The following is a 144,179-nucleotide window of genomic DNA, read 5'->3' on the forward strand; positions in this document are numbered from 1 at the left end:
AATCGAAAAGGACAAAAAATGGATTTGGAACGCTTCCGTTCGTTAATGAATTATACATACAACGTCTATACGGTTACCAACGGCCGCCATATTGGAATTCGCTGTGAACCGACATTCAACCTAAACCTAACTGTATCTCAAAAGCGAATTGTTTTAACAGCTATTCGAATTTCTACATTTTAACGCGCCAAATACTGACATAAATATCGTGAAACTATTTTAGAATCTTTCTTAAATAAACCTTAATTTATCTAAACTTATAAAATCACAAAACGATTCAGACAAATTTACTGAATGTTCGGTCAGATAAACGAACTTTTACTTGACACAGTAAATAAAGATATTAAAAACAGTTGTCAACATTTAAGTACTAGATTGCAGAGCGTACGAAAACGTATAAAACAAAGTAAAATAAATTTTGTAACGAAATTACAAAAGTTTTTCGGTTTCTTCAGTCTAATATAATTTTTGCATCGAACTAAAGTCAGAACTGGATAAAATATGAACTTAAAATAAAATTTAGAGTATTTTATTGTAAATTCTGTGTATAAGTGTTAAAATAAATTATTTGCTTTGTTGCATTGAGTTTTTAAAATAGTTTTTATAATCTTTTGTTACATATGTACCATTTTATGAATTCTTACTTTATAATACAGTTTCTTCGCCCTACTTCCATTCACAAGAAATATTTGACGAACGTATTTAAAATATAAGCTAGAAACAGTTCATGTTACGCTTCAATTTAGTATAATTAAAATATTTATTTACCGAAATTTTACTTCCTACTTAAAATATTACTGTATTTGAACCGTGTGGAATCTATTATTTAAATTAATATTTCAAATACTTTTCCTCCAAAATTATTTATAATAGTATTTTAAGTATTTCTTCTACAAATTTTACATGAGTGCAGCTGAATGGTGGTACACACAGGAAGGAATTTATTCATTATGCAAAGCAAATTAAATGCAAAATTTTCTCGTAAAACGCTTAATTTTCGAAAAAATCGATTTACGGAATCCCTTTATTATTTAAGCACGAATGTATACGTATCAGATAAATTTTCATAGTTAATTTCTCTAAAATTTTTGTTGTATTTTCATACGAGGAATCTTTCACTACCCACTGGTATCACCGTTTATTTCTGAGTCTGCATTTATCAATATCTACAAACTATTCCTTCAAAATTTATCCACAAATACACTGCTCAAAAGAATCAGAGGATCACGAAATTACAGTAATTATGTCTGTCAATACCACGTACACTTCCTGGAAATTTCGTTATAGACTTGAAATTATTAGGTTGAGTCATAAATAAATTCTCGCTATGCACACTCGAAAATGACTAAATAATGATTAATTCGCAATAATTTAATACGAATAATTAACTGTAAAAACGAGTACATGAAGTTATTATGATGAAATACTGAGTTTTTCAATTCCTTGTTTCATATTCAAACTATTTTCTCGCCATTGGTTAGAAGTCTTCATTTACTTAATATTGTTTGTTCATTGAAATCTGTATTTTGTCTTTTTAATTAAAATTAATCACGTTTTTCCAATATTTTTAAATTGAAAGCTACATGTTCCAAAAATCTAATTTTCATGTGCCAAATGGTTTATTAATATTCTTATCGTTTAAAATTCGACATTAATAGTCACAAAATATCTTAATTGTTCATTCTATTGTTAGTTTAGTAAGAATTTTTTCACTATATCAGTTATTAACCCATCAATTGCATTTGTCAATTGCACTGGACCTCTACGTTATCACTTCAACGACAATATTTGGAACATTTTTTGACGGTACGAAACTTCTTTAAATGACATTCAAAGATTATTTTATATGTTTACAGAAAAACTGGTTTAATAAGTATAATTAGAAAAACGGTGTTACTGCGACAACTAGTTCGTTATTTATCGTGAGCAAACATTGTTAATAAAAATAATTTTTTAATGTTTGAAATAGTTGTAACATTTATTCTTGATTTTATAAACAAAATTTTTGTACAAGATACTAAAAAGATGCAGTGAACGAGTGAAGTTTAATCGTAACGAGGAACGTGTCACAAATTGATATTAATTTTTAAATGTCTTCTATTGACATAAATTCACAAAAGGAACAGCGAAGTTATGTATGACTAAACCTAATTGTCATTAGTAACGTAAAAGATGTAAACTTATGAGACTTACGAGTATTTCTTTCGTTTTCTTGAATTAGGTGAACTAATAAAAGCTCAATTGATGCGATCCTATAACTGTCCCGAGCAGACTATATCTACTAAAAGGGTTTCTTTGAATTAGGCAGAAGAGTATGAGCTCAAACGGTAGCGATCCTCTAACTGTCTCGAGCAGAATACATCTACTAAAAAGGTTTCCTTGAAATATTTCTACCAAAAGCGTTTCCTCAAATTACATGGAACAGTAACAGCTCAAACGGTAGCGAACCTCTAACTCAATTTATCAGATTTATGAATATAACTTTTCTTTTCTTGGATTAGACGGAACAAGAGCTCAAACGGTAGCGATCCTCTAACCGTCATAAACAGTCTATTTCTACCAAATGAAAAGTACAATCAACAGCATCCCCTAAAAAATCCCTATCTCCATAAACTTCTCTGCAGTCTATTGCCCTCCAGAAATCCCGACAGAAACTCCATCACTCACCCAATAACAATCACTTCGATCGATATAAATCTTGATCCAGCCACCGACAGGGGGGTCGAAAAATCCTTTTCCGTCGATCACTGTCCCGATCAAATTATCGCACGAACTATCCAACAGGGGTTGGGGTTTAACGGGGCGATCACAGTCAAGGTCCCCCTAAGCAGCGACTCACCTATCTCTTTTCTTCTCCTCGGCGAACCGATCGTGTTATTTCGGCCGGAAACCACGATCGAGATCCGGTTGGTCGTGTGCGTGTGCCTCTCTAGGCGAGATATATATGTATGTATATATATATATATATATATCGAGGACGCGTCCGATCCACCGAGCGACCCGGTGAGAGTGTTAAAACAGACGAGGCGCCTCCGCCACGACCCTTATATACCGCGTTACCTCCACCTCCTTCGTTCTCGTTCGGCCGTCCTCTTTCCCGTAACCGACGCGACGTGCGTTACACACACCTACGAATACGCTCTCTGGTGTCTACTCTCCACGTGGCCCCCCTTCGCGCTGCGTTTTCTCCCTTTCCGGGTGAAGGAATACCAGGTTCGATCGAAAAGTTACTGGAATTATTAGTTATTTAAAAAAAATATTTTTTTTCGGTGATATTGATGTGGTCCCCTTCGATGGACTTCTTATTAGATATAACAGACTTGTGCTAGTGGTTTTTACGATACTCGAAACACTTTTGGGTAGTCTTCAGCCCCGCCAACGATTTTGCCCTTTATCTCCTCTATGGTCACTAAACTACACTTCATTGACTTGTTCGTGAACTTTTTATCGAAAAATAATACTATAGTGACGTCTGAGCCAGCGTGTTCCGTTGGACATGACACCCGCCGACTTTTTCCTGTTGCCAAATACGAAGAGAACCATGACAGGGCAAGGTTTTGCACGCCATAGAGGAGATAAAGGCAACATTGCTAAAGACCAAATTGCTGACGGAGCCAAAGGCTATATCGAAAAGTGCGTTTTAGAAGTGTTTCGAGGATTGGAAAAAATGCCAGTATAAGTGTGTTATATCTAGACTGCGGAATGTCTTATGCAAATTCACAATTTCAAATGTTAATATCTACAAATAAAAATGGAGCAGAATTTTCAATCCTCTGATAGAGGCTTTACTACATTAATTGTAGCACATAATAGTACCAAACTGTATTAAAACCTTTATTTAATACATTTCCCAAATTAAAAGATGCTACAAGTTCTAGTTGTATCCGACGGGGATTAGTGTAAAGGAGACATTTCAATATCGACGATTAAATAAATATTTCTTTGAAATAAATGAAAATTCCGAGAACTCATTGATCAAATCTCGTATATACTCGTGAATCGGTGATAAGACCTTTTCCTGGAGACGTGTTTTCAATCCTCGACAAAATCGACATCGAAATAATGGGATGGGACGGAATGTAGCCGCGGATGATGATGATGATGATGATGATGATGATAATGATGGTCGCGGAGAGGCGACGACCCGTTTTCAGGTGGTGACACCGATCGGGGGAATTGGGACGATCGCTGGGACGAATTGGGTCACTGAAAAGTGTCTTTTAGAGCTGCAGTAAGAAACTAAAGAGAATATGGTTTTTAACACGTTCACGGCTCCGTCGGTCACCGGTGACCGGTATAGAACCATCTTTTCGTATCGCTCAGCAGTGACCGACACATCACTTTCTTTTTACATCGTGCAGGTCACCGGTGAACGGCGCATAATTTTCGTTCGCATAATGACGGTCACCGGTGACCGTCGCCTAATCTTTCGTCGGTTTCACGACGGTTACACGTGACCGGCGACTCCAAACTCGTTCTGCATGGCGACGGTCACCGGTGGCCGTTACGTAAATTTCGTTTGTATCACGATGGTCGCCAGTGACCGGCGCAACCAGCTCTTGTTTTCGTGACGACGGTCACCGGTGACCGTCAGTACGTAAAACGAGTTTGGAGCTGCCGGTCACACGTAACCGTCGCGAAACCGACGAAAAAGTAGTCGACGGTCACCGGTGACCGTCACACAACTTTTAGCTTCCGTGATCAGGATCATCGCTCAGAGCTTTCGGTTCGCGTCAAATCAATCACCGGTGACCGTCACCTAACACAAATTTAAATATTAAATAATGCAATCCACGTAAACCGGAAATGGAAAGTCCACAGAAATTAGGCTCCGTAGTGAAGGTGTTAAACTACCTACCTGGAATATACCTCAGAATTTCGAATTCTATCTACGCCACTGCTTATAACCATCAAGACACCTGATCTATATGAAGAGAATGCAATGTTCCGTGAAAAATATATACTTTAAGCAATTTTTTTTCACTTTATAGTAGCGTAAGCGTTGTACTTCGCCGTAACGATATTTATCTCAGACTTTCAGGAATTCCACGATGCCCTGTAACATTTACTATACAGGGTGAGCCACCTGAATATCTCGGCTGTTACTGGTGATAGAAAGAAACGTGTCAGACCAAAGTTGCATGGTATCGAGGAGCACATCATTTTATGTGACTAGTTTTTTTGATAAGCGGACGCGCAGAGGTCATATGAAGGTTAATTTCGTTTGTATAATGGAAGGACATATTTTTGTACGTACCTTCATAAATAGGTCATTGTACTCGTCTTAAAACGCTCTACTAGATGGTACGTGAAGTTGACCTTCACATGACCTCTGCGCGTACACCTATCAAAAAACTATTTATGTCAAATTATGTGCTCCTCGATACCATGCAAGCTTGGTCTGATACATTTTTTTCTATCACCAGTAACAGTCGAGATATTCAGGTGGCCCGTTTTAGGTGCTTTACTCTGCATATTCCATAAAGTGTCCTGATACTTATGAGCAGGAGTGTGTATCTGTTTTCATCTATTTTATTATTAATCCTGGGATAATACTTCTTGTGATACTTTTCATTTCAACCGAAATGAAATTATTAGAGATGTGACATTTCCCTGCGTGATAATTTCCGTTCTTCGAAAAATCGACATCGTGATAATGGGACGGAATGTAGACGCGGAAGATGTCGGCGAAGTGTGACCCGTTTACAGGTGGTGGCACCGGTCAGGGGAATTGGGACGTTTGTTGGGTGATCGCGGACCGGAATGTGGAATGAAGTCCTTGGTGGTATATTTCGCGGGTTATTGGAGTGTATGTGTGTGTGTGTGTTTTCGAGGTTTGAATTGGAATTACGTGGTGTTCGGTTTTGGGTGACTTTCAGAAGAGGAAAATAGATTTTGGGATATTTGGTAAGTACATTGTATGGGGTGATGGTCTCTGAAGCACAATGAATGACTTTGAATATCTACAGATGGCGAAAAATTCAAATTCATTCGAGACTTCGAATCTAATTCGGTACTTACACTTCTTGAAGGTCTTCATATGTCTTGAACCTTGAGTTTTGATTGATCTTGAGTCTTTGAAGTTTCGGTAGGTCTGGACAGTCTGGATAGTTTTCAAAGTCTTGATAGTTTTCAAAATCTTAAAAGTTTTCATAGTCTTGATAATTTTCAATTTTAAAGGTTTTTAAAATCTTGAAAGTTTTTAAAGATCTTGATAGTTTTTAAAGGTGTTGAAAGCTTTTAAAGACCTTGATAGTTTTTAAAGATGTTAAAAGCTTTTAAAGACCTTGAAAGTTCTTAAAGCCTTGATAGTTTTTAAAGGTCTTAACAGTTTTCAAAGTCTTGATAGGTTTCAAAGTCTTAACAATTGTCTGAGTCAGATACTTCAAATAATAGATCGATTAATGCCACTTTAAACACCATTTTGTTGTTAAATAAATAATAAAAGCCATAAACTATTTTTTCCGCAAATTTCGTCTCATTCGTTGAAAAACCTTTCTATTTTGTCTCGTTTACTTCCTCTTATTTGTCCTCAGCAAAAGTTTTTAATCTACTGTAATACGTACTGTAAATTATAAAAACGAATAACATAAATATATTATTATATAGTACGATTCTAAGATTTCAGATTTTCTTTAATATTTTATGTCAAAGACCTATAAAAACTTTCAAGACTTTCAGGACCTACCGAAACTTCAAAAACTTAAGACTCTAATAAAGACAAAAGATCGAAGACTTTCAAGAATTTTAAGCATCGAATCATACTTGAAGTGATTAGAATTTTCACAGTATCGAACACACTTCGAATCGCTTCGAAACTGAGATTCAAACGCCCGTCGCTAAATGTACGTTTCGCAGTAAGGATGTACTGTTAGTTTTACACGAGGAGAGAGTGATCATTCGAATTGGGTCGCTGAAAATTGTACTTTAAAGCTACGGTAAAAAAGTGACAAAGAATAATGTATTTTATTTCATAATTTTCGATTCTATTTCTAGTTTCGTATCTCTTCATTACAAATACTGAGACGGTAGTTTTCTATAATAGTTCGGTTTAAAAAAAATGGAAATTTCTTGACTGCAACAGATGTGATATTACAAGGATATTAGACTGTAACAGATGTGATACTGAATTAGGCCACTGAAACGTGCACTTCAAAGCTGCAGTGAAATATTAAAAGAAGTAGCGTTTTCTTGGATTATTTGGACTATATGTATATCCTAGTTCCAGTTTTATTTTTTTATTCTGAAAATTATCGTATCTTCAGTTTCATGAAAAATCAAATTTTCTTAATTATAATGCGATGTTACATGTCTGAAATAATTTTCATTTAATTTTCTAAATTTTTAAAATTATTATAAGAATTTTGGGCTCTATCCCTAGTTTCGTCCTTTTATTATAAACACTATTTTCATAATAGCTTCGTTTCATGAAAAATTACATTTTTTAAAATATCTTTTATTCTATTTTCTGAACATTTTGGAATAATATAGGACTGTTGAACCCTATCTCCAGCTTCATCTTTTTGTTATGAACAATATTTTCATAATAGCTTCGTTTTATAAAAAATGAAATTTTCTTGTTTGTAATGTGATATTATTTTTTTTAAATATTTTTTGTTTAATTTTTTTACGGTACATAGACTATACGCTGCTTGCAGAGGTTTATTAGATACCCTCAGATGTTTCATGAAGTTTCAGTTACTATATTGTTATGCAAGTTACATAAAGTTTTATAATCTTTCTGGTAATTTTGTGTTTTCAGGTAGTTAGTAAATGCAGTGTAGCAGAAATGTTTTTTGCAGTACGTTTCGCGGTAAAAACTTATAAAGACGATGTACTGTTATGTTTACTTAAGTAGAATGATTATTTCAATTAGGTCAACGACGATTATATTCCAAAGTTAGGCATGAAAAATCAAAGAGAACAGTATTTCTTGAATAATTTCAATTATTTCCCAGACATTTAAATTAAAATATCTTTATAAGAACAAAAATGTTATTTTCTTCACTGTTCTGATAGTATTTTGTACATTTATTTAAGTGGAGTATAATTAATTAAAACAGGTCATCAAGAATTGTACTTAAAAATGAAAATTAAAAAATTAGGAGATACACCCTTGGTTTAAATTATTAATAATGTTATTTTTATTTTTAAATTGTACCCCCATTTTCGTCTTTTTATTAAAAACACTAAGATATTACTTTTTATTCTGCACTTCCGTTCTATTTAAGTGGAACATGATTGGCTAAATCGGGTCATACAAAATTGTACTTTAATCTTAAGCATACACAGTTAGAAGAAGCATACACATTTGCATATTTAAATTACTTTTCAGATATTTGAACTGTACCTCCATTTTCATCTTATTACTCGAAAAATTTTTCTATCATTTTTGAATACCTTCGTGACAACAGGAATATTTTCATCTTTATTGTTGCAGATATTACACTATATTTCTGCAATATTTTTCCTAATAATTGATCTAGAGTAGAAATTTAGTCACTGAAAGTTGTATTATAAAATTATGATAAAAGTTAAAAGCAGTACATACTCTACAAATCCTTACTGTTTTCATATTTTTATTATTAAAACTGTGATATTAACATTTATAATAATAAAGATTTTGCTTTCTTTATAATAATAGGTACGTTTTATTTAATATTTTTACAGTAAGGATTTCTTTAAGAGATGCATAGTAGTCTACATTAGACCATTAAATGTAACATATTAAAAATACACGAAAAATTAACAGAAGTAACATTGAATTAGAAATGTACTTCAGATTTTCATGCATTTACATATTTGTGATAACATTAATACTTTTTTACTTTATTATGATGGAAACAATATTATATCTTTGAATACTTTTTTCCAAGGATAAACAATTATAGGAGTACACAATTTTAGTTCACTTTTCAATTCTAAAGGGTGTCTCAGCAAGAACTTGAATTTCGAATCGCCCGCCATTTTCGTCTGTCAAATGGTGAGTCAGTCATATTTGACGGCTTTTTAGTTAATACATTGACATTTACGAAAATGACGCGTTACACTTTGGAAGAACGTTTGTTAATAGTGAAAACCCATTACAAACATTACAAACGTTGTTGCAAATCAAGTTTCCAGGTCGTGTAATCTTTCGTCTTGAAGACCAAAACTGACCGCCAAGAAGTTGCAATTTAACTTGTTTGGATTATTTCCTCTGAAACTTTTTGAAAAGTAAGGTATATGCAAACCACCCTGAGACAATTCAAAGACTTAAAGAAGAAATTGAACGCCAAATGCGTAAAATCCACCGGCCCTTACTCCAAAACGTACTGCGAAATTTCGTCAAAAGAATACATATCTGCCACCAGACCAACGGTGGCCATTTAACCGACATTTTATTTCATGTTAAATGTCATAAACTCTGAAGATATCAACAATAAAATGTAAAAAACAATTACATTAATGTGTATTTTAATTTATTTAAAATTCAAGTTCTTGCCGAGACACCCTTTATTTCTGTTATCATATTTTTACTAGAAGATAATATGTAGACATGGTAATTATAATATTAATACAAATAGGATGTAAAATTGTAATATTATAATATAATCCCTTTGTCAATGAGAAATGGTGATTATAGAAAGTTAGAAAAATTCAAATTACTGTGAAGGAATAGAATCCTCAATAAGGGGTCCCCATTTAAGTAGAATGTGATCGCCCGAACCAGGTCACGAAAGATTCTGTTTCAAATTCTTATAAAAACAATCCTTTTACTTAGACAATTCACAATATACCATTTATTTTATCATTTTTAAAAATTGTATTCCTATTTTCAATATTTAATTAACAGAAACCCTAACATAAATTCGTACAACAATATAAGTGAAAAACTATTTTTTTACATCAGTAGTGAAATAACATTTATACACAATATAATATGGATGTATAAATAATTTAGAATACCTTTCAGATTTTCAAACTGTATTTTTATTTTCAATATTTCTTTACAATCACTACGATATATTATAATTGAAACATACGCAATATTATAATTGAAAAATTTTATTTATATACGACTCATAAGAAAACATTTTTACCTTTATTATTTGAAACATTTCTTAAATTTTTATATTGTATTTTAAATTTTCTACTTTTTACAAACTACATTGTCGAATTTTAGTACCTCTCGTTTTAAGAACTTCTAGACAGAATATCTAGAATGCGAGGGTAGGACAAGAAATGAAAATGCAACGAAATTAAAGATTTACATTGGAATTGCTGAGACGTTGAAATTCCTTTGTTCCGTAACTTTAGTTAATCACTGTACTTTGAAGTTGTTATAACGATTAGAAAAAAAGTCCTGCAATTGAATTATTTTTTTCTTAATTAACTTGTTAATAGTTTCCTTTTTTTATTACAACTATGATATTAACTTTAAGAAATGTGAGAATTAGAAGCTATGACCCTCTTTATTTGTGTAATTTGTATAGAAAAGTTATATTAAATTTGAATAATTTATTTACTTTAAAATATTTCAAATTTTTGAACAATATTCATTATTGTCACCATTCTAAACATTCTTCGACAATTCAGATATTTGCACCCGTTTTTTTTTCATTATACTATGTAAATATGATACTATGAAATTTTTCAACATCTTTCGTTATTATATTCTGCAAATACGAGTTTAAGAAATGCTTTCTTTTGGGACAGAAATTAAAATAAGTAGACGAAATAAGATCAGCGAAAGTAATGGTAATAATGTCTGAATTGGTTCTTCAAATAGATTAGAAACTTCGAGGTCAGACCAATAAAGGTATTGAACTCAAAAACTGGTAACTGATATTTTTTCCAAATACTTCAAGTTTACTGAAATTTTTACACAACATTTTTAACTACGTTTCATTTTGCTAGTTACTTTTACATAGAAGTCTAGTAACTATACAAATTTTGATATTGTATTTTTTAATTTAATCGAGTAACAAAAGAAATCTAGTAACATTTTCAATGTCATTACCAAAAGAATGAATTTTTAACCAATTATAAAACTTTGTTTTGGTATTGTTCAATTTAATCTAGTAAAATTTTCCACGCCATTTCCAAAACAGTTAATTCATACACAATTATAAAAATTTTGTTATACTATTCATTAATTTAGATGTAGTAACATAAGAAGTCTAGTAAGATTTTTCACGTCATTTCCGAAACAATTAATTTATAAATAATTATAAAAATTTTGTTATTGTATTTTTAATTTACATCCAGTAATATAAGAAGTCTAGTAACTTTAGTTTCCACATTATTTGCAAAAGAATTCTTTTTTAAGTAACTATAGACATTTCGTTATTGTATTTTTGAATTTACATTTAGTACTAAAATAAGTTTAGTAACGTTTTCCACGTAATTACCAAACGATTTAATATTTAGATAATTATAAAAATTCCGATACTTGTAATCTTACATTTAGTAAATTACCTAATATTTCAGCTACATTTTACATAACTTGCAAGGAAACTAAAAAATGGAGCCATTGGATCGTCGATGTGCCGCGTAAAAAGAAATAACGTCGCTTTGTCAGTGTTAATTAAACCGAATCGAATTAATCGAATCTGACGGTGCACCGTTCCAAGGATTAATTTATTCCTGTCGTGCACGCGCATCCTTGTCAACCTATATAGCAATTAAACCTTTAATATCGTGGAATCTCGATAGGCCGGTGGGTAACAATTAATTTCACTCTGTCGGGGGTGATTAATCACTTCCGACCCGAGCTTTCAGCAAACCTTAATTTCTTTTACTTTTTTTCCCACCGAGGAACAATTTTCATCAAAAGAAACGACCGAATACTAATTTCATAATTTTCGGCTACACACCATTTTTCATATTAACTTATCCAGTGAAATTTCAATATAGGATAACTCAAAATAAATTCTATTACTAGACTACGGATGTTCATGCGAATATCGATTTTTGGGGATTAATTTACAAAAACTAGAGTCATACCAAGATCTGTTTACTTTATTTACTATTATACTAGCTTCCAAAGAAAATAAAAACTTGAAAATTTACCAACCTCTTAAGTATAGTATATATCTTAAGTATAGAGGTGTAGAGAATTGTGTGTGCTATAAATGCATAAAATCCGCAGTCTTTTACATAAATTATATGAAATATATAAATTCTTAATTTAATCTAAAAATTATCAACTAGCCTTTATAAAAAGAATTGCGTATTTAAAATAAACCTAACCTCCAAATTGCGTGTGAACTCGATACATCATAATACAGTAAATTCTCGATAACTGCTCGGAAGGATCTCTATGTTAAATATACTTATGCTTCATCTCCACTATTGGGGGGTTCTATAACTGTTCCAAAGCGGTCCCGAGTTTCGAGCGTTAATCGAAGACTTACTGTACATACATAATTTAATTCTTTCATTCCCATTTTTTCCACATGGCTACGTATGTTAAATTACGAAATAAAATATTAGTATCATTTATTTTATCGTATCAGTGGGTACATAGTAGTTTTTTCTAATCTTGTGCAAACGCTATGGTACAAATTTGAATACGAATTTACAAGCTGATCGGTAGGCAGGACATTATTGGCTCTTTGTCTCTTTCGTTTGATTGAATTCAAAGTATTTAATATTGTTTACAAATATAATAGAAACTCACAAAACTCTAATTTCTTTGAAATATTTCAGGAGATTTTATAGATTAAAGGTAAGAAAAATTGGGTTTTATTATGTATAAATAACATTATAATGTGAATTATTATATATACAACTATGATAAAAATAGAAATGTTGTCAAATGGCAACGAATGAAAAATGGTATAGACGGTTTCAAAATGTTAAAATGTTCTTGTGAATCATTTATATGCTATGTAATATACAGAAAAGTACAATAAAATATTTCTTTGGCAACTTTTAAATAATTTGGGAATGAAAAGGTTAATGTGCGAAATGGAATACTTTTTGGAGTAATATTTCGGATTTTGTTGAAACTTGGATACGTTATAGTTTTTATTAGTACAAAAACTATATAGTTAAATATATCAAAATAAATAATTAAAAACATAATTTATTGAACAAAGTTGACACTATTTCAAACGGCTGTAAAATCAAAACTTTTTAAAATGTTCAAAAATCTTTCCAGATACGTTTACATACCACTAAAAACTATCACATATTCACGTTACAACAAAATTCAAAATATGTTCGAATTTGTTTGGAATAACCCTATATACATACTTTAAAAGAAAAGTAAATTTTTTAATGATAGTCAATTTATCTCGAAGAGATGCATTTCATGAATTCAAGATAATAATAAGAGTGTGTATGTAAAGTCGACGAACTATATACTTCAACTATAATAATAAGAATAAACATAAAGAATTACTTTAACAGACTAGATTTAAATTGTACTCAATTTCTCGTTGTACTTTTTTACATTTTCTGGTAAAGCATTGGGACAAATCGAAAAGCAATTGAACAGATCGTTTACGAAGACAATTGTTTATTTATCGTCGGTTTTAATCAGCAGATGACAACATATATCATTATTATCACGTGCGCTCGTGTTCAGATTAATTCTCTTTGATACGAAAGTATCGTGACACGTTAAGTGCTCGAATGACGGATTATCGAAGCATTGACGCATTTATTTTCAACAGCACACATTAGATAATGACAGATCCGTATCGCGATCGAAAGTTACGTCTTCGTTGCGGAAAAATTGTATCACGTGCACGGGGTTCGCCGACCTCAAGTATCGAAACTACACATTAACACGATTTCGAAGATCGAAGTACCAGCAACTTTTATCGTGTACGATATCACTGATATTCCGTTACTAGAATTAATTGAAAACAAAAACATCGGACTATAAATTTAAGTATTAGTCACGTTATAGCTGATACACTATAAATTCGACCAGAAAACCAAGTTTTTATCATTATTCCACTATTAAATTAAACTCTGACTCTCTATCATCTGACTGTAAATTTACATATTAATTAAGTTACAGTCAGTATATTAATAATTCGACTATAAAAACACGTTTTTGTTGTATATTACACCATAAAATTGAATTCCGAGTCCCTGGCATGAAACTGTAAACTTGCAATTACATAATGAAATTATAGTTAATATATAAAAAAACACGACTATAAAACACGATTTAGTTCAATATTACTCGACTATGAGATAATAAACCTGCATAACCCGACTACAACATATTACAATTCGGACTTTAAAATGACGATTCCGTTCAATACTATTCAACAATAAATACGCAACTGACTATAAACGTGACTATTCACAATATAGCCGAATCTGGAAACTGAATATAAATCTGATTATAACAATCTAACCGAATCTATAAACTGAATATAAACCTCACTCTAAGCCTGACTATAATACTGACTTATAAACGATCTAACCGAATCTGTGAACTGAATATATGAGTGACCTAATTATAAACCACCTAACCGAATCTATGAAGTACATAGAAACCTAATTGTAAACACTTCAACAGAATCTATAAAACCTGACCATAAACCTGACCATAAACAATCTTACTGAATTTATGAACGAAATATAAATCTAATTATAAACAATCTAACCGAATCTATACACCTGACTATAAACTTGACTATAAACAATATAACTGAATCTATAAACTGAATATAAACCTGACCATAAATAATCTTACTGAATTTATAAACTAAATAGAAATCTGAGAGTAAACTTGATTATAAACAATCAAACTGAATCTATAAACTACACATTAACCTGATTACAAATAATTTAACCGAATGTCTAAACTGAGTATAAACCTGACCATAAAAAATCAAGCCGAATCTACGTTTTATTTACTAATCTACACAGAAGCGGATGAATTGAAAACGAATTCCGTTGGCGAACAGTACGATTCGACTTCGAACGAAAAATCCGGAATTCCGTTCGAGGAGCGAAAGCAACGACTGATCGGTGGAACGATCGTCTAACTGTAAATACCAGACGGCTTCCTCTCCTCGGGGTCTACTAGCCTACCGATAGATCATACACATCCAGTCGTATCCGTTCAACCGGCGACCGCCTCAGGAGTGGATCGGATTTTTGTCATGCGTATTCCAGTTCGTCCCACGATTTCACGTTTCGAGGCAGTTCTGCCCTCCCCGATGATCGTTCAAGTTTAATCTCCTTTATCCGTTTCCGACTGACGTTTCCCTCGATTCTGAATCAAACTCGCTCTACGCGCCAGGAGGTTCGTTCGGTCTTGGTCGTTTGATGATCAATCGAGCGCTCTCTTAATGGCCACCAGCGATCGAGATCAAACTACGTTTATTGGGAATTATCGAGGGTAACGAGATGAGAATTGGGGCAGGGGTGATTTTTCTACTTTTTTTTTATTTGGGGGGAGTTCCCCGTCACGGAAGAAGGCACCTAGTAGGGGCCCAAATATCGATTACCTAAGGTTTTTTGGTCCTTGTGCGAAAATTAATAGTCTGAAAAAAAATGTATAGTCACTTTGAAAGCTTAATTACGAAACACTATTATGACTTCTTCATAAAAGTTAGTGCAAACTTAATCAAAAATAAAAATACAAAAAGGTGCATATTTTACTTTTCAAAAAAAGTGTTCCCAATTTCGTCCCCCCCCCCCCTAGTATTAATGCTCAAACAGCTTTTAGTTAGTTGAAATAAATTTATGAAAATATAAAATAATAAAATTCGACAATGTTTCAGTGTGTACATGAATGGAAGCCTAGTAGATTACGGGAAGTATGAACATCGTTTTCGTACGTTAAGATATGCTTTTTGAAAATAACTCCACCGAAGGTCATTTGAAGAGTAACTTATACATGGTTGATTTTGTCTTTTTTTCTAATTTGATTATTATAATAATGATGGTTATTTTGTTCCTTTACTTTGATTTCTATTCTTGATTAACTTGTAATTAATGATAAAAAGAATATAAGATTTTATTGTTTAATTATCTGAAGGTGCGTATCCACTTGTTGCGCATCCTCGTATCGTATCACCGTTGTGTATCAATGTGGACGGGCAAGAGTTGAATCATTCCGTATGAAAATATATCGTATGATGATACGATACGATGATACACAACAAATGGATACACACCTTAAGGATAACCTTAAATGACCGCTACTAGATAACATCCCCCAAAACACAGATTTTTCTAAATAGAGGGTATTTAAATACTAGATATGATTCGGCAGGTCAAAATAAGACGAAAACGAAGAATGATGAAATTTTGTTGGAAGCCTCGTTTCCGAATTATTAATTACTGAAAATACGGTTGAAATACGTCTGACGCGAGGACCTGTGCTATTGCGAACGCGTATAACCGGGTCAGCGGCTGACCGTCAGCCACGGGTGTGAACAGTGCCGTATCTACGTACAAAAAACCCCCTTATCTCGTAATCGAAGTGGTGATACACATCAATCGTTACTTCAATAATTTTTTTTTAGAATTTCATACAATATTTAAGACGAATCGTTGCACGGCATTAATCCTGCCTATGGGATAAAATAAAAACAAGGACCTACCAAAATTCGCCCTGTGGAATGGTCTAGTGGAAAGGGTGAAATGTCCCTTTACACAATTCACCTACACCGTGACCCACACTAAACAGTGCACCATACACGAAATAAGAAAAAATACTAAACCATCAAAACTAAAATAAAAAAGGACTAAAGTAAATTTGAAACATCAAAACGAAGTTACTAAATTAAATTAAAAAGACTAAAATAAAATAATACTAGATTAAATTTGAAAAACTACGAGTGAATTGAAATTTAAAAATACTAGATTAAATTTGAAAAACTACGAGTGAATTGAAATTTAAAATTACTATATTAAATTAAACACTGTGATAAGAAACACAAATTTCCGTTCGCGACGAGTTGCGTTTTCGATGACGGTCACGATCAAACTGAAGAAATGTTCGTCAAGTCTCGCCGAAAATACAAAAACATCATACAAAGTGGACAATAGAGTTCAAATAATAACAAATGTTAACGTCAACGTGTTTTTGGGGTTGAAAGCAGATAGCCTGGGGCTAATTCGACCTTCGAAGGATTTATGACAGGGTTTTGGGACGCGTGGGATCTTGAAATATTTAATGTTCAGTGTCATTTCAATAATGTCAGTGTCATTTCTTAAAGTGTCAGTAATTATGTATTTTACCCTAATTAGTATAATCAAATTTTATTTCATTATCCAAATCATTTATATATTAAAAATAAGTAGATTTAAATAAATTCTGAATAATGTAAAAGTTACGTTTAGGGGATGCAGCTCTGATGACCTTGATCTTGACATATGTCATAAACCCTAAGAAATTTTATCCGTTACTCGTTTTCTATTAAAAAGTTAATAGCAAAAAAGTTTAGTATCGTACTTTAGTAGTATTCATAAGTAAAATGATTGACGACCTTGACATATGTTGTCAAGGTCATCACACTGAGTAACCTTTAGAAAGTTTCAGTTATTAAATGGTTATTAAAAAGTTATTAAGGCAACAATAATACCATTTTCTTGAACTGTCTCTAACCAACTCTGAATGACCCTGTTTTCTTTAACTGTGTCTAACCAACTCTGAATGAGCAAGTGAGATACAAAAGATGCTCACATTAGGTGGAGCACCCTTTATATAACCTACAACTTTAACATTAAATATCTCATAAACTAATGACCATACGCGGCTGAAACAAATTTCATTGACTTCAGAATTCCAAGCTCTATCACTGTGCTAATCGTTTAAAAAATCAGCATTACATTAAAGAACTTCTCCTTGTGATCCTTTTCCTCTCGCGCCTCTATCCGCTCATCGACTCGACGGACGATTTTCTCCCCCGTCATTCCTCTCTGTTTCTCGTTTTTACTTTCTCTTTCAATTTTTCATCTCATCATCAATTCTTTCTCTCTCCACGGCTTCTCGTTTACCGTATCGTTCCCCTTTTTCCTTTATTCGTCGCTACCTCTACTTACTCCTTCAACGAGTCCCAATCGTTGCCCCCCCGCCCCATCCTCCTATACAAGCTCGCCGCCTGGCGGCCGGAAAGTCACTCTCTCAATCGGTTTCTCCTCTCTCCGTCCCCCTAGCGGCCACCTGTGCGCACGAAAATTGTGCTCGCAGCAGAGCAAGCAGGCAGTAGACACACACATCCTGATTACTAACTCACGAACGCCACGGCACGGACTACTTCCTCGCCAGCGTGTTCTGACACCAAATCCCATATTCTCCGAGCGGATCGAGGCCCGAGACGGGGACGACGAAGTGTGATTCTTACTGGCTCCGCGGGTCGCATAAAGGCTAGCGTCCACTTAACAGCACTAAAGGCTAGGGATGAACCGATCCAAATTGGGATAAACCGATACCGTCAAGGTATCGATACTTTTACTCGTAACTTGTGTCGAAAACGAGTATCGATAGATATACTTAGTATCGCGTCAAAAGTATCGATACCTACTTGTATCGAAGGAAAATGAATACAAAGTTCTATTTTTTCTTAATATGATATATTTTAACCAGAGTTGAGCAGAATTTTATACGTATAATATATAGAGAAAAGCTGTAGTGTCTATGGGCGTTATCCTGAGCTTTAAACAGGTAATGATATTAAATAATTGTTTGTCAAATGTCGACTCATTTAGGATAAAGTATTATTTTGTTATAAAAATTGGAATTTCCACGTTTATACGATTAAAAATGACGAAGTACTTTTTTATCTTTTATTCGTTATTCGAAATTCTTTATCTGGATAATGAATTTGCCCATCTCTGATTTTAACGAAGGTATATTTTATTAATAACCATTTATTAACATTTATTAACAATGTAATATAACTGGACGACAATCACCTTTACAGTCATTAGCTTTCATATCGATTACTCGCTCCATTCGGTAGATTAGATTTTTTTCGATACCAAGTATATATCGCAACCGAAAGTATCGACACTAAAAATGCTCGGTATCGAAATTTTTTTACTTGTAGTTAGGGATGAACTGATCCAAGTAGATACAAGTAAATAATCGATACTTTCCTTTCGATACCGAGTATTTTTAGTATTGATACTTTCGGTTAAGGTATGTACTTGGTATCGAAAAAAAGTACTATCGAGTGGAGCAAGTAATCGACATGAAACCTAATAAATGTGAAGGTGGTTGTCGTCCAGTTTTAGTACTTTGTTAGTAAATGTTCGTTAATAAAATATATCTTCGTTACAATCAGAGATAGGGAAATTCATTATCTAGATAAATATGTAGTTTCGAATAACGAAATAAATGATAAAAAAGTACTAGTCATTTTTAATCGTTAAAATAATACTACTTTCTGAACGAGTGGTCATTTGACGAACAATTATTTAATCTCATTAACTGTTTAAAGCTCAGGATGACGCACCTAGATGCTACAGCTTTTCACTACAAATATATTTATGGTAAAAATAAAGTAATAATAATTCGAATAAAATTCTGCTGCGTTCTGGTTAAAATATATTATGTATATTATTAAAAAAGAGCTTCGTATTCATTTTCCTTTGATACAAGTAGGTATCGATACTTTTGATACTTCTGATCGATACTTCTTTTCGGTATAAGTTATGAATAAAAATATCGATACCTTGACGGTATCGATTTCTCCTTATCAAACTGTCAAGTCACCGAGTAAATCATTTTTAGCAACATGACACAACACTCTATTTTTTTGTTGCAAAATCCATCAGAACTTTTACACTCATATCCAATATTTTTCTACAACTCAAAGAAAATGAATAATAATCTTAAAATAATTTTATTACCTGATCTTAATTTTTCATTTTAATTTAATTTCAAATTTCATTAGCTAAACGGGATTTAATAAACATATAATAATATTAACAATATTAATAATATTAGTATAAATAATATAATAATATTGATTTTTATTCAATCCCGTTTGAAATCGTCGTCACGAGTCGTCATGAGTCTCTAAGAATCGAAGAATGATTAAGAAAATCACCGTATTTTTTACTCTACTCGCGTGCAGAAACGCGAACAGGACAAGAGGCTTCGAACGACTGAACGGTGACGCGTTTTTATGGCCAAAATCGGTGACTATGAATTTGAATTTTCAGTGAGGGAATTCGGGGGCAATGGAGTCTCTTGCTCGATCGATGAATAATGAATGACATTCCTGAAGTGAATGACACGGCGAAGAATGCCAGCGTAAACCACATAGCGTGGAACGATTTACGCACATTAGCTTTTACCTTCCCCCTCTCTCTTCCACCGTTTCCCTACTTTTATATGTACTACCTTCTTCCGCCATCTTGTTTATTTTAACTCGTCTTTACTACAACTTGTAATGGGATTGAAATGAAAATTTTGTTAATACTACTGTATATTTTGTAACATTTATAATTTTTAATATTTCTAATTTTTTAATAAAATTTTGTTTCATGTAATAGAATTTCATGTTTACACCTATTACATACCTTCGATCTTTGATTCACGTTACCTGTAACACATCTGTTTCAACGCTCTTGTAAATATTTTTGTAAATATTTAAGAATCAATTGACATACTATAAAATAAGATACCATATTTAATAAATTGGTTAGAGGATGAAATAATTTGCACCTCTGATGGAGGACATATGTGCTTTTCCAGACAACATATTTTGTGACCTATTGTAGATTAATTAATAAGCAAATAAAAATTGTACATTAATAATAACAGATATTTGTACTGAATCATGGTAATTACAAATTGTCTTAAAATAAGAGAAGATTAAAAAAAATGATAACGGAAGTAATTTGTAACTCGACCTAATATACATATTAACAAATTTTAGGGTGAATCATTTTTGCCAGAGAATTGAACTAAAAGTAATTGTCTGTATCGATCAAATTATTTATTACATGTTTAATTATTATTGTTTGGAGATTGAATTTTACATTTGATTTGAATAATAATTATATATTTATAATATGGTAATTATACGTTTCATAATTTTATTAGTATACAATTATTATTACAAAAGTATTTGTGTAAAGATAAATACAAGACTGAGTATTACTTTTCGAACATATTTTGTGAATTTATCAATAGGAAAAGTTTCTAGGTATAGTATATCACCGTTTCCGCTATCTGTAGAAAGTCAAGAAGTCATTGATAACTATTTCAAAGTAACACATGCTTTGTACATAACATATCCAAATATTTTGGACGAAGACGGATCATATACTCGTCGTGCCAAGAGATACCAAAAAGTCTTTTGCTAATTTGCAATCTTCGTAAGCCTTCGATCTGTAAGTACGTCAAGTCCAGAGTTCAAGGCGCGTAATTCGAATTGCACGCCAGAAATTTAAACAGCGCGCGTCGGAAGTGAAACTTCAAACTTTCTAATATTCTAATCAATGAATTGATTTACAATTTCTTAAATATAACATATTGTAAATTAAACATTTTACTTCTCTCGATGACAAACATAAATAAATTTAATATTTTATTAGTCTTTAACTGTTCTACTTTTCAAAACCTTTTTTCGTTCTATGTAAATACTTGATCAAGTAATACATAATGCATAAAAGTATTGAACGTACACTACCATGAAATATTTTTAAGATAGAAATAGAAATATTGGAATAGTTGAAATAAATTAGTGCACAAGTTAATTATACTATAATGTAAATTACACTACTAAAAGTAAATAGTTAAAAAAAATAGAAATAATGTTTTTTCACTGGTATTTATACATATACATATATGTATACACAAGTATTATACCTTCACAATACTCTTAAAACAATTATTTCACCTTCATAAAACAATCGAAGTAATCGTTATTTTATTAAAAGTAATTTTTTATTTATACATAGTTAAGAATTGTAAATTTAAGTCCATCAATTGTTTTCATTATAGAATTGTTTACGGAACCAAGACCATATGTAGGGTCATATATAATAAAATAGACAGATAATAGAGTATATAAGCAGTAAAAACATTATAAAGCTCTAAACACACAACAAATCAGATCCTCTAATATATAATAAACTGTAAAACATTATCTTGAAGGTTAATGATCGATAATCGAAATTTTACTGTACAGAATTTGTTCTTGTTACAAGTATATGCTCGGCTATGTGAATATATTTGTGTACCACCACAGAATCGATGTTCGTAGATTATCTTTGTTAGTATGATCCACAGTGTACGTATAAATACACGTATAATTTCAGTGGATTGCAGAATACACCGGACCTTTCGATTTCTGAAACAACCAGTTGTGTCCGCGTCGTCGCCGCGACGGTACTGAAAGTGGGGTTGAGGTTACGTCGTTATGTTTGAACTTTCCTCGATTCTCCCTACCACAAATAATGTTGTGATGTTATTGGCGAAACAAGACAGTGCATAAAGTCCAAGGAGTTGCCTGCGACATTCCTGCACAGTTTGTAAAAAGTACGGTACGTTCGATTTTTTCCAACACGTATTTATTTATAATTGCTCAATAGTAGCCTTAATTAGGTTTAATTTGTTTTATGCACCTCGATTTATTTGTTTACTATTTTTTTTGTCTTTTTGTTCAATCCGTGAATATTGATAAAAAAAAAACAAATCACAGTCATAAATAATATCGACAGTATTTATATTTATTTATTGAAACTGTTATTAACACTTATTGTAAATTATTGATTTTCTTTTGCTGTAACAAACAATTAAAAACTTTCGGAAAATTAATTTGTTGGATGTAAATATTACGCGATCTTGTGTACACAAACTGAATTATTCTTTTTTTTTTATTAATTTAAGTGCTTGCAAATATTTGTTGTTGAAGGTTTCGAATGTATAAGAAAATTACACATCTAAAAGTTATTTAATTCATAGGGAAGAATGTTTTATTGCTGTTGAATTTTTTATGAGATTGTTACCTACTGCAATGTCACCTTCAGCACATTCAATGAAATTCACATATTTTATATATATCTTACAAAGTGTGGTATTTCATTTACATGGATCTTATTAATGTATTCAATGTTGGATCTTTATCAACTATCCTTAATCAGCGACTTACTATTAATACTAAGAAGTATCAAGTTTAGTTATCATTTTTATTTTAGATATACAAACATTGACTCATAAATCTATTATCGCTTTATTGTCTAAGAATTTAAAACCTCTTGTAACATCCACAGTTTATATTTATAATATAAACTAGAATAAAAAATAATGCAGCTTAATACTTTGTACCTTTACTTTTAATATTCCTCTTCGTTTATATTTATTGCTTTAAAATATGTAAGAGTTTGTTGGGTACATCTAGATATTTCAACTGGAAAAATTTAAGTTCTTTCGCTTTCAAATGTATGATCTCAGACGATTGTCACGGTATATGTTGACACCCATGCATCACATATATATTAAGAATGATGACAGAATCCTCACATGAACCATTATATTACCATAAATCACTGGTGCTTGTGGATAGGATTTTCTGTCAGTTTTGTTCCTTTTTCACAGATGTCATATGACAACTATGCAAAATGAACAAGGAAAATAGTACAAACAGAATGGAGTATTAAAGTTTCATTTAAAAACTTAGGTTTTTAAAAGAAAAGCAGAGAAAAAGCACACCTAAATATAGTTTGTCTGTAACAATTCATTGTAAAGTTAAAAAAGAATGATCTTAAGAAATCACATATTCCAATGAAAGTTATTTTTGACTTCAATTTGTTTAAATAAAGTAATATAGTTTTCCTTTATCCATTTTACTGTGCATTTCAACACACATTCAGAAAGATATACAAAGGGTATCAGTGATTAACAATTTAACAGATATTTTTATTGTCTTTCAATTCCACTTCAAAAACGTTTTAAGTAACCCACTTAAAAGTATATTGTCTTAGTCGTGTTCTAACAAAAATATACATAAATGAGATGTGTCATACCTACATTTTAATAATAAAGACATCTTTTTTTTCCAGGTCTTGTTCTAAGAAGAGATAATTTGCAAAAAACTGGGGTATTATCATCTTTACGTCATGGCTACTGTAGTAACAAATATCAGACTTACCCCTATGTTTCGCTCTGTTTGTGCAACTGCAATCAGAGCATTGTCTACCAATGCAATGCTGAATCCCAAAGATGATACAAAGGAAGTGATACTTAAATACTTGGATGGAAAGGACAATGGCATCGTAGTATTAGGACTAAATCGACCAGCCAGTCGTAATGCTTTTGGACGGACTTTGGTGAATCAGCTAAGTGAAGCTGTTTCCTGCATTAAAGAAGACACAAAGTTGCGAGTATTAATTATCCGCAGTTTGGTTCCGAAAATATTTTGTGCTGGTGCAGATTTGAGAGAAAGACTGAAGATGGATAATTCAGAAGCTTCGAAATTCGTATCTTCGTTACAAAACATTATGAACAACATAGAATCGCTGCCCACTCCTGTGATATCTGCCATAGATGGCATAGCATTGGGTGGAGGATTAGAGCTTGCGCTAGCTTCTGACATTAGAGTCGCCACATTGGAAGCTAAAATGGGCCTCGTAGAAACAAAATTGGCTATTATACCAGGGGCTGGTGGTACGCAACGACTTCCAAGGATAGTTGGACCCGCTAAGGCAAAGGAACTCATTTACACGGCACGTGTACTAGATGGCAAAGATGCTATGAAGATTGGTCTTCTGAATGAAGTTGTTCCGCAAAATAAAGATGGAGATGCTGCTTATCAGGCTGCTCTGTCTATTGCCAGGGAAATACTACCGAATGGACCAATTGGAGTAAAGTATGTGTCAAATGGAAAAGGCAACTATAATCCATACTTCAACAAGTTGTGTTAATATTCTGTTTTTATCGTATTTCAGAGTAGCGAAAGTAGCAATATCAAATGGCCTCGAAGTACCTATTGCTGATGGACTTGAAATTGAAAGACAATGTTACAGTCAGATTGTAGACACAAAAGATAGAATCGAAGGACTTACTGCATTTGTATCGAAACGTGTACCTGTTTATCAAGGCATGTAAATCTGTGAAATCGACATACAATGTCGATAATGCTTTGACAGTTAACAATATTGTGACGCTTAATTAAGATATTGACATGATGCATTTTTATATTGATGTTAACTAACAAATATGATGTCTATATTGTAAAACATAGTGATACAACTAACGTTAATATAAATACGATTACTAAAATTTAATTTTATTTACACCTATGCGAAAGCACGTGTAAATGAAAAGAAATTTTTATTTTGATTGATATTTTTAACGACTTTGTAACTTTTACCTGAAGGAAATCGCTCTACGTTGTTTCTATTTTACATGAAACATATTTTTTATATTCATGTTGTTATTGTTGAGATATATATTATATATGTACAGTTTATGTATATAATGTTGCGCGTGTGTTCATGAGGGAAGGGGGGGGGGTATATATATTTTGATCAGAATAAAATTATTATATTTTTAATACTGATTTCCATTTCACCTTTACCTACATACATCTAGTTCGTAATAAAATACTGATGAAAGGATTTCTATATTTATTATATACTTCTTCACATAACTTCAATAAAGCACCATCTAAACATTTTTTTAATATAACCGCACCGCTGTTAAAACCAGACTTCTTGTGCAACTAAATATCGATAAATGCAATTCTTTATTAAATCCTCGATTTAAGATATATTCGTAGAAACAGTAACGGTTTTTTTTTACAAAATTGTCGCTTGAAAAACCTGTGATTGCTTGCAAACTATTCATCTGACAATAATAAATTTGTAACATCAAAAATGGAATGCATAACAATACAACATCAAAAATAGGATATCCTATCGTGTGAAGGTTTCTTATATTTTTTTAAGTAAAACGCTTTACATGATAAACATTCGACGTATTACGCACATTGCATAGGTACAGTGAATTGTTCTTTCTCTTTGTTTTCTTTAATCAACGCCATGAGAACATTGAGTTGATTGACAGTATCTTCGGAGCATGTGACACGATGTCCGACAGTTAAGTCACTCTCATAAATTTCATGATCATTGCCACCTTCTGCTGTCTTGTCACCAAAGAAATGTATTTCATCGTATCCCTGAATGTGTCTAAGACAATATGTTTTATCCCAACCAATAGGAAATACATCAAACGATATCTGACCTCCTGTACACGCAAAGTAAAAAAAAATTCGTTTATAAGTTGCTGTTTCATTGAAAACATCGTTTTAGTCTAACAATCAACGTGTTAATACTTCTGTCGTGAAAGATTTTGAGCTTCATGTAATTGTTTAATATATAAGAAGAAACAGATATGATTTGGATTTATGTTGGGAATAAGCAGTATTTTAGGAAAACGATATTAATGTTCTGACTGTCACGAAAATGTTATTACAAGTTGAAAATGATATATCGTACCTGACATTGATAGTAGTGAAAAAAAGAGTTCATTAAAAGAATTTTTGGCTATCTCGTGTTTCTATTCTTTATAGCTCTTTTTTATAATTACCTTGTAACCATCTTTCTTTCAGTAAAATACTTTTTTGAAACAATGAATGAATTTAAAATAATCACTTTTGACGTAAAATTGCTCACGTCAGTGCGATCTAATATAGGTGTTAAATATTTTAGCCAGTCAAAGATACTGAAGAGTAAACCTTATTTCAGTAACTTTTCTGCAATTTTATCTCCTTATTTCACATTGAATTCATTTAATTTATTTGGTTGAATCATGAATAAGTTCAGTTTTTCTATTCGAAATTTAATTAAATTTAATTAATCCAATTTTTGTACTATTTCACTTCGTTTGAGTTGGATAGTTTTTTTTCTGCAGAAGCAACATTTTTGCTATATGAGGTGGAAGCTATTTATTACTCGACCCAATATTTCTTTTGAAACCAATAGAAACGAAACAGAGATATCCAAGCTGACGAAATTAACACTTCTAGAGAATTAGTGAAAATGGGTAAAATGTATAAATTCTACTATAAAATAGCTTCTTCTAATTCTAAACCAAAAGACTATACATACATGTAAATAAATTCGATACTCATTGTGTTAGTAAAAAAACAGAAGGTAGTTTCTGATGTCATTCACAGTCAAGGAAAAGCATAGACGGTCAAAATATTTGGCGTCAAATATAGCAATCCTAATTATTCTACTTAACACATTGCGGGCGTGAAATGTTCACCTCCACATTTTGGACATCAGTGGTTAACTGATACGTATTTAAATAATTTTACGAAATAGTTCATATTCCCGGGAACAATTTTTTAAACGAGTTTAACGTCCATAGCTCGCAAAGTTTTAATAATAATGAAGATACGCAGTAACAGATATAAATTTAGATATTATTTACCAATGCTGTATGTTAAAGCCAAGTTGGGGAATTCCTTCTTAAGAGCGTGAATAAATTTCTGACGAATTTGATTTTCAATGTCGTATTCATAAAACTGAATACGTTCTTCTGTAGAACAATTACGACCAACCGGTGATACATTTAACATTCCCGATCTGAATTCTATAAAAGTTCCTCTCTTAAATGGCAAATGCAATTCGGATATATACTTCAGGCAAAAGTTTATTAAGTCTTGTAGTGCATCTTCACCAATAACACTTTGAATCGTCTAAAACAAAAAATTTGGTTTGATAATAAATTCTACGAAACTTAGAGGGGTAGTATATTGATTTAATATATCCTTTTAGTTATATTTTTTACCTCGGTTGGTAATTGTTTGCCATCTTTAAATGCGATAAGTCCATTTTCTGCGAACACATACTTATACTTTTGAAATATACTTCCACCACCCAACTGCTCTTTCAGCTTGACTAAATCTGATCCTCCAACTACAGCTATATCGAATTCCTTACGAACCTTTTCTACTAGAAATTTTTCCACATTTGGCTTAATTGGCTGATAATAAAATCAATGAAAAAAATGTAATTACAAAAAAATAACTTTTTTAATTTACACCAAGTGAGTAGAAAACATCTGTCTGTTCTGAGTAATTAAAAGGGGATAACTAGTTAAAGTCAATGAAACAATTAATGTGGAATTGTATGTTCAACAATTTAAAATGGTTTCAGAAAAATAAAATATTCAGTAGTACATAATGGTTAATCAAAAAAGCATGACAGCTTTTCATTAAAACACTAGGCCCATTCTGTAATGATTATGTAAAACGCAATAACATAATTGAGTTGGATGACTTTACCACACCCATAATAAATTCTTAATCTTTATACATACAAAATATATGATTTTGAAGTTATTCAATTTCTGATCATATTAAACTACTATTCTGTATGAATATAGAAATAATGAATAAAAGTATTAAAAACAGTAGCTTATTACTCAAGACTGACAAAGATTATACTTGTCTAATATGTAATAAAATATACCTGTCTAGGATCAGTAAGCGTGCCATCAACATCGAACAAACATATTACCTTCTTGGACATAGTAAAATAGTTTTCAGTAATCACTTAATCTAAAACACAAATTTTCATTTTAAACTCGTAACGAAAACAATGATATATAATAAAATAAAATGAGTATACTCATGAAAAAAAAGTAATGCGCTTGGAAATTAATAAAAAGAACCTTTCCTTTTTTTATTTTCACTGTTAAAAAAAGACGGTGTAAAGTAAGCGAATAATGTACTTATAAGTAAGTCACGTGCATTTCCCATCATTTATATTAACAATCCCCCTCCATCTATAACGTCCCCATTCTTTCTGGCAGATTTTGAACGTTTCCCGAAATGTTTCCTTATGAATAAAATTAATATTTCTAGATCGACGAGTCGGAAGAAAATGCAATGTATCATAATTCATATTTTTGAAATGTGTCAGAATTATAAATTTCCTGTCGAAATCACCAATTCGGCGAATTCAAACACACATCACTCTAATGCCATCAATTTTAACCTGTATTGAAGATGCTCTCTAAATATATACTAAAAGAAGTAGCGTTATTTTTAATATTTTGTTGAATTCATAGTAATCTTCTTCCACTGATGTTGATTTTAAGTTTCATAAAGTTTTCGTGTTAAATGATTAAAAAAAATGTATTACGGGCAGTACTATAGTTGACTATAGTCAATACGTGGCCACTTTGACGTGTTCCTTACTGCGTCTTCCTCTATCTATTTGAACAACAATGTTGGAAAAGATCTGGTTGAATAAATTATATTGTCTTATCGTCCTTATCTTGTTTGAATTGCGCGACTTAAATGCAACTACCGCGACTCTTAAAAATGCCGTGTTGCTTTTGGGTAATGGCAAATTATTGTTTCCTTATTGGGAAATCTTACGAGTTTTGATCCAATCTTTTAAACATTTATCTGGGAAAAGTGTAAATTTCATTACATATTTTTTTGTATGGTATTGTTATAAAGTACATTATGTAGTGAGTGATTTCATTAAAAAAGTATGTGTAAATATACACAAGTAATTAATCATTTTAATATTTTTTACATTCGTTCTTATTTTTAAATAAATTTATAGATATACGTTTCATAGAAATCAGTTTCTTTCCTGAATCCGAACTTCTGTACTTATCAATAAATTTGATACCAGAAGATAGGTCTGGGTTAGGTGTAAATATACACAAGTAATTAATCATTTTAATATTTTTTACATTCGTTCTTATTTTTAAATAAATTTATAGATATACGTTTCATAGAAATCAGTTTCTTTCCTGAATCCGAACTTCTGTACTTATCAATAAATTTGATACCAGAAGATAGGTATCATTTATGTTTCTCAGAAAGAAATGTTTGCATACAGAATAACTGTTCAAATAAAATACTCTTACTAATATATTTTATTTTTATCTAAAGTATCCAGTGCTAGATGTGACTGTTCTATAAGTTTATTCTTGTCTACAAAAATATTTTTTCCTTTAGCTAAATTCATTTAATCCAGTAGGAAAATATTAAATGTGCTTTAATGATGATTAGTTTACAAATTCACGAGGTGTGACTATTTTTACATCTTACAGAATGTGTGAAAAGTTTGTCCAGTAAAATATGTTGTCTTACAAAATGATTAGATGTAAAATTTAACATTTATATGTAATTTAATTTTTTATGTAGCTGACGATGGAGGATTTGAAATGCGATCATACTTAAATAAAATTTGCCAGTCACCTAATTTAGATAATTTGGCAAAAGAAAGTTTATTATTTAATAATGCTTACTCGTCAGTTAGCAGTTGTTCACCCAGGTATAATTTTTGTAACTCCATAAGAATATGTTCTCTTATTCTTGAGAAATAATTTCTTTAATAATCAACGTCAAAACTGATAATAATTATTTCAAAATTTTAGCCGCTCTTCTTTACTCACTGGGTTACCAAGTCACCAAAATGGAATGTATGGTCTCCATCATGGAATACATCACTTTAATTCCTTTGAAAAAGTTCAAAGTTTACCAACAATATTAAAGAAAAAAAATATACGAACAGGTATATTTAAATTGAATATTAGGTGCACTAACGAGTAACTACTAACTTCATAATGAAGTGACACATATAGTTTGAATTGAATATATCTTCCGGATCTCCATGTTGGGGATATTATTCGATTTAGTCATGAAACTTCTACAAAAATTTAATATGTCAATTTTTACATAATTATTCAACTAGATTTCCATGTGTTTTTTGCATAACCAGATAATTGTATCCAAATTTTTTGCAACAATAGTATATTATTTATTTAGTTACCCACCAACAACTTTGAAAACTTACTAATAGCATTTAACATATTTTCCAGGTATCATTGGTAAAAAGCATGTAGGCCCAGACAGTGTATATCCATTTGACTTTTCACAAACAGAAGAAAATAATTCGATCCTTCAAGTTGGTCGTAATATTACTAAAATTAAACTTTTAGTCAGGGAATTCCTCTCCCATAATAGAACACAGTATGAATTCATTATACATTAAATTATTCTTTTGCTATTATTAAAAAGTTTTTATCCAAATATATTAAAATCCGTGACAAATTTATTGCCATAAAATAATTGATTGAATAGGAAATACAAGTAATACTACATTTTTAGGCCCTTCTTTTTATACGTTGCATTTCACGATCCTCATCGATGCGGACACAGTCATCCAGAATATGGAAACTTCTGCGAAAAATTTGGTAACGGTGATGTCGGTATGGGTACTATTCTTGACTGGCATCCGATATATTATCAGTGGGATCAAGTGAAAGTTCCTTATTTCGTTCAAAATACAGAAGCCGCCAGACGAGATATCGCTGCTCAATACACAACTATTTCTCGTTTAGATCAAGGTACGCATGCAGACTAATATTTCGTAATTTATATTAATTTAATTCAATGCAATTTCGTTTAATCAACATTTATTAATAACATGATAAATAACGTACCATCAATCAACAGTATAAAATATTATCTAAATATAATGTTCGAGGAATTAATGGCAGAATCTTGACATTTCGAAGGTGTGGGTTTAGTTCTGAAGGAACTCGAAGATGCCGGTTTCAAAGACAACACGTTAGTAATCTACACCTCAGATAATGGTATACCATTTCCAAATGGACGAACAAATCTGTATGAACCAGGTATTATCAAATACAGTCTGAATATTGGAAGGAAAAGTTCTCTTAAATAAGATTTAATACCTGGTACATACAAATAATGAATCTTTTTATGTCAGGTTTGGCAGAACCAATGATGATTAGATCACCAATCCCCGAACATAGAAAAAATAGTGTAACCTACAGCTTAACATCTTTACTGGACATTGTACCAACGTTATTGGACTGGTTTAACATACCCTATACGAATGAACCTTCATCTGATACAAATGAAGTTTCCTCTCCACAACTAACAGGAAAATCACTTCTTCCACTTCTTAATCAAGGTAACTTGAAAAGTTAAAATATTCTGTATTCGTTATTAAAACAATTCCTAACATTATTTTATTGTGCATTTGTACACGCAGAGCCTGTTGAAAACAACACTGCTATTTTCGCCAGTCAGACACATCATGAAGTCACCATGTACTACCCCATGCGTGCTATTAGAACTAAAAGATATAAACTAATACATAATATTAATTACAAAATGCCATTTCCTATTGACCAGGATTTCTTTGTGTCACCGACTTTCCAGGTAACCTATAAAAAAAAACGAATTTGTAAATATTAGAAAGATATTTTTTTATTTTTAATTATAAAAAATATATTTTTTTTTAGAATATACGATCAAAAACCTATTTTACTGTTTTTAATCTTATTTTTAGTGTTTGCTTTTAGCTTATTTTGCTTCGTTAAAATTTTGTTACAGTATATTCTAATTACTAATTTCTTTTTCTTTTTAAGGATATTTTAAATAGAACCAGGACCAATCAACCACTTAAATGGTACAAAACATTAAAAAGTTATTATGAAAGACCAGAATGGGAGTTATATGACCTAAAATATGATCCGGAAGAAATGAATAATATTGTTTCTAAGCCATCTGTAAAGGTAGATATGAAGAGAATTATGGCGTTCTTTTTGATTAAATTAAGATGAATTTTGGAATATTAAATAACATCTGAACTATGGGCTTTTGTAGGAAATATTTACCGATCTATACGAACGGTTATTAAAATGGCAAGAAACAACAGAAGATCCATGGCTTTGTGCACCAAAAGGTGTTCAGACTAGTCGTAACACTAAAAACCCTCAATGTATGTCACTTCAAAACTTTCTTTAAGAACAAATTAGTCCCTGAAAGTTTGTTACTACTCAGAGAATTATACAGTACTCATTTATATACGTCCAATAATTATAATTTGTTTAACATACGTAAATATGTCTAATGAATTTCTATTTTAATATATCTCTTTTTACTTATTTTGTGATATAAAAGGGATTTCAGGGTACAAGATATCATAACTACTTAAGCAAAATAATTAATAGAATAATTTTTTATAATATATACTTCATAAATAAAGATTTTTACTACAAACTAGAAATGTTTCCTTCATATGTTACTAATTTGTATCCATAAATTTAGGTATTCCAAAGTACTTTTTTCGAATACAAATTAAAAGAGTGATTAATGGTTAAGTTGAAATTACCTTGTCTTCTTGGGAAAAGCTATGACTATAATTATATTATTAATAAACATGTGAACATACATGTTCTTGAATGTAACAACGCATACAACTTTATACAGGGTGTTCGCGCTAACACTGTACAGTCCGTTATTTCTTAAATTATTTGAAATATGAGAAAATTGTTTAAATAAAATTAAACGGCACGAGGGGGCTAACTAACAGGCTATGACGAATTTTTTTTAACATTATTATTTTAAGAGATATAAAGGTCAAGTTTGGTTTTTTAAATGGAATTATATATTTTTTTTAGATCACTTGATAGTACAATTCAAGAATTCAATAACCTTTAATGTATACACCCTTTTTCAAGTACTTTTCGAGATATTGCCCTTACAAGTTTATTGATTTCCAATGGAAGAAAACCCGCTCGAGTAGGAAGTACCAGAGGTGGTCTGGTTAGCGCCTCAAGTGCCACATAAGTCATTAAATTTGTAAGCGCAATATCTCGAAACTATTCATGATTTAGAACAAGGTTGCATTGAACCCCGACTTAGTCTAAATATATTTTGCACTGTAGTGCCAAGTTAATTTTCATCAACTGATTTTCTACTATTGCTCAATGGAAAATTGTGTTCCACTAGTAACTTTATGTCTTTATTACAATTACTGATACAGTGTCTACTAGAACCTTATGATACATCAAGACACATGTTCTAGAATAACTGAAATATCTAAGACAATAATCCATCTTAACATGTTTGTCTCACTGATATCTATAAGCTACTCTCTGTCTCAAAATTATGCTATTAATTTGAATGACATCACAGAACATTTTTTCTTTCATTTAAGTTCTATCTTTTAAACCACTTCAATGTACATCTGGGACACCCTATGTAGATACCCAAACCCTGGTCCATCAATTTTAGGATATCTTTGTTATTACGAAAAATCCTTTATACGCACGAAATTATTATCATAATAGATCGATGTAAATATTCAATGAATTTAATCGTTTTTCCTTAATGTACGTACCACAAAAGTTTATAATGGAAGAACAGCACGCGGTATGGAAATGTTTTTTACATCTCTTTCACGATGTTTCAAAAGAATCTCGTTCAACTGGTGAACGTAAGTCGAGGATTTATTCGCAGACTTTTCAACCGCTTTCAATTCCGTCGAGATTTCATTCATCTAAAGAGCGGACGCATCGATTAACAGTAACCAGCAATTAACAAGTATGTAACTATTTTTACGTTGGGTATTTTAATGGACCCTTACGTATTCTTTGTATCCCAAGTATCTGTTATACTTTTGATTGTTATTATAAATCTGTTTAACTTGTATCATAAAGACAAGGCACAGCAGAAGACCACCGAGTAGCACGAGGAGATTTGTATTTTGAAAACCACGTAAAACAAGCATCACTTGCGTTGAGGTTATGTTTACGATTTGAAAACTACGTCACCGGAAAAACCGTCGCGAAAATTGTATAAAAAAATATTGTATATTTACATGTGTTCATATAAAAGAGTAGGAACTTAATAGTATGTTAGTTTCACGAATCACACTACTGAACGACTACTCTCATCGAATAATTATGTTCCAACTATAACGGTAAAAGTTTTTGTTCATTCAAAATGTCAAACAGGTTAGGTAAGTGTATCGAGGTGACTGTTGTTTTTGATAGATGTCGCCACTACACTGTTGTTTGTAACAGAATTTTCATTCAAATTGATTCTTGAAACTGACTGCAAATTATTTAACTGCTTTTAAATAATAACTAGTATTTGAGAACGTGTTATAATTTTTATAGGTCATAATTTATACAAGGTCTAGACTTTTCGATAGTAACTAAGAGAATGTTATAACGCATATCTCATGACAGAAACAATCCTATCACGCACCAGTGCTTTTACATGTGTAAATATATTTCTCATTATGTATATCTTGCGAGTAATTAAACAATAAATTGATTATATTAATGTTAGGCTAAGTAACTCTTTGAATTAAGTAAAATATGAAAGTACTCCTTTCTTGAAAATTAGTATTAATACTTGAATTCAAAGCATATCTCAAAAGAATTCTTCCTTGATCTTAAAACAAATCTCGAAATCGCGATCATATTTACGGTTAGAAACAATAAAAACACAATAAAATAGAAATGTATAATGAAATGTCATTTATTACAAAAATTTCGACCAATTTCTTGTCAAATTGCGTCTGAAGGAGGCTAAATAATTAAATCACAAATAAACAATTATTGACTCGCGTTGTGTCGCAAAAGATTGCAAATTGAACCAGAAACGCATAATTACTAATTGACACTGAGTGGAGAACGGAAGTCGCAAGAACCACTTCATTTTGTCTCGCGGTATCGAATTATTTTAAGATTAAATAAATTGGATAAATATTTAAAAAAAAACTAAAGACAGAAAGCTAACGACGGCACTAATAGCTAGTACAATAGGTTAGAAGTGAAAGGTAAATGTCACGTAGATATTTCAACACAAGCGAGCTCCTTCTACGTGTCGTCGCTCCGGCGTCCGCGAGACGAATGAGTTATTCGGAATGACCCTTCGGCTATTTTCGGCAGTTCACGATCGGTCGGTGGGTGAGGGTAGGTCCCCTCCCCAGTCCACCAAATCGTTTTTCAATTTATGTTTTACAGAAAACATTCTTAGATATTTCTTTCTTCTATTATTGCAAATAATTGAGATATTTTGTGTGGCTATGTTAGCTCATACACCTTGTATGCATATACTTCTGTATACACACCCTGTGTATATTTAATACACAATTTATTTACGTACATAAATAATGAAGTCCTTTAATTTTTACTAAAATCAATTACTGCAATTTTATTAATTCAGTTCGATAGATATAATGTACATCATGAATATATTTTTCTAAAACACCGGTTTTTGAATATTTTATTTCAAAGTTGCGCGAAACGATTTAACGTTCAATTCAAAACAATAGCGCGAAAACATGTATCCGTTGCTTTTCAATTATTTTGAATTATTGGTGAATGAATAGTTGTAGGTAAATTGAAATTTATAATTATTTCGACGTTATATACTATAAAATTTGTGGTTTATAAACTTTTAAATCTGTATCATAAGGATTGTTTAAAAAGTACAAAGATTCTATATTTCACAATAATTTTTCGTTTAGAAAATTATTTGAACATTATTTACAATAAAGTATTACAAAATAAATTATAATAAAATTCTACCTAGAAAAGTATTTGACGTCAAAATTATCAATCAAATTGCTAATAACAATTATTATTCACACCCGCCTACAAATGGTGTTTCATTATTGTTTATTAATATTGTTCGTCATTGTTGTTCATTATTACAATTAATACTACAATATATGACTGTACTGTCAATCTTCTGGTGCGTTCTCCAAACTTTTTTAAATTCCATCGTATGATCTTGTCGTCATTCGCAGTGATGTTACTTCGTCCTGAAATTTAAATAATTTTCATTTCAATTTCGAATGTTTTTTAACGAAAAATCGCCTCAATTTAGTAGTTTTTCGCACTTTGTTGCAAGCAAACCATAGTCGTGTTAAATAATGATTCGTTGTGACATATTAATTGTTAATTATAAGCTTCATTTTAAGGCTACTTTTATTTGTGCAATTTTGAAAGGCAAAGACGGACAGAAATTAAATGGAAAGCATGGAAATTTTTATTTGTCAGCAGAAGCAAGCGTATGTTTTAATTTTACTGACCACACAGCGAATTTGGCGTTATTCAATGGAACGAACTATATATGCATACAACCACAAATGATTCTTACCGCTCTGTATATAAGATTTGGGATCATTTATCAAACTTTACTAAAATCATGTCTTGTTACTTTTTAACGTCCGTTAATGAATGTAATTATTTTGTTTTGCTTAAATTTATTCATTTACCATGGAAATCACCAATTTTATTATATAAAAAACTGATTCCAAATTTTTAATCGGAAGTGTACGTGTACAAAGGATAAGCGCACACAAATCGAATATTTTTGTAACTGATGGGAATAAGAGGAAAAATCTTCAGATAAAAGTTATCTAGTTAGAAAGGGTCCCACTATACGATCGTAACAATCTTCGTGCAGAATAAATTTTCTTTTCTTTTTTTTGGTAATTCGGTACATTTTTCTCCTACTCACCGTGGTTCTGAGGATATTTAAGACGGCAGTTGTTATTGATAGACTCTGTATACAAGGACGACAAGTACATTACTGACTTACAAAATTCTACATTCAAATTCAACAAAGTATAAATTAATAAAACGTTACTTAAAATATTATAGAAACAATAAAAAATATTACTGGCTGTATGCACCATTCAACATAATTGTAAAATCCTGCCACTTTTAATCGGAACATTGGGATTACTTTGGGTTCACTGTCTCTGAATCAATTTTTAGTCGCAATAAATAATAATAGTATTCTTAAATAATAGTCTTGTTATTATAAAATTAAAATAATCCTGATGAGATTATCTTCATTTCATAATAACAGCATAAAAATAATTAAAATACACTTTAAAAATATTATAAAATTATTGAAATAATTTTTACGACGCAATTGAAAAAAATAGTATTCTACATTTAATTGTTCTTTAGTTACTTATTTCAATATTAGTATAATTATTTCTTCCAAATACTTAGTTACTTTTTTAATTAGTTACTACAAATGATTACTGGACTTACAATTAGTTACGTAAAACGCATAGTTATTTCTTAATTATTTCATTCAAGTGTTCAATTCCTTTTCATTTTCATTCTAAAATAATTCATCTATACATGAGAGTATTAATGTTTTAGTAATTTACGACATTTTGGACGTGCAGTAGTTTCATTTCAAGAATTCAAATGCAAAACAATTCCAAGTACTATAAGATTAATCTTCGTGTCGCGTAATATTCCCGGTAAAAATTAATACTGTTATCAACGTTCCTACTTACATCAGATAACAAACGTTCCATTTATAACTGGAGATCAATCATTGTTATTGATGGTAAGAGGAATTGATTTTATCGAATGCTTCCTCCTTCTGAACGCACAATGGCGCTACCATCGAGATTATTTCTGGAACGCCATTACTTTGTCTCGGGTATTATGTACATTTAAATAATTTTTCAAAGAAAAACGTATTTGTTATTTGGTGGTAAAAAATGTCCAAATTTATAGCCCCTCTGACAACTTATTTTGCATAAATATAAGTTATAGTAAAATAAAAAGAATACATTTTTGGTTCAGTTCAATTCTTAATTGCTGATAAAAATGAGCAATTCCGTTTAGGAACTCTTTTTATAGGCAAAAATTGACCAGTGACATCGTCTTAAGCGAAAATTTGCATTAGAGAAGTTGACAATCGTATTGGTAAATAATTGCATGCATCTTGTATCATAGGAATCTAATATGGAACTTCGAATTTTAAGGAAAAGATTAAAATAAAAACCTGTCATTTTAAAATTTGATAAAAGGATCTGGAAATGCTCTATATAAAAAATAATTTAATAGTTGACGGTTAGCAAGAAAAAAAACAATTACATACTGAATAATTAAAATTAGTTAAGTAATGGAAGAGATTATTCGGTCGTTTAGGAGACTGAAAATTCTTTGATTCTCAAATTGATGTCTCTTAAATTTAAGACACTGACTGGGTCCAATAATTTTCATATTAGTATTACTTCCATAAGTATTAGTATACATATGTTAATAATAACATTAATAACTTTTTGCTGTGTTAGCAAAACACAAGTACATACACATAAAGTACCGATCACTTTTTCTTCTCGAAACCAATATTTCTTTAGAAAGAAATGTTATGTAGTCCACGAAAAATTAGGAAAGATTTAAATTACCATTTTGACTGTTTCGAATTTGTATATATATATATACATTCTTATATATATATATATATATTCTTATATATGTATATATATATATACATATATAAGAATATTAGATATCAAAATATTTGATTTCTTCCTATTTTTACGAAAACACGGCATAAAACTAAATTTCTATTTTTGAAATTGTTAGTCATATGGTCTACGTGTTTTTCCTTCTTCAATTACAAAGATTGACCATTCTAGATAGAATTTTCAATTCTCCGGAAAATTATTTTTATAATGTAATTCTTCAAAAATTACAACAATTATAAAGTTATTAGTACATCACTGTACAAGAAACGATATATAAAGGGTGTTCCAGGTACACGCTTCAATATTTTGAGTGGTGATAGAGGAGCACAGATGTCAAAAACTCAAAAAAGCTAAAAATATCAATAACGTAAAAATGTTAAATAGAACGAAAAATGTCTGTCACCATTTTTCCGTAATGAAGCCTTAATGTTTTAAAACATTTTCAACTGTTCATACAATAATAACAATCATGGAGTTTTGTAATTTCACAAACTCATCAATTAATAAAAATAGAATTAAAAAAGTCTTAACACATTTTGTTATATCTTCTATAGTTCAGTTGTTATAAAATTTGAATAAAATTTGATGTGTTTGTAGAAATAAGGTATGCTGTATAAAACGATGCAATTAAATTGATAATTAATAAAAATAGGGGGGGGCGTGTTTTTGTTTAAACAAAGAATTTTTATGAATTTAATTGCGTCGTTTTATAGAGCATAAGAAACCATTAAATTTTTATTATAACCATTTTTTTATATCTAGGATAGCTTTAAAGATATACAGGGAAATCTGAACACATCTATCTACTTTCAAGGGATGTTTTCACCCTGAAGAACTGAAATTGGGCCAAAAACAAAAACTGCGCTATACTTCTCTTGAGGTCCCTTACAAACCTGCAAGTTTAAAAAAAGTCGGAATTTTCGGATTACCGAACTTCCGGTAGAAACATTGACACATACATTATTGAAACATATACCTTGGACACCCTGTACACACTTACATGCTGTCCCGAATCTAACCCAAACTTGGACTTACACGGATATAAAAAATACAAAGTACATACGTCACGATTGTTTTTTAATCATTGTTATCGCATCGGAGATCGGTAACCCCCTTTTTACGACCCTCTTCGAAGAGGAACCGCAAGATTTCGCCTAGAAGAAAAATCAGCGTCTTAAAAAGCAGTTTTCTTCCATCATCGTTTTGGGAATGATGATGACGAACGTGAGCCTTCCACCAATGATGAAGAATATTAACAAAGGTGATTAAATCTGATAAAATTGAATGCTTTTTATTTACAAAAAAAGCTGTTGGAGTTATAATTATTACATTATTTATTAAACTCCAATTACTAATGTTCAAATTATTCCCATTTTTAGCTCTTTGGCTACGGAGCAGCTGGTCCAAAAGTACTTCAGCAATTTTCTAAGTATTGTATTCTAGGCATTGTTTCGTGGATAATATTAGAATGTAATACGTTGTACAGTAAATCCTCGATGAGTGTTCGTAGGCTCCTGATAAGAAGAGGTCCCTAGGTGTAACGCTGATTTTTTGAGGAGGTTTAGCACGACGATACAGCTTAGAATTCTGAAGCCAATGGGATTTGTTCCAGTCAGATACGTCTATTAGTTTATAAAAAATCCTCATCGAGGATTTATTGTAGGTGGAACTTTCATTTTGCCCATTCCGTTTGCTTGGATTTTGTGTGTTTTTCTGGGTTATAATTGTATTTGTTGAAGAAAAGGAGGACCCTAGGCTTAATTAAAGGCCATGGATCAAACTTTAGGTTCTATTTAAATTGTTTGTACCCACCAAGCGATTATTACCGACCGTGTAGTTTGGTCTGTGAAGTCTAGACCACACCCGACGATGACGGCCGATGCGCAACACAACTTATTGTTAGGTTATCTCGAGCAATTTTCATAATGGAGCTCCGCTGGTACCAAACTGTAGGGTTCTCCGATAACCGCTTGGCAGAAACTAAACGAGGGGGGAGATTGATGGAACTTGGACTCCATCCATCTCTTCCGGTTAATATTCTTCATATCTCGATTGGAAGACCGGTACAAGACATATGGACATTTGCTTTCATCGTGTTTTTTTTCAGCTTGCCTGCCTCTGTCTTCTTTTACTGCCATAAATCCAAAGACATTGATTGCTTAGCTTAGGTTAGGTCTAACTCTAATTCTATTTAAGCTCAAGAACCAAGGAACCAAAATAGTACATGACGTTTTGAAGACATCCATTTTACAGCTATTTTAGGTCTGACCGACTGACTGTCCTGATTAGTAACAAAGATGTCTTTAAGACGCCTTTTTACCTTTGTACGGCTTCTTTAAGACGTCATTAGACGTCTCTTAGACATCTAAAGGCACCTTTAAGACATTGGTATAGACCTGTTTAAGGCGCATTTGTAAATATGTTATGTACAAATATACATACATATATGTGCCTGTATAACAAACAAGTAATATAACATAAGTATTGTGTAAATATAGCTCTTCAATATTTGTAAACACACTGTGCATGATATATTTTATCACACATGATATGTAATAATAATAAAAATAAAAATAAAATCAACTGTAATCAAATTTTAAATACATAAATACATTAAATACAAATAAATTTTTATTAACTTTGATTTCATTTCGATAACCCTTTGCTTGGTTAAATTTATATTATTATTAATCAGTCTCGATAACCATTTAAATACGTCCGAAAAGCGTTTTTTAAAGATCTGCATTTGACCTGATTTAGATCCGATAATAATCAATTACGTCTGTTTAAGATGTCTTGAAGACGCCTTGATTTGTCACATTAGACCTTTGAAAGATGTGAAAACGCTATTCCTAAGCTATTCAAGACTGAAACAGACGTCTTTGAGTTAGCTGTGTGCTATCTGGGAATTGATACTAATTTGTTTAGGTTATGTTCGAAACAGACGACACCTACAGAATTAATTTAGTATTAATGTCTTTGGATTTATGGCAGTTCTCAGACTATTAATGCATGTATGAACGAAGATGGTTGGAATATACCAATTTTTTAGATTATCTTCGAGAAAGAAGAAATTTGCAGAGTTAATTTAGTATTAATGCCTTTAGATTTATGGTAGTTCTTAGACTATTGATCCATGTAAAACCAAAGATGGATAGAAGTTTGGGTACAATGGTGAAATTTTGATTTCATTTATTTAAACGACTGAGCTGGAGTGAGAAACAAATAAGTTATCTTCTTCAACGTATACTCTAATACCGTGGTACGTTCTTGCAAGAAGTTACAAGGTTTTGTTGTAAGGTATACACTCTAATTTTAAGTGAAGCAGACAATGAACAGACCTGTTCATAGATAAGACTCTTTATACAGTGTGGTCCCCCACCATTTATAGTGTAAGCGTGACAGCCATCTTTGTTTATGTTATATGGATTAGGAGAAGGCTGCCAAATACCAGGGTTTCAAACATGAAAGGTTTCGACAGAAGTTTCGCATCTATATGAGTACGGACAATAAAGTCGCGATAACTGCTCGCTGGATAAATACCCGTTAGGAATGCCCCGTGCTCACACGCATTATTTACTATGGCCAATAACTGGTCCCTCGACAGACAATAAGCTGCGAGGAGATCCCATATGCTATTGGGTCTCGATTATTATCCGTTTCCTAGAACTGCCCGCCTGTAGAGCCCCAAATGCGGGTAATTATCGCGAGGCTACTGTACTCTGTGGCTCGCGTAGCTTATTTGGTCAAAATAGACTCGAATTCGACTCCCAATATAATATTTTCTCCTACAGTATAAGTCCAGGGCGTGAGCCTTCGATTACTGCACGCACATTTAAAGATTCGTGCAGAGTATTGCCATAAATAGCCTATTTGTGCTGTGTTTATATTTTCTAAATGTCCTGTAAATTTCTGTTCGGATAAATAGGAAGAACCAGTTATTTGTCGAGGAATCGTTCACAATTTTTATTATTCTCGAGGTTCGAATTGCAGATCGCAAACAAGTTACGTGGTTTCTTTCAGACACCATCCGCAAACCAATCGAGGTACATGATATATTCATTATAAAATAAATAAAGATCTCTATCTTAAACGTTAGAAACGTACACGAGTTTCGTCTATCAACGGTGTACAGGTACAGAAATACTTCCGATTGATGACACACACACACCATCGCCGTATGCCTGTGAAACGTTTCAAGCACCAGTTACACACACCGTACACGTGTGCGCATAAATTTTATGTATATAATTATACTATTATGTACGACGAGGGAAAGTGTAAACAGATAATCACGGCACTACTTTCACCTTTAAACCAGCCAGAAAGTGATAAAAACAAAAGTGATTCTAACCCCCTTAGACCTGTCCTCTTATGGCAGAGGGAAATAGAAGATAGCACACTAGCGACATCTTTCTTTTGCGCAGGCGCAGAACGTGGTCCCTTGACAATCAGGGGTCCGGGTGAATTTGTGAGGGTCATCATTGTAGTTCTTAATAAAACTCATACATTATCACCATGAAGATTTTTTTTCCCATCAATTTTTAACATATACAAGAAAATATAGTGTTAGAAAATTGATGACCTTGAAAAATGCTCTTCGAGTCAGTATACTTTCTCGACCTAAGTTTAATTGTTTTTGTTTTTGTCACTTTTTGGACTGTTTAAAAGACAGGGAGGTTGAAACTGATTTATTTTGTCAGCTCTGTAGCATTTGAATATTAAAAATAAACTTTTAAAATGTTAAAAAAAAAATGTAAACATTAAAAATTAAATCTTAATACTTAATCAAAAATTAATTTTTGAAATCGACAATTTGTCATTTTAATGTTGCGTGCAACAATTAAATAGAACTTTTTCAATAGAACTGTGAAAAGAATTAGTACAAATTTCAATCGGCGAATTCAACGCCTGGTAATGGCGCCACTACAGTGCTCGAATGATTTTTACCGATCGGCCCTATATCGGTCGGCTATAAGCGGCAAGAATCATTGGAATACTCATAAAATTGAGCGTATACCAATATGATACACATATTTTAGCATATATAACAAAAAATATCAGTATAATTCGAATGAATTAATATACAAAATAATTATACTATAAATAATATAAAATTGCTAACAGTGAATAAGTAGAGATAAAGTAGTGTTTTTTACTTATTTATGTTTATAAACATGCAATTATTAGATTCTTACAAAATGTAATATTTAAATTGGAAATTTCCTAAAATATACACATTCTATAATAGAGTCTTCATAAATATATATTTTGTGAATGTTCGATTTTTTTTCGTAATTTTGTATGCATTCTTAAAACATTTTTGTAGAAAACGACAATTAAAATTTACACTCGATAATTCTGTAGTTTTAAAATACTGTAAGAAAGTATCACGAGAAACAATTAATACAAATTGGTTTAACATTTAAAAATTATTAAACACTTTAGAATAATCTGGATTATTATGAATTATATTGAGTTCAAGAAGAAAAATAGTTTACATCAGTGCAAGATGTTTAAAAAATTCCTATACATAGAATGGTTACCAATGGCGGCCATGTTGGAACTAACTACGTCTATTAAAATATACTTCTAGATGTATCAATTTTGTCATACTGCTTTAGAATCATCGTGTAGATGTTACATTCCAGGATGTAACGAAAATTATTTTCAAATGTATACTTAATTTTTTGAATAACTGGACGCTATTTTGCAAAATACAATTATCCCATAACCTCACTAATTCCACCCACTTAAAATATATATCTAACATTAACGATTATGTGTTTACACTCGTCGATCGTCACCGTTACCAGCTACAACTATCGAATATTACTTCGAAATTCACAGCATGCGTGCCTAGTACGCCTGCTGCGTCGATTATGTAAAAAGTTTAATAGAAAATCAATCGAGAGGAGCGACCATATTCGCGGCCGCTGAACTTGTCTAATTGTACAGGGATTGTACAACTTTGCGATCGAGAAATATATACAATTTTTCGTAATGATATTACAATCTAGGTTAGAAATTCAATAAGGTTATGTATATATATATTTCTATAGAGCGTATTATAATTGCTTAAATAACGATGTAATACTTTTGTATTATTATGTTCGCCTCGAATCGTTCGCTTGTTGTCGCGTTCAAACAGTCGCCGTTAACTATTAAGACGAGATTTAAGTGAACAATGATCTCGTCATGACACACCTGATCACAATGGTCTGCATTCAAATCCTCTTTAGGCGTCCTTTTCGAAAAATTGGATTTTTCAAAAAATGTCATTTTCCCAGAAATAGTTATACGTAAGCAGCGTTCATTTCTTGTTATAATTATTATGCTTCAAAGTCTTATTTCAATGTATTCGGCAATAACAAATGAAAATTTAGAGTCTCCATTAGCTTAAAGTTAGGAATCGACCGAAGTCAAATTTTGTGCAAACGTCTTTCTCCTTGGTCAGTAATTTTTCTTTATTGTATTTCTGCAAAATAACCACGAATCTACGTTTAGGGGGGTATAGTATATCCCTATAAAATACCGTATTATGAAATTTATTTTCCATATCATGAAACACCATATTATCCGTTCCATGAAAACCAGATGTGTTAGATTTCAAATTCACAGGAAGCACCATAAATTTCTTATAGCAATGAAAAAAATCTTTTTTTTTGTTTGCAGACCAATATTATACAGGAAAGTCGCGTTAACTGCGCGAAGGGTGTCTACGTTAACTGTCCACGTGTCATCCTCAACACTGCGTGACCCGTCTGGAAGCAGTTAAGCATATAATTTATTACACCGATGTGAGACAACACTAATGCAACTTTCGGCTGTCTCGATTCTTAGCTTTTCGAGGGTCAAATGATGACAATCCACGTTTACTGCGCGCATGAGGTCCCGGGCTACGCGCAGTTAATGCCACTTCATTGTATTTCGCTTTTGTCATGAACATTTTTTCGTTTGTGATCGACTATATTGTGCAAGCGGATCCAGAAGTCGCACTGAGCAAATTATTCTGTCCAATTGTATCCGCGCAATCGAATTCGGAATCCTTAGTCTATAGTTTAGTCACTTCGTACGCATTTTAATAAACATAAAATATATGCATTATATATGATAACGATCAATACCTAGAAATTTAAAAAAAAGAATCGAAACGAATCGGGCAAACATCGCATCTCGTATTTGCTTAAGTATATATATTCGTGTATCTAAAGTAAATAACAAGCAATTGTAATAGGATCAAGCGATCGAGAGCACCAAAAGGCCAACAATTAATAACTATTTAAAGTATATGTATAGTATAAGAATAAATTGCAAACTCGTGGTTTATCTGTTGCAGTTCGGTTGACGAAAGAATAGACTTGGGAGACACCCGCCCGCCAATCGTTTTTCATCCAGTGAGCGTCAAAACTGTTAGTGGTGGACAAAAATAGTGACGGGTTCGGACAACTCGCGAGTATATCTTGTTTTTGTAAATACTGTTTGATTTCTTCTGAGATTTAATTTCTAGGTTATTGTGAATAAAAATAGTGTTGGTGTACACTGACTTCTTTGAAATGATTTTATAAGTTCTTACATTATGTCATAAATTTCTATTACTTTATCTTCAGTCCTAATAAGTTTTCAAACAATTTGCTTTTATCATTATATTCTATTTTTCAGTTTATTCAATATATTTGTTATAAACAACCTGGGTATGTTAATACTTTTTTTATGCATTGTATAGTTGTCATAGATGAAAATAGCGACTGGTTCGAACACCTCGCAAGTGTATTTCTTTTTAAAATTATTATTCCATTTTAGTGAAGGTAGATCTTTTCCTATTTAGTTTTTTTTACATATGACTCAAATGTTAACAGACTGATAGTGTTAAGTGGAAATAGTGATGGGTTTGCACATCTCGCGAATAAGTTTGTTTATACAGTTACGATTTTAGTCAGGAGAATTCTTCCTCTATTTGGATTTTTGACGTGTGATTTATATATTCATAACGTTCAGGTGTTAAACGAAGGTGCTGATAAGTTTGAGCATCTCATAGGTACGTGCATTTGTTTTTCAACTACTGTTTTTGTTTCAGATGTGAAGAATTCTTCATCCACATAATTTCTTGACTTATTATTCGATTACTCACAGTTTAGCAACAACAAATGAAGGCAAAAATCTATTGAATATATGTTATTAAAATTATTGCTCAATTCTGATTAAGAGTGACCTTTAGTACTTAATTTTTGGATCTATGACTCGAATATTCAGTTTGAGTGTATTAGACAAAAATAGCGAGGAGTTCGAACAACTCGCAACTGTATTTGTTGTACAATTATTGTTCCATTTAGGAGCGGAGAGATCTTTTACCACTTGTCACTTGGCTTATTACTCGAATGTTTACAGTTCTATAGCGTTATACCAAAGTACTGATGGGTTTGAACATCTAGTGCCTACATTTGTACAAGTATACTATTCAGTTTTTATAACAATTTTTTGTTTCTCATTCGATTCCTTGACCTGTTTCATTCCTTGTATTCAACTAAAGTAGTGACGGATTTGAGCAATCCACAACTATTTTTTTCTGTATAAGTACTGTTGAATTTTATCGAAATGAATCTAAAATTCATTTTTATTATTTAATATATAATGAACTTGATTTAAACGTGAAATGAAATTTTTATTTGAATAATTGTTTAAACGAAACACTACTTCATATGTGTAATGTTTCATTTAAAGTACTTAGTACTTCGATTTGTTAATATCATTCATTAGTTATAAATGAAGTAAATTTATATTTCAATTATTATTATTAAATTATAATAATATTTAACTACCAGTTATGAATTACTTCATACTTAAATGCAAATTCACAAATGAAATATTTTGCTTGGTCGAGACCAAACAGTATTTTACCGACCGTTAAACTATAAATACAAAATGGACCCTAATCTTGAATTTTTAGGTTTCTAACCTATAAAATGTTTCAAATACTCCACTAGAACTGTCTAGGACAGCAGTAGTAAGATAAGGAATGGGGGCTTAGTTCGTGGAACTTCTCCCATTAATTAGGTCGATTCTTTCGTCGACTTCCATCAGTATAAGAGCTACGTACACCCTGCCCAATAGATCCGTGCCGCCTGAGGGGAATATGCTTTCTTCTTTTCCGCACTTTTTTTATATTTCCTCATAAAAAGAGTACTTTCTCAACAACTATTACGTTCAAATAAGTAAATTTACAGTTAAAAGATTACAATGACTTTCTGCATTTTTTATTTATATCTATATATCGAGTATATATTTTAATACCTTATTTACCCTATATATGATCCTTAAATTTTTATATTTTTATGTTTCTTCTCTTGCATACTATGAACCTATGCAGAGTAATTAGACCTTACCATAACCTTGTTCAAATGTACTTCAAATTTGTTTATTCATCGAATCTCATTGAACATATATATTATTAATATGTAGTAAGTAATGCATTTATTATGCATATAGTAAACAGTATTCTACGTCTGGAAGAGACAATTTAAGAAGTAAGAGGTAAGAAGTAATAATTATAGAAGTAGGATTTCCATAAATGGTTTTTATACTATTTTCTATTTTTTAGAAAAAAGATATTTCTTACTAATTACTCAAAAGATAATTCTTTTGTTAACTTTCTTTAATACTTCTTAAATAGATGTCTATCAACATAATAAAATGAGTATGTAGATTAATAAATAGATGTTCATAAATTTGCATAATTTTAATTATTGTTAGAAATCCTTTCATTCTCGGAAATACTTCTATTTGGTCGATAAAGTACTTGGTCATCCTATTTAAATATTAGTAAAGTTATTAAACTACCATCACTGTTCATTTTGACTCGTTGCTTCTGCGCATTCCCGTTGCGCAGGGGTGTGGAAGCGGGGGAAGGGAAGCGTATTCCCCTCTCGTGGCGCCAATCTATTGGGTACATTGTATACAACAAGCAATACCCCCCATCAAGGGGGTAACAAAAATCGCCACTTACCCATTAGCGCATATAAATAAATAGTACTCAACAAGAAATAAATACATCCTCGCCGAAACTACGAACACGGCTCCGTCTATACAATAGCATCGCCTCCGTGCTGCTTCGCTAAAAACAACCATGTCGACCCTCGTACGTATACAACGTTTGTACGTATCACACGACCCGATGATTAAAAAAAAAGTTCCATCCCAATTAACGCATAAAATAAGACCTATGTATAATGAGACCCCACAGAAGGGGATAACATGGACGAAATAAAAACCTCTTCAAGGAAGCCACTCAGTGTCTGTTGCATATACTGGGTCATATTTACACATTCTCTACCTTTTCTTATTACATCCTCTCAAATTTAAATTGGTAACTGATCAAGTGGTATAGATGTCACTCGTTCAGGATAAAGTAACTGTATTCCTATGATTGTGTCTTCAAGATCTGTGGGTTTTAATATGGTATTGAAACGTCAAATACCACTTGGCGGCGCTGCTGTCAGTGGTTCAGCCTGCTAATAGAAGATGAGAAGATTGGACCTGACAACGAATGGGGCCATAAAGTAATGGAACCGTCGATAAGGTAGTAGCCTAAGTCACAGATACATCAGTGTACAATGCCTATCAATTATTCATGCTGTTGCTAGAATCGAGCCCCTAGCAGCTTCTGATTTCTATCGTGGTAGTAGCTAGGAACATAAACCTGGCAACGACATGAATCATCGAGAAGCCTCGTGTGTCAGGTTCAGGAGGTTTATATCCCACGTTCTTTCAAAGTGTAATCTTCAGACTTCCCATCAACAGATGGAGAAATGCAGTACCTATTTCAATGATGCCCAATGATTGAGGTTCTATTCCTTTCAGTGTTGCATCTTAAGTAGATCGAAGTGAGATGAGAGTAATGCTGAACTAATAGGGAAACTAACATTGGGAGAGTGGGAGAAACAATGGAGGAAGGTTGACAGCATTATCAGAGGTAAAGTGGCAGATCTATTAGTGGCTAAAAGAGACAGAGAAGTGAAACTAAGGGAGACAAAATGAGGAAATTGCTGTAGGCGGGATAGGGGAGTTACAGGAGGCAAAGAACAGAAACTTGGGGTGGCAAATTGATGGAACTAGAAGATAATTGACAGAAGTGGAATAAGAAAATTGATGGCGACAATAAATTCTGATCAAGTGAGGGAGCTAATAGACGTAAAATGAGGTGATTCAAGCAAGAAACCTTCAACTATACATTGGACAACATTCCAGTACCCGGCCTAAATGCAAATAAATACAAAGTAGCGGACTAACTAGCACTAGTAGCTCAGCTTTGTAGACACTAACAGAGCTTCCACGCTTCAGGACGAAAAAATGCACAATCACGTCCCACGCACCAGACACTGAGTACCTCGTAGAAAAAGGGTCACCAAGATTATCAGACGCCTAAAAAGCTGGGACAATGAACAACACAAAATCGAATCGTCGCTCCTCGCTGCGTGAACTTCTTCCAGCAAACGTTCGACCGACCAGGCAAAGCTAGACCGAGCAAAGGGGGCAACCAGTGGGGATGGGGGATGGGAATCTCCCCGATGATGATGATGACGCGGACAGATGTTGAACGTCTTAGGAGAGTGTCGTCGAGAAGATGATGATCAGCGGTCCCAGCGGGGTTAAGGCAGTATTGCTGTCCGGATTGGAACGATTTGACGACGAATTAGAACGTCGTTCCTTGTTCCCTGAGATCGGGCTAGCTTCCCAGAGACAACTAGAAGACAGTCACGGCCTTGTTGTGGTCAGCAAGCGAAGAGCGAGCTCGTTAGGTCAACAGTTGTGATTACTAGTGCCATTATTCACCTGTGTACCAGCCCCGGTCTCGTAGTCGGCCGCGCGGTGCTTCTCGTCGGTCGGGCAATGTCTACGATCCTTGAACAGGTTCGCCACGTAGATCGCCTACGAACAATTTCGAAATCACAAATCACCTTTGGTCTCGTGTGTTGCATTTTAAGGTATGATTGATGAATGATTTACGCGTTTGGTTCCCGATCGGAATCGCTTTTAGAGGTTATGTTGCGCCGATCAACGGAATTTTGTTGAATAGGAACTGGAACGATATTGATATTAAGAGGAATCACGGGCGTAGCCAGGTTATCGGTCGGGGGAGGGGGGACAAAATTTATTTTAAGGTAAATTTCATGATATTACTTCAAATGGATTCTCGATTTATGTTTACATACAAAATATTGGTTAATACAATGTAATATTTTCTCCTCTTGGAGGGAGGAACAGTTAAATTCAATTTTTTCCTGTAGGGTAGGGCAAAGGTTTTTTTCTCTCTAGGGGGAGGGGGGGCGCAAGTGGCCCTACCTGTACCCTCCCTTGGCTACACCCATGATATGAATATAAATGTGAAATATATATTAATAAAGATATTGTTTCTAATTAATTTATCACCAACCTAATAATTATCAGTTTTTTGAAGTAATGATAAATAATTATTGTTTATTATGATTTTACTATTGTTTAATACAGGGTGTCCCACTTAACATGAGCACCTTTAGTAACTGACTTGCTTTTGATTTGCAGAACTATTCTTTTAATAAATGCTCAAAGTTAGGTCCATTAATTCGATACATTTTTGCACTAATCTGTCTATCGTAGTTATTTAATTAATTGCATCTACTCTCATGCATTTGTGGATTTTTTGTACTCGAGGTCACATGAAGGTCACACTAGTATAGATCATTGAATTGGTCTCGATCTCAACTATTACGCCACACTGATAAAAACATGTAGTCTCAATTAAAAAAACATCGATCACCTTGAAGATTCTAAAAATATGACCTTGCGAACAATGTTTGCTTATCATACTATTTGCTCCTTCTAACCAAATAATACTTTCCCTCACATTCTTTTGTATCTTCAAAAACAAGTAAGATGTTGAAGATGTTCGTGTTAGGTGGGAACCCCTATATACGTTGGTAATTTTTCTATGTATAAGTAATTAAATTAAATATATTGCTTATAATTTAAATTAGATGTTATTTGAATAAAAAATAGTACATCGTTTGAAAATTTTAAATGTATATAAATTCTTTTGAATTGCCACGACTAAATAAAAATATGTAGAATTTAATAAAATAGCTCTTCAAAACATTACGAATAAATTCAGCAAATCATTTGTTTATACAATACACATTCTAAACTTTCTAGTTGATATTAAATTTCATTAAATATTTTATACAAAATTGATTTATTTGTTTACATTTGACTACTCGATTGATTCTATTTAAAGAAAAATTGATTTTTGAAAATTTCCAAATCTGACACCAGTGTCGTTTTATTTCGCTACACTGTTAACCAGAGACGACGGGGATCGTAAAAGCTCGGAGCTCGGATGCCTCGCCTATTTCATATTTATGATCGAGCGTGATTTATGATCGTACAATAGGAAAGTTAAGAAGAATAATGCTCACCATGACTAGCGCCACGACGATACCAAGGGTCGAACCGGCCAGCACGTCGCTCCAGTGATGTTTGTAATCGGAAACACGCGATAGAGCCGTATACCAGGCCATAAAGAGGCACACCAACTGGAGGAAGTGTTTCAGTAATTTGCTACCCTTCCATGTCATTCTCACCTGGAGGTACAGCTGAAAGAAGAAAAATAAAGCAAATTCTATATAATACTGTTCACTTGAACAGCCTAACTTTTTTTAAGTTAATAAGTTATTTTAGTTATTTAATAAAAGTTTTTATTTATTACTAACAAGGGAAGGCATGGAAGTGCCCCCCTCCGATTTTGATAAAACTTCGTATGTCTGTTAAGCAGTCAAAAATAAGGGATACGTATTTCTTTTTATCGTCTAAGACGTTACTTTAAGGGGTGAAACCACCCCTCGAAGTTTCGATCCGAAATTCTTTGATTTTAAACAAATTATATTTTGGACAATTTGTTAGCACCATATTATTTTACATAAAAAATCGCAAACTTCGTCTATTAGAAGTTTTCATGTATCCCTTCTGATTTTCGAAATAGTACTTTCGGGTCGAAACTTCGAGGGGTGGTTTCTCCCCTTAGAGTCGCGTCTCGGCCGATAAAAAAAATACGTATCTCTTATTTTTGATTATTTAATATCCATACGAAGTTTCATCAAACTCGGAGGTGAACACTTCAGTGCCTTTCCTTCTAAGTCAATTAATTTTTTTAATTTAAGTTTCTTGTTAATAAATTATATGTAATATTCCAGGCCGCGTGGGTCTCCTGTAACCCACCTAGTATATTCATTGTATTTGGTCACAAAATTACAAAAATTATTATTAATTTTGGTTCTTATTATAAACAAAGTATCAAATAGCCTGAACGGCAATTCCAGCGTAAGTCACCGGTGACTCACGAGGCACAGAACGTGTTAAAAGGAAGAATCCCATTTATCTGAAGAAACTGTTCGCGCACATGCCATTTCGAAAGTATAGAAATTATAGAAATCAGCAGAGAAAATCAAGAATAACAAAATTGCGGTGGAAGCTTTATTTCTGAATTATTAATTGTTGAATATACGAGTGAAAAACGTTTGACGCGAGAGCTACTTGAAAAAAGACTACTGCAGTATCTTGTACCGTCCGTATATCACCACTTCAACCAAGTGGGTTCTTTTTAAGTGGTTACGGCACTGCCTGCGCACGTGATTTAGTTGGCTGACGTGCGCCAGCAGTAGCCTAAGTAACCTTTCGCGTCGGACGTTTTTCACCCGTACCTTTAAGAATTAATAACTCGGAAACGAAGCGTCCAACGAAATTTTGCCATTCTTGATTTTCGTCTTATTCTCATGTGTAGAATCACCTCTACTAGCTTAAAGATATTAACTTGTGACTATGTATGTATATATACAGGGTGTTCCACAACTAATGGGAAAAAATTTAAGGGGTGATTCTTTGAGGCAAAATAAGACGAAAATCAAGAATAACGAAATTGCTAAACATGCTTCGTTTGTTAGTTATAAGCGTTTAAAAATTGATTCAAATCATAGCAATCCGCGCGCACGGAGTGTCAGCGGATCACGGCTCATCAGAGGCATACAGTCACTTTAAAGACTCAACGACGTGCAGGAAAAGTCGGTAGAACAGCTGTCTACTTACCCCGTAGAAGATATCGATAACTTGTGTCCGCGGTATTTGAGTCGAATCCATCTGTATCGCATTAACTCTGATTATTCGATAAAATTCGCAAGAAATGTAAATATCTTCTTACGAATATTATCGAGTAGAAAGGGTTAATGCCCACTCTAGTTGGGGGTTCTCAGGACAATTGTGATACGTGACAACTAGAGGGGGCATTAAGCCTCTCTAATCGATAATATTCGTAAGAAGATATTTACATTTCTTGCGAATTTTATCGAGTAATCAGAGTTAATGCGATACAGGTATATTCGACTCAAATACCGCGACACAAGTTATCGACATCTTCTACGGGGTAAGTAAACAGCTGTTCTACCGACTTTTCCTGCACGCCGTTGAGTCTTTAAAGTGACTGTACGCCCCTGATGAGCCGTGATCCGCTGACACTCTGTGCGCGCGGATTGCCATGATTTGGGTCCATTTTTAAACGCTTATAACTAACAAACAAAGCATTTTTCGCAATTTCGTTATTCTTGATTTTCGTCTTATTTTGCCTCAAAGAATCACCCCTTAAATTTCTTCCCACTAGTTGTCGAACACCCTGTATATATCTATTTATTCGTAGAAAATTGGATGATGAAAAAAGTATTTTTGAAGCGACATGAATAAAATATTTAAAAAATGAGCGTTTAAATAAAAAGTTATTTTGCAATAAATTGACTATCTTTCCAAAATCTATCTTATTCTATGAGAAAGAATGTGTGAATCAAGTTACAGAGCCATTAGATACTGTTATTAGATAAATAACAAGAGAGTTACGGTATTAGATAAGGAGAGATACTAGGTAAGTATTACGCAATATATGACTTACGACACTCGATGAGAAATGTAAAGAATATAAAAGATGAACACGTGTGAGTCAAGAAGGTATACATTTATCTATTTGCATTTATCTTATTTTGTACTTGTATTCGCACCTGTATTATCTAAATCAAATGCATTATTTGGTCTTTGAGGTTAGAACCAATAATATCTATCTACCTATAAGTTTTTGTCAAATTCAAATTACGTCTTCCTTCAACTTTTCTCTTGGCCTTTTTTCCATTTTATATTATACAGTATACAGGGTGTCCCATTTAAATGGACCCACTCGAATATCTCCAAAACTATTGACGATATTAAAAAATGTTAAGCAAAAAATGTTGAGTAACTTCCTTCTATGTGGACGCGTAGAGGTTATACGAAGGTCAATTTTTTTTTTTTTTTTTAATGGAATCGAATATTTGTAAGTATAATCAAGTAATGTATTAAAAAAATATACGATTCCGTTTAAAAAAACATAGTTGACCTTCATATGACCTCTGCGCGTCAACACAGAAAAGTTACTCACCTCAGAAAGTGTGTTCTCTGATACCATTTAACTTTTGTCCGAAACATTTCTGAACATCGTCAACAGTTTCGAAGATATTCGAGTGGGTCGATTTAACTTGGACACCCTATATATTTAAATGATATACATTGTACATGAATAACGCAGAGCAGTCCAAAAAATATGGCAACGAGCCCTGTAATTTGATCAACCAAAAACGACACTCGACACACGCAACAGTCTAATAAATAATTATTCGCGACGGATCGCCGTTTCTTCCCGCCAAGAAATTTTCAAAAATGAAAAACATAACCAAAAAGAATAAAAAGAATAAGGTACTCACCGCAAGGTAGACCATCGTGTAGGCAGAAAAGGACGAGTGTCCAGAGGGGAATGATAATCTGAAAACGATCAACGTTCATAAATCGTTACGGTGTCGAATAAATCCCATTCATCTACAGTGCAACAAAATTTCCGTTATATTATATTCGACGCGCACACGCGTCCCCGTAATGGGATCCTATTAATTTTATCAGAATTAATTCCGGGGCGTGTTCCCGGTGCCGATTACAATCGGTGGACGTGTATGTACCCCGGAGCGTGGATCGTAAAGATCCATCGAGGGGGGGGGGGAAGCCTTCGATCATAGCCAGAAATATAAAAAGAAAAACAAGAGAGAAACGGAGGAAGGAAAAAGGAAGAGGTTAAGTGGACCCGTGGACTTCTATCTGTGAGAGTAATTGGGCATCAAAGAAGCTGCTTTAATCGGATATTATCTGCCCCCCCCCCACCACCTCCCTCATGTGTTTCCTTCTTTTTCTTCGTTTTAAGCGTGTCTTCTTCGGGGAAGTAGCCGTCGGAACGTATTATTTAATCTTAATTGTGTTTACTTTGAGTAACGGTCGAGGGCAACAGTCGGTGGAATAGGATTTCTTAGTATTATAGGACTTTGGATGTTTGTGCAGTGGTAAAAATATGCTATGTTTTAATATTGATGATTTAGGGAGGGGATGTTTGTTGCTAGTCGAATCTTATGAAGGTTGATTTATAAGCAATAGAAAGACACATATATTAATCCTTGGTTGTCAAACTCTTTTTTTCGAACATATGGAATTTTGTTAAAAATATTATTTTTTTTATACAAAATTAATTACCTACTTAAAATATTATTTTATTTGAACAGTTTACCATATGTTATTTAAAATCGTATTTGTTATTTAAGACATTATTCAGTAGCTAATATTTATGAAAAATTAATTATCTCTTTAAGATATTATTTTATTTAAACGATTTACCATTTAATACTTAAGATATTATTTGTTATTTAAGATGTTATTCATTATCTAATTTTATTGAAAATATTGCTTTTTATTCAAAATCAATTACCTATTTAAAATACTATTTTATTTGAATCATTTATAATATATTCTTTAATACATTATTTATTATTTAAGATATCTATTATTTAACACAAAATCTACCACAACTCGTCAGATGACCGGTTTTGCCGTTCAAATTCCTACCTTTCTGAAGGCTTTGGTACGTACAGTGTTAATTTTATTTAAAATATCAATCTTTATTACGTAGCATTTATCAAAAATAAATTATCTAGTTAAAATCCGTTTACCATTTGTATTTAAAATATTATTCATTCGTTAACTTCATTTAAGATACTATTTTTGATTAAATATTACAATTTATTAAAAATAGCATTAGATATATCGTTTTTTTTTTTAATTTACCCAACTACGATCATTCCAAATAAAGGTCCGTCGATCCCTTTCTGTCCATCGATCATCCATCATCCCGTGGTTTCACGATGCGCAACGGAATTTCGTCGATTTTTTGCCGGGAGAGTACCTCGAGCCGGTTTCAACGGATACGAGCAAAAAAAAAGGGCCGTCGGTAGCAGCAAATGACAATGAGGGAAGGTCTGCGCGCTGCACAGTGGCGATTCGCATGAACGGGATTCGATCCGAATCAAAACGGTTCCCCCCTGCCCCTCCCTGTTGCAATGGAAACATTATTACACGGCCGGACTGCCGCCGCCGTGAACACACCCATAGTCATTGTCACTGTTGGCTACAATGGGCACCATATTAACGATTCGCGCGTTCGCATTTTTCCACCCTGGGTTCATTCAGACGCCGCCCAGTTAGGATACCTTCTCCAGGACGCGCTCTAGGTAGACATTCTTCTTAAGGGGTCATGCTCAGTCAGAAATTTTCAAAAAATCGATTGTTCCCTTTCTACATTTTCTTTAAGTACAATATCTCGAGAATATTCTGTGCAAGTTTCAAGGTAATCCAATTAAAAATGACAGAGTTACAGGCGTTAAAAAATAAACATTTTATACTTGACTTGAAACTTTAAACGCGTTTTTCTTAAAACTACATTTTTCAAATCGGTGATAAATATTTCTCGAGAACTACTGTGTCGATTTATATGAAACCTTTTGCGCCTTATTTCAAATCAGAAAACCTTGTTCTTGAACGAAGGATTTTTTTTTCGTTCCATACTTTTCCTTTTTAATTGGCCAAAAACGAGTGATTTTTAGGTGAAAATCGCACTTTTTCAGGAAAATATCCGCCATCTCGTTTCTAATCAATATTTCGAAAAACCCCACATTCAAGGACAAGATTGGTTCTTCCATTACATAAATCTTTCTGAATTTTTTATTTCAGATGAACTGTTACGCAGTTACAGTGATCACAGCAGACCACTTTTTGTGAAGATACATCCGGGAGAACGCTCCCCATTTATTTACTAATAAATATTTTTAAATGAAAAAATTACCTTATAATCTAAAAACTGCAATCTTTGAAATACAAACACATTTTTTGAAAAAGGTCTTATAGTTTTTGAGAAAAAATTCCCAAAGAACACTCTTTTTTCGGCCTCCTGACTGAGCATGACCCCTTAAGGGGTTATACCTACCTATAAATTTTGAAATAATTGATTTTTGGGTTCAATATGTTCTTACAGTACATCATTTTAGAAATATTGTGTGAAAGTTTGATGTCGATCCGACAAAAATTGGCGGAGTTATGCCCGTTTAAAGTATACGGCCTTGGAAGTTTCGGAGCAGATATAAAGTGGTAGAATCCCTTTCTAGGGGTGTGTGAGTCATGAATACTGTGCTCCAATGCAATTTATGGTTGTGTTAGTAAATACACAAAGGTATATGAAGCCGTAATACTAAGAATAACTATATATATAACAAATTTGCATTGATTCGGTTGTAAACCTGACTTGAATCTTATACGTGTTTTTCTCAAAACCACATTTTCAAAATCGGTGACTAAAATATCTCGAGAACCGCTGCACCGAACTGATTCAGCTTTGGTGGACTCATTCTATACATAAAAATCTAGCGCCTGATCGTGGCTTTTGGTATTTCATTGCGTAGTTTTTATTTTATAGATTAAAAATGAACGATTTTTTTGGGCAAAAATCGATAGTTCGATTTTGAACAGCCGCCATTTTGTCGTAAATTAACTTTTCAGGATAATGAACGATCGTGCACTAGACAATTTAATATATTAACTAAATATGGTCGGATTTTTTATTTTAGATAAACGAACTCGAAATTACAGTGGTCACCGCAAAACGTCTAAAATAAAAACGCCGCCAGGAGATCGTTGATATTTCCCCTATTTATTAATATTTTGCATTGAAGAAATTAGTATAAGCACTTTAAAATGTACACTTTCGAATACAATGACATATGTTTAAAAAAAGTTTATTGATCGTTTGGTCTTTGCTGGGCTTTCGTCGATTTGGGATCGCGTGTGACAATGTCTGTTGAGCTTTGAGAGCTATTATTACGATTTATTTTTGTGGAAAGGGTCCTGCCCATTGATAGGACCCAGTGGGGCCTCCTACCAATTGTTGGGTACATAGTGCAGCAGCCATCTTTGTTTACGTTGTATGAAATAAGAGAAATATTTAGATCGGTTTAGGGCTTGGTTGTTAAAGCAGTTACCCAGTGATCGAAAGATCTTGGGTTTGATTCTAAGTCCTTTGTCTCCTATAGTGAAGAGCTGAGGATCGCTCAGTACCAAGGAAGTACATAATGTCATTGGTAGAATTCGATAGCTATCATTGTTTACGTTATGTGAATGAAGAGAAAGATTTAGATCGATTTGGTGGCTCTGATGTTAAAGCAGTTACCCAATAATCGAAAGGTCCTGAGTTAAACTGAGGTCCTTTGTCTCCTATACTGAATAGCTGAAGAACGCTCAGTACCAAGGAAGTACATAATATCATTGGTAGAATTCAGCAGCCACAATTGTTTACCTCATACGAATTAAGAAAAAAATCGACATTGCCACGATAGCTTTGTTACTAAAATAGTGTCTTAGTAATCAAAAGATCCTGAGTTAAATTGCAGATATACTTTGTCCCCAATAGTGATCAGTTGAAAATCGCTCAATACCAATAAAGTACATAGTGTAATTGCTAGAATTCAACAGTAATGTTTGTTTACGTTATATGAATTAAGAACCGAATTGACATTGATATAGTGGCATTGCTACTAAAGCAGTCTTTCAGTAACCAAGAGGTTTTAGGTTTGACTGTAGGTCCGTTGTCTTCTATAATAGACAGCTAAAGATCGCTCACTACCTATAAAATACATAATATTGTAAATCCTCGATGAGTGTTCGGTAGCTCCTCGGTACTGAACATGAAATATTTCATAAACTAATGGCCATATGCAGCTGAAACAAATATCATTAGCTTCAGAATTTCCAGCTCTATCACTGTGCTAAACCTTATTAAAAAGTCTGCATTACACCTGGGGACCTCTGCTTATCAGTGCCGAGGAGCCTTTGAACACTTATCGAGGATTTACTGTATAACTGGTACAATTAGCAGCCATCTTTACATTGCCAAGGTCCAGTTAGCTTAATAGTCAAAGGAATGACCCAACACAGCAATAGGTCCTGATCAGGCTGATTGCTTTTTCTCTTACAGTAAGAGATTCGATAAGGGCTCACTACTGATTATTTCCTTTATCTGCATGCACTACCAAGGTTTATTAAATGAAGCAATGATACGATTTCTGACAAGCATAATCTAGTACCGATCCAAAGGATTCACGGAACTCGTAATTGTAAGATCTACAGAAGAAGACGAACACCGGAAGATCGGTGAATGCTGCGTCCCCTCTTCGACCGAGCAGACACCGGGGAGGGTGGGTGAAGCATGAATGAATTCTCTGTGAGCTTTTATCGTCGATTCCTGAAATCTTTCTATACACAAAACTGTCCCTACAAACGTAACAGCGGACGACCCCGTGATACGCTCGAGTGCTCGTACACTATCGTCCAAAAATACGGGAGTTAATATCAATCTTCGTGGTATTAATATTTTTCATTTAGTTGAAATTATCGAGTTTTGTTTTTGTGTATCTTACTTAGTTTGCATCAAGCTGCATTTAATTAAAGCAACAATCTAGAACGCAATAGACACTAATCTGTGTGGGGATATTTCATTTGTATGGAAATTTTGAAATGCTTCCTGGATAGAAATCCTCCATTTTGGCATTAAAATAGGGACACAAATGTCTGAGTAATGAAAGTGTGTGAATAATAGAGTACTCAAAGGATCACTGTATACTTAAAAATTCTCTAATTAATTATTACACTAAACTGATGATCACAATTGCACATGTATTGTACTATTGGATATTCGTTATGTGTACACTCCCATACATAAGTATTAGGACACTTATCGCATATGAAGGAAACGCAAAAAAAGATGTGAAATAAATTATTTAGGAGATACTGAAGCTCGATGAATAAAACTTCTGATGATATAAAGTGGTACAAGTGTCACAAATATACAGGGTGTTCCTGGAAAAGGTGATCTCCTTGAAGGACATACCAGTTGCGAGCACTATGGGAATCACTGCTTCATATTCTTAATCTGTTTTACATTTTTTTCATCTCTATTGATGAATAATTTACTCAAGTCTTTTTAGCTTGGAGAAGTATTATCCTATACTTCCATACCGATCAGTCCCAGATTGCACATAACGCCTTGAAGAATCCCATTTTACGGCTGTTTTAGGTCTTACAAGGGAAGGCACGGAAGTGTACCCCTCAGATTTCTGTGAAACTTCGTATGTCTGTTAAGCAGTCAAAAATAAGGGATACGTATTTTTTTTTATCGGCTGAGACGCGACTTTAAGGGGTGAAACCACCCCTCGCAGTTTCGATCCGAAATTTTTTTGTTATAAACAAACCATATTTTGGACAATTTGTTAGCACCATATTATTCTACATAAACAAACCACAAACCTCGTCCATTAGAAGTTTTCATGTATGTCCTCTGGTTTTCGAGACACTACTTTCGGGTCGAAACTTCGAGGCGTGGTTTCACCCCTTAAAGTCCCGTCTCAGCCGATAAAAAAAATACGTATCCCTTATTTTTGACTGCTTAACAGACATACGAAGTTTCATCAAAATCGGAGGGGGACACTTCCGTGCCTTCCCTTGTGAGACATCTTTAAGCCGTCTGCAAGGCGTCATGTGCTACCTGGGTGAGATCCCCAAATTGTGAGCAGTATGGAAGACATCGGTTTATGTTCTATCTCTGTGATTTGGATTTGTTCGCATTTATTGATGAATATTTTGTTCAACCTTTCCCTTGTTGAAGCAGTATTTTATGCATCTATACCAATCACTTAGCTCCTCAAATTGTGAGCAGTATGGGAATCGCTAGTTTGTGTCCAATTTTCTGTGCCCCGTATTTGTTCACGTCTATTTATGAATAAAAATAAGTATATTCACCTGATCTCCTTCAAAAGATTCGCAGAGAGACTTGCCGAACAGGTATAGCCTTCAATATATCGATGATGATTTTGGATTAGGCTACAATTAATATTAGGCACGCAGAGGGTCATAAAGTGGGGTCTCAGACGGCCAATCGTATATTTTCCGACATCTGTGATAAAGACTGTCGTGGCTGCACCGAAACCGAATATTCCGATCTGAAATATAAAGGACATTAACAATTAGCTTTTTAATTATAATTACTTGTACTCACGAATAATACTTGTATGTAAAAATATTTGTTTAACAACAGCTTTCTATAATGGATATAAACAACCAAAAAGGAAACTTCTGGTCTAGATGTTTAATCTTTTAACTTCTTGTGCTGTCCCCACTAAAGTTTTTATTTTTTTTTTTATTATTATCGCATCAACATATTTTTTATTATTTAGTAAACTTTTTGTACTTGCATTAATATATATTATATAACTCAACTATTATTCCTCATTGTATAAACAAACAAAAATACTAGGTCAAGATAATAAGTTTTTTCCCATCTAAAAACAGCAGAAACGAGCTCGCGTCGAATCCCATTTTCATTTACTGAAAACTCCCAAAGTGAAATTATAAACTGGACAACAGTTAACTTTTTTTCAATGGAAGGACAAATATTTATGAGTTATAGTGTACTTCTACCCTTTCTATTTGCGCATGCGCCTTGGAAGTCTCATTAAAGGTATATTATTATATTACCCTATACCTTTTTGTATGCATTCCATATCCAAGGGAGAATATTGTATCCAAACAATAGTTTTGAGGACTCCCCAGTGCAGTTCCTTGCGTGTAGAAATTCGCACAATATCATCTGCAACAAAATTGAAAGAAATTCATTAAATTAAAAGTTTCACAACTTATTTGCATAAATATTCGAAGGTATTTTAAAAAATAAAGCAATTTTCAGGCAATAACTTTTTTCTCTTACTTAGTTCTTGTGTTTCCTCAATATAACGCACTATTTACCATGAGAAGCATGTGGTCCATAGGAAGCACCAGATATGATGGTAAATTAATCAAGCAAATTTGAAGTCACTTGGCGTTACAATTCTATGTAGCCATTTATTATTATTATTTAGTATGATAATTATTATGTCATTACGTTAATTCACTATGTTATTACTAATTTAGGACCTCCAACTACACTCATTGATCATAAGTAGATTGCGGATTTTATGCATTTATAGCCTATAGGGTTCTGTGAAATATAATAAAAAACAAAACTTTCATCGGATACAACGAGTTTTCTATTTTATTCTGAACCCAATAAGATACTTAAGAGGGAAAATAAATTTCTACGATTGTTCCTGTCTTTATAAATTACTGTAGAGACTTTCATTTTGCATAAAAATCCGCAGTCTAATCATAAGTAACACATTGTTGAACTCGTCTCAGCAAACCCTATAATATCATAAATAAAAAAATTCAGCATTCCATTAAAAAAAAAAGTAACTTGACCTTGAAATATCCCCCACCACTCTATCTACAAAAAAATTATATGTCCCCCTCCATACCAAACAACTTTTATTGGAACTTTATTTTTCTATTATCAGTTCCTTCCTATTTAGATATTCCATATAGTTCGCTGAAAACAGACACCCTATACATACACGCTATAAGGGTCTATATGACAGAAAGGGATAAGATCAACTTAAATTTCCCAGAGGAACTACCAAATAAAATTCCTTAAAAAAAGAAAAAACAGACACGAAGAGGTCAAGAAACTGAGAAGACCCTCGTGGGAGTGAACCTCCATCTTCACCCGATGTGTCCCGGGGGATACCCATAATCGTGATGTGATTAATTCCCCGTGTCCTCGGAGGCGTTTACCGCTCCAAGGATCACTGAAAAAGGTGCTGGTCTCATCGTAATCCGAGATTAAAAATAGTCTAGAGAAAAACCGACGACTCGAAAAATTCTCTCTCGAAAGAGAAGGAGAGAGCCATCCAAAGTGGTAATCTCTACTCTCTAGGTTTCCAGCAATCTGTCACGCCCCCCCCCCCTTCTAACAAAAGTGGGTTAACCGGTCAGATCCCAGATAAAGGCCGCCAGGTGATACAACTGACAAGGCACCGGTGAATGAAATACAACGTCAGGTCCAGTCGTTTTTACCTGTTCCATGGGACGTTCTATCCTTTCTTCATGAAGATCGAAGCCAGAGGACGATGAACGACCGGGGCCAGAGTCGTGTATATATCTCGGAACAATTCATTTATTTCTGCCGCTGGTCACGACGCGGTAGGTAGGGACATTTTATACTCCTCGCCTGGGATTTTATTGTTCCGTGGAGTTTTCGAAGGAATTTCATGGTTGGGGGAGATAGAGGTATGAACCTGGGCTGTAAGACGATCAGATAAGTCGAGTTTGATCCTAGTATTATTGTTAGGGTCACTTTTGACTCGGACCTGTACCCTAACCCTTTGCTACCCAATGTGGTCCTGGTCTACAATGTAATAAATTTACTGGTTTCGTTTTATCTATCTCATTTTTTGTATAAAGAAATATATCCACAAAGAAAAGACAGGTGACTGTCGTATAATAATACGATAGCCATGCCGTACTCAATTGTACGCGTACCTGCCCAACCTACAAATTGGATTTTCTCGAAAACAAAGCCTTGTACGAAAAAACTTTATATGAAAATTTTGTCTTATTCTTTCATGTAGAATTAAAATCATCACTTTCCGGTTATACTGTGATTTCCGACCCACCCGATCCACCGTGATTAAAATCGATGACCCCACAGCTGTGACCTCTCCTTGTTAATATTTTAATCCAAAATATTATTGTCCTTAATTCTTGAAATAACGTTAAAACAGTTGTGAACATTTAATTTTTCGATCTGTCCCACTGTGACACGGCGTGAATGGTAAGTCATTATTAATAGGCCCCTGCAACGAACGTGTAGGGTTGTATTTACATATGATGAAGTTGTAAAACGTTACAAGGCAAATAACTAGTGGACTGTTAAAATGTGTTGTGTATAAATAGTTCAGTGAAAACGCATTTGTTGATAGAATGGACAATAACAGAGAAGATAATCATCAGAGGCACACGATATGAACATAACGTCAAGCTATGCATACATTCTATTCAGGTGAGGCTGACAGCACGTTCTAACAATATACAGTCATTGTGAAAAGATTAAACGTTGAGTCTATTTCGACATAGGATTAATGTTACAGGTTATTTTGAGTTACACTTATGTGATTTGCTCAGCTATGTGTAATGCTATTACTAGCAAAGGTTGTTCAATAAAATGGATTAGCATTGGATATAGACATGTTAAAATAGTTTTTGTTAACTGAAATACATTTAAAATACTATAATCATTAAATATCTATTCCCAGACAGCACATGACGCCTTGAAGACAGCTTAAAGACGCCTTAGACCTAAAATAGCCGTAAAATAAGCGTCTTTAAGGCGTCATGTGTTATCTGGGTTATGTCTTGCTTGAGAAATTCCAGGGGAAAAAATTGTTTCCCAGAGAAGAGCTAAAATTGCTATGAAGCTGTACTAGGTTTTAGGTTATGTTCTAACGAGACTTCAAGATTTTCGTAATTTTTTAAACGGAGTGGTATACTCTTTGTTCCTCCAAGAAATGAGAGAGAAAAAAATCTGTTTTTTAGGTTAGACCTAGAAATCTATCCTTGGCAAGATTGTTGTCACTTTTTAAATGGAATAGCATACTTTGTATTTACCCAAAAAATGAAGGATAAAACAAACTGTTTTCTAGGTTAGATGTTCACAGATTTCCAAAATGTCGACATTTCTTCAACTGAAGTGGTAGATTTTCTATTGAGGTCAATTTTGCATGAAAATGACCCTTAATTCTATGTGTCGATCATTTCACCCTATTGAGTTATTTGACTACTTGCTATGTTACACTGACAAAGAATATTCACTCAAATAGGATTTCGCATGAAATACCAGAAATACATCTAAAAAGACTACCAACATTGAATATCATACGTTTTTCTACAGTTTTTACATAGAATCTTAGTGATGTTCCGTAATTCCATATGGGATCCCTGTTTGACAAAAAAAAGGCTCGTTAACCCTAAATTCCACTTATACCCTCTAGCTCCCAATCGATTTAATGACCATGCTCTCTTTCAGCCAGTATACTTCTTTTTTTGTCCACGTGTGTATTACAAGTAAACAGATCTCGAATGTAACAATCAGGCACAATCGGTTCTTGTAGCTCTTAATACAATTGAGTGTCACTCGGTTGACCCAGCGAAAGAGTACCGTAGGCACTTGAAATAATAAGCAGGCCCTTGTTAGCGACGATCCCTCTTCCCCAGCACGATCCGTTCACGGGAATTCCGTCCTGTGAGTTGTTTGCCCTTTTCATCGTGGGCACACGAATTTTCTACCTGCATCACGGGGAATCTGAGAAGGGTTCACAGCCGGCGCACCCCTCAGGCGTCCTTCTACAGGGCGTTCCATAAATACAGAAATCCCTTAAAAAAGATCGAATGATAGAGGATCTGGATGACCGATCTTAACACCACTTTATTTTCTGAGGATACTTAACACATTCAGAATAATAAATTAAACATCTTCTCAGTGAATATGCAGTGTTATTAAGTGTTAACTGTCCGTATCCGAATACCCTAATGATCGAACCTTCTACTACTTAAAATCCAACATAATATTTATGTTTGTCCAAAAATTAATATTACAACAATCCTGTTATCCTAATATAAATATTTAAACGAACTTCTTTTTTATTAACGTTTAAACAAAAGGTCGAATGATAGGGGATCTGGATGAACGATCTTAGCACCGATTCATTTTCTGAGGATTTTCAACACATTCGGAATAACAAACTAAATATCTTTTTGGTGAATAGTGCTATTTAGGTCTGCGACAAATAATCCAAAGAAATACAGTATAACCTCTCGTATCCGAATACCCTAATGATCAAACCTTCTACTATCCGAACGTTCTGTTATCCGAACATAAATATTTCAACGAACTATTTAAATAAATAAAGTTCAATATCATAAAAGTGATTGTTCTGTTATCTGAAAATTCCTTTATTCGAACACTTGTATCACTATATTAGTTCGGATAAGGGAGGCTCTGTTCTATTATAAATTTTTTTTTCGACAAATGGGCAAGTTTTTCGTAGTATTTATTTTTGTAAACGAAAGATTGTGCCCTCTACGTTACACCTACTTATCAACTGAATTTTCTAACACAATTTTTGCAACAATCCAACACTAATTAACTGCGTTCATTCATAGAACTTAGGAATCAAATATAACGTAGCTTCCAAAAATATTAATCCACTAACTGCATTTTTCCACTACAGTTGACTTTATCACTTTAGTGACAATATCTGGAACAATTTCCTGACGATCGGTAGTGCGAAACTTCTTCAAATGACATCCAAGCATTAGAAAAACGGTGTTACTATGACTTCGTTATTTATCGTGACCAAACACATTTATAAACAAAAATTCCTTAAAAGTTCATTATAAACAAAAATATTTAAAAAACCGTTTTCAATAGTCATAAAATGATTATTGGACTTTGATTTATGGAAAAAAAATTGTGTACAAGATACCGAAAAGATGCAGTGAACAGGTTAATAAAGGACATCAACTACCCGTATACATTAGCAAAATTGAAGAATCAAGAAACTGCTTCCAAAAATATCAAATGGCGACCCAAGGGCCATTTTGCCATCCATTCGCAAAATTTCTAGATCTCGCAATTGCCTCCGAAAATATCAAATGGCCAAGAAGCCATTCTACCAAGAATCGTCAAGCGATCCTTTGACCATCAACGCGTAGAACGAAATTAATCTATTAAATACCCCTTTCATCTCCCCATGACGCTCTATTAATACTGTGTCTCGTTAATCAAAACCCCAAAAATAGGAATCCTAAACGCGGAATCCAATTACGGGACAGGGAGATCGGCCGAGTGGAAGTCCCTCTTTCCACGAATCACCAAGTCGCCGGTGGGTTGATTATCCAATTAACTGTTCATGGTGGCAGGGTGCGTGCACCAGCTACAAAATATCGGCCCTAAAATTACAACCGGCCATATATCGTTCCATTACCAGAGCTCTGGTGTTTGTTTTACTCCTTCCGCCCCCCCCCCTCCATTCGTCTGTTTGGCGAGAGCGTCTTACAAGACAGCCAGAAGAGGCTGAAACGTGACACCCTTTAATCATTCTCCATTGCGTTACAATAGAATCTCTTTGTACATGTGATTATCTTTCGGATGGATTGGAGCACCATTGCTTAATGGTGGCGCTGTATAGCGATGGGCACAGTGCTTTTTGATTGTGCTATTGGATCAAGAGTACAGCCAGGGCTGTTCCTAGTGGGGGTGCAAAAGGTGCCCTCGCACCTGGACGGTCGCAGACCGATTATTATACAGGGTGAACCACGAATCGTGATCAGTAGAGGTTACTCTGTTATTAGCAGACTTATCGAAAATGTTTTTATCAGGTATAGCATGGTTTCAAGAGAGCTTTAACGTGATTATAGCAAATTTTTTGTCAACTCTTTTTTTTTCATGATTTTTCAGGATCACCTTCAATTTTCTTTCAAAAATTCAATAAAAAAAAAAAGTAACACATGTTATGTTATGATACTTACCGAATTTGTCTTGAAATCATCTAACAGATAGGCGTAAAAAAATTATAGGTGTATTTGCAAAAAATTAAAGGTGACCTTAAAAAATCATGAAAAAAAAAGAGTTTACAACAAATTTGTTATAATCACGTTAGAACTCTCTTGAAACCATGCTATACCTGATAAAAACATTTTCGATCGGACTGATAATAACAGAGTAATCTCTTATCACGATTCGTGGTTCACCTTGTATACAAAATTTTGGCAAGTAAGATTATTAATCAGAACTTTTCTGACGATTAGGAAAATTTTAGACAAACAGAATTCACTCAAATTAATATTAAATGTAATCTTTGTAACACTACTTATATCTTTATGGATAGCACGAAATAGCATGTGCTAGGATTATTAGAACATCTCATTTTTAAATATTTTTTAGGCTTAGCTCTTTTTTGCACTGGACCCTTAATTATTCCAATATGGATCGTTCCCATCACTAGAGACAGGCCAATTTCAGTCGCGAAACGTCCGCCATTTTGGCCCCGCGGTGACAGCGTTAATTCGAACAGCGTGGCGCCGTGCCGTTAGGGACCCCAAAGAAGGATCACGGGAATAGGGTCTGACATGTTTCGGGAGCCTGGGTCCGATTTCGGAGCGGAAATCTGCGGAGAGACAGAGTGACAGCAAGAAGAAAGATTCTTCCACGTGGCCACCAATACGTAGAACGGAAAACCGAAATTAAACTTGAAATATTTTTTTTCCCCGTTGCTGCTTCGTGAGAGTTGTGAAGCGTGTTCCCTAATGGAAAGAAGTAATTAAGAATGCATTAACAGGGTGTAGCCGTGAAGTACAGTGGAACGTCTATTATCGGAACACAGGATGAATTGAGTATCTGTACAGGGTGTTAATAAAAACGGGGAACATTTTCACAGGGTGGATAATGTAGAAAATTGGAAAAATGAAAACAACGAGGAAAGTTGCTACAAACTTATTAAATGTCCCCAAGAAGCATGTACTAAAGTATCTCATTCTGCACATGCGCAGAAGCAATGTGACAGATAGGTTAATACATTCTTCATACTATAGTTAATTTAAACTATGTATATGCTTTTTGAAGTCATTTTATAGAAGTTATTAGATATAGAATATAAAAGTTTGTAAGGTTAAGTATGGAAGATTAGAATTGTAGGTTAGAATAATTGTATGAAGAATATATTAACTATACCTATATATCGAATTGCTTTTGCGCTTGTGCAGAATGAGATACTTTGATACATACAGTAAATCCTCGATGATTGTTCGAAGACTCCTCAACACTGAACATTAAATTATTCATAAACTAATGGCTAAATGCGGTTGAAACAAATATCATTGGCTTCAGAATTCCAAACTCTATCATGTGCTGAACCTCATTAAAAAGTCAGCATTACACATTGGGACCTATCCTTGTCAATACCGAGGAGCCTTTGAACACTCATCGAAGATTTCCTGTATATGCTTTTTGTGGACATTTTATATAACGAAATTAGCAATCTAGTATACATGTATAAACGTAAGAAACGTAAAGAAAAACTGAATGTACCCATACAGTAACGCACAAAAATGGTACCACGTTCTCGATTTCTATTGTTTTTATTATTTTTTAACGTCAACTTGAAACTTTAGTATGATACATGTTCTTATAGAGAATTAAAACTTGTATAAAACCCAGTATAGAAAGGTTTTGTTGAGTTCTGTTGAGAAATAATAGAAATATAAAGAATCGGAAAAATGGTAACTTTCTTGTGCTTCCTCAACAGGTTAAGAAAAATCGTGAATTATGTGTTGGTGCACCTAATACTAATGCTTATCTGTTATCCACGAAGAATTCCATGTTATTAGTTCGTATGCATATTGTACATGGATTGTAAATCAGAAGTTAAACACGTCATTCGATGCTCTATCTAAACATACATACGTGACACTCGACGATGTTTTTTTTTTAAAACGAAGGCCGTTTGATAAATATGGCTTTACTGTGTGACACACGCCGTTGAAGAATTTCGATGTGCAGTCAAGGTAAATAATAGAGTGACATCACTGAGCACATATGTAAACCTGTTGTCACATAGATAAATTTGTTATCCGAGGAAATTATTCGGGAGAACGTCAAATATCCGGGTTTGTTGTACTCGAAAACTATGGCTACGTATTTACAATATTTTGGGTAGTTTATTCTTCTTTTGAAAAATAATTTTGTAGGACACAATTGTTTATATGAGCCCAGATATATTATTTTGACTTAAGAATGACTAAATTAACGCGTTAATTAAAAATCAATTTAAGAAAAAATATTTTTCGTAACTCGAAAGTTTCGATTTTTTTGTAAACTTCATGAGTTTTTTGATAACCTCGGTAGATAGAAGTAATAGGAAATTTTTTTTTTATAATTTAGTTCTAAGTGAAAGCAACCCTTAATTGTTAATATGGCTTGTCCCATGTTCCCGTATATCTTGAAAACTATAGTAGATATAAAAAAAATTGTTAGAATGAAAATATAATAGATTTTGTGCTTTATAAAACTGTGCAATGAAATCGGTTAAATACACTTAAACTTTGTTTATTCATTAATTTATTTAAACAAAAAATTTGTTTACATTTCACTGCACAGTTTTATAGACCATAAAAATTCGTTAAATTTTTCTTGTAACAATTTTTTGATACGTACTGCGGTTTTAAAGATATATGGAAAAATAGAAAAAGCCACATTAATCTTTAAAGGGTGTTTTCATCGTAAAGAATCAAAAAGTGGCAAAATAAAAAATTGTCTGATACTTCTATTGAGCTTTCCTATTAAGTATACAATTTTTCAAAAACATTGATATTTCCGTAACTCTTTATTTAAATAATTAATTTGCCCATCTGCCAAATAGCATTTTGCATCGATCAGCTGAGGACGGCCTCAGATGGCGCGTGGCTCGACGAGTTTGTCCCCTCGTCGGTGAATGGTGTCGAAAGACAATCGTTCGGCGAGCCAGATAACAAAGTAAGAACAGCCCGACAGTTTGTTTTTCGTCTCCACTTACCGCCGAGGGGACAGACTTGTCGAGCCACGCGCCGTCTGAGACCGCTTCAGCAGGTTCAACACCAAAAACGTTGATTTTGGTAAGTAATTCGGTTAAATTGAATGTGACAGTCTTCCTGGAAGAAATTTTGAAGTCATTTGATACAAAAACAGAGCTGGGTAAAACTTAGTGAAAAAAATATTCCGAATACTATTTTACATATTAAATGTTATACGATTCAAGTAAAATAATATTTTAAATAACGATATTTCGACAAATAAAGTGTTTTTTATTTTAATAAGCTGAAGCATAAAATGAAAGAGTTTAAATTTGTATTTTAACTCGTGGTGGGCACACTTAGTATAAACATTTATACCGAGTATATATCACTATCTTCACTAATATTATTAGGAAAGTTAAAAAAAAATAAATAAAATATTAACGAAAGCAATCTACTCTATTTTCAATGTCACTCGAAAAAAGTACCATTTCAGAAACTGAAAGTCACCAAGAAACTATTTTACTTTCACACTCGCTCGCAGAATCTAAAATAAAATAGACTATTCACCGTTCAAAATCTAAATTCCGCCCATCTCCTGACAAAAAGAAAAATTCATTTCTCGCTGATCGTTCCAAGTCACAACATGGATGTCCCATAAAATATCGATAAAATTTGAAAGTATGCGTTCCATAAGGTAATTTTAGACTTCCAACGAAACGAACAAGGATTTCCGGTATAATCTTCCTCGTTCCCGCGCGAACACGGAATTTCAGCGTCCTCCCGTTCGGATTTCGTGGGTCCCGATGGCCGCCATAAATTTTGAGCCGAGTCGTCACCTACTCCGCCAGCACTCGACACTTAAAAATATCTGACGATATATTAGATCACCGGCGGGGATTTTATCTGCTTAGACAAGCAGATAAAGAACAGCTGCCGGCGGTGTCGTCGAGGAAATTAGATAAAAAGATAGGAAGGACCTTTTTTTCCTTCTCATATCCTCCGACGACCCTCGCATCACTTGTCTGCCACCGTTGGGAAGCAGACTGACAAATCTGATCGTGCTTCTGCGTCACGCGACCAAATTGTTTCGAATCTTCTTCGTCTGGACCAACTGACAAAGGAAGACGAAAATTTAAATTTACTTGGAAATTTGCAGAGGACCTCAAACAATAGTATCAGGCAATCTTACCTTTTTGCTACTTTTTAGGTCTACAATGAAAATACCCCTTAAAGGTTAATGTGGTTTTCCTGCTTTCCTGTATATCTTGAAAACTATGATAGATATGGAAAAATTGTTGGAATGAAAATTTAATGGATTTTGGTGCTTTATAAAGGTGAGCAATCAAATTGTTAAAAATTTTTTTATTTATTTCTTTATTTAAACAACAAATTTTTGACAACTTCGTTGCAGATTTTTATACAGCACAAAAATCCATTAAATTTTCATTTTAATGATTTCTTTTATATCTACTATAGTTTTCAAAATACACGGTAGAATAGGGGAAGCCACATTGATCTTCAGGGGTGTTTTTATCCCAGACAACCAAAAAGTAACAAAAGATTGCCTGATATTGAGATTCCCTAGAAACCTGAAAATTTTCACAAAAATCACGTTCCCTGAGTTCTCTTGTAAATTGACAAAGTTACGCGAAATTGTGATCGGATTAGTTAAAAGTCAACAATCTTTAACATAACGCGATGAAATCACTAGAATGGGTATTAGATTGTTGCATGGTAAATGTTTTTAGATTATAAAATTTTAACGATTGTGGCTTAATATCAAGCAAATGTTTAAATCGAGCATTTTTTCTAAGGTACGGAATTCCTAAGTAACTACATGAAAGGATGAATTAAGAAAGATATTAAAAGAAAAGAGAGGAACTAATTAAAAAAGCCAAAAACTGTTGAAAAACTTGTGAGATTCACGTTATCATCTTGTGTGTATATGTATACAGTAGTGGGTCTGATAGAAGGTAAAGTAATCTTTCATTAATTGACTAAATACGGACACTGCTTTTTATGATCACAGATTAGACACATTATTAATGATTTCTTATTATATGGTTAATGGTGATTCATTGACTAATGGTCGTTATTATCATAATTCCCTTTTTATCAATCAATTAAGTCAATTCACTGATACATAATACAGTGGCTAGTGTTTCCTCTCAAGTATTTCTCGAAAAAAAAGGAAAGTTTTTAATTTCTTATTTCTTTTATTTTGAGAAATATTTTATAAAATTTATAAAAATATAAAATAGAAGATTAGAGAAAATTTTGATTATAATTTTTAAGTTTTCCGAACTAGAATTTTCAACCGAAAAATGTTATGGACAGCGCTCATTTAAATATTTATTTGCAACGAAAACGAATTGAATTGAAGGATATATACTATTATCAATAAATGTCTTTTCTCGAGGGATCAAAAGTATCCAGAAATCAAAAACACTAACAATGGCTGATCAAATTATTAGAACCTCAGTACGAAAAATAAGTTTTTTGTGTTTGCCCAAAAATAAAATCACAATATCAAGACTTTTACACAGAAAAAGTTTTAATTAACAATTGTCCACTAATAATACATGAAAAAAAAATGCATAAAATCCGCAATTCAGTGATCAATCAGATCAAATGTTTTCCAATTCAAGTGCACATGTGGGATAAAGTACACTGAACCCCATCGAATAATATTTGCGCATACCCTATCGGCCAGCTACTTGATTACACAAAGCATATGTAACCAAAAATATCAGCGTGCTACAATGTTGAGTACAAATAACCAGATCCCAGAACAGTAATAAAATGAAAGAAGACATAGGCCAAGAGGAATCATCTCCTTTCCGATTATACCAACCATTGTAGTCTTTATTTTTATATCCATATATACACTCATGAGAACACCAGGTCTGTATTCGAACGTTAAGTATTCGGATAATCGAACTATTCGAATAATTGCGAAAATAAGAAGGGACAATGTTACTTGGCTAGAAAGGGCAAATACTGTGACAAACATAAAAAGATTCTCAAGGTGATCTTTTCTAAATGGGACTACATATTTTTATCATAGTGACGTAATAGTCGAGGTCAAGACCAATCCAGTGACATATAACAGTGTGACCTTCAACTGACCTTGACTATGAAAAATCCACAAGCGTAAGGAAGATTTAAATAATAAAACAACTACGATAGACGTGTTAGTGCAAAACGTGTCGAAGCTGATGGAGCATCACTTCGAGCATTTGTTAAAATAATTTGTCTGAAAATCAAAAGTACCACACCAATCTGAAAATCACAAGTAAGACACCCTGTATAGTATAAACGTAATATTTATAATAGTAAGACAAAAAAAGAAATGAGTAGAAATTACGTAACGAGTAGAAACTGAGACGTTCACCTTTGAGACATTTATTTGGCTCCAAGCACAATGGGCCAGATCAAAGAATTAGCTGTTCACGACTGTTTTAAATTATTTCAAGACTTAAGGACAATAATACATAGGTCGTTGAATTCGTCTTGACGTCAGCTATAATATTATTAAGTAAAAAATATATAGTGACCATAAAAAAAACAAGGTGACTTTATTTTTTATTTAAAAAAAAATGTTTTAAATTTTTATATTGGAATTTGTAAAACAGGATGTGCTGACTAATCTTTGTTGGAAACATTTTTTTGTCAGAGCATCGGAAATGCCTGAAAAATCGGGATGACGTGTGAATAATGAATTATAATTGAAAACTAGCTGTTCAGGCTTTGCAAACAAATAGAGTGATTCATAATTCTTGAATCAATGAATTTTATTACATTTAATCAGACAAGAAGAATATGTGATTATTTTCTTCTTGAAAAAATTTAAAATATTCAAACAAAAATAATTGTTATATTTTAGAAAATTAGTGAATTTAATAAATTAACCATACTAATAATTACCACTTTTATTTATTATTTGTCTATTAATAAACAAAAGTCTATGCAATTATTCTTATTAACAAAGATAATAAACTTTTTGCTAGAGCTTTACAATGTATTAATTTATTTATCTAAAATTTATTATCTTTAATGAATCATCATCGTCTTGGAGGTCTTCTTTTACCATTAATCTGTGTAAGTAGTGGTCTGCAACGCGTCTCGTGCAGCACGACTCGCCGCTGAAGTGCGTGTCACGCGACGCTTTAAACAATAATAATTTATGGGGTGGGACGAGAGAGGAAATGAATCTTGCATGATTTTATAGAGAAACAACGCATGACAATATTCCACTTTGATAGAACGCATAACTCTTTAAAACTTCAAAGATATCCCTTGTCAAAGATGAAAAACTTCGACGATTCTCTTTCCTTCACTGAGTATTATTTTTTTAAACAAATTACGAACAATAACTTTTTAATCCAGGTGCGTTCTCAATATAGACATACACTATTCATAAAAAAAAAAACATGGACACATAATGTTTAATAGGTTTTCCAGGGCATCAATACGAAAAAAAGTAATTTTTTCGGTGAAAAATGGTATTTATAAAAGTTTGATATTTAAATGTTTGTTTTAACTATAATTTTTAATACATCTCATTAGCTTCATCGTTTTCGAATGTGACACACATTTCGAAAGCAATATACATTCGTTAAACATCGATATGAGGAATTTGATTTTTTGACAAATGCACAGCTAACTCTTCGATCTGGCCCACTGTGCCACGATCCAAGCAAGAATCACTGCCGGACATTGTATGCTGGAAGAATGCCCGGCCATATGGGATGCACAAGAGAAGCGAGAAAGAAGAGCGCGTTCGTTAAGTTTCGGCGGTCGTGGGAATCGATTTACGGTATCTGGAAGTGGTGCACGTGCACGCCGATGTATTTTTGCCGGGCCGCGAGCGAGCGAGGCCCCTGAACAGACTCTGTGCATCCTCTCTATTTGCATCCTTGGAAACACTGCGCGCGCTCACTTTCTCGCTCTCTTTTCTCTCTATCCGTGGCCATCGCGAAACTCGAGGGTCGTCAGCCACTGAAGGGAGAGCGCATGGGAACCTAAGACCGCGGTTTCCGCTGGGGATCCGAAAAAATGCAGTAGACCCCGCTTAATAGACGCTTTTGTTTCCCGATTTATTGACGCAAAGTTATGTCCACCATTTCTTGGGTCTGTAGGTATCGCCGTGTATTAGGAAATTGTCGTGTTATGGCGTATTCGTGTGGTGAGTAAATAGTGGTAATTCTGTAAAAAGAATGTACAGTAGTCCCCGCTTAATAGGCATTTTTGTTTCCCGATTTATTGACGCTGAGTTATGTCCACCATTTCTTGGGTCTGTAGGTATCGCCGTGTATTAGGAAATTGTCGTGTTATGGCGTATTCGTGTGGTGAATAAATAGTGGTAATTCTGTAAGCAGAATGTACAGTAGTCCCCGCTTAATAGGCATTTTTGTTTCCCGATTTATTGACGCTGAGTTATGTCCACCATTTCCTGGATATATAGCTATCACCATGTATTATGAGAATCGTCGTATGAGAAGTCATAGTAATTCTGTAAGAAGAATGTACAGTAGTCCCCGCTTAATAGGCGTTTTTGTTTCCCGCTTTATTGACGCTGAGTTATGTCCATCATTTCTTGGAACTACATATACAATGACCGTATATTATAAAAATCGTCATATTATTGTGACATTCGTGTGGTGAGTAAATAGTAGCAATTCAATAACTAGAATGTACAGTAGTCCCCGCTTAATAGAGTCACAGGTATAACCTCATAAATTGTTGGAAGTACAGGTTACCCTCGTATAATATAAAACTCACAGTGTTGTGGCGTATTCCTGTGGTAAGTAAATTGTGATCTACAATTAGAATGTACAGTAGTCCTCGTTCAATTGACCAATAATAATCCCCACCAATTCTTGGAATTATAAGTAACCTCGTTAAAACATGTAAAACATCCTAAAAATTTTCGTGTTACGCGATATCGTGTTATACAAAACTAAAAAACTCGAATGTACAGTAGTCCCCGCTTAATTGACCAAGAATAATCCCCATTAATTCTTGGAACTACAAGTAACCCCCATATAACACGGCAGTTAGGTTCCTAAAAATTGCAGTGTTACGTCAATTCGAGTTACACGAAACTGAGAACTATAATGTACAGTAGTACCCCCTCTCATTGTGTCCCTGCTTAATTTGACCAAGTGTTATCCCTAACAATTCCAGAAACAACTTCCACAGCCTCTGATATTCCTAGATCACCTACTTCCCTCGATAACTGTCGCAACACGGACTTCAGCATGCGCCAATTAGGCGGGGACTACTGTACATATTTTCATATTCTACTGTCCCCGAGGTAGATAGACAAAACCTATAGATCAGTGATTAGTAAACTGCACATTTTTATGCAAAATGACATTTTATAAAGCAATTCATTACGGTAAGAACAAATGTAGGAATTTCTTTTCTCTTTTAAGTGTCTTTGGATTCAGTATAAATCGGAATCTGTTTTTTATTAGATTTTAGAGAGCCCTGTAGACTATAAAAGCATAAAAGCAGGAGTTTAGTGATGAGCAATCCAACAATTATTTACTTATGGACCGTCGAAGTTATTTGGGTGATCCACTTTAATCAGCCAGTGTGAAAAACATTAAGAGAAAGGTGAAGAAAGTTAATAATTTTTAAATTAATATTATTAAGTTGTTTTAAAGTTGTAGTTGCAACAGCCAATTCATATTGTTGATTTTTCAAATTTTGGCCCGCTTGCAAAGAAAATATTACTCATCACTGCTATGAACAACACGCGCGGGAAAATCATTCGAATTCCATGGATGGCTGCGCGGTATTTATAGATCAGGCGCAATTCATCTTGCGACAGTTTTACCCGGAGACCGTGATTACGACGGGGGTTACGTGAACGATGCGTGAATATGGGGGTGGGTTATTTAATGTTTTGGAACTAGAAATACTGGACCACTAGAAATAAGAAACAAAAATGATTTCTCTGGCGCCTTTTATAGCATTAGTGATGAATTAAATGGTCTTGCACAGTGACGAAGCATTTTCAAATGACGAATTAATTCGTCCAGTCCAAGACGAAGCATTTTCAAATACGGAATTAACTCGTACAACCCAATGAAGAAATATTTTCAAATGACGAGTTAACTCGTCCAGCTGAATGAAAAAATCTTTTCAAGTGACGAGTTATGTCGTCTTACCCAGTGAAGAAAGATTTTCAAGTGACGATTTAACTCGGCTTGCTCAGTGAAGGAGTATTTTTAAGTGACAAATTAACTCGTCTTGCCCAGTGAAGAATTATTTTTAAGTGACGAGTTAACTCGTCCAACCTAATGAAGCAGTATTTATGAGTGACACGTTAATTCGTCCAACCTAGTGAAGAAGTATTTTTGAGTGACGAGTTAACTCGTCCAATGTAGTGAAGAAACATTTTCAAGTGACGATTTAACTCGTCTTTCTCAGTGAAAAAGTATTTTCAAGTGATGAGTTAACCCGTCTTCATCGGTTAACAATCTTGAGATTAAATGACAAGGGTCGATAATATAAACGATTTGTAAAAAATTATAGAGAATGAATTTATACATTACAGTTCTAGTTGTAAGTACCTACTGAAGAAAGGTAGGTTAGCAAATTATGTTAGCGACGAGCCCCCGTAATTCGAAGGGCGCGCGATTTGAATGGCGAAAAGTATGAGCTCGTTTTTTAAAATTAATTTTATCTTTTAATTAAATTACTATTAAACATTTTTCTAACTTGTTCGGGGACCAATTAAAAATTGATTGAAACGTTATTTAATGATTTTCACGATAACGGAAAGACACAGGAAGCCATTATCAAAAAATTACGTGTTCGGTAATTGAATATTCTCACGCCGATAAGCTATCTCTAAAAAACCGAAAAAGAAACATTCGAAGGCAATGAACGGAAGTGTCGGACTTTCGAGTCCTTATCAAAGCCTCAAAACTTTGATGAAGATTCGAATCAATGTATTCACTTAACAAGACAAAGCAGTCTCGACCAATTGAACAGAATAAAATTATGAAGAAAAAAGGAAAAAAAAACTTTTGGCACATCATGGTTAAATTGCAAGACGAGTTCGAAATATCAAAAAGGAGCTGTTAATTAAACAGTTCCTTTTAACTTTACACGCTGATAACTATCGAGTGGTCAGGTCTTTAATGACCAAACTAATTGTTTTTTTAAAACAAATCTAACTGCCTTAAGAACCATAATACTTCATCTTAAGTTGGATGGCTGATCTACTAGGATTTATTTAACATTTTAATTCGCAAGGTAGTAAGAAGTTAAAGGAAAAATGGTTCACGATTAGCGATAAGAGATGGAGGAAATGCACCTCAAGAACGCGGAAAAGTGGTCAAAGCACGCCGATAAATTACCGGTTTCGATAATCTCCCCTGTTAAAGAGGAAAATAGCGGATCGCGGCAGCTGACTCACCGTGCATATAGGTAGAAAAAGGCCAACGACGTACAGCATTGCACTGGTCACCGTCGACGGGTGGAACGGGTGATATAATGACTCGTCGTTGCAGAAGAATCCACGCTTGTACGGATTGCCAAACAGGTGGAACAACAGGACCGCCATGCCCACTGTAACGACAGATAATTGAAGTTTTAGTTGAATTCCGTCCTCATGAATCAAAATATTTTTACACTGTATAGTTTAAAATAGTATCTGGAACTTAAATTGGGGTAGAATATTTTGTTTGGAATAACGAATTTGGCAGAGAAAATATGGAGATTAAGATGGAAAAGGTAGCCTGCAATATAGAGTATGGAACATTTAAGTTATGGAATAGAGAATATTTAATATTGAATATAGAAAGTAGACGAACATGTAGAATATAGAATGTAGAAGAACATTTAGAATATAGGAGGAAGTATGTATAAAATATAGATACAAATGTGAATGTGGAGAATATAGTATAATCGTTTGTTTAAAAAAGGGTCACCCACTTTGTGGGTGCATAAGACATTCGGTAAAATCGACAAGTGGCAATTGTGTGTTACATATTGTGAGAAGGACCCACACTAACTGTGTGATACTCAAAGAAAACATCGACATTAGAAGGCGTGATACCCAAAGAAAATACCCACCCTCACTGTATGATACCCAAAGAAAACAGCTACACTGGTAATATGATACCACAAGAAAATATCTACGCTAGATGTGTGATATCCAAAGAAAACACCCACATTAGAAATGTAACACCCAAAGAAAATACCCACCCTAACTGTACGATACCCAAAGAAAACACCTACACTAGCACTATGATACCCAAAGGAAACAACCACACCAGTAGTGTGATACCCAAAGAAAACACACACGTAAGAAGTGTGATACCTAAAGAAAATACCGACACTAGCAGTATAATATCCAAAATAAATACCTAGACTAGCAATATGACATCCCCCCAAAAAAAACACCTACACTAGAAGTATGATACCCAAAAACACACCGGCTGTTAAATCTCTACCATCTTTGCTTAGACGGTGTATGAAATGGTTTACCATAACTGGCAAGGCAGGTGCATGCACCCAGGGCTGCCACTGCCAGGACGATGGTCCAACCTGATCACTAGTTGGCCAGAGCCCCTGGGTCTTGGATGCGCCAAGAAATGAGGTCTCTCAAGCAGCCTCTTCGCCCAACGACCCATGGTATCATTTAGAGAATGGTTTTTCCTTTGTGAGGTCTACACCACACATTCAGTCGAGTTATCTCCCAATTCTTAGTACTGGTAGATCAGTTCAGCTGCCCCCGGGGTCGCTAACTACCGTACTGCACCTTGGTGTAGCCCCTGAGGGAGGCTTCATAAATATAGTAATCGACAACCAACAGTTTCCCCATGACCGTCTGCACTTATCCACCCAGTTCTATGGACTCCTCCCTCAGCTTTTAGACATGCACGACAGGAGTGTATCCTCTCCATACGATTGCGTTGCTCAATTACCGAAGTAAGATATTAAGTTTCTGTTAGCTCACATGCAGTTAGCTTCCAAAATCATATTTTTGTACATTTTAACCGTAAAAACCGTTGACACCAATTTGCCACACCATCTTAGGGGAGATTCTCTACTGTATACCTGGGCTGTGTATAGCTGATGGATTTACTCTATGTTTGGATAAGCCAAGTCTGCTGTAGTCTAGATAAACCAACTGTACTGTAGTCTAGGTAAGGTAAACCAATTCTACTGTAGTCTAGGTAAGGTAAACCAATTCTACTGTAGTCTAGGCAAGGTAAACCAAGTCTACTGTAGTCTAGGTAAGCCAAATCTGATATAGTCTAGATAAGCCAAGTCTACTGGAGTCTACGTAAGCCAAGTCTACTTCTCCTCTTTCTCTATTCATATACTTTTCCCTTTCTATTTATTAAACGCTAACCCCACAAGATCTCTCAGAACCATCGACTAACAATGCACAGAGCAGGTTAACCCGCTAACTATACCAAAATAAGTGTGCCTTGTGCTGAATGAGACCCTCCTTAAAAGTAACTGACATCCGAAAATTTCCCCACAACAGTTATCCCCACCCGACCTGACCCCACTGTTACCTCCTTCAACCATCAGTTTTTCTCGATCATACTATACCTATCGGAATAAAGTATACCAAGTAAACTATACATTGCTTACCAAGCTCCCGAAGCTTACCGTTCAACACGCCTGCCTTATATCATCATCACTCATCCCCCTAACTACAGATTCGTGCTCCTTAATCGTCGCGTAATCGGCCAGTTAGCCCCCATAAACTTTCATAATTTGTCATATCCTAACAAGAAGACGCAAAAACAGGGGATATCTCAAGATACACAAAGATCCACTTAACGCCGCGACGGTCTCGTGCGTGAAGTCCAGAGAACAGTCGTTACAATAATTCGCTAATTATAAGTAGACTCCTTGTTGCGCGCGCTGGCGAAGGAGCCCTGGCAACCGGCAATTACCGGCGGCTACCCTCGCCTCGTTTCGTATTTCCATTCGCGAACGATTTAGCCGCGAGCGGTCTATGATAATTCGAAAATTGAGACCGTCCTAAGATTATCGGTCGAGCGGAGCCTCTTTATCGTAACGAGTTTCCGTAACTCCTGACAACCAGGAATCCCGCCACCGTCGCTGGGTAGAGCCCCACAGGAGAAAAATCGGGTATAACGCGCACGCAAAATTACGACGTTCGTTTCATGGAAATGCCTCGCCCTGCGCGTACATACCACTACCTGGATATCGCTCGAGCGAGAGTCAGCTATTAAGATAATTGTGACTCCGGTTTGACTGAAACGAGCCAATACACAGGACGCCCCGAAACCATTCCTGTGATCGCGCGCGGGAGATCGTTATTCATGGGTTTGAATACGGCTTAAACCGCGTATCCACAAGAGCGCGCGTCAGGGGACGGTTGTTTCCTTTGCATCTGACGAAATTTCTTTGGAATTGTTAAGAGCTTGGCCCATTTGAGAGCTTACAAATGAAAACTATTTTTTTTCTAAAATGATGAAGTACAGTAGATCTTCGATTTAGACTGCCTTTCCACGGAAACGCGCGTCAGGGGACGGTTATTTCCTTTACATCTGACGAAATTTCGTTGGAATTGTTATGGGGTTATCCCATATGGAAGCTTAAAAATGAAAGCTATTTTTTGGCAAGTTTTATGCAAAAATGATGAAGTACAATAAATTCTAAGTTTAGGTCATGTTTCGACGGGAGAGCGCGTCAGGGAAGGGTTATTTCCTTTACTTCTGACGAAATTTCTTTGGAATTGTAAAGAGGTTGGCCCATTTGGGAGCTTACAAATGAAAACTATTTTTTGGCAAGTTTTATGCAAAAATGATGAAGTACAATAAATCCTACGTTTAGGTCATGTTTCGACGGGAGAGCGCGTCAGGAGACGGTTGTTTGCTTTGCATCTGACGAAACTTCTTTGGAATTGTTAAGAGGATAACCTACATGGGAGCTTAAACATGAAAACTATTTTCTGGCAATTATTTAGTTAAAAATTACGACGCAGTCACGTTGGCTGTTTTTAAGTGAACGCATAATCAGCGTGTAAGATAACTTGAAAACGCTTTAACCTAGAACAAAAAGCGAAACAATTTTACGTTCTACATGAAATTTACTAAAGAAAGACGTAGTGGTTTTGCGATATATTAAAAACTTTCTTTGCTATGGACATTTTCATACAAAATTTTTCGGTTAAAAATTATACTTTTTCAAATATTTACCACTTGCACAAACAGTCATATTTTTTAAAATCCCTATTTATAGGTTTAGCATAATAAATGTCCCTACATGTATTTCTCTAGTAAATTTCATGTAAAAAAATGAAAATGTTAGCTTTTGATTCGTGTTATCTTACGTCGTTAATTCTGAAAATAACAGACAAAACTAATATTCAAACAGCAAGGAGCTACGATTAAAATGATGGAATCTACCAGATGACACTCAGATGACGCTAGTGTCACGTCATTGGCTACTAACATGACACCATTGTGGCGTCATCGTGCGTCATAGTATTAATTTAGAATAAACGTTCACGTACATGAAAGGTAACTATTCTATCCAGGACAATTGATATAGAATTGATGACCTTTTCCTGATATGGTGATTTAAATGAATTTAAAGCAATTTTTTATTGAAAAAAAAATTTACTTATTCTTTAATTGAAACTTTGTTTTTGAAATAACATTCGAAATGATGGGTGAATAGTTAACTCGAAAATTGAAATGACTGAAACACATATTAATGTAAACACTATTTAGTAATTAGTGAGATTATGTTACATATTAATGCGACAAAATCTTGCATGAACTCTTAACAGAGCTCGTTAATCGAAAATTTTGAATTTTTAATGCAGCTTAAACATTAAATAAGATAATTTATTTTTGCAATTTGATGATCGCAGAATTATATTCGTTAAATAGAGGTCCCTTAATCGTGATTTTAGTGTATTGTCGAACGAGCATGGAATATTGACGAAACATATTTTTTATTTGAGTGAATACTGTAAAATACTTTTGAAACACCCTGTACCTAACCAACTTGTTCACGTTGCACGATCAGTCAGAGGTAATCACGTCTCGAATTTATGGTCAGGCGAGCCGGTAATATTTAGGAATACGCAACTCAGCCGTGCTTAAGGCTGTCTTCACGAAGATAACGCGCGCTGTTCCAGTTTAAATGATATGGAACAAAGTATAACATCGACGATTTCCCGACCGATCTCGAATATACAATGTGTCAACAGAACTTATGGTGCAAAATGGAAAAGAACGATTCTAGGTAAAAAAAAAAAGTCGAAAATATGTAATAAATTTTTTTGTTCACTTACGTCAACGCTATCCAATAAGATGGAACGAAAAAACAAAAATTTTATGATTGTTTTCTAACAGTGAAAAAATTTGCTTTTAATCTTACAGATTAAGCCTACAAGGGCTGGTTTCTAGAAATTTTGATTTCGGACTACTCTACATCGAGATATCGTGGGCACCGTTTCCACAGTACAATAATTCTGGATCAACACGACTAGCGCCACCTACGATTTGCCACGCCGCACGAATATTGAAACAAAATTTTTTTTTATTTACTTGAATGTATAATAAATAAAGACCAGGGAATCTTTTTACCGTATCTTCTTTGCATTCTTTTAAAAAAATTCCTAAATATTACTCTTTTTCAGGTTGCTAAATGGGAAAAGGGCCTTAAGGTGTATCTCCAATCGTTCAAGTACTCCTTTACTCAACCACAGTATTTCATATTTCGTCTATCGTTCGGATAGAATGTGTGGTTTACGTTCCTACGCAAAGATCCATCATCAGCCAACAACGGCTTATACCGATGGGATCTTCGTAATTGTTCTTCTTGCCAGTCAAAGCATCTTCTCCTTCAATATAGGGTGTTCACTTTTACACTTAAAAGCTGACAAGAAAATTCTAGAACACATTTTGTTTAAGAAGCATGACTTTATCTGCATTATTACACCTGTACAAATAATTATAACAGATGGTCATAATGGCCTTCATTGCTAACAGGACAAGTCTACAATTCGGATGAGCACTTTTTCTTGTAAAAACAAGAAACTCGGAATATTAGCTCCGAACAGTTGATAGTTATTATGAAAAATGAGTTTAAAAATTAAATGTCTGGAGGTGTTCACTCGTCTCTACCGAAATGAAAAGATATTCCATAATTCGTCAGTAGCAAAGTCGAGGGAGCTCCAGACTGACGTCCAAATTGGCCTGATTGACTCGAGCTCTAATCTGAATAGGAACGTATAATTTTATTCTTGTTGCAACTCCTTCTTTTTATCATTTCCTTTCACTTCATACATAAGTCAATTTTATTAGTTCAGATAAGATTATCCACGTTTCTCAACAAGACACAAATAGGTACTTTTTCTAAGAGATAAGTACTGTTCAGAGCTGGAAAGTTGGCGTCTGCAGGGAATGCTGGGATTGATTACAACATAACCTCAACCTTAAGGTGCACCTTCTTCTACACTAATGCAGAAAATGATGGCGTTCGTATTTTCTGTGTTGCTTGAAACGCTAATGTCTACGAATTGGAGTAAACAACATCATGTAGTCCATCTCTTTGGGAAATCATTAAGATATCTGCACATGGGAATAGATTTATCTCTCACTAGATTGAAATATATGTATGTAAAGTTTAAATGCCAAAAAATTGGTTAAATTCTATAATTTAAAATATATCTTTGCTTTTTGGTTAAATTCACCTGAACATGAATTGTTGGACTATTACTTTTTTAATTAAATTGAGGGGATAGATTTACCTTTCAGTAGATGGAAGTATCTATACGTGACATTTTATTGTCAAATTAATTTACAAATTTCTGTAACAGAAAATATAACTGAAAATGAATCTTTGCTTTTTAATCCAATCCACCTGAACATTAATTGTTGGTCTACTACTTTTTGAATTAAATACGGTAGACAAATTCAGCTACCATTAGACTGAAATATATACATATAAAAAGAAATCACAAATGTCAAATAAATAAAAAAGTTCCTATAATTTATTCACATATTTCCAAAATAACAATTGAGTTGAAAATTTGATATGCAATTCCTATTTATGTATCCTCATTATCTGTATTTTAGTGATAAAATTTTCTTAATTTTGTAACAAAGTTCACAGTTTAATATACAAGGTGTCTCATTTAAATCGACTCACTCGATTATCTCCAAAACTGTTGACGATATGAAAAAATGTTTCAGACAAAAATTGCTATGTGGACGCGTGGAGGTCATATGAAGGTTAACTTTGTTTTTTTAAATGGAATCATATATTTTTTTAATTCACTAATTCATCATAAGTGACTCAGTACTTTTTGTAGAGAATGATAAGTAGCATCAATAAGTGCATTAAAAAATAGACGATTCCATTAATAAAAAAACAAAGTTGACCTTCGTATGACCTTTACACGCACACAAAGAGAAAAATGACTCACATCAGAAAATATGCAACCTAATACCATTTAACTTTTGTCAGAAACATTTTTTAACATCGTCAATAGTTTCGAAGATATTCGAGTGGGTCGATGTAAATGGGACACCCTGTATAATTGACCAAACAAATGTGCCTTCCACAAACGAATTTCTCTGTCACTGTACAATCAAGAACGTAGCTTTGACTTCAAGGTGACCCAACCAGTGCACCAAATTCCTGCACTCTCCACCAAAACAAACTTTCGTAACGAATTCTTACCTCCCATATCCTCTCAAAACATTTTGTAGCCTGGTTTACGAAACGATTCTCATTCGAAACGTTCAATTACCCGATTACACCTACAAACCGATTATCTTATCAGGATCGTAAACCACGTCCCTAGATCTCATTCCAGCGCATAAAACGATATCATAATAACATTATCGTCGCGACGACGAGTGAAAGTTGTAAAATTGCCTGGACAGAAGAAAAAATGGAGTGTCCTTTACATTAATGAATGCCCACCACGAGCGCCAAGTGGGGAAAACAAGATCGTATGTATATCGAGGTAAGGAAAGAATGAAAAAAAAAAAAAAAAAAAACACGACGCCGGCCGGTTAGATAAACCAGTGAGAGAGCCAATTACGTGAACGACAAGAGTACACGCGATAACGCGCGACAATTACTATTAAGCGCCGGTCCTTCATCGATGTACCGCCCCGTATTATGTCTAAATCAATTTCTATGCGGCTCTGCACCAGTGTCTCGTGGCTGTACAGGTTCTGATACTAACAAGGGAAGGCACGGAAGTGTCCCCCTCCGATTTTGACGAAATTTCGTATGTCTTTTAAGGGGACTTTCTCATTCAAAATTGAAAAAAAAGACACTTTTTTAATATTTCTTTATAAAAAAACTATTATATTTAGAAACATAATTCCTTTTGGACGCTATTATATATATTATTAAGAACATAAAGAAATTTTTTCTAGCACTTTTAGTTCACCATGACCGCTGTAGAGGGCGTCTTCCAAAAGGCACGTTTTAATCGGTGAGACACTTTGCAGACGTCCTGTAAAAAATTAAGTAAAAATTCAAACGGGATTCTATTCGTGAGACTTAAAACTAGACAATAAACCTCTAAAAGTTCATAAAACTACCCCCCCCTTTTTTATACAGGGGTGAATTGCCCCCAAAAAACAGTGACTTTTCGAATTTTTCGGAAAAATATGTATAAAACGATAAAAAATACAAAAAATAATATATTTTAGAGGTTTATTGTCTAGTTTTAAATCTCACGATTAGAATCCCGTTTGAATTTTTACTTAATTTTTTACAGGACGTCTGCAAAGTGTCGCACCGATTAAAACGTGGCTTTTTGGAAGACGCCCTCTACAGCGGTCTTGGTGAACTAAAAGTGCTAGAAAAAATTTCTTTATGTTCTTAATAATATATATAATAGCGTCCAAAAGGAATTATGTTTCTAAATATAATAGTTTTTTTATAAAGAAATATTAAAAAAGTGTCTTTTTTTTCAATTTTGAATGAGAAAGTCCCCTTAAGCAGTCAAAAATAAGGGATACGTATTTTTTTTTATCGGTTGAGACGCGACTTTAAGGGGCGAAACCACCCCTCGAAGTTTCGGCCCGAAAGTACTATCTCAAAAACCAGAGGAGATACATAACAACTTCTAATGGACAAGGTTTGCGGTTTTTTACAAATTGTTCAAAATATAATTTGTTTATAAGAAAAAAGTTTCGGATCGAAACTTCCAGGGGTGGTTTCACCCCTTAAAGTCTCAGCCGATAAAAAAATACGTATCCCTTATTTTTGACTGCTTAGCAGGCATACGAAGTTTCATCAAAATCGGAGAGTGACACTTCCGTGTCTTCCCTTGTAAGTGTAGTAATACTGGTCCTCTAAAATTATTTATTAGCAATTCACCTACAAATTAGCATTATTCCCTTCAGAATAGTTCCCTTGGTAGATCGTAGGGTTGAATTTTGCTTTACTTTGTTAGTTATACGTTATTTTATCTTACCCAAAATGTTAGGGTAAGAGGATAAAACTAGCCGTTTTCGAAGTGAATCGACGCCCATCGATTTCGCAACTGTAACTTAAAATGTAAACTTCGTACTCCGAGGGTTAGCTCGTAGTTATTTTAGTTGGTGGTTGAAGTAGGTAGTAAATGGTAATTACTATCAAATCTTACAAAAAATAATGTTGACATTTGTTTTGAAACTATTTTACGTTTTGTCTCAGATCTTATTTTTAGAAAATACAGCATTACAACGTACAAGTGGACTGAAAAACGTAAAATAGCTTCAAAATAAACATTAAAATTATTGTATATTGCAATGTGCATTGAGTCTGTGGGAGATAAATTAATAGTTGAAAAAATTATATAACTCAATCACTATTAATATGCACGTATATGTATATAGTTTCACTGTATTTCTATTTAACACATTGTGTGGGATAGGTGATGTGGGTAAAAAAGACAATGAAGATGAGAGGTGTACCGACGAGGTAATAGCTTGTATATGGGATGTCCTTTTATGGTTTGTGACGCTCTCCAATCCCTTGTTCCAACTTCGATACCAGTTTATATGAAGAATATTTTCAGTGATTTCATACTTCTACATTGTGATATCTTTGAAAACAAGGACGACTGGAACATAAGGTATAAGAACGTGATGGAAATAATAAATAGTATGAAATATGAATGAGAATAATAATTCGTTTCGTTTAAATGTAACTTCTCGTTTCTGTGCCACTGTATGTGTCATAAGTTACTTGCACTATAATAATCATAATAATAACAATAATACGTGTTAAAAATATATTATCGTGAATTTTAATAACGGTTGAAAAATATTAATATATATAAATTAACATAACAAATTAGATGTTAATAATATTATAATATAATAGTGTTAATAATAAATTGTGTATTATATTATAACACGACGAAACATATGAACAATATATTATAATTAATAAGCTAAATTCTTGGAGGTAAATTTTCTAATTCCAACTTAATTTTTAATAAACAACATTAATTTTAGTCTTTCTGTTCAACGCTTTTTTCGTTGAAAAATAATCTATACCAAAAATCGTAAATAAAGTTTTATGGAGTTTATCTTTGAGTAAGGCTTAAAATTTTAATTAATTTTAATCCATCATCTGTTTTAATTTATTTGATATAGTTGCAAGTATGTAGCTTTACTTGTACAGCAAATAGTACCCAATAAAAAGTACAGCTCAAGCTTTCAAATAGTGACTACTGTTACTCATTTTCATTAAAAAAAAGTGTAACCAAGTATATCAATAAATAAAAAGTGACATTTCATGTGCAACGACATATTTCTATCAATATCTTTTTAAAAAAAATTTAGTTCATCAATCTACGTGCGTCTCATTGATCCAAAGAATAGAAATTAATAATATAAAGAAAAAATTCAACCTAAAAAACAACAAATATTCTTTCAAGTCTTAACTCCGAAACGGTGGAAATTTTTGTTCTTAATAATTGTATCTCCAAATACTATCAACAATTAAAAATTTATGTCAATAATAAGAAAAAATTTGGTTAAATATTGTAATAAATAGCTATTCAGTAGATGATATTATAGTGTGTTTGATTATTTTCCTACTTTTCTGCTTCTATAATATTAAACTTCGTAATCTTCAAACTGAGTTTTCTCAGTTCAGAAACTAGTGAAGATAAAACAGTTAAGAACTAGAGCAGCGATATCTATCCTCATTCTTCAACGTTCGCGGCCATTTTGAATGAGGAACATGGTGGAACAATATTCTAAATATAAACAGTGTTACCAGTTCATCAAAAAAAGCTATGTAATTGATTACTTACTGCTACACCTAATGCAAACATATAAATTTAAATGTTCCACCTAACCAACACCGTATCAAACCATTAAACTAACTAATTTTACAATATAACAGTCACCCCGAACGAATTAAAATTTCCCCGCGGGCGGAGCAAACGACCGTAGTAATCTCTTCACGGCACGAATTTTCAAATACACGAAAATCGCCTCGAGGCCTCTCGAAAAGGCTCTAATTATTCGAGAGCGTGTCGCGTTTCTATTCCCGGTTGAATCATAACTAATCGGCGTCGGGGCGTTACGAAACAATCCGAAGAAATAAATCGGCCGAATCAGATTGCTTTCTAGATATTATATTTCCCTAATTTATTGATGGAAAGCGGACGCGATTCGGGCCGCGTTTCGATGAACGATCGCCCCTTTCCCGGCGGTGTCTTCGTCCGTGGTTCACGGTGGTCCGTCGGATCGCTTTTAGATTTTCTTTTCGTGGGAAAGATTTCACGTAGGCTGTGGAACGCGCTGGCGGTAAACCGCTGACCGGGGGCAACGAAGGCGATTTCCACGAGGCTTGCACGAACGATCGTTCCGCCATTATTTATGGCGTTAATTTATTATCGTTACGCGTGCTAACGTGTACCGCTCACGGTGTTTTGCGCTGAAAACCGTTCACCGTTGCGTCTGTGTTCATCCTCTTGTCGTCACGAATAATTAATAATGTAAATGAAATAGGCCTCTAATCCGGGAGAAATATTCTATTTTTATTACCGTACGTAGTGGGAATGTACAGGTGTAAAATTTTGTGAGTGAACGAGGGAACCTGTGGATATGTACAGGGTGTGTCGTTTACATTGATTTTTGAGATTAGTTTTCGAAGCATTTCGTGATGCCTCCAAATATTTACGATGGAAGTAAAGTAGTTTCTAGGGGGATATACTCTAATTTTGATAGTTTTTTTTTTGTAGTTAGAGGTGTAGATGTGATTTGAAGACTATCTTTTTTTGAGTTCCTGAACCTTGTAATGAAATTGTTGGTGATGCTGCAAAAAATGAATTTTAATCGTAAATTTAAGAAATATTTTAATAGACAGAAAAAAACTAAGAAATATTCTATTTTGAATATTAATTATGCACGTTTTGGGTATCGTACCTATTTTTAATGTGGCATAATTCCAGTTTTTCTTTTTTCGAGATGTTTTATTGGGTTTTGCATTTTATTCTACTGTACAAATCCAGCTTATTCAATCATTTATTCTAGTTATTCTACCACAAATTAAACCTCTATTTCCTAATGATGTCTTGACTCTAATGTTATAAATATGTAGATATCATCTGTAGATGGAACTAACTTAATTTTTTTTACAAAAGTGGACTAGAACCAATTTAAAAAAAAGTCTTTATACTTTCAGAGACTTGGAGAAATTATAACTAGACTGCGAAACTTTATGTAAATTCATAATTTTAGGTACGAATATTTAAAAATTAAAATAAAACAATCTTCAATTCTGTATTAAAGGCTTCACTACATTTCTAATAAAACAAATAATATTAAACTTTATTAAAATCTTTGTTTTAGTGTATTTTCCAAGGTAAGAGATGCTATAAATTCATAAACAACATCCGCAGTCTAATTATAACAACTGAACTCATATTTTTCTATATATTGTACTACTAAATAATATAAAAAAAAGTCTTTAACACATTCATTATTGCTTTTGACCATACAAAGTTATACAGACTCCTTTCGATTATCGTCTGGCTTGTTCTACACGATTATTGTCCACGCGTTATTCCCACCACTGGGGGTTGGCTGTCCCTCCGCTTTTGTTGCCGAGGCTCGGGCGTCGAGCAAAAAGAAACGCAATTACGACAGTCTGAAGCATTTCTCTCTCTAAGATTATTGTCCCGACGCGGACCCGAGTTCGGGACAATAATCAAGAGGAATCTGTAGTATCAGCAGCAAGAATCATTCAAACGGAATTTTTTCAAATAAATCTTTTCGACCACTTTATAAACCACAAGGATAAACGCTACAAGAAAAACAGAAGTCTCCAACCACCTACAATCTAATAAATATTTATTAAACAATGCGTATTATGAAATTACGTTGCATTCTTGAAAATCAGTTCATTACAATAATAGACGATTATTTCTGCTCGGGAAATTCCTCGCGGAATGTGAGTAAGACTCGTGTATAATCAGCGATTTAATTGAAACGAGCATTACGTTACGTCACAATAATAATCAGCAGACGTTGAATGATAAAAAACCGAGCAGCGTGATAACGCGACAATGCACACGCGATTTCTGCACGCCGAACCCGGTACTGATAACGAGTGAAACCTTCATAACTCATAAAATTATGATAATTTATTATAGGTGACTTAATCTAAATACTATCTAATTTCGTTATAATTTCGGCAACCGTGATGACACGTCTGAAGAAGTGAAGTGTCTATGAGAAGCTTCTTGATTGCACTATTTAAGTTACCTTTAAATTGGGACCAAAACAAAAATTGTTAAATTACATTATTATAGTTATTGCAGTTTTTCACGATCCCAAAATCGTAATTAAGGTTTCAAAGTGACTGTACAAATTTTGTCAGAGTATAATTTAGATTAAGTTTTAAACAGGAACTAAAAAACCTTAGGAGGCTAAATTTAGTAAAAAAAAAAAAGTAACAACATAATGAAAAAAGGTCATACAAACATATGTCCCGTTTGACCTAGTCTCTAAAAAAACAGCCCAGATAGTAAACGGCTTAAGAAGGCTTAATGACGACTTAATGACGGCTCAATGACGGCTTAAAGGCGCCTCAGACCTAAAATAGCCGTAAAATGGACGTCTTCAAAGTGACATGTGCTATCTGGGAGATATTCTATCAACTAGGGCCTCTTGCACGATAATTTACAAACTAATAATACTAGTGAATTTACAGGTTATACGTTGTAACTTGTAAAGTTGTGTTGCACAAACAGTTTTTACAACATTACAAGTCACAATTTAAATCACTTATTAGAACACTTCGTATTTCCAAAGGGTTTTTTCCTAATTTCAACGGGAATACGTGAAATGGCTGCCTCCTAGCTTCGATATGCAGATGTAAATTAGACAGTCGTTCAATTTGCAATAAACATAATACATGATATTGTTTGCAAATTAGTTAGTACTCATGATCTTCAGCAACTCATTATTTTACAAATAAACAGGAAACCCATTTCCAATTATGCTAGTCTGTACATACATGGAAATGATTGTTGGAATACATAAATCAGACTCTAATTCTTAAACAAGGTCCTATTAAACGTATTTTATGTTTTATTAAGAGACTTGTTACTAATGTGCAAGAAAATTTATTAGTACTGACAACTTCTGGATTGTGACTCGTAAGATTTCATTAATAATATTAGTTTAATTGTGAAAGAGGGTCTGGGGGTCTGATTATCTTCACAAGGTGTCAGAAGGTTTTCAACTTATCTCCATACCCATTTAGAACAACTTTGCTTGTTACATTTCGCAATTGCCCCAGAACTCCGATTTTCTTATTCAAGTGTACTCGGAGGTAACAGTAATAAGATACAACAAATCAAATACCTAAGGTGTTATTTTTAAAAGTGGTGCAAGTCGAACATTTTAAAAAAATGATATAATGTCTTGACTCTAATGTTGTAAATAGATATTAACCCTAGGCTTACTAAACTATTCTGTAACTTACGTCAGTACTAAAAATAACTCTTACTGTGTGGAGTAATAACGGTACATTACGTGTATTACTGTTGATAACAAAGATATAAATGTTTTTTAAGTAGGCGTTCAGAACCGTCATATTGGGAAATCGATCAATGCTTCGTCTTGACGAATTTCAAACTACGATCAAAGAATGAATAATAACTCTGATCTACATATTTACTAATAATTATTTATAATAAAGTTTAAAATAATTTTATCATAAATCTTCAAGAGTTAATATACTTTCCAACATTAAATATTATTCGTATTATAAATATACGCAGTAATCTGGGCATCCGCAGTAATACCCACACTAAGGCCTACTGTCCACTAACACGGAGAAGACACGGAAGTGTTCCCCTCCGATTTTTATGAAACTTCGTATGTCTGCTAAGGGATACGTATTTTTTTATCGGCTGAGACGCGACTTTAAGGGGTGAAACCACTCCTCGAAGTTTCGATCCGAAATTTTTTTGTTATAAAAAAATTATATTTTGGACAATTTGTTAGCAACATATTATTCTACATAAAAAAACCGCAAACCTCATCCATTAGAAGTTTTCATGTATCTCCTCCGGTTTTCGAGATAGTACTTTCGAGTCGAAACTTCGAGGGGTGGTTTCACCCCTTAAAATTTCATCTCAGCCGATAAGAAAAAATACGTATCCCTTATTTTTGTCTGCTTAACAGACATACGAAGTTTCATCAAAATCGAAGGAGGACATTTCCGTGCCCTCCTTTTTTTTAGTGGATAGTAGGCCTTACCCTAGTGTACAGGTCGCTTTAGACGACAGTCTTGTCGCGACACATCTCCTAAGCATGTGCCCGCGTGTGTCTTTCGCGCTTCGAATAAACAATGTGTAATCGATACGAAGAAAACAATCGCACACTGTAACAGTACACCATCCCAGTCGGTGAACTTCCTGATGTGTAATCACATGTTCTCGCTTGTGCGCTCGGCCGTGTTATGCAAGGATTGATAATGAACGCGGCTCGTGTACACCACTTGGGACCCGTGATTACAGCCTAAAGCCGGTGACCGCCTAACAATAAGTACAGTCTAAGCAACACACGGATTTAGATCCGCCTTGACATCCATTTAGAAGCATACTTTGTTTCTCTGTCTCTCTCTCTATTCACAGTACGTGTAGCTGGGTGTTTCGTCATCGCTACGAATTTCTGCAGTACGGATGACTAAGCAAAGAAACTATCCTAGGTGTACTGTTACACACCTGGAACGTTGTCGTGCGAGGGCATCGTCAACAACTATTATCATCGATGAGCTCCTTTACTTACGCTGCCATTAGGGCAGTGGTTCCCAAACTTTTTTGATTCCAGACGCCCCTATTATATCAAAATTTTTCCGCGGCGCCCTAAATATTTTTGTGTTTGTATATGCAGTTTTGTGTTACAACGGATCGCGAAAACATAACTCAATGGATTTTTATGCGTCCTCCGTATCCGTTACTGCTACATGAGGTGTCTAATATTGTAATATTTTCGCGGAAACAAATTTTTTTTCTTATTGTAAAAAAATATTCTTTAAATTGTTGATTCTACAGCTGTTTGAAATATAGTGTCAACCTTTTTCTCAATAAATCATAACCGTGCCACTAAGAAACTGATCAAAATGAGCTTTGTGGGTGCTTATATTGGATACATAAGAGTACCTAATATAAATTATTTTTACTTTGCAATTAAATGCAATTTCAGAATAGTAGGACTCTATTGAAAAATGTGAACAAAAATGAGGACACAGTTCTGTTTGTCCTCTTTATGGACAAATTTTCAAAATTATGGACATTGTTCCATACAGATTTGCGTAGCTTCGGTATCCAAGAGATTATTCAGATAATAGCACGTATGCTTCATTATCCCTTCAATTACAGACCACTCGTCTCAGACATCAACAACGACTATAATTTTGTAACAATTTTACTAACCAATTTTAAATACTATTTATGTCAATTGAAGTGCATTCGAACGCCAAGAGCTTCCAAAATTCTCCACCAGGTGGCGATAGCGACAGAAAAATTCAAATTCGTCTCTGAGTGAGACGGGTGGTCTCTGTAGTTAAGGGTTAAAATTATATTCTGTCATTATTTTAAACCTTCTATTTAATGGTTCACGGCATACTCGCGACACAGCCATGAATATGCACGGATGACTGTTATGGCCGGCGTTAGGGTCGAAAGGGTTAAGAGGTGTCCCATCACAAGATTATTCCTCGCGACGGCAACGGTCCAAAAGGAAGGGCATTGTTATGCGCTCGCACGGTTAACGGAGTTGGAGTCAATGAATGTTTTCACGGTTTTGCGTTCTTTGTTGCTGGTAATATTAGAATATAATATATACATATACAGAGTGTCCCATTAAATCGACGCACTCGAATATTTACGAAACTATTGACGATATTAAAAAATAACAGTGTTCGAGTCGATGAATTTTTTTACGGTTTCGCGTTCCTTGTTAGTGTTAATATTAGAATATAATATATACATATACAGGGTGACCCATTTAAATCGACCCACTTGAATATCTACGAAAATATTGACGATATTAAAAAATGTTTCGGACAAAATTTAAATTGTACCCGGAGGCACACTTTCTGATGTAACTTTTTTCTATGCGGACGCGTAGAGATCATATGAAGGCCAACTTTGTTTTTTTAAATGGAATCTTATATTTTTTAATGCACTAATTCGCCAGACTACTCACACTATAAAGTGTACCCCCTGATACCATTTAAATTTACTCTAAAACCTTTTTTTCATATCGTCAATAATTTTGGAGATATTCGAGTGGGTTGTTTTAAATGGGACACCCTGTATATTTTCTCCGTAGAAATAAAATACAAGTTTAGCAATGGTCTTTTAGTATAGAAAAATTCTGTAATAGTTTCAACGGAAAAATACTAAATCGAATTCGGATAAGAATTATAATTGTGGGATCGTGTTATGAAGAGAACGCTTGAGGATGCGCGATAAATGGCGTCTGGAAGGGGGGCAGGAATGGAGAGTAGTCGCCGGGAAGGTAATAAACACCGTGAAATCGAAACATGTAATGGGGAACCGTCGTCGATGGTGTGTAACTGAATTCAAAGTGAATTACAGAAACTCGAAATGGGAATGTACGACTGGCCAAGTGTTAAAGAATGCCCCCAGGAAAGTGGTTTACGCGCGAACGGGGGTGAAACGGGAGGTTAAGGTCGAGTCCACACGTGGGCCTTGGACGTCCAATCGTGACTGTCGAAAGGATGAGTATAAGGCCACGGAACTTAAATAATGGCTAAGACTGCTTGTGTATGTACAAACGTTTCATGTGTAATATGAGCCGTTTACTTGGGAAACGATATACGTGATTGGTATGGTTTCAAATAAATGTGAATAATGTACAAACGAAATGAGGAAAAAGGGACTTAGCTGGCTAACAAGGAGAAGCCCCCAGGTGTAACAGTAGCTTTTTAATGAGGTTTAGCACAGTGATAGGGTTTGGAATTCTGAAGCCAGTGATATTTGTTTTAGCTGCGTATTGCCATTAGTTTATGAGATTTTTAACGTTAAAGTTGTTGTAGTGGTAACATGATATTTTAACTTTAGCTTCTCAACATTGTGCAGTGTTTAGACCTACATAGGCTTGAATGTTTATTTTATGTTTTCGCTCGTGTTTACTAATTTTTACGGATTTTGACAAACTTCATCAATTTCACCAATTTTACCAATTTTACCAATTTTACCAATTTTACCAATTTTACCGATTTTATAAATTTGACTAATTTTACTCTGTTAAACTAATCATTATGCGACCCAAATACCTTAACACTTTTCTGTAAAGAATTAAAAAATGCATGGAACAATGTATAAAAAAATGTATAGTCCCATTTTAAAAAAAGAAAAGAAATCTTAAAATCCTTGGAACGCCACCACTTGCAGAGAGAGCACATGCACCACATGATGCATCACTCGAAATCATTTAATTTTTCATGATGAGATTTTCTTTTATCTTCTATCAGTTTAATGCTATGGCTTGGCCCAGTTGCGTGGAACACTCTGGGTATATCATTCAATGGCTTTTGTCTGAGATGGACTATATCTAAATGTATTGTTTATATAAAAAATGTCGAATAATGAATAAAAGATAAACAAAAATATTTCATCATTTTTGATTAATTAATCCTGGAAATTCCAATTTTTATATATAACAAAATAATATTACTTCTTGAATGAGTGAATACTTGACGAACAATTATTTAATCTCATTAACTGTTTAAAGATCATGATGGCGATCTTAGATACTGTTGCTTTCCACTGTATAAGATAAAAGAGGCAATTACTGACTCTTGAAGAAATGACACTGACATTGCATCATTTTTGTATTAACTGTCCAAAATCAGAAGTTTTTATTTGTATTTATTAGTATTTAATATGTTTAATTGGAGAAAAAAATTGTTGTAACTTTCTGAACCTCTATTTTTGTTTATAAATTCGTTAGTTACAAAAGTATATCTCGAAAGCTCTTACTGTCACCCGTAAAACGTGTTCGATCGAATTACTGACATCCCAATTACCACCACCTAATTAAATACTGTCACCTCATATACCTGAATACTGTCACTTTTTTAGGTTAGGTTGCACGTGACTGCAGACAGTATTGGTCACATTAATAGCATAAGTCTTTGTTTTCGTAAGCAATTACTGCCCTAACAATATTTAACAAAAATTATTTAAAAAATATTAAACTTAACGAATCGTTGAGTGATTATCGACATTATTTTCTATGATCTTTATATTATCTAAAACATTACATTTTATTATGTTACTAGCTAAAATATTATAATTACAGCCTTTTCTTTAGTACGTTGTTTTCCCTTTTGCTAATAAGGAAGTCGTCGATTTACTCTTCCAATCAACTAAAATTTTTTTATCATTTTACAAAAATTAATGGAAAAAGGAAATTAAGTACTACTTTTCTTATCGTATGAATTACAGTTTTAATTGCATGCAGAATTTTCTCTATGTATAAATTCACAACATTTATTTGTTATTTTAAGTAAAACAGTCTAGGATGACAGTAATCCGGTAGGTGGCAGGGAATGTGTCTTTTGCCTTATTATTCGAATAAAATTGTGCCCAACTCTGACTTCTGTTCTCTCGTATCAAAATTATTACGAAATTTTTGCGTTTTCCGTCGATGAGAATAAAGATTTGGTTTAAAAACCGTGGAGTTTCATTCACAGGTGTTCCTCGACGATTTTAAATCGCGACCATAAAGCTACCGAAGACCCCTTAAATATTTGTCCCGTCAAATATTTGCGAATGTTATCGGAGAAAATTCGCAAATGTTCCGTTATCACCTGAACCGTTCTCCAAAGAAGTATGGGACACACAGCAACTCAAAGCAACGGTGTTTCACGTCGCACATATTTAGAGGACACGAAAGAAGCGCCTAAATAAGAATATTTCGATGCAAACGACGCCAGTCACGAGTAAATTAGCATAAGACATGCTTTTAGACGAACAGCTTGCCTACAATTTAGTGTTCGTAAAAACATATTCTAAAACTCTACCGATTAACCCTTTCAATTCTGTAATATTTAGATCGAAGGGTGAATGACCGTTAAGAGTTTTGAAAACGTCTGTTTTCGAAATACATTAATTGCGTGGATTATAGATAGTAGGAAATGATTAATAAAACAGTTTGAGTGTGAAGAACAGAGACCCTAACTGGTATAACCACAATTTAAAAAATGATTATATAAGAGTTAATATCTCTGTGTGAATAATTTTGGTTACGAATAACCATTATTAATTTTCTATGCGACGGTTTCCACCCCCCCCCCCATCAGTGGTGGAAATAATGGCTGGACAATAATCGTGTAGAACAAGCCAGACAATAATTGAGAGGAGTCTGTATTAACAAAATACCATTAGGGTGAATTCTCAGGATTAAAATCGGTGCTGAGAACCATGTTCTCAATAATTACCAAAAAAACAAAGATTTACTACGTGAGAATAAATCCCATCAATATTTTCAATTTCTTACTGTTTGCAAAATGAAGTTCAACTGAATTTGCAGATTAGATTAAATAATCTAAATGTAAAAACGAACACATTCTGACGATAATTTTTTATTTTGAATAATCTCTATGAATCACACACTTATGTTGGTTCTTATCGCTTCCGGGCTGATCAAGATAAAAAAAATTTCAAAAATTCATTAGAAACGCTTAATTATTTCTTAATTACAGTACATCCAGTCTAACTCTAACCATTCATATACTACGCGAAATTATTTAGAAAAAATGTCTCTGGAGGTCATGATAATGTGTATGTATACAGATTTCCTTCGATTATCGTCCTGAACTCGAGTTCGCACCGAGACAATAATCTCATAGAAAGGAATGCTTCAGACCCTCGTAAATTCGTTTTTACTTAACGGGTTCCACTCTCCCCCCCCCCCCCACAGTGGTGGGATTAACGGCTGGACAATAATCATATAGAACAAGCCAGACAATAATCGAGAGGAGTCTGTATTAGCAAATTAGCATTAGGGTGAATTCTCAGGACGAAAAGTTCTTAAGAATGATGGCCTTGACAACATATTTCAAGGTCATTAAAATCGTTGCTGAGGACAATATTCTCAATAATTACAAAAAAAAAACACAAATATTTACTACGTGAGAATGGGGCGAATGAAGAAACGAAACGATCAAGATCGCTGCACAGTCTGCAATTCCATTTGGTCGTCGAAATCAAAGCGGTTCCCGAGCTAATCCTCCACTCGCCACCTCCTGAATGACATCGATATAGGTACCGTTTACTATGGGGCACGAAGGGGGGGGGGAAGAGAGTGTCACACAGGTTCCGACACAGAATTGCCTCTCCAATACCCTGCCGACGAGTCGGGCCTGTTTGTGCCGCTTAACGAAGTTTGAAAGGGGTCCAGTTATTAGGCAGATTCGTTAAAGGACACACTTCAGCGACACTGGTCTGCCTTTCGAACGACCGGATAATGGACTGGCTGACAATGACCGGAACGCGTCAAAAGGCACTATCTGCCAGAGAAGTTAGAGACAGTTAAGGTGCAGGTCCGAGAGTCCGAGAACTTGTTGGGTTTAAGAGATTATGCCTACCTGCGAGCACGAAAAGAGACATGTACTTTCGGAATTTATTTTAAAAAAACTTGAAGACTTTTTTAAACATACATCATTGTATTCGAAAGTGTACATTTTAAAGTGCTTATAGTAATTTCTTCAATGCAAAATGTGAATAAATACGGGAAATATCAGCGATCTCCCAGCGGCGTTTTTATTTTAGGCGTTTTGCGGTGACCACTGTAACTTCGAGTTCGTTTATCTAAAATAAAAAAATCCGAGCAAATTTAGTTACTATATTAAATTATCTAGTGCCCGATCGTTCATTATCCTGCAAAATTAATTTACGACAAAATGGCGGCTGTTCAAAATCGAACTATCGATTTTTGCCCAAAAAAATCGTTCATTTTTGATCTATAAAATAAAAACTACGCAATGAAATACAAAAAGCCACGATCAGACACTAAATTTTTATGTATAGAATGAGTCCACCAAAGCTGAATCAGTTCGGTGCAGCGGTTCTCGAGATATTTTAGTCACCAATTTTGAAAATGTGGTTTTGAGGAAAACATGGGATATCTATCGAGATCCCAGGCTTTGACAAAGACTCGACAAACAATGAAGTTCAACTGAATTTGCAGATTAGATTAAATAAGCTAAATGCAAAAACAAACACATTCTGTCGATAATTTATTATTTTGAATAATCTTTTAATCACACACTTATGTTGATTCGTATCACTTCCGGGTATGCTCAAGATAAAAAAAATTCATAGAACGCTTAATTACTTCCTAATTACAGTACATCCAGTCTAAGTCTAACCATTCATAGGCTACACAAAATTATTTTAAAAAAATGTTTCTTGAGGTCATGATAATGTGTATACAGATTCCCCTCGATTATTGTCCCGAACTCGGGTCCGCGTCAGGACAATAATCTTATAGGGAGAAATGCTTCAGACCCTCGTAATTTCGTTTTTTACTTGACGGGTTCCACCCCCCCCCCTCCACCACAGTGGTGGGAATAACGTCTGGACAATAATCATGTAGAACAAGCCAGACAATAATCGAGAGGAGTCTGTATTAGCAAAATACCATTAGGGTGAATTCTCATGACGAACACCTTTTAATATCACCTACTAATCGGCACTCCTTGTTATTATCGGGGTTTGCACATCTGAGGATCGCGTTTTACGTAACCTGTTCTTGCGGTTAGTTGTCGGATTAATCATTCGCACCGGATGTTACACCTCCACGTTCATGGAGACTCGACATAACAGTCCTTCGCAGTTGTTTAATCTTACAAACGTCCGCAATTACAAAAGAGAATCTTAAAATTTATTACATAAACCTGATTCAATTTCGAGCGATTAAAACGCACGTAACGAACGCTGTTAATGTTGTTGTTTAAGTGGATAATTATTGGGTTACCGATGCAGCGTGCAATAGATTCCTAGACACTAATGTCGAGCGATACAGTATCGATATTTCGAATATCGATACTTTTCAATTAAAATATCCATATTTTGTATTGATATTTAGTGTGACGATATATTCCAGTATCGTTACTTTGCAATGCAAATATCGATATTTAGTGTGACGATATATTCCAGTATCGATACTTTTCAATGCAAATATCGATATTTAGTGTGACGATATATTCCAGTATCGATACTTTTCAATGCAAATATCGATATTTAGTGTGACGATATATTCCAGTATCGATACTTTTCAATGCAAATATCGATATTTAGTGTGACGATATATTCCAGTATCGATACCTAACCTACAAATATCAAAATTCCGACACAATCGCTGTATTTGTACCTGATATATTTTTTTTCAATCAAAAATTGTATTCACCCAAATGAAAATTCTTGAAATCTATCCTACATTTCCCCGTCATAGGTATATGTTGCCCCTGTACGACCAAGGTATGTAGAATCGATCCTCTAAAAGTGACCCACATTTTTATTAACACCTCATATAACTAAAGAGCAGATAGTAAACCATTCGTTGAAAAGTTCGATCGCGTGCTATTTTATATTCGGGCGATAAAAATGACCGATGGGCACAGGTAAATTTACGACAAACATGTGGATTTCGCGATAAACAGGTAACCCGATAACGACAGAAAACGACAGGGCGGGGAGATACCTGGCTCGACCGCGGTGAACTTGAAAACAGACGGGTGAGACCGTACAATAAATAGACACCTGTGAGTAACTTTCAACAACGCAGAAACGCCCTCGACCTACTTCGCCGTAGAGAATAATACTCGGTTTTCATCTACCGCTCGCTGGCCCCAGATTCCCCGAGAACTCGTTTCTCTTTCCCAAATGGCGCCGCCATTGTTTCGCCACTGCAGCCCACGATCATCGTAGATCATTCTACTCCTCTGTTTTCGTATCGTCCGCGGAAACTTTTTGTCTTTTTTTGTTAATTCTAAACCTTTTGTCAACTTTCATTTTTTTGCTAATTTTCCAACCTTCCAAATGTCCAGGAATCTCTTAATTTTACGATTTGTTTCTTCAATTTCTCAATTTTCCAGTCACTTTCTTACAAATTCCTAATTTTGCAGTTCCTTTTTCTACAGTTTCATAATTTTCCAGTTCCCTTTTTCTCCAATTTCCTAATTTTCCACTTCTTTTTTCTCCAATTTCCTTTCTCTACAATTTCAGACTTCTTCGATTCCCTTCTCAATTCCCCAATTTCTCAATTTTCAAGTTTCCTAACATTTTCAAAGTACCAATTTTTAATCGTTTAATTCTCCGAAGTTCCAATTTTCTCACTAATGTCGAAACTACTCTATATCCATCCTGAATATTTTCAGGTATCGCGTATAACTACTTCGAAAACTGACCTCAAAAATCAATTTGGACGACACACCCTGTACATATCCACCGTTTTTCTCGTTCACTCGTAAAATTTTACGCCCGTACATTCCCACTGCGTACGCTAATAAAATAGAATATTTCTCCCGGATTAGAAGCCTATTTCATTTACATTATTAATTATTCGTGACGACAAGAGGATGAACATAGACGCAACGGTGAACGGTTTTCAGCGCAAAACACCGCGAGCGGTACACGTTAGTACGCGTAACGATAATAAATTAACGCCATAAATAATAGCGGAACGATCGTTCGTGCAAGCCTCGTGGAAATCGCCTTCGTTGCCCCCGGTCAGCGGTTTACCGCCAGCGCGTTCCACAGCCTACGTGAAATCTTTCCCGCGAAAAGAAAATCTAAAAGCGATCCGACGGACCACCGTGAACTACGGACGAAAACACCGCCGGGAAAGGGGCGATCGTTCATCGAAACGCGGCCCGAATCGCGTCCGCTTTCCATCAATAAATTAGGGAAATATAATATCTAGAAAGCAATCGGATCCGGCCGATTTATTTCTTCGGATTGTTTCGTAACGCCCCGACGCCGATTAGTTACGATTCCACCGAGAATAGAAACGCGACACGCTCTCGAATAATTAGAGCCTTTTCGAGAGGCCTCGAGGCGATTTTCGTGTATTTGAAAATGCGCGCCGTGAAGAGATTGCTACGGTCGTTTACGCCGCCCGCGGGGGAATTTTTAATTCGTTCGAGGCGACTGTTATACTGTAAAATTAGTTAGTTTATTGGTTTGATACGGTTCGGAGGAAAATTGAAATTTATATTTTGTATTAGCTGTAGCAATAAGTAATCAATTATGTCTTTTTAATTTTTACTTTGCTTCTTGAAGAATTTTAATTTATTTGGTCGAGGGTATCCCGGTTATATCTGTGGCTGTAAGGATAAACGCCGCATGTAAAAATTTCAATAAATTTGAATTTATGCATTAACTGAGCTATAGATTATAGGATTTATGTATTTATCAGCAAAAATGAAAAAGAACTTCATATGCTCAAAAAAGTAATGGAATTTAACCCAAATCCAATATTCAATTCATTGAAAAATACGACGATCACTCGTATCCTTCGTTTGTAATCGCTCTTTATTCTTTATTTCTATTAATCTCCTTATATTATAACTTATTTTTTATAAAATAAAACGATGAAAATTATATTCAATTCTTTCATTTTACCAAAAATAGTATATTATTGCACACGAGTGATACACGAATATGTAACTTGTATTTTAAAAAAAAAACAATGTAATGTACAAAAGACTATTATGCAAAGTGAAGGAAATATACATTTAGATCGTAAATACAAGACAAGGAAATACTGTTAATGAGAAGAATTAGTATTCAGAAATTTAAACGACAATATCTGCAAGGTGAAAGCAGATGACATGTAGCGTTTTTCCTAACACCCACAGATATGGCCGAGGGAACGAAATTAGTTACTATAAAATATAAATAGCGATATCAGTAATATTTCTAGTTATTACATGTAATTAGTGACTTTAACATGTGACGAGATAAAATTTACCCATGTTCATTGGAATACCGAAGACAGCAAAGTACAAAAAACAATTGCAATTTTCTCGATTTTCACTTTTTTGCATAAATATTAAGTATTTATTCAGAATCAGGTACGTCTCACCGACTTTGGTGGCCTTGAAATATGTTGTCAAAGTCATCATTCTGAACAACTTTGTCCTATACATGTTACCACCGCTTGGCCTTAATTTCTGAGATATACGCAAAAATATTTTTATCACTATGTAACTCTTAATACCAAGTATTTAACATGTTTTTGACTTAAATTAAGACTGAGTGGTAAACAATAAATATATTACAACTTATAATTACTAAATTCATTGCTACATATTATAATTAATAATATGTAGTTAGTCGATTACCAAAATTTTCAAAAAAACTGTCCTGAACCAACTCTGAATCACTTTTTTTCTTGAACTGTCTCTAATCAACTCTGAAGTGTTATACTGATCAGAGTTGGTTAGTGACAGTCTTTTCTGAAAATTTTGATAATCGAATAACTGCATTTTTCGAGATGAAGGCTAAAATATTTCGAATTCCATAATATTAACTATAATATATATCAATAAATTTAGTAATTATAAATTGTACTACACATATTTCTTATTAATTACCCTTAATTTAAAAATCTTAACAAATACTTGGTAGTAAAAATACATAGTGATACAAATATTTTGTATTAAGCAATATATTTCAAGATTATAAAAATCGATAAAGTGTACCTGATTCCGAATAATTACCAAATATTATTTAGAGTCTATTCATGTGAAATAGTAAAAATCGACGAAATTGTAGTTGTCCGTTTGTACTTTGCTACGGTCGATACATATTACGAAACTGTATTGTGTTATGATATACTGAATCGTAATATATTATGAAATACATGTTGCATAAAGGTTCATAGGCACCAGGTGAATAATACGATATGATTTGTTATCTATTAGTATAAGATATCTTACTATATCTCAGTTATCAGAGTATATAAATGTATTATGAAAAATAAATACTATCATAACACTGTCAATATTTATAAACTTTAACCGGAGTACAAATATTGATAGTGAAGTGAGTAAACAAACGAGTTAAAAGATACAGAAGTGTATACATGGTGATCTGAAAATAGAGTCACACAATTTAAAACTATAAACTATTTTGTAAATTAACTATAAAGTAGTCATTAAAATAATTAAAAAAATATATCAACACAGGCTCATAAATTAATTCTAAAAGGGGTATAGGCACTTCATTGTTACTTAAATTTCATATATACAGGACACAAAACAGAAAATAAAACTAGTTCAAAAACCTGACTTCTAACGAAACGTCCGTCATCTTTATTTTTGTCTATCTCCGCTAAATTAATTTGCAAATCTACGTTAATAAAACGTTTTCCACTTATTTTCATGAGTAGTACATACCCCTGTATTATTTTACCCTTTTTTCAGACCACCCTGTATGTCCAAAAGAATTCTTAAACACAATTCTTGCAAAAAATAAACATCATAGGGTAAACGAACCAATGAATGAACACATCGATTTCGTAACTATTGAAGTCGAATTTTAAATAATAATGATATTAATAAATATTTGGCATATGAAAATTGGTTTTTTCAATACCTTTTTATAACATACATAGATGTCAATTTGAAAAATCGGAGTAATTGGATATGAAACAAAGAATGGAAAAATATCAATATTTAATCATTTGTACGTGTTCATTTACCGTACATTCATCCCATAAATAAATTTATGATGCACTTGAGTTTAGTTTTTACACTCAGAAACATCAATTCCTTGTTTTTATCACGATTTACTGGATACCCTATATACCATTAATATAAATTATTATTTGAAACTTGAATAATATTTTATATTATGACACTACAAATGTTCCGTATATCAAAGGTGGAAGCAATAACAGTATGTATCTGACATTAAGGGTCACGTCTGACATTACATAGTTGAGGTTACATTACAACAGGAATTACACGCCTCGACAACATAACGCTTAATGTCACAGTCGATCGCATCGATCCCCATTAAAGACAACAGCACTTCCTTCTCTCTGTCTCTCTCTCGGATTCTGACAAAGTGTATAAAGAACATCGACAACTGCAGCGCACTAGATAGTCCGTTAACGAAACCGTGTCACCACTTCTCAGATTAAATCGATCGAGCTAAAGGGTGTTGCAATCTTTACCTGTTTACCGAGAAACATCAAAACAGTTTTCAGATTTTCACCGTCCATCCACGAAACAATTTAAATTTCAAATTTACATTTCGCACGTATAACGAATTTGCACATTCGAATCATTTATGATGATAAATATATTGAGTAAAATGAAAAATGGTACAATATAGGTTACTTAAAAATTAAAAAAAAATAATTGAAGGAATTTACAAAAGTGTTTTTAAAAATGAGTGCAAGTACCTTTGTCCACTGTGCATTTACTCTAAACACCATTCGGATCACAGTCACTTTACGATTCAGAAAATAGACAATTTCAAAAAGGAACGTCTTTCCCGCGTATTTTAAACGTACTCACCAACGAAAATATTACGCCCAATTTGTATCGAAACTCGTTTACAAAATGTGTCCCTCCGATGCAACGGAAATCCAAAATAAGCATGTTAAAAATATTCAAAGATACATCAGTGACTAACATGCAAACAATTACCGTAATGCAAAATGAATTTTAAGAATAGTAAGTAACAATTCTTCCAAGAAGCGGTTAGAAACAATACGCCCCCTATGCACGTGCATTTTATGGTTATTTATCGATCGAATCCGCTTGCTTTACAAACATCGAAGACCAGAAATCGTTTGAACAGTTGTTCGTTTACAAACAAACGTGTATTATCGAAAGAACACCTTACAGTCGAACGAACGATACTTGACCGCGAAATGGCACGATGGAAACTAATTAGAGAAGACGCGAAAGTTTACGAGAGAAATGACATCGCCTGAACGGGAAGCTAATCCGATTCCCCGTTGCGAGGACCGAAGCACCTGCCAATTTAAAGGTTAGTTCACTGGGAAACATCAAACGCGAGCCGCGTGCGGCGCCCCGACTGTCAATCTGACAGCCGCCCCGATATAACGCAATCATCGTTCATCGTACCCTTCTGCCGCATATACAAAGGAATCTCTCGAGTGTACGTGTCGTAATTCCCCTCGTTAAATAACCACGGAAAACATCAGCTTATAGAACGTCTACTATATGTAAAAATACATATACAGACAACATTTATATAGTGATCGTGTTTGCACTCACCAACGAATAGGCAGACGAAGTCTATGATGATCTTCCGTAGCATTATTTTCGACGATCGATCCATGACGACTGGTAAATCACAAAACTAACAAAAACCCTACAGATATGGTTCGGCGGGGGTAATGATCGACCACGATACGCACGCACGAATATACCAATAAGAGTATCACGCGTGAATTAAAGAACGATTACAAGTGGTTTATCGAATAGAAAAAAAGAAGGAACAAGACCATCCCGCGTCACGGTTCGGAATGGACTGAAAGAACACGTCTGCCCGCTCGCTCCGCGAATTTATGTCCGTCTAACGGAACGACCCGACCCGATCGAGATCCGAGCGACAACTGGCCACTGCGGCTGCGCCCGGCCCCCTGTGTACCGCTCTGCGGATCCACGCACGTGCCCGTTCCGCTTGTGCGCTCGCTCCGTACTTTAATAATGACCGCTGGGTCTCTAATGTGGAATAAACACGTATGTAAAGGTGCTTGGGTATATACGAGGACTTTGTAACGCGACATGAATGAATTTTGTGTCTTCGATTGCTGTGCGCAGGATTCGTACCGTTACATTGGGAATGGATAACATATCTCGTTGAATGTCACGAAGATTGTTAAACGGAAAATTTAATTTGCGGAATTGTGTGCCTTTACACGGTGGATGGATCAAAAACTTGTAAGTAAAATTAAAAAAAATATGTATACGTGTACAACTATGTGAATAATTTTCGCAAAAATTAATTTATTTAGAAAGTGTATTAAAAATTAATATGTTTTTTTTATTTTCTGTGGTATAATCTATGTAAATAATTTTCGGAAAGTTTAATTTATTTAGATTCTAAATTTTAGAAAGTGTATTCAAAATTAATACATGTTTTTTTATTTTCTAGGGTATAATCTATGTGAATAATATTGGCGAAAATTAATTTATTTAGAAAGTGTATTCAAAATTAATACGTTTTTTTTTTATTTTCTGTGGTATAATCTATGTAAATAATTTTCAGAAATGTTAATTTATTTAGAAAGTGTATTAAAAATTAATACTTTTTTTTATTTTTCCTGTAAACTTTTGACCAATTTTTGCGTAAATTTGTACATGTGAATTGCGTATAAAAATAGTTCTTAGGCATGTATTTATAGATATTTTTTTTAATACTGTTATGTCTCGTTATACGGCATTTTTTGTTTGTAGAGGATCTAAAATTAACAGGAAAAGTGCTGCGCTGTGATTTTACATCGTGAAAGATGTGAACGCCACAAACCGTACACTTTTTCTAATGGTGTAGGTTATGTTAATACCGTAAAAGAATTTTACAATAATTTGTATCATTTTCGTAACTAAATAGACTTCAGATTTCTTGTTTCAAAGTTACTCAGCGCTGGATCAAGCGAGGGGGGTAAGGGGGGCTGTAGCCCCGGGACCCCTCCTATAAGCCTTCCATTTGGTTATGATTAAATGTTATTTAATTTTATTTAGAATAAATTTCAATTTTTAAAGATTTATGTATTTTATTGTATGTTTTATTAGAAAAATTAGTTACCCCCACTCTGTTTAACCAAAGGGGCCCTAGAAGGTTTGATAGCCCTAAATCCCGAAGATATAATCCAGGCCTAAAATCAATGCAATTTTAAAACTGCTTTTTTCGGAATTTATGTTGACCTACAATATGTTATACAGGGTGTCCCATTTAAATCGACTCACTCGAATATCTCCGAAACTGTTGACGATGTTAAAAAATGTTTCAGACAAAAGTTAAATGGTATCAGAGAGCACGCTTTTTAACGTAATTTTTTTTATGTAAATGTTTAAAAATCATATGAAGGTCAACTGTATTTTTTTAAATGGAATCGTATATTTTTTAATGCATTAATTCGTTATAAGTGATTAGTACTTTATGTAGGGAATAACGAGTAGAATCATGTAGTGCATTAAAAAATATACAATTCTATTTAAAAAAACACAGTTGACCTTCATATAACCTCTAAGCCTCCACATAGAAGACAATTATATCAAAAAGTGTGCCTCCTGGTACAATTTAACTTTTGTCTGAAACATTTTTTATCGTCGTCAACAGTTTCGGAGATATTCAAGTGGGTCGATTTAAATGGAACAACCTGTATATTTTATAATACATTATATTATCGCGTAATACGATAGAATATCATATAATTCAGTATACATTCGGGGCTAGCAGTTTCACTGTCAGTCACTAAAAAAAAGGATGTAAACCAAGAGATTTTAATCAACAAATCTACCATTAAAAAAAATGGTAAAATATCCATGAATGGTTTATGATTACTGTCTTTGGACCCGTTTAATTAACAGGCAAATATTGAAGAAACCTATAGGTTTCAAGAGAGAACAATCGCGATTAGTATGTATCCTGTTAATGGACATCGTGGAATGTTGTTAGTTGAGATTAATGTTTCGCTGGGCAAACGTCCGCGGGGCCCGTCGTTCATAATCTACAGTTTGCTTCGCGGCGAGGAAGAAAGGTAACACGCGCGCCCTTCGAACAATATTTACCCTTACTTCCATATTTTCCTGTATATCTTATCTTCTTTCGCTTCACTGAATGGCCCGACTATTTCCATGACCTGCTATGCGTATTAGCGACCGGTGTTGCCAGATAAGGGATAGCACAGGGTAATGACCTTGCCTTCCAGGCATTCGGAGGGGATCCGGTGCCATCCTGCAGTTTTCATGGAAACTCGCCACTTCCGCAATCTCTGCGGCACTTTCACCCTCGGATTGTTCGGTGTTTAACATTCAAACCGAGACTAGCGTACAATGACGGACACGCAGTTACAAGTGTACCTATTGTCAGGTCTTTTTGTTCTCTATCAGCGTATAGGAAGGACGGATATTCATTTTTCTAGCGTTTAACCATTTAAGTATTTTATTTCATGTTGGGAACATGCACTTGTGTGCTTAATTATTTTTAAGCTGTGACGAGTGTACTCGACAAATGCAGCGTAAATGCACTTGCTGTAAAATTGAAATAAATTTTAATAAAATGACGGAATTACTCTTGTAACTTGAGCGTCATCTATTGTCAAAAAAGGTCACTGCCTTATCAAACGGCCGTCGTACGTATACTGCTGCATATTTTTTTTTTCTCAAGTGATTTTTGTCTTCTTTTATGTGTTTTCAGTTTTTTGACCTAGAATATTTTAAAATGTGTTAAAATTACAAATACGCTTCTTGTTATACCTACATTTTTGCAAATGCACATCTTTTTGTGCTTAATGAGGAGTATACACTAAGATTGGCTATCAAAATTTATTTATATTTCTGTACAATGTCCCTTACACAGTCTTAAAAGTATAAGAAACAAGTGTGTAAAGTGTTAAATTGACCGATTGTGACGCAGGAAAAACTGTGGCAGTTGGGACGCGCCTTAAGATTGGCTATCAAAATAAATTTATATCAAAATTTATTTATATTTCTGTATAATGTTTCTTACATACTCTTAAAAGTATAAGGAAGTATATTTAACGTTTTACATCGACCGATTTTGACACGGGGCAAAAACTGTGGCAATAAGGACAGCGCCTTAAGGTTGGCTATAGCCACCCGTCAAAATTTCATACAGCCGCTTGTGCATAGCAACCATTTCTGGTATCTTCAGGCCTAATCCATCGTATGTCATTTACTACGTGAAACAAACAGATATTTCACCGTTACCATAGTGATCGATTATAATAACAATAATAATAAATCGATTTTATTACCGCCGTAGCAGAAGGGTTAAAAATTATGAATGCTTCTGATTCATCGATTCAATTCCACGCCCTGAATCACTTGCAACACGAACCTGCAAATCTAAGAACGTCGATGAGTCGATACCGCTAACGAAGTAGGTGCTGCAACCAAGCTGTCACCTCGGGTTAACATGAAACAGCCTACGACGTTATAAGGTGAAAATGATCAGTTCATATTCTGAATCAGCGCTCCTGCAAGTTATGCTCCGGAAGTTGGATACCCTCTCACACTTCCACACTGGTTCTGTGTCCTGAAAAAATCAGCAGAATTCCTTATTGATTTAGGAATGAAAGAAACAGTTTGGTACATTTTATAATACTTCGTTTACTTGTTTGTATTATTGATAAGAATATCGCGTGTTGAATGTGGCTGATATTGTGTTGTTATGAACTGTCGAAATGTTTAACAGAGTGGTACAAAATAGGGAATTGTCTATAAATAATTATATTTAAGTTATACATGGTTTTTGCTTTTTTTGATATTAAATTTGTATTGTAAACATATTTAATTTTATTTTTATTTAAGAATCTAATTACAACTATTTCTTTCATTCCTGACTTTAAGTGACCTTGAATGTCACTGTGTCCCTCCCATGTTGGTGAATTCGATTTGTCGTGACAGTAGCGCGCGTGTGATACAAAAAACACATGACATTTCATAAAGAAAGCTAACGGTCGACTTCATTATTCACCAACTATTGTAAATTATTAAAATGGATGTAATTCACCGTGTTGCTTATAGAAAACAGTGCAAAAAATGTTCCTCTTTCATTTTATGGGAACAACTTCCGTTTAGGAGGAAAACGCTGGTTAGTACAATAACAATGTAAACGCCCTGTATATTTCAATTAAAACAATTGATTATTATCATCACACAGTGTTAAGTCAAAATTTAAAATTTTGCGATTCAACTTATGTCGTTTTTGTCAGAATAACGATAAATGACGTCGTTGACATGAAAGACCAATCCAATAATTATAAATATCGCGATTTCATGATTATCATAGAAAGAAGTGCTGTTAACAACTATGTATAAATTCAACATCAGAGCAGAGTGACCGGGGATGATGTAGGAGTTGCAAAAAATTACTGAAGCTCTATTATGAACTGCCTTTGTGGATGGATACTAACTTGGTATAATGGCGATACTTTCTTAGAGGACTTTTCCATAGCTATCCAATTCAATTCCTATACAAAGTGTCCCAGAAGTGGTGGTACAAAGAGAAAAGTGGTGATTCTACATGAAAAATGAAATAAAAAATACACCATAAAATTTTGTGATAACTCGCTTTGTTTTTGAGATAATTAAGTTTCAATTTCGATCAAGTATGTCTGCACTAAAGCGCTTGTACTCTTTTCGACTTATTTTTTCACGTAGAATCACAATCTTTCTCGTTATACCACCAGTTATGGCACATACTTGTATGTATATAGAGGTTGAATCTGTCCCTACTAGGGTGGAAAGGCAAGCCGCCTACTTTGTCGTTTAAAAGTTGCTAGCTACTTCTGCTGAGCAGCCTATGTGTATGACAGAAACAGGGCAAGTGGCAGTTCTTACTCTGTCTCTGTCACACACATAGGTTGCTCAGCATAGGTAAGCTACTGATGACACATCTAGGGTCATGGTACATAAATGACAAAGCATGCGGTTTGCTGTTCCACCCTGACAGGAAGAGATTCACCCTGTACCATCACAAACTGATCCTTAAACATCCCCGTGTCTGACACTGGGTCTGTTGGGTAACCTTCCTGCTACGTCCATTAGCAGGTTAAGGGTGTAACGCTCATATCCGTTTCTCTGCATTCTCACTACAACCTTCCCCTTATCTAATTAAAGGGAACAAAGTTCACTAAAAAATGTAATGTTGTATGACAATTACACAACAGTATCTGTAAGATGGTACCGAATGGTTGTATAAGGACTTCATCCATCCCACCCAAGCCACAAGATTTCTTAAAAAATTGTTTGACTATTTATTTACATCAAGGGTCGGAAACTCCCCTTTACATAAAATGCAGCATTACTCACCTCATACACGTATATATTGTCTGGCTCAGCCTGTATAGGAATAGTTACATCTATATCGTTTTCACTGTCATCACTATCGTTGAACACTGGCAAATTTAACGACGGAACTACATTATCTCTTAATATTCGTCGTGCATATCCTCCACTTTTGTAATCCTCATCGGCGAAATGTAAATGACAAATACGAAACTTTTTAAAGTCTTCCAGAGATGTCATATTTTTTCTAAATAGTTTAATGCTATTTCGCCAACGGTCTAACAATTCAGGGTCGGAAGGAAACTTGTGGCTCGGTACATCAAAAGGCGACGGGCAACCAAATACGCAACACTTTTGAACCATTTTACTCACAATACAACGTCACAACAAACTGAACACAATTAAAGGTGATTAAAGCCAAGCCACGTGTAATACACGTGTTCACAATTGCTCACTGTTGCTCACAATTAAAGTAAAATTTGTTTTTTTTTTTACATTTAAAGCGTCTCTAGATGGCACTGATCGTCACATCACTATCGCCATCTATGACATATTCATCATATACGGAAACTAAACCTCAAATTCAAAATTCGGTGGGAATTTCCAACCTTATTTATTTCATTATGCCGCTACTACCTAATTGTACCTAATTTCGGTTGATCTATAAGTAGCCATAAGTAGTGATCGGACTGATACGTATCGATGATACTCGAAAAATTCGATTTCAAAGTAATCAGTGAGAGGTATCAAAAGGTATCAAAATTTTAGATACTTGGTATCAATTATCGATACAGATACCTCTTGATTGATTGAAAGTATCAAACAAGTTCGTTTGATACTTCATGAAATTATTGATACCCATTTGATACTTTACGAAATTGTCAATATTCATTTGATATTTCACTAAAACATTGACGTCCATAATAGCCTTTGCTTTTACATTGAAAGACTACATGGTGGCCCTTGAGCCTGCCTCAAGACCAAAACGACATGAAAATTCCATAGGGCACGTTTTTAAAAGGCCTTGTGAATTTTAGTGAGTAGGCAAGTTTAATATCATGCAATGATTCGGCTTATTTTTAAAAAATTTCTAATTTTCCATACAATTTGTTCCTTCAGAGGGGACAGTCGAGTCTAAGGGGTTAAAAAACACTTTTGTCTACGAGGTAAGGGGATCTTTCTAAGTGGCTACGGCACTGACGATCATCAACAGAGCCCGTGAATCCAGCTGGGCAGCGCACGCCCACGATAGTAGGGTAAACCAATCAGAGAATGACCAAATTGTTGAATTTCTGGACGTTTAAGATTAATACTTGAATGTATTTATTTATAACAACAAAACAGCTATTGCAATTGTTATAAAAATGATTACTTATCCATAACATAATTTTTTTTAAATTATTTATAAAGCGCAACACGTGTAAAGGCCTAATAAATGACTGCTACATTTCTGAAATATTTTTAATAAGAATTGCACTTACTAATGTTTACTTGATACGCTAAACTAAAAATATGGGATATTAAAAGTGCAACAACGCTCCATTTATAAACATTTAATAATTTTTAAATTTATAATTTACATTTCTTGCCTAATGGTCATTCACTGGTATGAAGGCAATTACTGGTTGGTTTACCCTACAACCCAATAGAATCATCCCACAAAGTTTTTGACACCACTAGCCAAAGACTCTGTATAGTTAATACTTATTTTGTTTGCATTGGCACAGCTGAAAATACTAGAACGTTATATTTTTAATGAAAACTCATTTTTACAACTATTTATGTATTTTGTCACGAAAACATTTAGCTTACTGTTCATGTAGATAGTAAATGATTCCAAACTTTTCAGCAGTAATGTATTTAGATTGTTTCGCTAGAAATATCTTTGAATACTTTGTGCGCATACTTATACAAAATTAAAACAGGTGAAATGTGGGATGTGTTATAATAATGTTAAAAAAGTTAATTTTTGTATGCAGTATTTAATACCGTTTGTGTATCATCTGCACAATCAAATAACATGATTATATCATATTTATTATCAGACGATCATATACAATGACTGGTACAGTGCAAAATAATACATCAAATTCGCCCCATTTGGAATTTTTAGCTTTTTAACTCTCGGTATATCCGACAATTATTATTAACAAGAGCAACGATGATGATTTGCTGTATATAGTATATACAGAAATAATTCTAGGCATTTGCGGTTTAACAATTAATGCCGATTTTGACGTTTAAGTACATCTAACGCCTTTACTGATTTTAGCAGCAGACTGTACAGACAAGATGTCCCAAAAATTCCTCAAGACATGCACTAATAAAAATGAAAATGTAATACTATGTAAATTGAATTTCACAACTGTATTACACTATTTCCAGAAATAAATAATTATTTAAAACCTAGCATAAACTTGTACGTGCACGAACGAAATTTCTTTATTTCAGCATTCGAGTAAACGTTGTACTTGCAAACACAATTATAACTTCAGTTCATAAAATTCTTTATAAGTTTCTGTAGTACCATTAATTATTAAATGAATAACTTCGTTATTACAAGTTGCCAATTTACAATACCATTGAACTGAACTTTTGGAACACCTTATATACGCATCTGCAGATCAGAGAATCGTTGTTTCATCCATTCTGGGGGTAGTGATCTACGTTCTTTTATCGCGTCTGTGAACGTCAATAACAAAGCTATTGTATAATACGTAGAGATAAATTTATCTGCACATAATGGTTTCCCTAACGCCTCGATACGATACTCTAAACGCATATATATATTTACATGTTTGCCTTTTCCAAATCAATTACCTAATTCTCTTATTAATTATTTATTTATGCAATCTAGCTTATGTCCGTGTAATCTGTCTATAGAAGAAATCTGATTGCTTTTTGCCTATATACAGTTACTCACAAAATTGACTGTATACAAATATGAAAGGCTTCTTTTACGAGATACAAAAAGAAATATTAAAATAAACAAAACAAATTAGCGCTCAATTGAATTATTGTACGGTAGACTATATTACTAGGAGTAGATTATAAAGAAAAATAAAATTGGGTTTATCCTCATTGATAATTTTAAAGATACGTTTATTACAGGGGTTCTCAAACTTTATTCTTCGCGTACCATTCAAATATTTACACGAACAGTCACGTACCACCAATTAAAATTAAGATGAATACTGCAGTGTTGTGTAGTATTCATCTTTACAGGACGAGTGGTAATCATATCGTACCATAGTCTAAGAAACCCTGGTACATTATACTCGCACAAAATAAACATCTAGCAAAAGCATTTTTAAAGATTTATATTTTTATGGAGTTATTTTACAGTATTATTGCCATGTGTGTTCTCTACAAGATACAATTGAGCATTACTACAATTTCTTACAACTTTATGTCAATTCTCAAAATGACTTCAAAAGGAACAAAAATAAGTATTCATACTATAGAATCAACTGTAAAATTGTATTATAGAGGAGAGTATTTACAATGGCATCATTTGGCAGAAAGTATTTTAATCTTCAAAATGTTGAATAATTTGAACTATATAAACGTGCAAAAGGTTTATGAAAACTGACAAAAAAAGTATTTATCACTTTTTAACATATTTTTCTAAGAAGATATCACAATTCTTATTCATCTAACAGACCACTATTAAGAATATTTTAAAGCATTTTGAAACTTTTAATTAATTATTCAAAACTTTAAATCAATTTAACTGTATACAGAAAAATACCGTAACTGTAAACAGAAAAAACCGTAACTGTTCCGATGAACAAATTTGCAAAAGAAAAAAGGACACGGTTGAGCCATAACGCATGTATGTATAAAATGACCAAATGAAAATGTTGAAAGCTTAACAGAATTAATTTAATTGGTTCTGGGAGTTGCCAAAAATTGTATGAAGACAGTTTACTTATTCAAGTTCTTCTTGTTACGAATATACATTAATTTTGTGAGCAACTATACATCGACGCGTCGATTTTTTTTAAATAATATTAGAATAGCGATAGACAATTACAGTAGCAATATACACACGTACGACGTACAAATCTCTCGTTGAATACCTTCTGAACGATCGTGTGATTCAATTACATATGAATCACATACGACGCATTTTATACAGGGTGTAACAAACGTGTTCCAAGTCCCTGAAATGGGATACTCGTGAGGCGATTTGGAACAAGTTTTTCTTTAGCAACAATGTTATCCAAAGCTTCGTTAACGAGATATTAACGAAAAACACCGACCAATCAGAGCTTGAATCTGCCGGCCGAGTTCCCGCTGTAACGTTGGCTACCAATCACAGCGTGTAGCCAATGTTACCGCGAGAACTCGGTCGGCAAACTCGAGCACTGATTAGTCGGTGTTTTTCGTTAATATCTCGTTAACGAAACCTCGGATAACATTTTTGCTAAGGAAAAACTTGTTCCAAATCGCCTCAATAGTGTCCCATTTCAAGGATCTGCAACATTTTTGTTACACCCTGCATAGCATTTGTTTCAATCATTCATCGTTGAGAAGGCATTCTCTGACAAATTGTTTAGGGTTTAGTATGATACAGCATTATCACGATCCGTGACAAACAGCTTGCAAACTATTGTCACTTAAAAATAACGTTACTACCTCTTAACAAAAGATAGCTTAATTCTGATCGTACATTTCATATTTACAGAAATTAGTTTCCCTAAAATTGCAACGAAAAATTCTATGATGAGAAAATTAAAAGTGGAGGCAAATATTAGGTAGACTCTTTATAATAAAATTGTTCGTTAATCAAAGTATTCACTGTAGTTCTCTTCATGAAAATCGCTCAGATTTTCTTACCGCCACATTGATCGCTCTATCATGATTATTGCACTAAGTCATAAACTAAAAGAATGTAGTTAAATTATTTAAACATGTTGCCCTTCATTTCCTTCCCATCAATTCTAAAATGCTCTACTTATCATGACATGGAAAAGAGTGCTCGAAGAAATTTTTTTACTCTCTTTTAGGTAACTCCTTTCTTTTTTAGTGAAAAATTAAAAATCAGGAATAGAACATATCAATTAATATGTACATGAAGGGAATTAACCTCTTTATCGCTATACTAGTTACGCGAATCACCCTTCAAATCCATCGAAACCAATCTCGCATGGCACAGTACTCAAGGTTACTCCCTTGCGTAGGATACAAGCTTTATTAAATATTAAACACACTCGTACATACACTCATCTCTTTTTCGTCGCATCACATTTGCATATATTATGCATCATTATTTTTCAATAACACCGAATCTCGACTGTGTGTTTCTTTGTTAAAATTACATTGCCCGTGTACATTCAGGGACGTATCATTCCTTTCTTTGGTCGTCTCGAGAGAATTTGGTTATTCTACTGACACCACGTCGCAGAAATTATTAATTCGTTCTTCTATACGAAATAATTCTCGAAAAATAGTCTTTTCGTACGAGAATCAAAATTAACCAGAAAAACGACAAATGACCCGAAGAATAAAGAGTTCACATTCTGATTTTAAACCAAACATTGGTGCCTTGCCCTCAGCGTTTCCCCTTAATGACTAATAACGCTGAGAATTATCAAGTACCGTGGATGTGTAAGTATTTATGAAAATAATTTTACAACAATTCCATCTCTGTTAGTCATCTGCGTGATTCGGACGCATACGCTGTGATAGTGTTGTCCACACATCCAGCTGCTAGAACTACACGATAAGGGTGAAAGCTTAAACAACTTACTGGACTGATACGTGTAGCCATAAATCCTTCATGGAATTTTATTGTATTTAAATGATGACCCGTTGTGTTATATATACTTATACAGTGATTCGTCGACCCACTGAAATAAGAACAATAAATAATATTATAAACTCGTATTGTTGCACGTCAAACTTTGGATGTACAAGAAAATATGAAACGAGAGAATTCAGACAAAAATCCTTTGTTGCTTAATGTTAAAACTCTTCATCGATTACTTACTTCTACTTTCAACTAAATGTAATAAAAAATAGAAGTACATCAAACAGTAAAAGTGAACATTAAAAATATTTTGTGTTATTAACGCATTTCTTATTTCATTTGCTAACATAATGTGATATTATAAAATTATTAAATTTTGAATTCAGGATATATTGATTTTAATAAAAAAACCTGACAGATCTATACATGTTTTTTTATCCTTGTATTGAAGATTAACATTTTTTATGTTAAATAAATTCATTTAAATGAAATGCTGTATTTGTTTTTATTTAACAAATCTAAAAAATAAGTTTGTCAATAGTATCCATTATATACTTAAATATCCTTAATGGAGTAATTTATGAGATTTTCTACTATTTCTTGTAATGAACGATACATCATTTTGAACGATACTTATTGATAGTATATTAAAAAAAATTAAACAATGGCATTTAGAAACTTAGGAATTAATTGTTAAAGGAAATACAATGTATTCGAGACTTACCAAGCAAAAATATCAGCCACTTCATGCGCTGCCAATGCTGTAATACCTTGCGTTATCTGTACAGTGCTTACAGACGAATTTTTCCTAAGATCAAATATTCTAATGTCCCCTGACGATGACCCAGTGAACAGTTGTGGCGCCGATCTCTCAGATTTTCTCAAAGATGTCTCCAACACCCATGCTGTGTGCTCTCTCCAGATCATAACTCTTGACTCTAATGGAGGTAATCTTCGATCGAATAAACGAACGGAACCGTCACCGCAGCCCACTGCCATCATTGCACCTGTACATATTTTCAAACATCTTGTTCCTTCAATTTTCTTTAAACTGCACGTAGTAATTAAGGGGTCATGCTCAGTCAGAAATTTTCAAAAAATCGATTTTTCACTTTCTATATTTTCTTTAAGTACAACATCTCGAGAATATTCTATGCAAGTTTCAAGGTAATCCAATTAAAAGTGACATAGTTACAGGCGTTAAAAAATGAAGATTTTATATAAGTGTAAGCTTGACTTGAAACTTTAAACGCGTTTTTCTCGAAACTACATTTTTCAAAGCGGTGATCAATATTTCTCGAAAACTACTTTGTCGATTTACATGAAACCTTTTGCGCCTTATTTCAAATCAGAAAAACTTGTCCTTGAACGAAGGACTTTTCTTTTCGTTCCATACTTTTTTTTAATTGACCAAAAACGAGTGATTTTTAGGTGAAAATCGCACTTTTTCAGGAAAATATTTGCCATTTTGTTCCTAATCAATATTTCGAAAAACCCCACGTTCCTGAACAAGATTGGTTCTTCCATTACATAAATCTTACTGAATTTTTAATTTCAAATGAACCGTTACGAAGTTACAATGATCACAGCAGACCACTTTTTGTGAAGAGACATCCGGGAGATCGCTCACCATTTATTTACTAATAAATATTTTTAAATTAAAAAATTACCTTATTTACATTTATTACATTTTTTTAAAACGGTCTTATAGTTTTTGAGAAAAAAATTCCCAAAGAACACTCTTTTTTCCGCCTACTGACCCTTTAATAGTCTCTAGACTAGCAAAAAGACTCGATAGACACAAGTTACATGGTTTTAAGGAACAAACTTAGTAAACAGAATTTTCTCTTCAGATTATTTTCTATGAATATACTGAGATTAAATTATTCAAACGTTATATCGAATATTTAATACAACCAATATAAGTTTACCATTTAGGATTTTGTTTTTCTAATTGTACATTTTAAAATTCACAGCCATTTCAACGAATCATATTATATAATAATAAAAATATATCTATTGGTAATCGTAATAATATGGAAATATTCGACTTAAGAAAAAGAATTACATATGGTTTATCAAGTTCATAACCTCTAGAACCATATTACTTGTGTCTTATACATTTTTTATGAAATTTAAAATTCAACAGATATATCAAGGTGTTCTGTTTAGACTGTATTGCGGAAAAAATGTATAATTGTAATACGGATATCTAAATAAAAGACTGTATAAATTGAACACACATATAATTGACACGTTCATAGGATTTTTTCTTTAAATTTGTTTTCTTACCAAACATGCCAACATGTAGTTAGTTGTATTGTAATAGAGCAAATGCAATATAACTTTATTTTTATTTTTATTGTAAAATGTGTCTTTAGTAAATGTAACGTAGAATGTACGAATGACTGACCTACACCATCAACATCAATGCACGTAGCACAGCAATCAGCACCTGTAGGTATGTCTTGTTTCTTTAATTCAGTCTCTGCGTCCCAGAGCCTAACAATGCGAACGTCACCCGTCACAGCTAGAGTAAGCGATTTCTGTTCCCACTTGGTAACTAAACCAGCTGTTGCTGCAAAAAGTTTTAATTAACGCACCAAGTTATAGAATGCATAGTTAATTATTTTCGGACATAATGTAACGTAAACATGAAAAAAATACAACACATGAAAAGAAAGACAGCTACGTTTCAACATACAATACATATTATTGTCAGTGTTATTCACTTATCATACAATATATTTCTTCTGTATGTAACGAAAGTTATTTATAATCCAAAAGAATACCTTCTGTTTATTCGGTGCAAGAAAAAGGAAAATGTATTTACTCATCTAGTACTAACAAATTTGTTTAAAATAGTATATGTATTTTTCATTACAAGACTAGTATAAGAAATAAAATAGTAAAAGAAAAATGTCAGTCACTTATCATATCTAAAGCAGACATGGAAAATCATCAAATTTATTGATGATATTGAATATATACTTTCTAGAGAATATTTAAGTTAAATAGTTAATATTTAACGTTAGTATAGAATCACGAAACGCGTAACTTCTATGAAACATCGCTTCTTTTTCAGTTCTATAAAAAGTGTGTAATATCATATATATATATAGTAAAAATATTGTAATACCATAGCATTTGGAAAAAAGGTTGTAGAAATACAAAATTTTCGTATGTTTCGTACAATGCTTATATCACTATTATATCCGGTAAATCTCATATACGTTGTAAATTAATTTTAGTAATTACAAATATATAACTTGCAGCAGTCACGGAAAAAGTTTGTATTCTAGTCCTTAGTACCTACAGTTTAATATTTACCAATACAGTAGTTACTATTGGGTGGAGGTGACAAAGGTTAAATACCATGTAGCTTTAATGAAATATTGTAAACAGAAGTTTTAAATATCGATTCACAAATGACGTTTGTAGTCTGAGATTCAGGCCGCTTCTAGGTATGTTAGGGTCCCTTACGGCGGTTACATGAATAGACGATCCCAATAGACCATTAATTTTACGAGGACACAATACTACAATATGCAGGGTGCGGCAATAACTATGTCCACTTTGAATATTGCCGTTATTTGCAATAATATGAAAAAATTATATATACAAAACTTACACGGTATAGAGGGTGGCATATTGTGACACAAACATTTTTTGCGTGGATTAAGGCATAGAGGAGATATCAAGGTCATCTGTATTTTTTTTAATGGAATGCTATGTTTTGTTTATCGCGCTGTGATAGTGGGCGTTGAGACGACTTCAGCGAGCTATCATTGAAGGTCTTGCAAGGTCAAATGTGGTAGTAAAATAAACTTTCTTACATTACAGGAGATGCTCGAAGTGGTGACCGTTTGCGTCAATGCAAAGTTGCAATCTTCGTATCGCTGCATCACGTGCATGTCTTATCGTTTCTGAACTTATTCTAGCACATGCTGTATTATTTCATAGCGGACATTATTAGAAAATGCACATTATGCTCGGAGAGTAATAGATGCACTGAACGAACTTTACCCAAATAAATGGATAGGACGTGGAGGATTAGTTTCTTGGCCACCTCGTTCTCTAGATTTAACCCCATTAGATTTTTTTCTCTGGGGAGCATTGAAAAATGCTGTTTATCAAGAAGTACCCACTACACCAGAAAATATGAAGCAACGGATAATTGCAGCAGGTGCTAAAATAAGTTCAGAAACGATAAGACCTGCACGTGATGCAGCGATAAGAAGATTGCAACTTTGCATTGACGCAAACGGTCACCACTTCGAGCATCTCTTGTAGTGTAAGAAAGTATATTGTACTACCACATTTGACCTTGCAAGACCTTCAATGATAGTTCGCTGAAGTCGTCTCAACACCGGCTATCACATCGCGATAAAAAAAAACATAGCATTCCATTAAAAAAATAGAGATGACCTTGAAATCTCCTCTATGCCTTCACCTACGCAGAAAATGTTTGTGTCACAATATGCCACCCTCTATACCGTGTAAGTTTTGTACATAACATTTTTTCATATTATTACAAATAACGGCAATATTCAAAGTGGACATAGTTATTGCCCCACCCTGTATATACAAGAGACAGCAAGATAAGTTTTAAATTCATATCTGATTTTTAAATAACATCCCGAACGTGCCCTAATTATTCGTTGTTTGCATTGCATTACCCCTTTTAGAAGAAAACGGCTACGCACCGGTCGTGGTCTTCGTCGCTGGTTGTATGTCAGCCAGTGCTTGCCAAGCGGTAAGTAAAATTGGATCACGGCTTAGCGTGCTGCTATAATTTTTCCAAATTCTAACCGAGCCATCGTCAGATCCAGTCATCAACAAAGTAACATCGTGGGCGTTGATAAACTCGAGAGCTGTAACGCGCGATGCCTTGTTCCCGCGACTTGGGCAATAAGTTAACTTTGTACCAGTCTGAAAATCCCACACTCTATAGGCAAATAATTATATTAATAGAGCTGCTTTCGACAGAATCGTGGTGTTACAATAAAACAGTGAACAATAAATACCCAACGAAATCTTTCAATGCCACAGCCAAATGAGGTTCAAAGGGATGAAACGTTAAGACCTCCGGGGAATGGGGACATCTTGCATGGAATATTTGTGACTCTACTCTACTTTGTACTGCTCGTAGTTGTTCTTCTTTTGCTTCGCGTCTATGTCTTTTGTTTCTTAGATACCTGAATGTTCAAGATTGCAATATTATTTGGTAATAAAAGTGCTTGTACAAGATTCCACAGTATTATCAGACTTACCTCCACTCTCTTTCGTAATGAGCTCTGCTTTCCATGTCATTCATTGATTCAGTTTCAATTTCTACACTGACAGGTTGAGCAAACTGAGCGCAACTCCATTCGACGAACTGTGAAGTTGTTAGTGGTGTTTTGATTCCAGCTACTTCGTCAGCTTCCTCTGATATCTGTAATAAAAATATGAAATATGCGAGGACAAGCATTTCTATCTTATAGAAATTATTGAGAAAGTCAGAAAACAACTCCAATGGGATATTACTAAAGGAATATTTTAATCTACAACTCAAACAATTCATATATTTAATATTTGTTAGGCGGAATGTCTTCTATATATTTATTAGTCTTTATCTTTTTATAAATATGAAATGTAATGTATATAACTAAGAAATTTGTTCACACGTAGAGTATTTGCACCCTTGAAGAAGCAATTAGCAGTTAAACTTTAAAACTATATTTTTATTTTCAAAATGGTGGACAATATAGCAAGGATTTTCGATATCAGTATCTAACTCGGAAACCAGAATTTCATACTGCTCAGTACATTCAATATACTTTTTACATTTTATAAAAAAAACATTTGTTTTTTAATATAACATTCTGAACACTTCCTATAAAGACAAGTAGTTGTAGACTACTCGAGTTCGAAAATGAATATATGAACTTTCTTAATGTTTTTGCGTCTTCCAACCACTAATGGAAATAAATCTCACATATTAATGAAATATTTTTTATAAAAATAAGTACAATTTTATTCTTACCGTATTAGGAATTGGTTTCCTTGATCGAGTGGTGTGTGACGGTAGTCTCGAGGAACGCAAGAGATCTGTTCCAGAATTTACTGTGGGCGGTGATTCCCCTTTGCTATTGCTTAATTTAATGGAAATAGATAAAATGAAATTGTTCATAAATAGTATGAAATTAATTGTACATCAACTAACCTTAAGTAAGTTGTGCGATTCGACGGAGACGGTGGAAGAGACAACGACGATGTTTTCATTTCAATTCCTTCTTTCGGTATGGCAGATTCTTTCACCTGCAAGAAGAAGCGTTACATCGTTTTTCGGAGGAATTTTCATAGTGAAAGAATAGGTGTATTTACACGAACGTTCCAATCTGTCAATGTTACACATCAAACTGAGAGGATAGGTTAAAATTGACAGATTGGAACGTCCGTGCAAATACGTCTTTTAAAGCGTCCATTCTAAACCGGCGTGCGAGCCGGGAGCGAACGTGTAAATGTACCTAATGTCACAGTAATATATATATATGTTACTAATGAACCATATTTACTTGGTTTCGAATGTGATTAGTCACTTTTTGAGACATAGCAGCAACCGCAGGATGAGGATCATTGTCAAGGTTGCACAGCCCATGCCATAGTTTCATGTAAACACTACCATAGGAAAGACTTGGTAAATTTCCCAGCGAACTGTGTCCTATAATCAAAACAAGAATTCATTACATTCTCCGTTGAACATTAACCACACCCAAATTGTACGATATAATGTGCTTCTAGACAATAGAACAATGAAATCAGCATTAGCAAAGTATAAACGAATATCTAAAAATGAAAGATGAACTATGTACGAACATGCAATGGAATTTCCAATCATTATTACCAAGTGACTCGCAAGGTTTCCTCACGAACTCCCAATTATTTCCTGGCACACGAATGAAACAATATAAGGAATTGTTATCCAGAATCCGACAGTAGAAAGCTGGTAACTCTAATCAGACCCGAGGCACAGTTACTTACCTAAACTACTAATAGACGATGAAGACGACACTCTCTTAATACGATCCCCTCCAAATCCATCCGTACTGTCTACGCTGTACGTGTTATTAGGAGAGAGCATTTTTAATCTATCCCTGGAACTAATGCGTCTCATTCCACTAAACGGCGAGAATGTTTCGACGACAAGGTCTTTACGGCTATTTTCTTCGGCCAAAGCTAAAGTTACAAAGGAATTCTCGAAGTGTAAAACCATCCATTGAAGCGCTACTACTAATTCCTGTAAAGCGATTCATATTGTGCGTTTGCATTAAAACGATCGTATCTATATATACAGGGTGTCCCACGCAACTGGAACAGGCTGTACCTCAAACAGTTGGGAATAGAAGATGTTATAAGTAAAAGTTAAATGGTATCAGACGGTGCATAATATGCAACTAATTTTATGCACTTTTGTGCATCGGTGCATCAGAAAAATGCAACTGCACTTTTTTTTAAAATGGAAACCTATGTTTTTGACTACACTAATCGATGCAGTTTCTTGTGCTCTACATAAAAGTACTAACATACTTATGCCCTAAACTTATTCGTTAGGAAGTTATCGAAGGTAAAAGTTCTCTGACTTATTTCGGTCTCTCGGCAAGTGTTCCGGAGTACCTTCATTATATTCCATTACAATGTTTGTAAACATGAAGCTTCGATAACGTCCTCACGACTAAGTTTAGGGCATAAGTATGTTAGTACTTTTATGTAGAGCATAAGAAACTGCATCGATTGGTGCAGTCAAAAACATAGGTTTCCATTTAAAAAAAAAGTGCAGTTGCATTTTTCTGATGCACCGATGCACAAAAGTACATAAAATTAATTGCATATTATGCACCGTCTGATACCATTTAACTTTTACTCATAACATCTTCTTCTATTCCCAACCGTTTAGGAGGTAAGCCTGTTCCAGTTCCGTGGGACACCCTGTATATACTGTAATTGTACTCAATTATGTAACAAACTCACATACTTTTCTAACTAAAGGGCACATGTCGTGAGATACAGTATTAATCAGCGTTATAGCGATGATCTGATCGATATTATTTGCATGTTCGCTTCGTGTTGTAACACTATTTACGAATGTGCCCAAAGCGTAAACACTAGCTGCTCGAACCTACGATAATTTTACAGTTAATTAGTATCGTTCGATGCAAGGTGACACGTGAATCACAAGAATAAAATTATATATTCATTTTTTACCTCAGGAACTGAATCCCTTAATAACGTAAACAGTTTCTCGTGTGCGATATCTCGAACGCCACACCACCTCGCTTTGTCATAATTATGCCAAAGCCTCGCAAGACATAAGCACAGCCATTGACGTAACAACGAGTTCGAATCCCCAAGTTGTTCCAGACAAATCGAAACAAGGCTACCGTGATTAGCAGCCACCTGACCTTGCCGGTAATCGTTCACGATACTGGCCAATACAAATGCCGCTAACGTTCTGTATTCGCTCTAAAATAGAACGAAGCAAAGTCATATAAAAAGATTGCACTTTTCGAAATCTTCTCGATGAATAGAATGGAATACGACAATACCGGGACAGAAGTATCTTGAAGGACAGATAAAAAATACTTGTGCCCTCCGTCTCGTACGAGATCTCCTTGACATGTCTGTAAATACATACACAGTGTGTAAATTCATTCGAAATGGTTGTTCAATAAGAGTGTAAATTATGTTTTCAAGCGTAAGAAATTGAAACTTACACTGTCAACCGCAAGAATTTTCGCCCAGATAAAAACAAGCAGGGGACGTAATTCCCTGGCGTTGCTCTGAAGTAATTTCAGAACGTATGGAAATATGCCTACGCTAAGAGCCAGGTTTACCGCCCACGGGCCGAGATCAAGAAAACGCCCTAATAATTCTAACGCCCTTAGTCTATGTACTTGACTTAACAGGACTTGAAGTACTATTGGCAGTTGTTCCGGAGGGTTACGATTCTTCGAACCCAGAGTGAGCCATACTTGGAAGGCTGTCAGTTGTTCTTCGAAGAAAGGTGAGTGCACAAACTGATCTTCGTTTTCTAGAATAGACGGTAATTGTGCTAAACAGAGATCAAGTGCCAAGTCCCATGCTTGCCACATAGGATGCTAGATTCATAGGAAAAATCGATTAATTGATGAAATAACAGTCACGAATATTTAATAATACGACAATTATACGAAGTTGTGTTTACCTGAAAAGTTGGTGGTAACTTTGGACAAGAAACTGGAGTGCAATCGTACGATCGAAGTATCCTTTCAGCGAGTAAAAAGTTTCGAAACAAACTAGCAACTAATAAATCTTGTCTGAATAATCTCTGGAATAAATCTAGAAAATCAAATATATTTATTGTATACTACTTTTTGTTCGACGTTTTGATTACATGGAAATAACTATGAAGCAACAATTTACCTCTTGGCAAAGTGTTCCATGCTATCGTGTCGGTAATTGCTGTAAATATCCAATTAAGTTCTCCTAACATTGTTCTTCTATCGGTTAATTGTCCTGGAATTCTGAAATTTATTTCATTTATCTTGCAACAGAAACCATTTCCAATGCTATATTTCAGAGAGATTCTTATTCTAGGAAATAATACGATCTTCCTTCAGTCAGAATGTAACCATGCGTATAGATTATACAACTACCTGCAGCTTACTCAAATATTAATAATTAACATTTTGTTTGTCGTCTCTTTTAAAACTTTATAGTGAACTTCTGTAATCTCCGAGAATTATCAAACTTCCAGGCTACAACCGTTTCTGTTATCTAGTTACATTCTGAATGAAAAGTATAAATTATGCTTATCGTTATATAGTTCTGGAAATGTTTAGAATGTTCTTACTTGTCGATTAAATCTAATGATATTTTCGGTACCAACTTCGACGTATTTTGCATCACAAACCTGCATAAATTAAAAAAAACAAATCAGTTCTTTAAGAAGAATGAACTATTCGCAATATTTGTTTTTATATCCTTACCATCGCAATGCGATCTTTATCGGAGTTGTAAGACACGAGGTAAATATATCAGCAGGTAGATCTGGATTCATAGGTAAAATCTGATTAGCTGCGCATGCTGCTAATTGAATACAATTTTTGTACGATGGTACAGTGGTGCTTCCGAATGTAGTGACCCCAGTGGCACGATTCTGTTGCACCGCCTGTTTTTCCATCTGGGAAGCAACATTTCGAATATATTTACGCCTAACCATTACCTTCAACAAAATATTTACAGGATTTTTCTACCTCGTATTCCTTCTCATGTTGTTCTGCAAACTGCTGAAAAGACTCTACAATAATACCTGCGTTAGAGCAATCGTATACGTAGATACTAGGAGCTCCCATCCATGTCTGTAAGTCATATACAGACAAAGGAATGTATTGCGTGTACGTCTATAAAAAGAATTCTGTGTTGAAGCATTTCCCCGAAATGATTAAATTATGAAACAATTCTATTGGCATAGACAAAGTCAAATGGCTCTTTTTAACTAAATGTTATAACAAATGAGTACCTTAGAATCGTTCCTTAAATTTGATTTTATTAACGACTAATAAAGATCATATAGTACTTTCTTTGAAACGTAACTATTATATTACAACATGTAAAACATGCAAGATTAAATATGCACGTACTAAAATTGGTAAGTTTATAGAAGGTGACATTTGTTCAATTTTGAAAATTCATGCAACACGTATGTATTCGTGCTGACAATAAGTAAAACTGGAATGTAAGGAACAGACGTATTAGCAAAGTATTATTCATATGTTCGCTGATCCAGAACATTTTCCAATTCGATTATCTGAAACGATACACCATACGAAAAAATTGTATTCTATATATATCTTCGACATATTTACGCATATAGAATAACACTCGTCTTGGTCCACCTATATAATACTAATTACATACTGAATAATTTATACAGTTCACACGTGTCAAATTACAAAAACAAAATAATACATTAATTTCTATACGTTTTCCTACAACATTCTGAATAATACATACAGCTCTACTGGACAAAATGTGTAGCATGAATTTTCAATATATTGATCGCAGAAATATTTGGATTAATATTAATTTTTTCCATTAAACTTTTAGAAGAAACTTTGTATTATACATATACATGTGCTACTAAGATTCAATACAGTTTCCAAAGTATATGGTCTTTATTCTATTTGGCAATCACTGCACTATTTAATAGGAAGAGAAAAACAGTATCTGACTTTATTTATGCGCACAGAGTTGCTTTATACTTTCATTAAAGAAATGTGTTTCTAACCCTATTAAATACCCATATTTCACCGTTACTAGTAGGTTTAGGAACACCATGACCGTTATAATGGAACAATACTCTTTCTTCTTTCGCGTTACGTCTCAAAGAAGTGCATAACTTTTTTACTTCCTCTACAGTAGGATCTAAACTCTGTTTGTAACGAGCTCTTGGCTGCCATCGTTCGTACTGTTTCTGTAAATTGGAACCTATAGTTTCCAAAGCTTTTTGTGGGCTTACCGATAAAGGATCTGTGAAATTAATAGAAACATTAAACGTAAGAAACTTACAAAGTGAATATTTCATTTGCTTTCTGTTGTATCAATCTACACTATAACAATGTAGAATGCTATTTGAAAAAAAGAAAATAAGATTTGAACTGCTTAATGACATTGATAGCTGTATCATCATACAGAATTCAATTCACATGCAAGACGCTAAAATTGAAATATCGAAAAATGAAAAGTGTATAACTTACTGGGGACATTAGTTACGTATAACATGTTAATCTTGATACAATTTGGCATAAAGATAGTACATAGAAAAATATTTGACACGTATTTTTCTTAACTGCTGACATTCATATATAGGGATTTAAAATAGCCCCTGATATTTGAGGTGAAAAACATATTTTCCTTAATATCTCGTAAACTATTCGATATAGAAAAAATATTTGTTAACAAAAACTTATATTCTTTAATAGTTAAAATAACTACATAAGCAGTTTTTCGAAATACCAATTTGTTTAAGAAATATATCGAAAATTAGTAACTTTTTGCATATTTTTCTTGCTAATTGTTGTTCCATTTTCCATAGATTTATTAAGAGAAATTGTAGACCGATATTACAAGGAAAAATATTACAACCTTATGCTTAATGTATTCCTACCGTTTCAGCCCTTAAACTTTAAACTAAAAATTTTAAGGAACTCATATTTCTTTTATTGGTCTACAGTTTCTCTTAACAAATCTACGGGAAAATGGAACAACAGTTAATAAGAAAAATATCCAAAATGTTACGAATCTTCAATATATTTGTTAAACAAATTGGTATTTCGAAAAACTGCTGATGTAGTTATTTTTACCGTTAAACGACACAAATTTTTGTTAATAAATATTCTCTATGTCGAATAATTTACGAGATATTCAGGAAAATGTTTTTTTCACACCAAATTTAAGGGCTGTTTTGACCCCCTAGATATGAATGTCAGCAGTTAAGAAAATATTTTTCAATGACTACCTCTTCGCCAAAATCTGTAAAAATCGGCGGCGATTACACTTAAATGATACCCCCGGTTAGATCTTTTTCATAATCCCCGATACAAATAAGAACAAAACACAGAAAATTCGAATTAATGATAAATTTAGCGCCACCTAGTAGCTATCATCCAAAGTGACATTCATTTAGGAACTGTTGTCATACGCATGCATAACCTCAAAATTCCATTATATAATGGGAATGGCAGCGGGAATTGTGGGATGTAAATAAACCAGAATAAATACCTATCCAACACTCGAGGCGAGCGCATGGTTGCGTCTTGACAATGTCCGGCGGATCGACGCCGACGTTTAAACACAAAACTAGAGCCACGCTCACGGTTTTCATCTAGAAAAAAACGATTAATTCGAGAAACCATCGCGTGGAATTAAATACGTAGTTCTCCGAGATCGCGACAACCGAGCTCGAATATAAGGAGGAAAAAAAACAAACCCGTTCTTTCATTCTCCATGTCTGTGTGATACAGTTGACGCCCTCGATCGTCGCCGTGTGCCGCGGCTTGCAAAACGCGAGCTGTATTTTCCAATCGTCCTCCTCTGTCAACTTCGAATTCTCTTCCTCGTGGCATGGCTTCGAGGCAGTTACTGACATTGTACGCCCGTGACTTGGAAAAAGTTTCTGTCGTGATTTTACGAGGGACACGCGTCAGTTACGAATGATTCACCACCGATATCATGTGACCGTGAATTCGAGCTATCAACTGACAATATTCAATAGCCAACAAACGCACAAATATATTTTAACGGAGCACAGTTTCGTAAGTTTACTTCATCGGCCGCCATCTTACTCTCACGGCGTTACCAATAAACTCTTGCGAAGCGTAGAGATCATTTGATCGTAAAGGAGCATCCAGATAGCGTCGTTTATTACCCGCGTTATTTAAAACTTTTCAACTACGTTTGAATAATGGTACAAACCAATGGCGGGGAAAATAGTGTTTCAAGGAAACCACTAAATGTTTACGTAGTGTACGGCAGTAATGATGGCAGAAATATATATATGAGCTGATTCCTTGTGCAAAAGTAAATCTAAAACATAAAATTAATATTTCTATTTAAAGCTTTGGTTTCGAGAAAATATGATTTGAATAATGGCTAAATTTATATGCTACTCAATATGACATATGAATGACGTATCTATTCTTTTCTTAATGTATTTACTTCTTGTACATAATAATGATGACAATCAGACGTACATGTACAGACACCTCTCGATTATCGTCCCAAACTCGGGTTCGCGCTGGGACAATAATCAAATAGGGAGAAATGTTTCAGACCCTTGTAAATTGATTTTTTTCCCGAAATCGGAGCGTCGGCAACAAAAGCAGAGGGCCAACAAAGTATGCGCTTCACAGGTTTCATGCCCCCCCTTCCAGTGGTGGGGATAACGCCTGGACAATAATCATGTAGAACAAGGAAGATAATAATCGAGAGGATTCTGTATTAAGTGAATTTTCAAAGTCAACCTTCTCGAAAACCAAACTATACCCTATTTCAAGAAATAAATTATTCCTTATTTGATGAGACGTTTATTTATTACTTGATTTTGGTAAAAATAACTAATTACACAATATACAGTGTATTATATTATTATTTCCATAAATAATTATAAGCCTTTATGTGGTAATCATCAGCTTGGACTCGACTTTCCCGTCGGTTAACGAATCAAAGGAAATCGAGTCTAGCTTGGCTCAGTTTGAATATGTTTGTGGATCCACTCCCATGGATCATAAAGGATTTACTTCAAATTGACCGTGTATGCTTTGGCTCGATTAGTCAATATGCGCTCACTAAACAATTTTGTTGAAGTTTGTTGCTAACAATTTGTCAAAGTTTGTTGAGCCTACAGATGAGTTTCGCGCCATTGGAATTCAACCTAAAGAGTGTTCAATTGATAAGATATTGAAGAATAAGTATGCATTCAATACGATGAATGTTTCTGTTGAACAATATATTGAAATAATTAAAAATTCTATTTCTTCGTGACAACTTCTATCCCTTCGAAATAACAAAATCCTTTCCTACAAACTTTTTCGAATTCATTACAAACGAAGATAATTGAAGATGCTGAAGTTGGGTGATACAGGATTTCACGAATTCAGAGAATATAACTGTTCCCATTTAGAATATCCTTGCTATTTTGAGAGCTCTGACAAGATTTTGTTTATACACGTTGTACACGATATCAACAGACCAGACCGGCGATACTTTCATTTTTTTATATGGTATGCTATACTGAGTTTTTTTTATTGCAATAGCATACCGAGATAGCACATGACGCCTTAAAGACGTCTATTTTAGGTCTAAGGCGCCTTTACCTACTACAAATTTATTACAACACGATTGCTAGCATACGTATTACATCCCTCTTGATATCATGCAAGTTTTATAAAGAATACTTGTTTGAATCTTTAGAAATAACGAAGTTTAAAGTGGACAAATTTATTGTCTCACCCTAAATAAATTGAATCATGACCAAGTTCTTTATGACTTAACCCAATACTACGAAGTTTTATATTTCAAACGTTATTTGCTGAATCAGTTTGGTATTTGAAATTATTCGTATTTCAAATGAATGGATATATTCCGTATTAATAATTTAATAATAATAGACCGAAATATTATTTCTTATTTTCATTTCCAATAAATTTACCAGATTCGTTTAAAAGCAAATAAAATAAACTAAAAGTAAAAGGGGAAATTTTTACAAGAACAGATTTATTCGTTAAATACTAATTAACAAATTGTTATAACTAAAAGCCTTATTCTTTGATTTTTGTAGTATATTTTACCTAAATAATTTATATTATAATATACTCTATTTAGATCAACAGTTCTGAACCTGTAGACTGAGAGAAAGCATGTGATATTTGTTACTATGACGCAATACACGCATCATAAGAACAAAGAAGAAAAACAAAGACTTAAACCTTGGGGGTTCACGACAATTTCTTTTTTTTAAGGGCGTCCATGGTAAGCATAATGTTAAGAACTGCTGTTCTAGATACATGTAATACTATGTACGTATACATGTGTGTGTAAGCACACACACGATGCGTGCATGCGCACATGTGCGTGTAAAAGTATTTACATACAAAAGAAACTTGTATTATTATATTACTCATATACATTAACATACTTTCCTATTTTACCAATTTTCTTTAAAAATTAATCTGTATACATATTCAGAAGACACTTCTAGTATAAGAATCATGATTGATAAATCCAATCTAAAATAATTAAATCGATTATAAACACGTAGTACATATCTCTTAGAATTTTACAGAACTTTAAAATCACAATTCTAAAAAAGAACATCCAAATTTCACATTCATAAAATGTCAAAGACGACATTGATATTCCCTTGCAAACTATAGTTCACAGCCTACATATATACAATCTTTACTTGTTTTGCTATATACAATCTTGTTTCCATCCATGAACTGTTCAGATGCACATTAAGTTACGTGACCACGTGAATCTTCAGATTATGTTTTATTTAATACCTAAAAATACTGTACGATATAATACCAAGAACCATTTTACAATTCATTTTAGTCAGTTCCCCGCTTTAGTTTCATTGTATCTTCTGTAAGTTTTATAATGTTTATTCGATAATTTTATATTTTTCCACTTCCAAAATCATTGAAGAGGTTCAGGATTACTGAGATGCTTGTAACCCTGAAAGGAAATTCGTAAAACTTCAATGAATTATTTTCGACGAATTATGATCTCTAATACAATATATTCTACCATGTAACAATATGCATGCTATCTTTAACAATTTAGATTGCGGATATTCATGCAAACACAAATTTTTATACACTACTTTGCAAAAATTGGAATCGAATAGAAATTAATTTTTTTAGAGTTTCATCAGATTTCAAAGTAAAAAAAAAAACTTTTAACTACACCAAGTTTTAGGCATACATATATACTATAAACATATGAAATCCGCAGTCTGAATTCCACAGAGAAACAAGATAAGAAAAAAGAAGGACCTGTTTAAGCTGGTATGAATCCGTGAAAACAACACATGATGCAAAAATGACCCGGCATTCGGTGTGCAAGTGTTAATTAATGTGTTAAAACAAAGAAAAAACAATGAGATTGATTCCTTGCAAAGTGCAATGGAAATTCCAAATGGCAATCAAAGGTTACATAGTTTGCACAATTTGTACTTGTTAGTGATTCATGCTGCCATAATAGGGTCGGCGTACACTTATCCGTTTGTTTCCTGGTCTTATGGTGTTATTAAATGAATCTCGTAATCGTTCTGTGAACGTTTTGTATTCCATCTCCGGATTACTTTGACCAAAATCAAAGTCTGCAACTTCCACTGTAAATCTTGCCCTGCTCTGTATATAATACGCAATGCCGAAAACAATTAGGACTACAGCGGCAAGTGAACAAGAGACAGGCACAACGATCACTGATAATTGTGGTTTTGTAGTCACTGTAACATACAATGCATGCGTATAAAAATCCTTGAATTTCATAATTAAATAATAACGCAATGCTAATATTTCCAATGGCATACCTTTGTAAATGTTTATTGTCAAAGGATAGATTTGTTTGCTGACATCATTATTCATTATAATTAATATTGTGTACACACTGGGCTCCAAAAAATAATGAATGATTGAGAAATTACAAGAATTCAACTGAACAACACTGTCACACGTTTCATTACCAGTGACATTGTACTTTCCTCGCTGAAAGTGAAGGCACTTGTAAAAAGGTCCTGAACCTTTACAGGTTACATTCAGGGACAACATGTCCCACGGTTGAATCCAATTCGTGCCCTCCACTGTTACATTCATTATAGGCGCTACAATTTTACGAAATATAAAATATAACTATTCGCGGTGAACACTCGTTGAAAACCAGTGTGATATATATTGCTTACCACGAACATTAATTCTTTTGGTGAAGTGCCCATAAGTTTTATCAGGATCTGGAGGAATTATAGTCGCATTCGAACAAATATAAGGTACATGAATACTTATGTTGGTAATGTCATTATTTGGCGTGATTGCTGTAGTTAGTACATTAGGAGGTACAGACGTCAACACACTTGTCGATATTGGTTTCTCTGTTACAATAGAATTCGACGACACAGTAGTTACTACTCCTTCTGTAGTAATATTTGATATTGTAACATTTGGTTCGGTTGTAGGAAGTGAGACAGTTGTAGCTGTTGTTGTTATTGGAGGTGGTAGAGTTGTCGGTGGTTCGAATGATGCAACTACTAGTGCTTCTAAAAGGTGCGATACGTCAGGATTTGTGAAATTATAAAGGATGTTCAGATCACTTGTTTGACCGTAATATCTGCAGTCTATAAACCAGTAAGTGGATACTGTTGTCGCTGTCTTCAAATAATCTGCATCTCCTTTGCGTACATTTATCGTCATATTTGCTTCCGATGCTGTAGAAACATATTCATCTCCCACTGTTTTATTAGGTTGTATGATTTCAACATCACCATTAAGAAATTCTACGGAAATATAGTAGATTAGAAACTGTATAACACATAGAAATAACTATAGAATTATCTAAGCTTCTTAACATACCTGTTACATAAAATGAGGTACGAACACTGGTTTTACGTTCCCACCACAGAATTTCTTGCTTGCTAACTACTACCTCCACATCATATATCCCAACGCTATAATTTTCACGTGGATAATTTATACTCCAGTATGTTGTAGTATTTGATGTTCCCTCTGTCTATAAAAAGGCACACAAGTGTACGATATTAAAATTTGAAAAATCGAAATCAAATAACATGTAGCATATCATACACATATTACTAGTAAAATGATTCTGCACGATTTGTTGTTGACAATTGTACCGATAGGGTTAACATGTTATCTTTTACGACCAAGAACTTCAAACACTATTAACAGTGTAATAATACCATGCACAAGCTTATTATTTAAACTTTGATATTATTGTCAATGTATTAATGTAATACCTCCTGGAAATTTAGTTTCTATAATACAAGACTAATGCATTCAATACAATACTTTCTTTAATTTTTCTGCACAGTAAGAAGCAACCTTATTATTACTTCTTTCTATATTCTGATATATATTTTTTTAATTATTGTATGACTCTTCGATAATGCAAATTAAACTAAATTTTTTAAGAAAGCAAATGGTTTCAAGCTGTCAACATGAATTTAAGAAACTATGTGATAAATATATTAAGTAAATTATAGAAACTATTGAATAGAAAATTTTCCAAATAAAATATAATTTTTTTTACAATTATAGGACAAGATACAGTAAATGCATTAAATTAGCTCTCTAAACCAGCATGTATTAATGCAACAAGTCCTAAGTAAAACGTATTACATGCCCAGTCAAGGCTTAGGTCTATGTACAATATCCAATATTAAGGACACCAATTTTTATAGTGAAATTAATAGAAACTGAATTTCAAATGAAACATTTTCTATGGTCATACATGAACTTCACTAGCTTCTCATCTTAAACTCCTGTAAATAAGTATAAAAAATCATTTACATTTACCCAAAAAGGTATATAACTTTGCTGTGTCTTATGCATTGACTATACTTAATTATTACTTAACAAGTCAAACCTGAATATGCAAACACAATATAAAAGAGAAAAAATGCTTCTTTTACTTTGTTTTGCTTCCTCTCACATACACTGTTCTATTATATGCATATATGTGGTTATTATAGTTTTTATATTATAATTGCAACTCAATCTATTTGTTAAAATAAATTGGTTGGTAATAGCGTACAATTCGGTCGGTATCTCCAATTTTCTTCAAACTTTAATGTGTTGAAAGAGGCTCTCTAAAAAGGCAAAACAATCATTTTAAAAAAATGTCGCAAACAATTTTGAAAATCATTATTTTTTACTAAACTAGCTCTAACTAACTCTGATCAGTGTAATGCTTTAAAAATAAACAATTAATCCTCTTTTTTACTGTTTACAGCTCATGTTCTTTCACTTAATCTGCATTTATAGTGATATTTTGGGTTGTGCTAACTTGAAATTAATGGTACTTATAATTGTTTGCGATATTTTGCCTTTTTAGACAACCCCTTTTAACATATTAAAGTTTGAAAAAAATTGGAAATACCAACCGAATTGTACACTATTACCAATCTTTTTTACTGTAGTTTCTACAAAATGACCTACAGAAATGACAATTTGCATAAACATACATAATGCAGTGATTATATGTATCATAATTACTATTGGTAATCCTATGACTCGGCAATATTGATGCTCAAGGATCAAAATATCCAGATCAATGTCAGTATTATGTCAACTCACTGCTATTATCCACATAAAATCAATATTACTGTTAATATTAATAAATATTGTCATACTTACTAATTACATAAAAAACTACTAAAAAATGTATATGAACAATGATAATACTACTGACTGCATAAAATTTACTGTAGAGATACAAGTTTACAATAGTAATTCCTCTCCATAAAATATAAACGAGCTATACTAACCTCGTATTCATGGGGTGATAATGCATTATCTCTCCATTGATACTTAAAAGTACCCGATGGTCTTTCACCATTACTTTCAAAAAAATCAGCTTTAAATGTAATAGTTCCACCTAACACCACAGGGCCATCGTTAGACAATGTAATGTTGTATTTGGCAGCATTAACTGTAACACCAAAAATCACATATTACGCACCTAAGGAACGCGTAATTACAAAATGGAAAGAACAATCGCAATTAAAACGTTGGTCGAAAATACCTGGAAAAGTAGATAGAAGAAACCAAAGAAGACCCCAGGTGAAATGCACTACCTGCATTTTGCGCACAGATAGACGTTACATTTATTTTAAAAAGTGTTTACACTCCGTGAGTTTGTTTTTAATCGATCTGCAATTAAACGTGTATCATAATGGCTCTGACTGTAACAGCATCTTGGCATTGATGATAGCCAACTGTATCATTTTTACACACATTTTTCACAACTTATCACATCGATCACAAAATGTATGAGGATGTAAAGAAGTAAGTATTATATAAAGGTTCTTATCATGTTCTACTTCTCCTCTCGTTTTTTGTTACCACCATAAGTATACATGCTCAAATTTGACATTTCACTTCGACACTATGATTCATGACAGATAATGTTCTCTAGATGAAGCCACCATTGTTGAATCATCATCACCCGTGACAAAAATTTCTATGTGATGGGAAGAAATGTATGATTTTACTCGCAAATTGTAAAGAACGTTTAAACTTGGTTAACACGATTATGGCAGTTCCATTCTGGTGAAAAATAAAATAAATTTAAACCAGCGGTGCCCAGTTCGTTTCTTTAGAGATAAGATTGGACATACAGTAGCGGCTTCCACTAGGGGAAAAAGTGGCGTAAGAGAAAGGCCTCCTACCATATGGTAAATTTATTTCAAATACTGAAATAAATGTTGAATCGGATGTTAATTTGGCATAAATTTCATTAATTCGCAATACCAAGTGGTAGGAGGCCGTTTCCCTACGCCATTTTTTTCCCTAGCGCAAGCCGCATTTGTACGCGGGGTACAAATCCGTCCCCCACCATTGTATCGTCCGCCGCTGCCATGGCGGTGAGACACGCGACTAATACGATTGTTTACCGCGAAAAGAATCGCATCGTCTTTTATTTCATGATGTTTTACGACTAGCGCACTGAAATTTTTTGGTTGACAATTATTAACCTTGTTTGAGGTAGTCTCTCGTTAAATCATCGGAAACTAAAGTTGTTTTTAAAAAAAAATAATGCTGCGTATCATGATTTGCCACTGCACGTAGAAACTCGCTGACTATTCTAAGCGCGGGAAACTTTAGAACGATTCTTCGCAAATCACAAAAAATTATATAGTTATATTTTCAAAATCCGAAATTGCAAATGATACAATGAATAGTATATCACAATTAGAAAATCAGGGATTTCTATGTGGATTGATGTTTGTATACAAATATATAGTTATAGCTGACATGACGTACCATCTTAATGGTTTGAGTATATAAAGATACAGGATAGATAAAGTATTTGGACATATAATTGGCTTTTGTAGATGATTGGAGTTGTTCGCGGTGCAGTTTGAAAAAGATTTGTCACATTTTCTTCGTTATAAGGAGCTTAGTGACCAAATTGGCAATATAATATTCTCCCCATTTCGGCAATACATATTACGTAGAGATTTTACAAGAATTTAATAATAAATTTAGAAAAGTCCAAAATAAAACATTTTGAGTGTTCAAATACATGCTTGACCTTCCCTAATAAATCAGTGATTCATCAAGCAAAATTTAAATAAAAAATTATAACTAAAAATTTTAGGAACTGCTCCTTTTTCTAGCCTATAGTATATTCTAATAATACGTTCCTGCAGAAATTACGCGTTTCTTGTGACGTGCAATGACGTGCTTATCTTTAAATGTAACAATATAGTTAGCCGATACGTAAATGATAAGTAGGTTTTCGATATAAATCTGCCACTAATTTTCAATAGATTGTATGTTATCATAAAAAAGATAATTAATTTCATACATACTCGTGTCAAGAAAGAGTAATATCTATAGAATTGTCCTTCAAAAATCTGTTTGACTTATTATATAAAATTTAAAATATTATGCACTTTATACATTACGTTTAATGACAATTAAAAATGTTAACCACGAAAATTTCTTTAAAAATTTTAAGCGTTACTCGTAATACCAAATTTATTTCAGAGTGCAAAGTAATAATTTCAAAACGTTTGTTTTGTCAAGAAACAGCCTGCAAAAATGTTATGTTTCTCGAAGAACAATTGAAAGAAGTTTTTAAATTTAAAAATAGTAACGTTAGTAATTGGATTATTGAGGTTAGTTTTAACAAATTAAAATGTGATTGTCATCTTGGTAGTATAACATTTAAAGAAAGAAAATCAAGTGCTTAAAATACTTTATTGTGTTTACTAATAAAGTGCACGATACCTGTTTTAGATTACTTATTGTGTAAATATATTTTATAATGTCGAATTATAAATCTGTTACTTCAGATTTACTGCTAAATATGTGCAGAGTATTACTGAGCAGGTTGTACAATTCGTAAAAGATCTTATTATCTTGTAACTATGAATTTATATGAATTATTGTAGAGAACAGATAATACCATACCATTGTTATAATACCATACAGTGTTTATAAACTTTAACCAAGTGGAAGTAATTAATAATAAATAGACACAAGAATTAAGCAAAATGCAAGTGCACAAATGTCAATATTAAATTTTTAATATTAATTGAGTTCAAAGCAAAGTATTCCATGAAAAA

General features: G+C 33.8%; 7 protein-coding genes across 7 annotated transcripts in view; 3 read left to right on the forward strand and 4 right to left on the reverse strand.

The window, feature by feature from the left end:
- The first annotated feature begins 22,395 nt into the window (after positions 1–22,395).
- LOC107185587 (methylglutaconyl-CoA hydratase, mitochondrial) lies at positions 22,396–25,030 on the forward strand. The gene is made up of 3 exons (XM_015573304.1): positions 22,396–22,467; positions 23,986–24,791; positions 24,871–25,030. The coding sequence occupies exons 2-3, from the start codon at positions 24,043–24,045 to the stop codon at positions 25,028–25,030; spliced, it is 909 nt and encodes a 302-aa protein (XP_015428790.1). The 5' UTR covers positions 22,396–22,467; positions 23,986–24,042.
- A 787-nt stretch (positions 25,031–25,817) lies between these two features.
- LOC107185542 (phosphomannomutase) lies at positions 25,818–28,949 on the reverse strand. The gene is made up of 5 exons (XM_015573243.1): positions 28,933–28,949; positions 28,405–28,493; positions 27,722–27,916; positions 27,362–27,629; positions 25,818–26,170 (listed from the first exon to the last, which is right to left on the reverse strand). The coding sequence occupies exons 2-5, from the start codon at positions 28,462–28,464 to the stop codon at positions 25,905–25,907; spliced, it is 789 nt and encodes a 262-aa protein (XP_015428729.1). The 5' UTR covers positions 28,465–28,493; positions 28,933–28,949; the 3' UTR covers positions 25,818–25,904.
- Positions 28,950–29,028: 79 nt separating this feature from the next.
- LOC107185520 (N-sulphoglucosamine sulphohydrolase) lies at positions 29,029–32,738 on the forward strand. The gene is made up of 10 exons (XM_015573214.1): positions 29,029–29,279; positions 30,102–30,231; positions 30,335–30,471; positions 30,779–30,929; positions 31,068–31,306; positions 31,478–31,597; positions 31,693–31,899; positions 31,981–32,150; positions 32,360–32,506; positions 32,598–32,738. The coding sequence occupies exons 1-10, from the start codon at positions 29,165–29,167 to the stop codon at positions 32,736–32,738; spliced, it is 1,557 nt and encodes a 518-aa protein (XP_015428700.1). The 5' UTR covers positions 29,029–29,164.
- Positions 32,739–36,486: 3,748 nt separating this feature from the next.
- Positions 36,487–109,831, reverse strand: LOC107185543 (putative phosphatidate phosphatase). The gene is made up of 8 exons (XM_015573244.1): positions 109,768–109,831; positions 80,396–80,547; positions 63,020–63,124; positions 62,278–62,477; positions 55,824–55,881; positions 52,470–52,646; positions 50,851–50,946; positions 36,487–36,555 (listed from the first exon to the last, which is right to left on the reverse strand). The coding sequence occupies exons 1-8, from the start codon at positions 109,829–109,831 to the stop codon at positions 36,505–36,507; spliced, it is 903 nt and encodes a 300-aa protein (XP_015428730.1). The 3' UTR covers positions 36,487–36,504.
- An 11,302-nt stretch (positions 109,832–121,133) lies between these two features.
- On the reverse strand, positions 121,134–134,656 carry LOC107185610 (regulatory-associated protein of mTOR). The gene is made up of 23 exons (XM_015573335.1): positions 134,298–134,656; positions 134,090–134,192; positions 132,597–132,838; positions 131,563–131,709; positions 131,296–131,489; positions 131,160–131,219; positions 130,730–130,830; positions 130,512–130,645; positions 130,042–130,425; positions 129,874–129,948; positions 129,533–129,790; positions 129,303–129,446; positions 128,312–128,567; positions 128,175–128,216; positions 127,846–127,991; positions 127,494–127,588; positions 127,314–127,422; positions 126,559–126,722; positions 126,313–126,483; positions 125,992–126,233; positions 123,699–123,863; positions 122,010–122,292; positions 121,134–121,385 (listed from the first exon to the last, which is right to left on the reverse strand). Exons 1-23 carry the CDS (start codon positions 134,454–134,456, stop codon positions 121,190–121,192), a joined length of 3,870 nt encoding a protein of 1,289 aa, XP_015428821.1. The 5' UTR covers positions 134,457–134,656; the 3' UTR covers positions 121,134–121,189.
- A 2,777-nt stretch (positions 134,657–137,433) lies between these two features.
- Positions 137,434–141,868, reverse strand: LOC107185611. Its single transcript, XM_015573336.1, has 7 exons — positions 141,629–141,868; positions 141,372–141,535; positions 139,438–139,594; positions 138,774–139,361; positions 138,405–138,695; positions 138,085–138,320; positions 137,434–137,545 (listed from the first exon to the last, which is right to left on the reverse strand). Exons 1-7 carry the CDS (start codon positions 141,684–141,686, stop codon positions 137,507–137,509), a joined length of 1,533 nt encoding a protein of 510 aa, XP_015428822.1. The 5' UTR covers positions 141,687–141,868; the 3' UTR covers positions 137,434–137,506.
- A 911-nt stretch (positions 141,869–142,779) lies between these two features.
- Positions 142,780–144,179, forward strand: part of LOC107185521 (malonyl-CoA decarboxylase, mitochondrial-like) — a 4,656-nt gene continuing 3,256 nt past the window's right edge. Inside the window, exons 1-2 of the mRNA XM_015573215.1 lie at positions 142,780–142,879; positions 143,599–143,729. Of these exons, the coding sequence (XP_015428701.1) occupies positions 142,780–142,879; positions 143,599–143,729 (231 nt within the window). The remainder of the gene's footprint in view (positions 142,880–143,598; positions 143,730–144,179) is intronic.

This window comes from Dufourea novaeangliae, unplaced genomic scaffold (genome assembly GCF_001272555.1).
Source record: "Dufourea novaeangliae isolate 0120121106 unplaced genomic scaffold, ASM127255v1 scaffold48, whole genome shotgun sequence".
Taxonomy (NCBI): domain Eukaryota; kingdom Metazoa; phylum Arthropoda; class Insecta; order Hymenoptera; family Halictidae; genus Dufourea; species Dufourea novaeangliae.

What these genes read in the sequence shown, in the direction of transcription:
- LOC107185520 (XM_015573214.1), top strand. Translation starts at nt 29,165, where the DNA reads ATGTTGGAAAAGATCTGGTTGAATAAATTATATTGTCTTATCGTCCTT. An exon ending in AAATGCCGTGTTGCTTTTGG is followed by an intron (nt 29,280 to 30,101) that starts GTAATGGCAAAT and finishes TTTTTTATGTAG; the next exon opens with CTGACGATGGAGGATTTGAA. An exon ending in GAAAAAAAATATACGAACAG is followed by an intron (nt 30,472 to 30,778) that starts GTATATTTAAAT and finishes CATATTTTCCAG; the next exon opens with GTATCATTGGTAAAAAGCAT.
- LOC107185543 (XM_015573244.1), bottom strand. Translation starts at nt 109,831, where the DNA reads ATGGATCGATCGTCGAAAATAATGCTACGGAAGATCATCATAGACTTC. An exon ending in TTTTTCTACCTATATGCACG is followed by an intron (nt 63,125 to 80,395) that starts GTGAGTCAGCTG and finishes ATTTTGTTGCAG; the next exon opens with ATGATATTGTGCGAATTTCT. An exon ending in ACACGATGGTCTACCTTGCG is followed by an intron (nt 52,647 to 55,823) that starts GTGAGTACCTTA and finishes TTCTTCTTTCAG; the next exon opens with CTGTACCTCCAGGTGAGAAT.
- LOC107185611 (XM_015573336.1), bottom strand. Translation starts at nt 141,686, where the DNA reads ATGCAGGTAGTGCATTTCACCTGGGGTCTTCTTTGGTTTCTTCTATCT. An exon ending in TACCTCATTTTATGTAACAG is followed by an intron (nt 139,362 to 139,437) that starts GTATGTTAAGAA and finishes ATATTTCCGTAG; the next exon opens with AATTTCTTAATGGTGATGTT. An exon ending in CAGGAAACAAACGGATAAGT is followed by an intron (nt 137,546 to 138,084) that starts GTACGCCGACCC and finishes ATTTCCTTTCAG; the next exon opens with GGTTACAAGCATCTCAGTAA.
- LOC107185542 (XM_015573243.1), bottom strand. Translation starts at nt 28,464, where the DNA reads ATGTCCAAGAAGGTAATATGTTTGTTCGATGTTGATGGCACGCTTACT. An exon ending in GCAAACAATTACCAACCGAG is followed by an intron (nt 27,630 to 27,721) that starts GTAAAAAATATA and finishes TTTTTGTTTTAG; the next exon opens with ACGATTCAAAGTGTTATTGG. An exon ending in GGCTTTAACATACAGCATTG is followed by an intron (nt 26,171 to 27,361) that starts GTAAATAATATC and finishes TTGCGTGTACAG; the next exon opens with GAGGTCAGATATCGTTTGAT.
- LOC107185587 (XM_015573304.1), top strand. Translation starts at nt 24,043, where the DNA reads ATGGCTACTGTAGTAACAAATATCAGACTTACCCCTATGTTTCGCTCT. An exon ending in AATGGACCAATTGGAGTAAA is followed by an intron (nt 24,792 to 24,870) that starts GTATGTGTCAAA and finishes ATCGTATTTCAG; the next exon opens with AGTAGCGAAAGTAGCAATAT.
- LOC107185610 (XM_015573335.1), bottom strand. Translation starts at nt 134,456, where the DNA reads ATGTCAGTAACTGCCTCGAAGCCATGCCACGAGGAAGAGAATTCGAAG. An exon ending in AGTTACCACCAACTTTTCAG is followed by an intron (nt 130,426 to 130,511) that starts GTAAACACAACT and finishes CTATGAATCTAG; the next exon opens with CATCCTATGTGGCAAGCATG. An exon ending in ATCGTCTATTAGTAGTTTAG is followed by an intron (nt 128,217 to 128,311) that starts GTAAGTAACTGT and finishes TTCGTGTGCCAG; the next exon opens with GAAATAATTGGGAGTTCGTG.